Below are 144,179 nucleotides of genomic sequence, written 5' to 3' on the forward strand. Positions count from 1 at the left end.
CCCATTATAGTGTTATCTATCTCTTATTGAAATCGCAAAGACCGACTAACGCACCACGCACGCTGCCGCTTGCTTGTAACAGGAAAAGAAAATCAACCCATACCCTTTTCTGTCCCCTTCCTTGCACACATACACCACTCCACGAAACCATCCAATGCCACACCACACCGTGATGTACACAATTACTGCCCCTTCTAGGGGCTGTTCTTTATCCAATGAAACACGACTATAATGCAATAAAATAACAAGCTAAAATAACAACCACTACTAATTCCAGGCCTATTATGAGACCACAAGTTTTATTTATATACTCCTCTTTTAAATAATATACTGTCTTATGGTACCACCTTCTCTTCCCTTCCGAGAAGGGGTTCCCTGCCTTACCTTTGCCTTACCTTATAATGCCTTACCAAAATACTCTCTTCCTAGTACAACCTAGTACAACTCCTAGTACAACTTTTAACAACAAATAATCCTAAACTCACCCATGTCACATCAACAACCTCACTCTCCACATGCTCACACCTCCCACACTTCCCCATACATCTGTCCCCTACTTGTTATCACTTAGAAGAGTCTACTCACATGTGCGTGCTCACCCGAACTCGTCCGTCTCCCCAGAGCTGTGTCCCGCTTCAAAGAGCAGAGAGGACTTCTCTTTCAATAGCTCCTGCTAAACCACTCATAACACGTGTTTATTCGGGACCGGTCGCTGTAGGTGGGCACGGCTCCTTCTGGAGAAGCGACCTGGAAGCCTCTGCAAATACGGGGGGCACTGGGATCACATTGGGGTCACCAATTGAAGGCAAGTCCGTGAACGCTTACACCAGAGAGAATACAACCCACTAGGGAGGAAAGGCCGAAGTCGATCCTGTAAGGATAACAAGTTTTAATCTCGCACGCAGATGAGAGCAACAGCAAATAACTCTGCTGCTAAGAACGTTTTTCCGAAAAGTAGTACCAGCAGACTCTTATTAAAAAAAACATCGGCTGGTTGGTGTGAGCCTATAAAGGATTTGCCTGCCCCATAAGAGATTCCAGGCCATTGAATGCAGCCCAATCCGTCTGTTTTCCGTCACGTGGGTGCAGCGGTGATCTTCTTCTAATGCTGAAGGTCAAAGAACAAATTCATTATACTCCTACCATACAACTACTTTGTCACTCATACTGTGCACTTGACAGGCCTTAAGAGGGAACAATGGAGGTTCTGGGGAACTCTAACCTTCACACACATATTTCACTCACTCCCTTCCGTGCCATTGGGCTCCAAGGTCTCCACCCTAATTTTGAACCATACAAATGATATGATTGTCGCTTCAATAATGTGCCCTGTCCATCCTCTTTGAATATTTAAGGACTTGTTACTTTGGGGTTGGCTGTCAAGGGGCACCTGGTGCCATGGAATCCAGGGATTTCAAGGTTTAGTCAGTTATTTGGGCTATAACTCGTGGTCGCCTGGGGAAGGGCCAGGTCATGCTTTGGCCGGTGTAAGATAACATGCACACCAGGTGCCTGTCTGTGATCGTGGCCTTGTAGGGCACATTTTTCTCAAACATCTTTGCAACACTCTCAGAACCATGAATAGGTGTTGTGATGATTGGGGGTGTGGGCTGTCCTCATGGGAGCTTGGGCATGGCTGGAGATTTATCTTGTCTCGCAATTTGGACCTAGTGCATGCAATACTGCATTTGCTGCACAGGCCTTCCCTTCTTCCTATGGCTACTCATATCTATGCAAAAAGAGCAATGCTGCTCACGCCCTATGCTGTACTATGTGGCTAGACTATATTTGGTTATATTGGAGTGGGGTATTTTATGCTGCAAGGTGTTCTTCTCACCATCCCCCCTCCCATCTGGCCCATCATAGTGCTTCAAATGCATCTCGCCTCACTCTAAAGTGCCTAGGGGTGGGGCAGGGCTGCCCCCTTTCCAATAGACGCACCAGCACATACCTTGATGATATAATCATTGATATACCACCTGGGAGGATCTCTTACAACAGTTGCAGCTGGTTACTCCACTCTCTGAGAAGAATGCACAAGCACACACCTTGATGATATAATAATTGGTAGCCCCACCTAAGAAGTTCCCATTCAACAGATGTAAGTAGTTTGCTCCACTATTAATTAATGTATTGGGTATTTATAATGCACCTATGCACAAGTGTTTCGAGACACAATAAGACATGAAGGTGGGGAACAGGGACAAACAAAACAAAAACAACAAAAAACAAACTATTCCACTAGGTTCATCCTCATGACATCATCTATGACATACTTGAGCTACACAATTCAGTTGATCAAACCTTGATTTACAAAGTGTGCCAGAGCTACAGAAAGATCTCTTGTTTTCCAATGACATCTGTTTCTAGTTGACGACCTTTCTGAAGGTTATATTTTTCAGGTGCTTTCTGAAGAGTGGGTACTTTGCTTGTGGGCACTGGTTTGGATGGAGAGCATTAGGGAATGGTGGGCTTTGATCTTTGATGGACCTGCCTCTCTCTGCATGGAAGATAGTTACAGGATCTTATATGAGTGACAGAGCTGAGGTCTCATGGAAAATAAGGAGTGTGGGACCAGCTTCTGATATAATCTGTTTCTTAGAGAGGGCTTCTAGTTCCCTTCTCATCTGCACAGGGAACACATGGACAATGTATAATGAGCATTTTGATTAACAATGATTTGCTGGTAAGGTAGCTCTATTTTAAGTGCTTGCCTTAGATATCTGTGTTCAGCCTGTAGGAGTGTCAAGTCAGACATTCGTCCTTTTGTGGTTGATACATTGAGTACTGTATATATCCATGACCCCTCTTGATAATGCATTTAGAAGCAGGACGGATCTATAAAGAAGATATGTTAAGGAATTACACTATTTTCAGATTGGATTAGTAGTTGCAACTCTATTTCTTGGGAAGGCCATGTCAGTGATTCTACGGAACTTTTGAGGGGCAATGGTTCAATGTGTGGTCCCTGGGCCATCTCTCAGCAAATAGATCAGGATTGGATTCTCCTGGGGTGTGAGGGCCATTCCAATGAGGGTAGAACCGTTGTAAGGCTTGTGGGCCTTTCCAAAGCTCAGAAAGATTACGTGGTGACTTCAAGGTTAGGAGGCATCATTTTGATTCTCAAAAGAACAATAACGAGGTGCATGGAGCACTTGTGACCCACAAGGCAATACCATGATTATCTGGACAACTCGGAGATATGATCTTGGATTTCAAGAGTCATGGATGGGAGACACTTGAAACTGGAGGTAATAACTGGGAATCGTACTATTTTATTTTTGGTTAATAAATGTTCACTGTAAGCAGGATGATAAATGCTTTGGGCCTCATTTTAAAGTGAGTTATGAGTGATCTGGAGTGTATTTTGTCTCCGCCTCTTTATTGAGATGTGGGCCATTTTGCACACCACTTTCTGCACGGACTGAAATCTCTGTTCCGCTCCGTCCAGAAAATATGCAAGCCTGTAATATTGATGGCAGCAGCAAGTCTTGAATCCCTATGGATTCCACCAGTTCTTCCACCTGTAAGACGCATGTGCAATTGATTGATAGCGATTTGTGTTAATGCCCAATGCCGTGCATGCACATGCCAGCCCGCATTACCTCTTCTCTTACATTAGTAGTGTAAAAAGCTACTGGAACTCGGGATGGCGCAAATTCCTGTGCCTTTTTCTTAACACATGCACAAAACAATCAAAACAAAAAGGAGAGTACAAAGTTCATGCAAGTGTTAGCAGCTGCTGTCAATCCAGCTAATTAAGCTGTCATTTAAAATAACCCCGTTCATATGTTGCTATGTTGGCTGCTCAAAAATAACAAAAAACGAATCACATTTGTAATGAAAAAGTAGCCTTGTCGAATGATGCTCTGTTCTTAATAGGGTGCTTGGTCATTAATTAGTTGGGTCATATCAAAAAGAACTTGCAGTGGTCTCAAGTCTTTGTGTGTTTCTCCATTAGGTACTGTTTGGTGTTCCGCTCAGGCCGCAGGATAATGACGTAGCACTTGGGGAAGAAGATACATCCCAGGAGTCCAGCACTGGAAGTCAGAATGGCGAAGATCTCCACGGCCACCATGTCCCTACCCTTGGTGCTCAGGTAGGCTGGGATGAAGGAGATCCAGACACTGCAGAACACTAGCATGCTGAAGGTGATAAGCTGGGCCTCGTTAAAACTATCCGGTAACTTTCTAGCTATGGAGGCAACAACAAAGCTCAGAAGAGCCAAAAATCCCATATAACCAACCACAGAATAGAACCCAATGACGGAGCCTTCGTTGCATTGTAAGATCATTTTACCAGTCTCTGATTTGGTGTCAATGTCTGGGAACGGGGCAGCGTGAATGAGCCACATGGTGCAGATCAACACCTGCACCAGCGTGCAGAGAAGCAGCAGACAGCTCGACACTCGGGTGCCCACCCACTTCCTGAACTTGCTGCCGGGCTTTGTTGCTTTAAAGGCGATGATGAGGGTGATGGTCTTTCCAAGAACAGAAGATACAGCAATTGTGAAGATGATGCTGAAGGAGGTTTGTTGGAGAAGGCAAGATGTCTTTGAAGGGCGTCCAATAAACAGAAGAGAGCAGAGGAAGCACAGCATGAGGGAGAGGAGGAGGGTGTAGCTGAGATCCCGGTTATTGGCTTTAACGAGAGGGGTTTTGCGGTATTTAATAAATATTCCCAGCACACCAGCAGTGAGGAGAGAGAAGAAACTCGCAATGGAAGATAAGACCACACCCAGAGGATCATCATAGGCCAGAAACTCTGTGATTCGTGGAATGCAGGTATCTCGTCTCTCATTGGACCACTGGTCTCGTGGGCACGTTATGCAGTTTTCCATATCTACATAGAAAATAATATAGTTCAGTGTCACACAAGCTTATTACAAGAAAGAGTAAGGTAAACAGGAAGAGAACAAGTGCTGAAATAGAAAAAAAAAAGATATTCTGTGACAGTCTGTCAATCTTGACTTCTCTGAAACGTTTAGACTTGGAGTCTACTCACTGATTGTAAATATGTGTATATAGAAAGTGGGCAAAGAACGGAAAGAACGGTGGTAGTAAAACCGTTGCCACTGTTCTTTCCGGACCGGCTGATTAAGAGTCCTGCAGGCGGGAGGTGTCACTCCCGCCAGGTCTGACCTGGCGGGTTTAACACCACCCGCCTGCAGGCGGACATTGAAACACCGGCTCTGTCATAGACGGAACCAGTGTTTCCATTGTCCCCATCCCCATGGAGTCCTATGAAGCTCCATGGGAATGAGGACGTACACAATTCTGCCTCTGCAATTCCCAGGTCACCGGGGTCGTAATGCCCCGGTGATTCTGGGAATCACGGAGGCGGAATGGTAATGAAGGTCTGGCGGTAACCTGCAGTTTTTCCGGCTCGGTTACCACCGGACTCGTAATGAGGCCCAGTGTCTGATTACAACGTGCTCAGAACAATGAGACAGAACCACTTTACTATTATACCTGACTCCAGCTTGCTCAGAGTTACGCAAGAGAACCACACTATTATTATACCTGACGCCAGCATGCTCAGAGGTGGACGAAAGAACCAGGTTACTATTATACCTAACTCCAGCATGCTCAGTACCACGACAGAGAACCTGTCACTATTATACCTGACTCCAGCATGCTGAGAGATGCAAGAGAGAACCACGTTAATAGTAAACCTAACTCCAGCATGCTCAGAGTCACGAGAAAGAACATTTGTATTATTATACCTGATTCCAGCATGCTCAGAGCCACAAGGGAGAATTATGTTACTATTATATCTGAATCCAGCATGCTCAGAGCCACGAGAGAGAACCATGTTACCATTATGCCTAACACCAGCATGCTCAGTGCTACAAGAGAGTTCAAGGTTACTATTATACCCGACTCCAGCATGCTCAGAGCCACAAGAGAAAATCGTGTTACTAGTATACCTGAATTCATCATGCTCAGGGCCACAAGAGAGAACCATGTTACAATTATATCTGACTCTAGCATGCTCAGAGCCACAAGAGAGAACCAGGTTACTATTATACCCTACTCCAGCATGCTCAGAGCCACAAGAGAGAACCAGGTTACTATTATACCTGACTCCAGCATGCTCAGAGCCACAAGAGAGAACCACGTTATGATTATACCCGACTCCAGCATGCTCAGAGCCACAAGAGAGAAGCAGGTTACTATTATACCTGACTCCAGCATGCTCAGAGCCACAAGAGAGAACCACGTTATGATTATACCCGACTCCAGCATGCTCAGAGCCACAAGAGAGAACCAGGTTACTATTATACCCGACTCCAGCATGCTCAGAGCCACAAGAGAGAACAAGGTTACTATTATACCTGACTCCAGCATGCTCAGAGCCACAAGAGAGAACCACGTTATGATTATACCCGACTCCAGCATGCTCAGAGCCACAAGAGAGAACCAGGTTACTATTATACCTGACTCCAGCATGCTCAGAGCCACAAGAGAGAACCACGTTATGATTATACCCGACTCCAGCATGCTCAGAGCCACAAGAGAGAAGCAGGTTACTATTATACCTGACTCCAGCATGCTCAGAGCCACAAGAGAGAAGCAGGTTACTATTATACCCGACTCCAGCATGCTCAGAGCCACAAGAGAGAAGCAGGTTATGATTATACTCGACTCCAGCATGCTCAGAGCCACAAGAGAGAACCAGGTTACTATTATACCCGACTCCAGCATGCTCAGAGCCACAAGAGAGAACAAGGTTACTATTATACCTGACTCCAGCATGCTCAGAGCCACAAGAGAGAACCACGTTATGATTATACCCGACTCCAGCATGCTCAGAGCCACAAGAGAGAACCAGGTTACTATTATACCTGACTCCAGCATGCTCAGAGCCACAAGAGAGAACCACATTATGATTATACCCGACTCCAGCATGCTCAGAGCCACAAGAGAGAACCAGGTTACTATTATACCTGACTCCAGCATGCTCAGAGCCACAAGAGAGAACCACGTTATGATTATACCCGACTCCAGCATGCTCAGAGCCACAAGAGAGAACCAGGTTACTATTATACCCGACTCCAGCATGCTCAGAGCCACAAGAGAGAACAAGGTTACTATTATACCTGACTCCAGCATGCTCAGAGCCACAAGAGAGAACCACGTTATGATTATACCCGACTCCAGCATGCTCAGAGCCACAAGAGAGAACCAGGTTACTATTATACCTGACTCCAGCATGCTCAGAGCCACAAGAGAGAACCACGTTATGATTATACCCGACTCCAGCATGCTCAGAGCCACAAGAGAGAAGCAGGTTACTATTATACCTGACTCCAGCATGCTCAGAGCCACAAGAGAGAAGCAGGTTACTATTATACCCGACTCCAGCATGCTCAGAGCCACAAGAGAGAAGCAGGTTATGATTATACTCGACTCCAGCATGCTCAGAGCCACAAGAGAGAACCAGGTTACTATTATACCCGACTCCAGCATGCTCAGAGCCACAAGAGAGAACAAGGTTACTATTATACCTGACTCCAGCATGCTCAGAGCCACAAGAGAGAACCACGTTATGATTATACCCGACTCCAGCATGCTCAGAGCCACAAGAGAGAACCAGGTTACTATTATACCTGACTCCAGCATGCTCAGAGCCACAAGAGAGAACCACGTTATGATTATACCCGACTCCAGCATGCTCAGAGCCACAAGAGAGAACCAGGTTACTATTATACCCGACTCCAGCATGCTCAGAGCCACAAGAGAGAACCAGGTTACTATTATACCTGACTCCAGCATGCTCAGAGCCACAAGAGAGAACCACGTTAATAGTAAACCTAACTCCAGCATGCTCAGAGTCACGAGAAAGAACATTTATATTATTATACCTGATTCCAGCATGCTCAGAGCCACAAGGGAGAATTATGTTACTATTATATCTGAATCCAGCATGCTCAGAGCCACGAGAGAGAACCATGTTACCATTATTCCTAACACCAGCATGCTCAGAGCCACAAGAGAGAACAAGGTTACTATTATACTGGACTCAGCATGCTCAGAGCTACAAGAGAGATCAAGGTTACTATTATACCTGACTCCAGCATGCTCAGAGCCACAAGAGAGAACCATGTTACAATTATATCTGACTCTAGCATGCTCAGAGCTACAAGAGAGAACCGGGTTACTATTATACCTGACTCCAGCATGCTCAGAGCCACAAGAGAGAACCACGTTATGATTATACCCGACTCCAGCATGCTCAGAGCCACAAGAGAGAACCAGGTTACTATTATACCTGACACCAGCATGCTCAGAGCCACAAGAGAGAACCACGTTCTGATTATACCCGACTCCAGCATGCTCAGAGCCACATGAGAGAACAAGGTTACTATTATACCTGACTCCAGCATGCTCAGAGCCACAAGAGAGAACCATGTTACAATTATATCTGACTCTAGCATGCTCAGAGCTACAAGAGAGAACCAGGTTACTATTATACCTGGACTCAGCATGCTCAGAGCTACAAGAGAGATCAAGGTTACTATTATACCTGACTCCAGCATGCTCAGAGCCACAAGAGAGAACCATGTTACAATTATATCTGACTCTAGCATGCTCAGAGCTACAAGAGAGAACCAGGTTACTATTATACCTGACTCCAGCATGCTCAGAGCCACAAGAGAGAACCACGTTATGATTATACCCGACTCCAGCATGCTCAGAGCCACAAGAGAGAAGCAGGTTACTATTATACCTGACTCCAGCATGCTCAGAGCCACAAGAGAGAAGCAGGTTACTATTATACCCGACTCCAGCATGCTCAGAGCCACAAGAGAGAAGCAGGTTATGATTATACTCGACTCCAGCATGCTCAGAGCCACAAGAGAGAACCAGGTTACTATTATACCCGACTCCAGCATGCTCAGAGCCACAAGAGAGAACAAGGTTACTATTATACCTGACTCCAGCATGCTCAGAGCCACAAGAGAGAACCACGTTATGATTATACCCGACTCCAGCATGCTCAGAGCCACAAGAGAGAACCAGGTTACTATTATACCTGACTCCAGCATGCTCAGAGCCACAAGAGAGAACCACGTTATGATTATACCCGACTCCAGCATGCTCAGAGCCACAAGGGAGAATTATGTTACTATTATATCTGAATCCAGCATGCTCAGAGCCACGAGAGAGAACCATGTTACCATTATTCCTAACACCAGCATGCTCAGAGCCACAAGAGAGAACAAGGTTACTATTATACTGGACTCAGCATGCTCAGAGCTACAAGAGAGATCAAGGTTACTATTATACCTGACTCCAGCATGCTCAGAGCCACAAGAGAGAACCATGTTACAATTATATCTGACTCTAGCATGCTCAGAGCTACAAGAGAGAACCGGGTTACTATTATACCTGACTCCAGCATGCTCAGAGCCACAAGAGAGAACCACGTTATGATTATACCCGACTCCAGCATGCTCAGAGCCACAAGAGAGAACCAGGTTACTATTATACCTGACACCAGCATGCTCAGAGCCACAAGAGAGAACCACGTTCTGATTATACCCGACTCCAGCATGCTCAGAGCCACATGAGAGAACAAGGTTACTATTATACCTGACTCCAGCATGCTCAGAGCCACAAGAGAGAACCATGTTACAATTATATCTGACTCTAGCATGCTCAGAGCTACAAGAGAGAACCAGGTTACTATTAAACCTGGACTCAGCATGCTCAGAGCTACAAGAGAGATCAAGGTTACTATTATACCTGACTCCAGCATGCTCAGAGCCACAAGAGAGAACCATGTTACAATTATATCTGACTCTAGCATGCTCAGAGCTACAAGAGAGAACCAGGTTACTATTATACCTGACTCCAGCATGCTCAGAGCCACAAGAGAGAACCACGTTATGATTATACCCGACTCCAGCATGCTCAGAGCCACAAGAGAGAAGCAGGTTACTATTATACCTGACTCCAGCATGCTCAGAGCCACAAGAGAGAAGCAGGTTACTATTATACCCGACTCCAGCATGCTCAGAGCCACAAGAGAGAAGCAGGTTATGATTATACTCGACTCCAGCATGCTCAGAGCCACAAGAGAGAACCAGGTTACTATTATACCCGACTCCAGCATGCTCAGAGCCACAAGAGAGAACAAGGTTACTATTATACCTGACTCCAGCATGCTCAGAGCCACAAGAGAGAACCACGTTATGATTATACCCGACTCCAGCATGCTCAGAGCCACAAGAGAGAACCAGGTTACTATTATACCTGACTCCAGCATGCTCAGAGCCACAAGAGAGAACCACGTTATGATTATACCCGACTCCAGCATGCTCAGAGCCACAAGAGAGAACCAGGTTACTATTATACCTGACTCCAGCATGCTCAGAGCCACAAGAGAGAACCACGTTATGATTATACCCGACTCCAGCATGCTCAGAGCCACAAGAGAGAACCAGGTTACTATTATACCCGACTCCAGCATGCTCAGAGCCACAAGAGAGAACAAGGTTACTATTATACCTGACTCCAGCATGCTCAGAGCCACAAGAGAGAACCACGTTATGATTATACCCGACTCCAGCATGCTCAGAGCCACAAGAGAGAACCAGGTTACTATTATACCTGACTCCAGCATGCTCAGAGCCACAAGAGAGAACCACGTTATGATTATACCCGACTCCAGCATGCTCAGAGCCACAAGAGAGAACCAGGTTACTATTATACCCGACTCCAGCATGCTCAGAGCCACAAGAGAGAACCAGGTTACTATTATACCCGACTCCAGCATGCTCAGAGCCACAAGAGAGAACCACGTTAATAGTAAACCTAACTCCAGCATGCTCAGAGTCACGAGAAAGAACATTTATATTATTATACCTGATTCCAGCATGCTCAGAGCCACAAGGGAGAATTATGTTACTATTATATCTGAATCCAGCATGCTCAGAGCCACGAGAGAGAACCATGTTACCATTATTCCTAACACCAGCATGCTCAGAGCCACAAGAGAGAACAAGGTTACTATTATACTGGACTCAGCATGCTCAGAGCTACAAGAGAGATCAAGGTTACTATTATACCTGACTCCAGCATGCTCAGAGCCACAAGAGAGAACCATGTTACAATTATATCTGACTCTAGCATGCTCAGAGCTACAAGAGAGAACCGGGTTACTATTATACCTGACTCCAGCATGCTCAGAGCCACAAGAGAGAACCACGTTATGATTATACCCGACTCCAGCATGCTCAGAGCCACAAGAGAGAACCAGGTTACTATTATACCTGACACCAGCATGCTCAGAGCCACAAGAGAGAACCACGTTCTGATTATACCCGACTCCAGCATGCTCAGAGCCACATGAGAGAACAAGGTTACTATTATACCTGACTCCAGCATGCTCAGAGCCACAAGAGAGAACCATGTTACAATTATATCTGACTCTAGCATGCTCAGAGCTACAAGAGAGAACCAGGTTACTATTATACCTGGACTCAGCATGCTCAGAGCTACAAGAGAGATCAAGGTTACTATTATACCTGACTCCAGCATGCTCAGAGCCACAAGAGAGAACCATGTTACAATTATATCTGACTCTAGCATGCTCAGAGCTACAAGAGAGAACCAGGTTACTATTATACCTGACTCCAGCATGCTCAGAGCCACAAGAGAGAACCACGTTATGATTATACCCGACTCCAGCATGCTCAGAGCCACAAGAGAGAAGCAGGTTACTATTATACCTGACTCCAGCATGCTCAGAGCCACAAGAGAGAAGCAGGTTACTATTATACCCGACTCCAGCATGCTCCGAGCCACAAGAGAGAACCAGGTTACTATTATACCCGACTCCAGCATGCTCAGAGCCACAAGAGAGAACAAGGTTACTATTATACCTGACTCCAGCATGCTCAGAGCCACAAGAGAGAACCACGTTATGATTATACCCGACTCCAGCATGCTCAGAGCCACAAGAGAGAACCAGGTTACTATTATACCTGACTCCAGCATGCTCAGAGCCACAAGAGAGAACCACGTTATGATTATACCCGACTCCAGCATGCTCAGAGCCACAAGAGAGAACCAGGTTACTATTATACCCGACTCCAGCATGCTCAGAGCCACAAGAGAGAACCAGGTTACTATTATACCTGACTCCAGCATGCTCAGAGCCACAAGAGAGAACCACGTTAATAGTAAACCTAACTCCAGCATGCTCAGAGTCACAAGAGAGAACCACGTTATGATTATACCCGACTCCAGCATGCTCAGAGCCACAAGAGAGAACCAGGTTACTATTATACCCGACTCCAGCATGCTCAGAGCCACAAGAGAGAACCAGGTTACTATTATACCTGACTCCAGCATGCTCAGAGCCACAAGAGAGAACCACGTTAATAGTAAACCTAACTCCAGCATGCTCAGAGTCACGAGAAAGAACATTTATATTATTATACCTGATTCCAGCATGCTCAGAGCCACAAGGGAGAATTATGTTACTATTATATCTGAATCCAGCATGCTCAGAGCCACGAGAGAGAACCATGTTACCATTATTCCTAACACCAGCATGCTCAGAGCCACAAGAGAGAACAAGGTTACTATTATACTGGACTCAGCATGCTCAGAGCTACAAGAGAGATCAAGGTTACTATTATACCTGACTCCAGCATGCTCAGAGCCACAAGAGAGAACCATGTTACAATTATATCTGACTCTAGCATGCTCAGAGCTACAAGAGAGAACCAGGTTACTATTATACCTGACTCCAGCATGCTCAGAGCCACAAGAGAGAACCACGTTATGATTATACCCGACTCCAGCATGCTCAGAGCCACAAGAGAGAACCAGGTTACTATTATACCTGACACCAGCATGCTCAGAGCCACAAGAGAGAACCACGTTATGATTATACCCGACTCCAGCATGCTCAGAGCCACAAGAGAGAACCACGTTCTGATTATACCCGACTCCAGCATGCTCAGAGCCACATGAGAGAACCAGGTTACTATTATACCTGACTCCAGCATGCTCAGAGCCACAAGAGAGAACCAGGTTACTATTATATCTGACTCCAGCATGCTCAGAGCCACAAGAGAGAACCACGCCCCCTAGATGTTCATGGAGCACCCTCTGATGAGCAGTTTTAAAGTGTGTGCTCTGACTTTTAATATTTGTACGGGCCTGACCCAGTCATTTTTGACTTAGTGAACTTCAAATTCCTCCTTAAAAAGGTGATTTCTCTTATTTATGGCTCTCGTTTTCATTTATTTAATGGCTCTTCTAAATGTGCAAGAGTTGGTTGTTATTTGCTAGCAGCTGGCTATACAGTGAGCTCCCGGGTGCTTTATATTGGACTGCTGCGTGAGTAAGGTATTGTGATTATGCCCTAAAAGCGACACCTACACCACACATTTGCGTCAACCTTATTGTTATCTATAGACCTCTTGCTGATATGCCTGACTTCAACAAGGAACTTTTAAATCTTCTTAGTGAGTTAAGTGGCCCAAACTGTTCCACTCTCCTTGTTGGGGATTTCAACCGGTGGTTCACAAATAACCATGACAAGGAAGGTGTTGCCTTGGTAGCTGGTTTGAACAGCCTTGATTACACGATTGCCAACAGTGATCCGACCTCAGCGAAAGGCAACACTCTCGACTGGGTCGTGATCAGATATCTAACAGTCCGGATAACTAATACTATGCCTTGTATCTGGTCAGACCACTGCATAACTGACTTACTCAGTTTTATGACCCCCATTCCAAAGTCAAAAATCCCCTAAGAAGGGTTTCTATTTGCAACTATAACAAAGTGCACTCTTCTACCCTACAGGAATGTATGAATACCCTCATGGCTTCCAGTCAGATCGCTGATTCCCCAAAAACCCGAGCTAACGTATTCCATTCCACACTTAGCTGCTTGATAAACAGACTCCCACCTATAAGGACCAAAACCATTAGGGATAATATAAACCACCATAAATGGTTTACTGCAGACCTCTGTTTATTGACAAAAAAGGAAAGGAAACGCGGAGTCTACATGGCTTTTGCAACCGTCTGAAATAAACAAGAATAAATGGAAAGATCTGGAATAAATCTATAAATCCTCAATCATGGATGCCAAAAAGAATTTTTTTAATTGCCAGATATCTGAGACAAATAATAACCTGAGAATTTTTTGGAAATTCTTAAATCCCTGGATAAGCCAGAAGCTTTACTACCCGACTTTATGCCCTCTAACCAAGATTGCATAAGGGCCCAACTGGCTTTCGAAGCCAAAGTGTCAAAAGCCCAGGAAAGGATTAAGAACGACTGGACTAAGGAACCCCCTGATTTACCTCCTATGCCTCAGCCTGTTACGGAAGAACAATCCAGCTTCTCCCTCTCTGCTGTTACACCTCAGAGATGGTTACAATTCTGGCCAATATACAGCCTTCTTTGTACCCAGGAAACACAATCCCCCCTAAATTAGCGCTTGCGAACAAGGAAATATTTGCTCCTTTTCTTGCTCGCTTTGTCAACTCTTGCTTTAATTAGAAGCTGGTGTCGACCTCCATCTAGGTGGTTACAGTCAGTCCTCTTGTGAAGAAACCCGGTCTAAATCCTAACGACTCCAAGAACTTAAGACCTATTACGAACTGTAACTTCCTGTTAAAAATGCTAGATAAGACTATGACTATCCAATATCAAGCTTTTGTGGAAAACCCAGGGATTTTACACCCAAGACAGTCTGGTTTCAGACCTTTCAACAGTACCGAAATGGCTCTTATTGATTTACAGTCCCACATGCTTGACATCGCTGACAAAGGAAATGCTGGCCTTTTGGTCCTTTTGGACCTGTCGGCCGCTTTCGATCTCTTGGATCATGGTCGCCTCTTCTCCACTCTTAGAAACGTCTGCCAATGCTGTGAAGGCTCTATTACTTTTTACGAACTATGCTAATGACACCCAGATAGTTATGGAATTATCTGGAGTCTACGAGTCAGACTCAACATGGCTCAGACTTAACTATGTCCAGATTGAGTCATGGGTGAAACATCATGGGATGTGCCTAAATGGCCGCAAGACAGCGCTCTTGATCTTCAGTCTCCCTCACGCTAGAGGCAGGTTGCAACGTGATTACCAGTCCTTCGTGATCCACGACTGTATCATCTCAGTCGTGGAAAAAGTAAGGGTCCTATCTGAACTCCTCTTTTAGTGCAGATACCTGTGTTAGCCAGATCTCCAGATCCTGCTCATACCATCTTCGCTTAGGAATATTCACACATTTCTTTTAGAGACTAACTGCGCATCCATTCAGCACTGGTCTGCCCCACCGGGACACCGGGACATCCCCCGGTAGGCCTCAGGCCTGTAGGGCCTCTTTTTGAGCGGATGTATACACTTCATTAAGAACATTGCATTGATTTTGCCTCGGCTCCGCCTGGGTGGTTTGCCTTGAATTGACTGCCACCACAGTGCGACCGAGGCAGGCACTGTAATTATTTTTCTTCCCAGCAACTGGGCTGGGCCCCCCCCGCGCCTGTGCACGAGGGCCTCCTGGGCCAGGCACCAGAGGAACTGCAAGTGCCCCTGGCCCCCTGCTGCAGCTCAGGCTGCGCCACGTGCACTCTGCACACATTTTCACTGGCAGCTCAGGGCAGCGCAGAGGTCAGCAGGGCAGACTGCAGGGAGCTGGGCTGGCCCGGGCTGCATGAGGCCTAATAGCAACTTGCAAGACGCAAGTCAAGAAGATCGAGTTTCAGGTAAACTGCAAGACGCTTCAGGCTCTGGCTGTGTGCACAAACCGGCCCCCATGGCCTCACACTGTCACTTTCTCGCTCTGCCCCCTCTTTCTCTCTGCACCCCCACTCCCTGCCTCTCCCGCTCTTTTTCTCACTCTGTCTCTCTCCCTCTCTACGGTTCCATCTCTCTTTGACTCGCACTGTCTTGTGCTTTCCCTTGTCTTGTGTGCTTCTCCCAAAATGTCGCCACTATGTTCCCCTGCACCGCTGCCAAATGTTTTGTTTAAAACCTGAAGATTTTACCGTTCCTGTCCCTCCCCCACCCCGTGTGTCCAGAGCTCAAATTTCACACAAGGTCTGCCTGAGCCCTGCGCTCCCCCGCAGCACCCCTTCTGCTCTCCCTTAGGCTGTCCACCATAGGCGTTGCTACAACCCCAGGTCTTTTGATTGTAGCCATTCCCCGCTTTGGCACTGTGTGGTGCTCGGCTGCTGCCGCTGCGGCTGCTCCACAAGCACAAGTGGCTGAGGAGGGGATAAGGGAATGCTCGCCGCCTTGCATTGCTGTGAAGGCTGATGCTGCGGGTGGAGTCAAGGGCTGTGGCAGCAACATGCCAGTGCATGTGCACGCAACATGGGATGCAGAGGGACACTAAGGATGCAGGAGCCTCCTCCACATACTCAGAGGCCTTTAGAAGCAAAGACAGGACTGTATTATGTGCTCGGCCAATGACGGCAACTATGGACTAGGACCTTCATTGTATGTAGTTGTCTAGAGGCAGCCACAAGCAACAATAATCCAAGGTCTGAGGTACACGCTATGTACCAAGCAGAAGGGAAACGAAACATGCTTTCAAAAGCATTATTCACAACACTCTCTTACTTAGACAACTCCAATGGCTTCTTAAAATGGTCTGCTGGAAGGGATCTTTCGGCAGGAGGAGCTGGGGTCCCTCTAATGCTTCTGTCAAGAGGTGTGCCCCAAGTCTTTGCTAATCCCCATCACATGCCCGCTTCATGTCCGATGCCCCAACTGTGACATAGTGCTACGGATCTACGTGAAAACACTGGATAAAACAACCAGTCAGAAAAGACTGAGGTTTTTTGGTCGAATTGCACAAAGAAATTGGGGGTTGTGCACTTTTTTATAATAAGGCGGGGCGGGGGAAGACACCTCCAGCCACACTAGTTCCACCTACCTTCATTTATACTCTTCCCCCACCCCCATCGATTTCAAAAACAAATTTGATCAAAATACCTCGATCTTTTCGGCCTCGTTATTGTCCCATTCGTTCTTATAGGGGATAACCAGTGTTACAGTAGCTTCCTGAGGCGGATGCTTGCACGGCGGTTACGTTTTATCAGTTACAAGTCCCAGAGTGGATGTCTGCCCCAGTTTATGGGGTACTTTTGGTGTGGTTTTAATGTTTTTTGGGGGATCCGTGTTATTTTTGTTTCCAGTGGTGCTGGAACAATTTTCTGAGGGAAAAATGGAGTGATGGCCTGGGCATATGATGGCAGTGCCTCACAAAATATCTCAAGCCAAAACTGTTGGCTTTGTATTTGCTTGTTTTTAAAAGGACTTCAGTCCATGGAAGACATATGCATCAAGTGGCTTTGGGCATACTTGGTTTAGGCATTTGTATTACACCAGTAGCCATTTACAGCTGGAAGTAAGCAATGAACTCTCAGCAGACTGCTTACAAAGAACCCTGGCAACATAATGGTGGCTGGTAATGCTTAATAGAGCGAGCGCAAAGAGACCGCAGGAGGATGTGTTTTGGGCAGAGGGGGCCAGGTACCAGATGGGAATTGCCATAGGGGTTACTTGGTGCATGTGCAGTCAATGGGTGGATAAATAACCAAGCAACACCCACAAGCTGTGCCCCTGCTCACATGCCATCTCCCGCCTACCTGTGCTCTAATGCATTCTTTTCGGCTTATAGGTGGCCCTTAACTAACTGACCAAACTAAAAAATGCAAAATGGAATCCACTGGTGGATTTTCAAAGCACATCTTCCAAATACATAGTTACAATGGTACATAGTACAAGTGACCCCGACTTACACTCTCATTCTGAGTATAGGGAAAAGCGTCAAAAGTAGATTAAATTTTGGAATCCCCTAGAAAATGTCATGTGTGCGATTTTATAGCATGGAGCCATGTTGCGACGTGGGATGCCATCAGCTCAGCCAGCATTCAGACATGTGACCTGCAGCTTAAATATACATCTCCACAGTAGGCAGAAAAAGCAACCCAACCATTTCACCAAGATTGGAACCTATCACATGCACACCGAAATCCTCATGCTCTGCCCCAGGTGCTTTAGCCAGCTTAGATTTATTTAATGGTATGACTAGTAAAGACTTTACACTTTCTCTCAAATCACATATTTGGTGTATTTGTTTTTTGGTAAAACAGACTACTTAAGATAAATAACATTGATTTATTAAACATTGGTATACTCGTTGATATATCCCCAGAATACTTTTCGATTTGTTTTTTGCCCAAAATCATTTCAATGAAAAACTCATTGAAAAATAGAGGGAGTGGGGGTTGGTAAGGGGATATAAAGGGTAGAGGGTGGGGAATATGGAGTATATAATAGGGGAAATATTTAATAACATCATTTCAATTCGTCTTTTCAGTGAAAAAGTTTAGGGAAAAATGCATAAAAAGAAACTGGGGATGAAACAACATAGAACCCAAAAACTGAATGTAAGCCAGTGTGTTTGAGTATAGGAAACCTGCTATTTCATATCACAGATGCTTTGCACAAGAGAAAAAGCCATTTTGCTCTGTATTAGTTCTAGGGGAAAAAACTGCCCCTTTGGTGTTGGGAAAAATATATTAAAGAATAGGGTTATTGTACTTCTGCCCTAGTGCTTAAACTGCAAAATTGCACTAGTCCCAGAGCAAAGCTTCTCTAACAAGAGTCCTAGGAGAAATGCGTGTGCATATCTCGCGGGTCACTGTAACATTCGTGCAGTTTTCAAATGTGAATTATTCGACCTGTGTTTGTGTTTGATTTTATTTTAAATGGCAACATTCTGATAAATTGCGACGGCCGAAGGAATCAGGTATGTGGCGTAGGGGGTGGGAATGGGCAAGAGACCCAAGGGAAAGGGAGCGAAGGATGGGGAAGATGGAGGGGCTTGGAACGCAGGCTTGGATAGTGGAATTTAGCCGGCAATCGAGACACCTGATTGGCTGGCTCCCCCGCCCTGGGTTCCAGTATTTGTTAATCTCATGCTTCATCTCACAGGACCAAAACACTTCAAAGAAAATAATGAGTTTCAAAGCAAATATCCACATGTGTTGGCAGAAGGACTCTATCTCTTAGGAGTGTATTTCACTTAACCTATATGTGAGTGTTTAAGGTTTCCCAGGTGATGAATTGTTCACCAAGAGAGAAATAGCACTCAGCACCCTTGAAATTTGAATAATGCAATCATATTTTCTTGTAGAATGATGATTAAAATGTCCTTGCTGCCCCTTGCTCCATGAACATGTTTCCTGTAATGTATGCAGTAGCGACGCTGGATGCCATCAGCAGCAACATAGTGGCCTCCTTTATGCTCTCTGAGCTGACATTATGGGGGAACACAAACAATATACTAGATTCCAGGAAGGATTTCAAGCTGGATATTCCACTCCTGATAATCTTGTTACCCTACAATACTTAATACACTGGGCAAGCTACAGATTGGGCCTCATTCCGAGTCTGGCGCTAACCAATGGCGCTATTAGCGCCTTGGTCGGCGCCGGACCCGTACCGGCACCGCCCTGGTCGAATGGGAAATTACCGCCCTATTCCGAGTTGCCCAGGGCGGTCATTTCCCATTCCCCAGGGCTCTTCCCCATTCCCAAATGAGCCCCCATAGTGCTCAATGAAAATGGGGAAATTGTAAATAACGGTGACCGTACATTACTGTCACCGTTATTGGCTTAAAAGCCCCTTTGCGCCCTCGTTCCTAACGCCTGCTAAATGCAGGCGTTAAGGACGAGGGCGCAAAGGGAACTCGGAATGTGGCGGTAAGGGATTACCGGCACCGGTCTCGTTAACGGTGACCGGTATCCCTTACCGCCATACTCGGAATGAGGCCCATTGTCTTTACTGACTTCAGAGCGGCTTGCAGTACTAGTAATCGAGATCTTCGCATCCCCTTACATCTTCTGCATCTAACTCAGCAATTATACCCTGAGGCCGCGCTTAGGATACGCCTTAATCATCTGGGGAAATATTCAGATATTGTCCACCCCAGTCAGGGGCTAAAGCTAGGTTGCATTCTGGCCCTGTTACTATTTAATATTTATTTAGTGGGTCATTTACCCAAGCAGCCCATAGCTACCTTCCTGAGCTCGGAAGCAGGAAATGATGTCCTCTGCTTTCGCCAATGATGAAATACTTGCGGATTAAACACAGGTTGGTCTCAGAGGATCCATACTAGCAATTATTCATTATGCTAAATGCAATGTGCATATTATCAATGTTGTCAAATGCAAAGTCATTGTGTTTGGAAGTAGAACATCTAGAAGACCAGCCCCTGAGCATGAACACTAGGTAACTCCACAATTCATAAAGTTAATGAAATCAAATGGTGTTTTGGTCCCCAATAATAGGGCTAAACCAGAATTAGAATATTAGAATAATATAATAATAATAGAATTAGAATAATAGGGCTAAAGAAGTATTCAGCCCTACGTTACATTGAAAGCCCTAGAGAGACGATCTTTCTTAAAGAGCTTTACTGAGCAAAAAGAGGTTTTCCCTTGGAAGGTATCAGGGAAAGTATACACTAATACTATGGTCCTCATTAGGAGTTTGGAGGTAGCCATGCCCGTAATAAGGGCATGGCTGCCTCCTAACTCGGGTCCGGGTCCGTGGTCCCTGAATGGGGAAATACCGGGCCATTCCAACCTTGGAGGGCCCGGCATTTCCCCATTCAGGGAACACATCCCCATTCCCATTTCAGCCCCCATAGGGCTCAATGGGAATGGGGAGGGAGCTAACAGCTCCCTGGACCCTCGCGGGACCCGCAAAGGACGTGTGGTCTGACCAGACGTCCAGAGCGGGTCCCGCAAGGGAACCTCGTGGTAGGGCGGAATGGGATTAACAGCACCGGCACCTTTACCGGCACTGTTAAACCCATTGCGCCTGGGTCGTAATGAGGCCCTGTAACTCATTTTCTACCTCCAGCCACACAAACACAATAATGTCCACATGACAAAATACATAGGTTCCTAGTGCATTTGAGATGCAATCTCTTTCCCTCTCGCATGAGAGAATTTGCAGGGGGGGCTGTGGAGAGGCCACACTTGCTTACTCAAGGGAGGGCTGTAGAGAGGCCACCCTAGAAAATGCACAGCACTTGCTTACTCAGGGGGGCTGTGGAGAGGCCACCCTAGAAACTGCACAGCACTTGCTTACTCAGGGGCGCTGTGGAGAGGCCACCCTAGAAACTGCACAGCACTTGCTTACTCAGGGGAGGCTGTAGAGACACCACCCCAGAAACTGCACAGCACTTGCTTACTCAGGGGTGGGGGGGTCTGTGGGGAGGCCACCCTAGAAACTGCACAACACTTGCTTACTCAGGGAAAGGCTGTGAGAGGCCACCCTAGAAACTGCACAGCACTTGCTTACTCAGGGGGGCTGTAGAGAGGTTACCCTAGAAACTGCACAGCACTTGCTTACTCAGGGGAGGCTGTGGAGGGGCCACCCTAGAAACTGCACAACACTTGCTTACTCAGGGGAGGGCTGTAGAGAGGCCACCCTAGAAACTTCACAGCACTTGCTTACTCAGGGGTGGGGGGGTCTGTGGGGAGGCCACCCTAGAAACTGCACAACACTTGCTTACTCAGGGAAGGGCTGTGAGAGGCCACCCTAGAAACTGCACAGCACTTGCTTACTCAGGGGAGGGCTGTAGAGAGGCCACCCAGAAACTGCACAGCACTTGCTTACTCAGGGGAGGGCTGTAGAGAGGCCACCCTAGAAACTGCACAGCACTTGCACACTAAATATCCAAGGTTCATGTCAGTTCATCTGAAATAGCTGAACAAATCTGCATAACATCTCAGATCATTATCCTTGCAAACACACTTTATACAATCTGGAGTACAATGACCATTTATTTAAAATGAGAAGATTGTCCTTCCATAATGCCATCTTTATATATACAAGACACTTAGGTACTCAGTTGATGCAATTTATCAGTGTTTGGTTGCCCTCTGCTGTGCAAATTGCAAAGTGTACCCATGTGTGCCCTTTCACCTCATCAACAGCTATCATTTGAACAAACAGCTGATGCAATTTACCAGTGTTAGGTTGCCCTCTGCTTTCCAAATGACAAAGTGCACCTCTGTGTGCTCTTCCACTTCAACAACAGCTACCAGGTTAAAAAACAGAATGAGCATGGTTCTGCGCGGTCACCTTCGGCTTCCACTATCACAGAGATTCAGAATAATTTCAAGTTACTTCTTTCCACCCCCACTCCTCTTCACACAGGGCACGGAGGTTCCAGTGCCAAGGAACAGTTAATTACTGACTCAACATTGCAGTCTCTAATTATGTCCATTTTTATTAAAGCAATCATATTATAATCTAAAGTATGTTTCGTCGCTCAGCTAACACACATGACATTCAGGTATGATATTCAGAGCTTTTACACAGTAAAGAATAAAGACAACAAAGAAATGAAAGCTTAATTTTCCCATAATGCCTTTCCGCGGTTCTAAAAATCAATCAATTTAGTATTTATAGTTTGCTATTTTTTTTAATATAAAACTACACAAACAAATTCATGTTTTGATGTTAGGTTGAATTATCATAATTTTAACGTTCTTGCTGTTTCGATTGTTTGTTCACTTTTCCTTTCTTATAAAATCGTTGTTTTCTATCTTTGTAAGAATAGTTTCATTGTACGCTTGTATAAGGGGTCGTCTACTGCAAGTAACGTCTGGAATACCAAAGTAATTCAAAATGGAGCATACACCAAGAAAGAAGTAACGCAATGTATTACGCCCAGAACGCAGCTGGGAAAGCAAGATTCAAACAGCCCTGTGGAACTGAACTGAGTGAAGTAGCTGTCAACGCTGGCACAGTAGGCACACTTTTTACACACAGACAACATAATTTTCATATGCACTGTTGAAACATTTGTTAAAACACTTTACGAGAGCTGAATGTTGGGAATTAAGTTACAGCAATTCCCACCCTGGCCACCCTTGCCCCCATTGTCCAACACTACCCATCGTGATGTCATGTACCGTCCCACAATTACGGGTCAATGTATTACGTGGTTGAGCTGACTACTGGAACTTTATTCATCTGCCACTGGTCAGTTTCCATCGAAACACACAGAACAACCTGAACTTGTCAAAGGAGAGACATTCACATTGCATCAGACCAATGAGGTGCCCTGTGGCCGTCCACAAGGACACAAAACTGTGTTTCACCTTAGGGACACCGAACTCTCTTCGTTGATTGGTTCCCTGCCGCTCGTCCCCTCGCCCCACAAGTCTCTTCCCATGCTCATCTGCAAAAGGGCGATTTGAAACTATGGACTACACTGTGGTTGGATTTTATTTAACTGCATTTAATTTCTAATTCCTCATAAGTTCCCTGCAAGCACCCAGAAGTCTGGCTCTCTGGCCTTGAAAGGATCAACTGATCCAATTCCCCTGGGGCAACGTTTTCCTGGGAACAGTCAAATTGTAACATGTCTCCAGCATCCTGCTGTAGCAGAATGCTTGAGAAATTCATGGTTACCCAGGTCATAAGGCCCGTGGCTGCGACAAAACAACTAATTTACTTACCTGAGGCCTATAACCCAAAATGGCTATTGTGCTGTGCCCCGCATGCTAAAATACTGTTCCTACCACTACCCTTGCTCCTTATCCCTATCCCCTGGCTGCCCCTCTCTCTCATGCCCCCACTCCCACTTTTACATATGGACTTCTCCAGCTGCACCTGTGCATATGTTATGCAATGCAGAGATCATTGAAGTCCTTACCCCTGGGATGGCCCCTTTCTCTGCCCGTTACATCCCTCCATCAGGCATGTCATTTATATGTGCGCCCCCCCCCACGGCATCACTGAAGATGCACCTTTATTTTGTCCCCCTCTTTGATCAATTTATCGATCAACACCTCCTGCCCTGTCCAGTTTTCACTTACTGTCTTGGTAAGCTATACCCGAGTTACCCTGTCCATGCTTCCCCCTGCTTCCTCATGTTCTCCTAATGAGGACCCTACTGTCACACACTCTTACCCATCCTTCGAGTTTGTCACCCAAAAGGCATCATACTCATCCCTGTTTACAGTCGACATTGTGACCATCCCTTGTGCATTATGCTCTACTGCTCTGGACTGTGTTGAACCCAAGTGTTTACTGTGAGCCTTATCCCCATCCCGTCAACATTCAGGGACATCATATATTGCCACCTCCCCCTTTCTTCATGCAGTGTCTTAGTATTAGCTGACCTTCACAGAAGGTGATACCCAAGTGTTTACTGTGAGCCTTATCCCCATCCCGTCAACATTCAGGGACATCATATATCGCCACCTCCCCCTGTCTTCATGCAGTGTCTTAGTATTAGCTGATCTGTGCAGTGTCTTAGTATTAGCTGATCTGTGCAGTGTCTTAGTATTAGCTGACCTTCACAGAAGGTGATGAGCACCAGCACAAGCACTGGGACAGTTACTTCGAAAAATGTTCACCAACCACGTTGGGACACCTGCAAAAAGGGGGTCAAACCAGTTGTCTGATGATCCTGCATCTATTTCATTTGCCATAGTCTCGTGGAGTGTACGAATTTCCTCTATGGCTTCTGTTAGTGTTCCATTGACTGCATCATTAGCTGGGATTATAATAAAGCAGCTATTACCTATTATGTGTAAAATGCCACTTTCCATTGCAGTAATCATATCCAACAGATATCTGTGTGGTAGTGCCACCAGTCTGATGGCCCGAAGCTCTTCTCTTAATGCATTTAGCCCTTTCTTGGTTGATTTCGCAAATTGTAACAGCTCATAACGGGCCACTTGCGGCCATTTGGCATTAGCTGCTGCTTGGACCCATCGAAGCAGAAGTGACACAAAAAAGGTATATGCTTTTGAAAACAAGTGAAAATATTGGTTTGCAATCACACTTTCTGGGGATTTGCAGGACGAATAGTTGCCGCTGAGCCTGTCTCTCTTGAATGAGTGTGCTTGGGCCTCTTGTATTTTTCTTCCCCTGCCATCTTCCTCTGGAGCCCAGCAGTATAGTCACTGAAAGAGGGCACCAATTCCGATCGAGGCACCACCAGGGCAGGGCTGTACAAGGTGACGAGGGAGCATAGTCCTCCCCAGTCGGAAAGGAGCTGGGCGTACGCTTGAGTCCCACAAGTCTACCATTGGTCCATAACTGCTGCTGTCCCACTCCCCAGTGCTGGAATGCTCATCACCTTGGTGTAGCCAGAATTGGACCCCAGGCGTGCTGACCCGTGGACCTAAAACATAAGGACATTCGTGTAAGAGGCTTTATGTGTACTGGTTGCTGTCTCTCATCCATCCAAGTTAATGCATGCACATATTTGTTCCACATTGCCCTACAGCTGGCATTCATTTTTGCCACTACATCCTCTTCAAACCCCACCAACCCTTCTGCTCGACCCTGTTGCATTCCCCCCTCTGATTGCCCATCATGAAAGACACATCCCTCTATCCTCATTAATGGCCCTGTGTGGCACCATGAAATATCATGTCCTGTTTCATATCAGCACTTCAGTCTGCTGTCTGTCGTGAGCAACTGCTCCCCCCTCCGTACCCCCTCTGTAACATATTCCAATATTATATTTTTGGTAGATTCATTTTTTGCCATTCTCCCCAGCTGCATGTAATTGTCGGCATACACCTTCTCTCCCTTATCAATCCAATGGACCGTTAATGAATGATCCTGTAATAGGTCCCTAGTTTTACAAAGTGATAAGTGCATTAGGCACCCCTCCACTTCTATCGTGACCTCTTGAGGAAGATAAAGCTGGGTCATCCCTGTGATGTGTGGGATGAGAGAGCACACATAACAAGTGCCATTTGCCCACTCTCACCCCACACTCCTCACATGATCATACCACACATTAATGATAATGATGTGTTATTTAAATAGCGCCTTAATCCAAAGCGCTTTACAGAGCACATATTTACATACAATATCACCCAACCGAAATTGGTACTCATTTATCGACCTCGGAAGGATGAAATGCTGAGTTGGCCTTGCCGAGATTCGAACCTGCGACCTGCAGATCACGCTCTGATCGCAGCAGCGAGCGCTCAACCCGCTGAGCTATCTTACCGGTTTACCAGATACTGTGTCCTGCCCTTCCCTGATTCCATCATGACACATATCTGCCTTAACTAATTTTCATTTATTTCTAACTGGGTTGTTTTCACTTATACCAGTGCTTGCTGGTTATCAAATATTAAAAACTATAGACATAAAAAACAAAGAGCAACACACAAAAATGATATACTACATCATAACATAGTACATTTCTGCTTTCTACTAATGCTGATGTTATTCCCAGGCACACAGTTCACCTCCTCCACAGGCCTCCTGAATAGTCTTATAGCAGAGAAAAATGAAATGATAACTGAGCAATACTCCCCATCAAGTGGTAAGTGGTTATCCTCTCCTCTTCTTTGTGGGAGCCGGTGCTGTTGTCTCTGCAGACGTCGGAATGGTGGATCCATGTTCTGCAGTCAGCAACCTTGACTGCGGTTAGAGTAAAGTACACAACTGTGTGTGGACCTGTAAAGCGAGGGGGGGAAACCTGCAGGTGTCTCACCGCTAGTCCCTAGGGATCTGTCATCCAGGTGCCCAGGACACGGACATTGCTTTTGGATCCAGTTCCTGGGGGTGGATAAGTGCAGGAAGATCACCTGGATGAGGTGTCTTCAGGGAGTTGAAGTGGGACACCGGATGGCGAGACACATTATCCCCTTCCCTGTAAAACCTTTTTCCCATCCTACCAGGTAGGATACTTAAGAACTCAACCCCAACCCCTTTCCTGAGACGAACGCTTCCTCACGGACGGCTCACTGTGAGAGAAAACAGACAAACACCCAAACCATATACCTGACATGGTCAGGCAGAGTCAGGCAATTACTGATCATTACACACACCTGCAGCCTTTTAACATGACCCAGGTTGAAAAAGCAAGGCAAATCATGCGAGGAAGCAGCAGTTCCAAGATGGCAGTTTAATACAAGGACAAAGACAGCAAGACCGGAGTGGGTTGCAAGGAGGGAAGTGCCTTTGACCTTTTCAGAGAAAGACTGTTACTTTCATGAGCCTTCAAGAATAAGAAATTTAAGACCTGGAATTAAAGCTGAAGAAACCTGCATTGTGTGTCGGAGTAACACGGTACTCTCCCGCGTCGATAGCCAAGACGCGGAGGAGCGTTTGTTGTTGTGGTACTGTCCATGGCTCCTACAACAAAGCAGCACCAGAGAAGTCAGCTCAGCCGTGAGTCGGGGAGACTGATACCAGACTGGTCTATTTTAGAGCCAAGGTTGCAAGCAGCAACATTGCATAGAGAAATCTGAAGAGAACAGTGTGTAAACCTTTGAACCCAAGACAGATACCATAAACAGAGTGGTCCGGCACCATGTTGGTGATCATTTTGAAGGTCTCTGTTAGGTATCCAACATAGAGGTGGCAAATGTAAAAAGGAATTGTGAAACTGAAGTGGTCCTGCAAAGGATCAAGCCAAATCCTGTGCACTTTTGAAAGTCTTCGATAGTTGATGTTAACTGAAACTGGTCAGAGACCGGCTGATGGAGACTATTTGTGTAAGAGGAAGGATCTGAGCCTAGCTGAGGGGGATACAGGGTGAACCATGAGTCACCCGAGAAAGAATATTCAATGAACATTGTGTGGATAGTCCCTATACAGGTTTTTCCATTTTGAGATAAAGACAGGGGTACACATCTATTGGTGAACACATCCCAGAGTTCGTCATCCCACCTTTCCTCTGTATTTATGTCTTCCCCCTCGTCCCTGTCCGAGGTGACATAGTCCCTGTCAGATCTGTCACGTTCCTTCTCCCCTTTGTCACAGACCCCATTATTGTCACAATCCGCCGTCCCTGGAAACTATGGCAGAAATGGAAGAAGGGCTACTGAGTGGAAACTAATGCAGCGCTCTAGTTGTTTACGGCGCGTCACATACAAATAGGTGTCACGCCTAAGCGACGATACGTTGCAACCCTCCTTCTTTGGGTATACACGCTTGTACTCCGTCCACTGTTCTGGTGGTTCACGCTGCCTTCCCGCCTTCATTCTACCTCACTTTCTCCTAGCGGTTCGTTCTGTTCTACCGACCACCATTCTGCCCTCCCTCTATGCTCTGCTTTCCTTCGGAGCGTTCTTCCACTCCGAGCCTACTTACTCTTACCTTGCATTTCTACTACTCATCTGTTAACACGCATTTGCGTTTCCTCTTCAATACCTTCTGGAAAGACTGGATACGCCAATTTCATCTCACGAAGTCGACTGCATTCATGAACAGCAGTTTAACATCGTCCCAGGGTTTTTCAGCTTCGCTTTTCCCTGGTCGTGGGGTGGTCCCCCTGGAGGCCCCCGCTGCCGGGCTGGCTGCTAGTAGGCAGGGTGGCCTCTGGCAGGGTTCTTCCTAAGACTCATCCAAAAAAGCCTTAACACGCCTGGAGAAGCCGAAGGGAGATTTCTTCCGAAGACTCATCCAAGGAATCACGGACAGGTGAGGAGGAAGGGGAATCTGGGTCAGAAGAATTGTTCTTGGATAGTTTACCCCACATTCTTGAGAATTATCTAGGTTAAACATTATCTTCCCCGATGCTCATCCCTCTTTACAACTGGCTGCCCCCTGCTCCTTCTCCTGTCTCTGCACCTACTTTTCTATCACCCTTTCTGCTTCCTGGAACATAGTGTCCAACTAGTGCTGCATGCTTTTTTCTATGTCAGACAAATATTTCCTGTTACTCTTGTCCTTGTGTTCACTAGCACCGCCCCCTTTGGGCTTCCCTTCCCCCGTCCTAGTCCATCCCAGTCCCCCCTCTCTGGGGACATTTTCCGTGGGTTGGTATACCCTGCAGTAGGCTCCAAAGTTGGGTACATTCTGTAGGACAGAGGAGGCGCAGTGGATGATGCCGCCGCATCGCTGTCCTGCCTGCCGCCCTTTTCAGACTTCCCCATTTTCTCTTTGTAGAGTTTACAGAGCCCTAGGATATTCTTCCTTTTCTTAAATTTAGATCCTAGTAAAAATGAAAACATACTTTATATTATTCTACCATCAAATGTACCATCGCCTGGTCACTCTCAGAAACACTGTCCTGCAGTGTCTTGTACCCAATGAAAATGGTACTTAAGTATTTGTTAACAATATTAGGGCAACTTATTTCACAAATGGTAAAGGATCGTGTACATCCTGAACACCATTCCCACCTGCCTCCTAAACCTCTGCTAATTTACTTTGTAAGGGCCCTCTCCCTTTTAAATCACCAAATTAGCCCACTTACCCTTATCTCCTTCTCACACACCCCACTTCCCTCTTCTCACTCTTACCTGTCATGTACCCCCACCTGCACCTCACACCTCCATACTTACCCTTCCTCCTGCTCAACCCCATCCACATTCACTGGCCTTCTCCACAGGCCTGCCCACTCATGCCTATCACGCTCACCGGTCTTCTCCACAGGTCCACCCACTCGCTCAATATTAGTACACATATGGCCTTCTCCACAGGCCCACCGGCTACCGAAAGTGCCCTATGTTGATATACTAAGTTCTGGCCACACCTTCGGCCTCGCATTTGCCACTACTATGGCAAGCACAATTATTTACACACAACCAGTGGTGGTGGCCCTTCCAACTCGGCCAGTCCCACATAAAACACCAAATAATACCAAACCTACACCGACACTCAACAACTACTATCCTACTGCATGCAACCTTTCAATAAATCAATAAATCACCAAAACCCTGCCCCAAAAATGACGCAACTATACAATTGCCTGCACTACGCACAACACCCATCTAAATGGGGCCTGCCACTGTCTACGCACCCGTCTGCTCTATCGCAGACGTGCCCGCCACACACCCACTCCATATCGGAGGAGTGGCTCTAACGTCTACTACTACTACGGCCGATCCTCCCCCCTGTAGGATGTGTCCTAAACAGCATAAGAAATCCCCCCCCCTCCATGGGCATGCAACCACAGTATCACACGCTCAAGCGAGGGTGCACTAATGTGTCCTAGAGATCCTTAAGTCCTCCCAGCACTGAGAATCCCTATGGCCTGCGCCTCCACCTGACTGCGAGCGGCGCTCAGGACTAGGCAGAACTTTGTGAACTCTGCATCTGCAGGGCCTCCTCGGGTGTGCACTTCGGACTGGTCTGCATTCACCTGGACCGCACCCCACAGGGAGTGCGGCCAGAATACCCTTGTCCTGCTGAGGGATCTGAGGATCTCGCTGGGGCCTCTAAATGTATCAGAGGTCCTCCACTGAAAGTAACACCTGGAACACCAAAGTAATCCAAAAAGGAGTGTACACCATGCAACAAGTAACACAACTTATTTAGACCCGGAACACAGCTGGGAAAGCAAGGTTCAAACAGCCCTGCAGAACTGAACTGAGTGGAGTAGCTGTCAACGCTGCCCACAGCAGAAAAAAGTTTTATACACAAGCAACATAATTTGCATACACACAGTTGAAGCATTTGTTAAAATACTTTACAAGAGCTGATTGGTGGGACTACGTCAGTCCCCTATATCTAGGCATAAGTTACTGCAATTGGTTCACGCCACCCTGGCCCTCCCATTGTCTAACACCATAGCTCTCAACTCACCCACTTTTGGCGGGTGGCACCCGCCTTGCAAAGGGCTGACTCACCCGCCAAGCCTCCTGCATGCCCATTCATTCCAATGGGCGTCTCACCCGCCAAAAACAAAATCGGGTGATTTCACCCGCCTTTGTGAGACATATGGTTGAGAGCTATGCTAACACCAACCATTGTGACATCACGTACCTTCCCACATCTCCCCACAATTATTGGTCAATGAATTACATGACGGTGCTGACCAGTGGAACGTTATTCATCTGCCATTGGTCAGTTTCCATCGAAACACACAGAGCAACCTGAGCTTGGCAAAGGGGAGACATTCATAGGGCATCCGACCAATGAGGTGGCTTGTGACCATCCAAAAGGACACAAAACACTGTTCAACCTTAGGGACACTGCACCCTCTCCCGCTGGTTGGTTCACCGCCACTCGTCCCCTCGCCCCACAACCCTCTTCCCATGCTCATCTGCCAAGGGGTGATTTGAAACCGCAGACCTTACAGTGGTTGGATTTTATTTTGCTGCATTTAATTTCCAATTCCTTACATGTTCGCTGCGAGCACCCGGAAGCCTGGCTCACTGACCTCAAAAGTATCTTCTGATTCCATTGCCCTGCTGCAACGTTCTCCTGGCAACTGTCAACTTGCCACATGTCTCCAGCACCCTGCTGCAGCTGAATGCTCGAGAAATTCATGGTTACCCAGGTCATAAGTCATGTGACTGTGAAAAAACTACTAATTTTCTTACCTGAGGCCTATACTCCCAAATGGCTATTGTGCTGATGCCCCCTCTCTCTCTCTTCTGTGTCACCCCATCAGGCAGGTAATTGACAAGTGCGCCCCCCTTGGCAGTACTCAATTTGCACCCTTACTGAACCCTTATGATGTGTAAAGTTTTTTTGTTTAACTAAATCACATCAATACATTTCTGCATGCACGTGACACTGTTACTCCTTCACCCAGAGGTAAGTAGTGCATTATTTCTGCATGCGCGTGACACTGTTACTCCTTCACCCAGAGGTAAGTAGTGCATTATTTCTGCATGCACGTGATACTGTTATTCCTACACTCTAAGGTAAGTGGTGCATTATTTCTGCATGCACGTGACACTTTTACTCCTTCACCCAGAGGTAAGTAGTGCAGTGACACTGTTACTCCTTCACCCAGAGGTAAGTAGTGCATTATTTCTGCATGCATGTGCCACTGTTGCTCCTACACTCTAAGGTAAGTGGTGCATTATTTCTGCATGCACGTGACACTGTTGCTCCTTCACCCCGAGGTAAGTAGTGCATTATTTCTGCATGCACGTGACACTGATACTCCTTCACTCCGAGGTAAGTAGTGCATTATTTCTACATGCACGTGACACTGTTACTCCTTCACCCCGAGGTAAGTAGTGCATTATTTCTGCATGCACGTGACACTGTTACTCCTTCACCCAGAGATAAGTAGTGCATTATTTCTGCATGCACGTGCCACTGTTACTCCTTCACCCAGAGGTAAGTGGTGCATTATTTCTGCTTGCCCGTGACACTTTTGTTCCTGGACACCAAGGTGCATTATTTCTGCACACATGTGGCACAAGAGCAAGTAGTACATTATAACTGCCACCAGGTGCCACTGTCAATTTCAGAAAAGAATTGAATTCGGTGCATTCAGTGTCTGTTTTGCTTGTGGACTTCCTTCCCCTGTTGGTGACTATTAATTTATGCAAGAATAGCTGAGTTATTGGGAAAGTGTTTCCTGTGCACAATTTTTGATCAGTGAAAAATAAGTGAAAACCTCATGACTTTTCATTTGGGCTGCTTAGAACGTCTGCAAAAAAGACTGTACTTTACTCTTTCTATATTTATGCACGCAAGCCACGAAATGACACATCTGTCTCTCTCGTCCTTTAAGACATATACCAAACATTATAATCTTAGGAGCAAACCAAATTACATACACCACATTTTTTTAACATAGTAAAGTAATTTTCATCTGTGAATGTACTGTATTATGTTACACTTTTTCCAAAAATGTTCATAAATTTGACAAAAAATACAAAACAAATATTTTTGCCATGACTTCAGGATTTTGTGGACATCACACTCCTTGTGATTCGATGGGTGGGGGTAGAGGATGGATGGGTAGAGGATGTGGGGGTAGAGGATGAGTGGGGTAGAGGATGGGTGGGGGTAGAGGATGAGTGGGGTAGAGGATGGGTGGGGTAAAGGATGGATGGGTAGAGGATGGATGGGTAGAGGATGTGGGGGTAGAGGATGAGTGGGGCAGAGGATGGGTGGGGGCAGAGGATGGGTGGGGGTAGAGGATGGGTGGGGTAGAGGATGGGTGAGGTAGAGGATGGATGGGGTAGAGGATGGGTGGGGGTAGAGGATGAGTGGGGGTAGAGGATGGGTGGGGTAGAGGATGGATGGGGTAGAGGATTGGTGGGGGTAGAGGATGAGTGGGGGTAGAGGATGGGTGGGGTAGAGGATGGGTGGGGTAGAGGATGGGTGGGGGTAGAGGATGGGTGGGGGTAGAGGATGGGTGGGGTAGAGGATGGATGGGGTAGAGGATTGGTGGGGGTAGAGGATGTGGGGGTAGAGGATGAGTGGGGCAGAGGATGGGTGGGGGCAGAGGATGGGTGGGGGTAGAGGATGGGTGGGGTAGAGGATGGGTGAGGTAGAGGATGGATGGGGTAGAGGATGGGTGGGGGTAGAGGATGAGTGGGGGTAGAGGATGGGTGGGGTAGAGGATGGATGGGGTAGAGGATTGGTGGGGGTAGAGGATGAGTGGGGTAGAGGGTGAGTGGGGTAGAGGATGGAAGGGGTAGAGGATGGATGGGGTAGAGGATGAGTGGGGTAGAGGATGGGTGGGGTAGAGGATTGGTGGGGTAGAGGATGGGTGGGGTAGAGGATGGGTGGGGTAGAGGATGAGTGGGGGTAGAGGGTGGGTGGGATAGAGGATGAGTGGGGTAGAGGATAATAATAATAATAATAATAATAATAATAATAATAATAATAATAATAATAATAATTTGGCATTTATATAGCGCTACGAACCCTCAGGTATCTGAGCGCTGCTTATTATTACCCACGGTGTGTGGTGCTCATTTATCGACCTCGGAAGGATGAAAGGCTGAGTTTGGCCCTGCCGGGATTCGAACCTGCGTTAGCAGGCTCTGCACGGGTGTCAAAGCGAGCGCTCTACTCGCTGTGCCACTTGACCGGCTGGGTGGGGTAGAGGATGGGTGGGTGCCGAGGCTGGATGGTTAGAGGATGGGTGGGTGTAAAGGATGGGTGGGGTAGAGGATGAGTGGGGGTAGATGATGAGTGGGGCTAGAGGATGAGTGGGGGTAGAGGATGGGTGGGGTAGAGGATGGTTGGGGTCGCGGATGGGTGGGGTAGAGGATGGGTAGAGGTAGAGGATGGGTGGGTGCAGAGGATGGATGGTTAGAGGATGGGTGGGTGTAAAGGATGGGTGGGGTAGAGGATGAGTGGGGGTAGAGGATGAGTGGGGGTAGAGGATGAGTGGGGTAGAGGATGGGTGGGGTAGAGGATGGTTGGGGGTCACAGATGGGTGGGGGTAGAGGATGGGTGGTGTAGAGGATGGGTGGGGGTAGAGGATGAGTGGGGGTAGAGGATGAGTGGGGTAGAGGATGGGTGGGGGTCAAGGATGAGTGGGGGTAGAGGATCGGTGGGGTAGAGGATGGGTGGGGTAGAGGATGAGTGGGGTAGAGGATGGGCATGGTAGGGGATGGGTTGGGTAGAGGATGGTTGGGGTAGACTATGGGTGGGGGTAGAGGATGGGTAGAGGTAAAGGATGGATGGGTAGAGGATGGATAGGGTAGAGGATGGGTAATGTAGATGATGGGTGGGGTAGAGGATGAGAGGGTTAGATGGTGGGTGGAGTAGAATATGGGTGGAGGTAGAGGATGGGTGACATAGAGGATGAGTGGGGGTAGAGGATGGCTGGGGTAGAATATTCGTGGGGTAGATGATGGTTGGGGTAGAGGATGGGTGGGGGTAGCGGATGGGTTGGGGTAGAGGATGAGTGAGGTAGAGGATGAGTGGGGTAGAAAAGGGTGGGGCTAGGTGAGGGGTTATGGGTTTTGTTTTATCCCAAGCTCCTCTTTGTATGTCTTACCACACAAGAGCCACCCTGTTCATGTTTCCATGTTTCTTTCAATGGGAATCTTTTCCTCTGCTTGTCCCAGGCAATGCATTGTCTCTATGTTTTTGATGTCCATACCTACAGTGTTGTGTACATTACAATATCTAGACTACCTCCTAAGGGGGCAAAAAGGGTGGGTGCAGTAACCCCAAGTCTACTCGTTTCAACAGATGAAATCTTCTTTAAACACTAACTGAGTGATTCCCATGTGGGATCCAGTGAGTAGAGGGAGGATAAGGGATTCCCCTGTGGGATCCAGTGAGTAGAATGAGGTGCAGTGAGTAGAGTGAGGATGAGTGATTCCCCTGTGGGATCCAGTGAGTAGAATGAGGTTGAGTGATTCCTCTGTGGGATCCAGTGAGTAGAGTGAGGTTGAATGATTACCCATGGGATTCAGTGAGTAGAGCAAGGTAGAGTGATTACCCTATATGATACAGTGAGTAGAGTAAGGTTGAGTGATTCCCTCTAGAATCCAGTGAGTAGAGTGAGGTTGAGTGATTCCCCTGTGGGATCAAGTGAGTAGAGTTAGGTTTAGTGATACCCTGCGGGATCCAGTGAATAGAGCAAGGCTGAGTGATTTCCCTGTGGGTTCTATTGAGTAGAGTGAGGTTGAGTGATTAACCTATATGATCCAGTGAGTAGCGTGAGGTGGAGTGATTACCCTGTGGGATCCAGTGAGTAGAACGAGGTTGAGTGATTACTCTCTGGGATCCAGTGAGTAGAGTGAGGTAGAGTGAGTCCCCTGTGGGATCTAGTGAGTAGAGCAAGGTTGAGTGATTACCCTATAGGATCCAGTGAGTAGAGTAAGGTAGAGTGCTTCCCCTGTGGGATCCAGTGTGTTGGGTGAGGTAGAGTGATTTCCCTGTGGGATCCAGTGAGTAGAGCGAGGAAGAGTGATTCCCCTGTGGGATCTAGTGAGTAGAGTGAGGTTGAGTGATTCCACTGTTGGATCCAGTGAGTAGAGCGAGGTTGAGTGATTCCCCTGTGGGATCCAGTGAGTAGAATGAGGTTGAGTGATTCCACTGTTGGATCCAGTGAGTAGAGCAAGGTTGAGTGATTCCCCTGTGGGATCCAGTGAGTAGAGCGAGGTTGAGTTATTCCCCTGTGGGATCCAGTGAGTAGAGCGTGGTAGAGTAATTCCCCTGTGGGATCTAGTGAGTAGAGCGAGGTTGAGTGATTTCACTGTTGGATCCAGTGAGTAGAGCAAGGTTGAGTGATTCCCCTGTGGGATCCAGTGAGTAGAGCGAGGTAGAGTGATTTCCCTGTGGGATCTAGTGAGTAGAGCGAGGTTGAGTGATTCCACTGTTGGATCCAGTGAGTAGAGCAAGGTTGAGTGATTCCCCTGTGGGATCCAGTGAGTAGAGCGAGGTAGAGTGATTCCCCTGCGGGATCTATTGAGTAGAGCGAGGTTGAATGGAGAACTTTGTGGAGAACCTTAATTGCATGTCAGAGAAGGAGAACCAGTCAGAGAACACCAGTTTGCCGAAACTCTACTAGCCACATGGCCATCTCAAAGGATTGATAGAACTGTTTGCATTACTTTATTTGAGAAAATGATGGCCTCCCCTACAGACACGGCTAAATGACCGTTCTCTGGGATGGTTCCCACTCAGGAAGATCTTCAGCCATGTTTTAGCTCAATGTACATTTCACAGAAAAGAAATGTTAATTTTTGTATCTTTCCTGTCATACTCACAAGGCAGTCCAGCACCAGAGTACCAGGCAAATCCCTTCTGAATAACAGCACCAATAGCAACCCAAATCACACATTTCTGAAATGCTCTGTATTCTCAGTGAGGTATTGCTATACAGTTGTGTGTCAAGGCTCAGAGAGCATGGATCCATGTCTGGATTATCATTGCTAATTTAGGATGAAATCCCACACATTTGAAATTTAGCATCATTGTGTGATCCTCTCTACTGAGAATGAACAGTCCCCATAACCTGTTCTAAGGGGTGCTTGCCACTCAGGAAGGTTGACAAACCCTTTCTTGTATGTTGTCTGCCAGCTCTAGTCAACGGCAGCTTGCTGTGCTCAGAAACAATGTCAATGTCCCAGTTCATAGGAGTGCTTTCCAGCGTGTGTTTGATGCCTGATTGACAGTGGGGCAGCTCCACTAACCCATCACAGTTAAGCATATTGTTCTTGTAGGTGAGTGCCTTGATACTGCTAAAAACCTGTATGGATAGCTCGGAAACGTTGCTGTTTGCGACATCATTGTTTGAGGCTTTGTTGCATGTGCTGCCGGGATTGCCATATCAGTGTATTCATCATTCCACAGTCTGCACATTGTTCAACATCTCTTGCCTGATATGGCTGCTCGCTCGCTGGTCCACCAATGGGCCTTTTGGGAACTGTGATTTCATATGTGAAATGGAAACAGACTGGCTGGCAGTGTGCACAATATGTATGGGGCAAGAGAACGTGGTACTCATTTCAAACATGCCTGTTTGAGGGTATAGATGTGTGCAGATGGGCCTTTAATCACTTTAACCAAAAGCAGGCTCAATGCTTAAGAAGCACGTGTACATGTGTACGTAAAACAAGTTTATTGTACAATTGTCCAGGGAAGGGCGAGATGAATCTGTAGAGTCAAACTAACCGGAGTGTCTGCAAACCACACAAGTTGACACATTATATACATTTCTGCAACAGTTAAAACACTCCCATATAGTTTGTTACTTACCTCTCCCCACATGTGATTGGTCAAATCCTACATAGAAATTCAATCTTTCTCCATTTCTCTCATTCTCATTGGTTGCAGTTATCTTAACTACCATCTTCAGCTCATGTGTACAACACATCTTCTTTTAGGATTTGTTTGTGGTAGGTCATGACATCATCATATAGTTACACATACACATGCAAACATAATTCATTACCAGTGCCATCTGGCCTGAGACCTCCTAACTCTGGACATAATTGCACATACTTTGCAAGAGTACTTCAAACAATATGAGGCAGGGATGAATAAACAAGTTCCCTTTAAACTAGCGATAGCCATCTCACCCACCCGGACTGGCTGACGTCTTTGAACACTGTAATCTAAATGACTACCAATTCTACACGCATGGCCTCTGGTCATATCCTGGAAAAACAATCGAAACACATGGAGTATCGCTCACTCTGGCCTTGAGCGCCACTTCACCCCAGGTTTATTGTTAGCCAAAAGAAAATGACTGTATCCCCTGAACAATAAATAACAATCTCCCAAACACTTAAAAAGATTGCATCTTTCTTCCGCGATATTGCCAAGAAATACGGCTTGTTGGCTGACCATCTTCTAAAGGCGTAGTTACTCATTACCTTTCCTCTGGCCTCAGAATCCCTGCAAAACCAGTTTCCCCAAGTCACTCAGAATTCCCCTCACAAACCCTGACTGCAGAGTTTGACCAATTTATAAAAAGAACACACAGCATATAGATTTGTAAATTCCCAGTGCATGTATTTCAGTGCATGCATTGTTTAATAACTACTGTGTCTTCTTAACAGTAGGTTCTTCATGACGAATCCCCTTCCTTGCATGCGCATTATGAAGCTCTTCATTGCCCTGCTTCTAGGCACTTCGCAGCACACCATATACAGATTGTATTTATATTTTATTGGAGATTTGGCAATTTAACTTGCTGTGCGCGTTGTGAGACACCTGAAGGTGTCTCACTTACCAGTCCAAGCGGACCTGTCATCTAGATGGCCAGGACACGGGCATCACTATTGGATCCAGCTTCTGGGGGCGGATTAGTGAGGGAGGATCACCTGGATGAGGGGTCCTCGGAGAGTGGAAGTGGGACACCGAAGGGTGAGACACAGTATCTCCTTCCTTATGACACCTTTTCCCCATCCTGCCCAGCAGGATACATAGAAAGTCTACCACCCCCCTTTTTCCAATGTGAACATTTTCTCACAGTGTGAACGACAACAGACTAATACCCAAGCCGTTTACCTAACATGTCCCAACGGTTGTATACGAATTGTTCGTTTTACAACTGTTCGAATTACAATTGACCGAATTGTGAAGGTTAATTGTAACATATATGTGGGGGGAAGCCCCCACAAGCCCCCACCCAACGCCAAGCCCCCTATATATATATATATATATATATATATATATATATATATATATATATATATATATATATATATATATATATATATGGTCAATTGTGAAAAGGTCAATTGTGACCCTTTAAATTCAGTCAATTGTTCATTCGAACAATTGTAAACGAACAATTTGGGTAATACCGTCCCAACACAAGGGTCAGGCAGAGTAAGGCAATTACGGATAACTACACACACATGACTACCCTTTCCCCATAGGGATAAAAGGCGGAACACAAGAGCACACTCCGAGCAAGGCCTAACAGATGAGGATGCAGCCATTCCAGGACAGCAGTTCAAACAGAGGAGAAAGGAGGCGAGACCTGAAAGGACATCAAGGAGGGAGTCGCCCTTGCCCTTTTCAACCCAGACCCACAAAGCCTCCGATGAAAAATACATAAGACCAGGAATCATAGCTAGCAGGTGGTGTGACGGATGTCAGCAGTACATGGCACCCTCCCGCATTGATAGCCAGAGCGGGAAGATGTGGTTGCCATCGAGGTACTGTTTTTGACTTCAGCAGCAAAAGGAACCACCAATGAGTTCAGCATAGCCAGTGAGTCGGGAGAACCTGATAGTCAACCGGCTCATGTTAGAAGGTCTCTGACTGGTACCCCTCTCCTGAACAAAGAGACTGTGTTGAACATTGTGAGTAAAAGAAACCACAAGTAGCAAGAAGCCATAGGGAAGGCCGGTATAAGAGGTTAAGGTGGTCATACAAGGGTCAAGCCAAATCCCTTGTACAGTCGAAAGTCCTTGACATATGGTAGAAGTTTTGTTATTGTGGAACGGCATTTGCGCCCGGCTGAGGGGAACGCCATGCGAACTGTGATGATATGAAGCCTGTGCTTGCTGTAGGCCAACAAGGTGACCCAGCAAGACATGATCGCCCTTCGGAAGTCTCTGTCTAAAGTTGTCAAAGTGTAATGGAGGTCTGAGCCCGGACAAAGGGGACCTAATGTGAACATTGCGCAATTGTTTTAAAAGACATTAAGACTTATGACTATTATAGAAGAAGAGAAAAGCTAATCAAAGCGAACTGTGTTACTGAGACAAACGTGAAACCAACTGAGGGATACCTACGAATTCATAGTGATAATAGAAATATGTGAAGCCTGACTGGGGGGTAAGAAAAAGCCTGACTGGGGATTGCGACCCAGACTTGGACAATGGAAGAATCTAAGGGGTCTAGAATTACTTTATTGTGAACTGTATTGAAAATGGCAATTGTTAAGACGGATTTCTGAACTCTGTCCTGGTGGCGCAGAAGTTCAGAAGGCCAACCTAATTACTTGGAACAGGGTAACCTCTGGACGAGCCAGACCAATCAAGGTAGCGATCGCGGCGGTCAAGACTAGGTCTCAAGAGGGGTGAGGGTGACTGAAAGCCCGCAATGAGCACACAAAGCAAGAGCGCTTACAAACTACTCCAAACAGTTGTTATATCAAAAATAGATACACATTTATTTTAAGGCCTTTAAAACAACGATCGTAGCGAGAAAATCACAGTATCACAATATTAAGCCAACACATACCATATCAACACAATATATATAGAAATACGACAGTCTCAAGCATTAGAGGCACGAAATGTGTAGTCCACCTGCAAGGGAAGGAAAACAGGCAGTGCGATAATGCTTTAGACTCAGTTCGCCTTCAGAGGCACCTAACTAGATGGAAGTCCGAGCCCTGCGAAGAGTGGAGCCTTGTACTCAAAGTACCTGCACACGCTGGTGCCAACGGGCAAAAGGAGAAGCTCTTCGGAGGAAGTCAGGCAGTTCGGGTTAGTGCACAACAGAAGAAGAACAGGTTCCGCGACTCAAGCGCAGCCTCCACAGCGAGCAGAAGCAGAGCGCGAGTACGGACAAAAGGGTGCTGTTTTTACACAGCGGGGAAAAGCAATGGGCTACTGCAGGAGGGCGACCAGATCCTAGCTATACTACTCACCGGTCCCCGATGCAAGCAGACCCAGGCTTCTCCACGTTCGTTTCAGCAGCTGGCAGGTTCAGAAGAGTCGGGAAATGCCTCGTCGTCGTGTAGAGCAAAAAGACGTCCCAATCGAAGAAACCTGCACAGTTTTGTCACCACCGCAGGGCAACGGAGCGGCCGTGTGTATCCGAGCCAAATGTACACTCCTCCCTTCAGACCTGGGAACGGCAAGTGCACGAAGCGTGGGAGAGTGACAAGGACTCGAGATACAACACAACCTGGCGGCGGTTACAGAGCAGGACTCCCTTGTAAGCTGGTCAGTCAACTGGATGGCCCAGAGACACTTCCGAAGGCTTACTTGGCAGGAGATGATGAAGTCGCCGGGAATAGCTGTTCCTGCTATTCCAAAGGTCGAAGCACCAGTACAGGCCTTCTGGTTCGATCAAAGGAGGAAAGGGTTTCACAGGACGACAGCAGTGCAAAGGAGGATTCCTTCAGCGGGTCACCAGCGATTCCTCGGTCCAGCCTCGTGGTTGCAGGATACTTGGCTCCTGTATTCCTTCGTTCGTGAGAACTCAGGAGATCGACATGGTAGTGGTGTTTCCAGCCCCCTCTTATCCACGGTTCCCTTCGCGCCAAAACGGAGGGGAGCCAATGGGAGATCCGCTCATCAACACACATACCATACGTGGACCAATCACGGACCACAGTGGTCCCAGGCATTCACACCACCCTAGACTCTCTGGCACCCAGGATGTGTATTGGGACCAGACATCCCAGCCCACACCCTGGAGGCACACAAACGACATGTAGAAGCCCGCGAAAGCAACCACGTTTCGCGGGAAAGTACATGCCCAAATAAGGAAGGCCCCGGGTCGGCTCGACCTGGGGAAGGTGAAGGGAGCAAGACGGTCAGCGGACAGGACAAAGGAGCCTCGTGGTCTGGCCATTTTGGGAGCCAGGCCACCATTTTGGGTCCAGCGCAGAAAACGTGCTTAGAACGCCAAAAGGAGCTCAAAATACAAAGAAACGATCGCTGCCACCATTCCCGTCCCTGAATCACTTGCACCGATCAAATACAATCCTAAACGAGTATCTAGGGCCTGTAGAAGGCTAGAGACCCAAGAGAGCTGTAACTTAGCTTACAGTGCCCTCTTGTGTCATGTTGCACTAAAGCCGCAACATGATAAAAGAAACTACGGGAAACAGCGTTCCCCGGTACTGACTGTCTTAAGGGCATGTCAGTTTCCCCGTAAGAAAAGGAGCGAAGCCCAGAGGAGTGCGGCAGAAGGCTGCACTTCTCTGGCAAAGTCAAGAACAAGGTGAAAACAACAGCAAAAAGTTTAGGGGTTGCCACATGGAAGGAAAATTACCTACAATTACGAAATCAGCAATGTGAACCCAACGGAGGGATGCCAGGAGAAAGCCAAGGGAAGTGAATCCCACATGGTGTTAAAACACCCATGAACATTGTGATGACAAGTGTGATTCCGACGGAGGCATGTCCACAGTGAGTCGTTGGTCTGAAACGAACTGAGGGAGGCTGATAATTGAGAGAAACGATCAGAGCCCAGCTGAGGGGGATCCAAGGGTGAAGGGAATCACCTGACGTAAAGATTAACTGAAGGAACTTTTATTTTGTTGTTTTGGCGTATCAGGCCCTCTGAAGCAAGAGACTTTGCATGAGAAGGTACTTGAGCACAGAAGACCCTGATACTGAGAAAAGGAACTGTAGCTTGTACCGGAGAAGCTCAGGAGTGTCCTGCGCTCGAGAGTCCCACCTTGTCACATGCTAAAAACATGGGGAAGGAAGACCCCGGTCATAACATGCTGACTTTTGTGAACACTTCTTCCTTTTCTTGTGAATATTATCCCACACTCTTTTGTAGCCTAGCGTTAGAGATTGGCAATATTTTTTTCTTTTTAGTATAGGCCCTTTTATTTGACTAGACTGCACTAGGACTGTAATATTATTATTCGTTGGTCTTAGTTTGCTCACATCTTAGATTTAGGTTTAGATTATGTGTTTATCTCATCCATTTTACAGTTTAATAAATACCCTTGAACTGTGATCACTTGTGTCTGTCATACTTTGATGCCATGCCTTCCTCACTGCGTGCAATCTTAAATGTATCAACCTAAACACAAGCCAACACTTAAAGTAACAATGCCATTCACATTAACTGCACATCTATATATAACATTACAACATCGTCAACTTCGCCGTTCCCCCAGCCACCAATATGGCGTGCGCAACTTGAATCCCTCTTTCTCATTGGGACCTTTCCTGACCACCCCAACATCCCCCCTTTAATGAATACTTTAACTAATAAATCCTATTCCTGTTCTTTAAAACAATCTTCTCAGGGAAAAACCCTACAATCACCTCTCACATTGGTCCCAATATGGGCATACTCCTCCCCTAAACAAAGCAAGTCGTCCACCCATCATTTCCATAATCTACCCGCTGCTCCACACAATCATCCCAACTAGGTGGATGACACAAGCCAGCCTCAGTCTGAGTACCCATGTGATATGACATGTGATATGACATGTGATAGGACATGGTAGTGGTTCTAGCTTTGGACAGTGTCACAGTCATCATGGCAGCTGCTTTTGGTACCTGGGCAGAAAAACATCATGGACCCCCAGGGCATGGAAATACTAACCCTGTATCGCCTGGACAGGGTGAGCATATAATATGTCCTGAGCATGATCCAGGGAGACATTGAAAGCAGGATTGGAATCCACACAGCCATACCACCGCTGGTGAAGCTAGTATCTGTCCTGCATTTCCACGTAATGGGAACCTTCCAGCATACTGTGAATCAGCTGCACGGATTAGCGCAACCAACATTTTCCAAAGTACTGGTGGTGGTGCAGGACGCGCCCCTGCTGCATGTGGAACAGCACATTGCACTCCCAACCACCCTGGCACAGGTGAATGCCACTAAGGGTAGATTCTTTGCCATGGCAGGCATGCCCAATGTGGTGTCAGCACTGGACTGTATGTATGTGAAGCTGGTTGCACCCCTTGCCCAGGAGGAAGTATACCGGAACTGGAAACAGTACCACTCACTGAACGTCCAGGTCCATGATCACCCACTGCTTTGCCCGGTTCCCAGGGTCAACTCATGATGCTATGGTATTGCTTAACAGCACACTGCCAGCATACAGGGTGAGTCACAGAGGACAACGTACCTGGGCATTGGGTGACTAGGAATCACAGTACACCACTCACCCCCATGACTTAAGGTATTACGTGATTTCCCAAATTGGCACTGTACTTACCCTGACCAATGTCACAGTGCTTGAAAGTTGGACTCATCCACTGTATCCACTGACATGCCCTTATCTGTCCCCCTTGCAGGTGACTCCAGATATCTGCAGGGTCGGATTGGCCCCTCGGCCTTTCGGCCCATGGCCAGGTCGAAATCGTCCCTGGGGATGGGGGGCGGTTTCTGGCCATGCCCGGGACGGTTTGGAAGAAAGAAAAATTGAAAAATAAATATATTTATTTTCCCAATTTTTTCTTTTTCAAAATGCCTTTCATCCTTCTTAGGTCCATAAATGAGTACCAACACATGTTGGGTGATATTGTATGCACATTTGTTCTATAAAATAAGAGCTTAAGCTTAAGTGCTATACAATAACATATTATCATTTGGCCTTGGACGTCTGCTTGGATTCACAGTAATTTATTGTACTTAGGAACAATGCTATTTGATGCCACTTCCTGTTTTTTCAAGGGGTGAAAGGTTGTGTTTCATCACTTCCCTGGATGTCACTTTGGGGTGGGGTCAAATGACATCACTTCTGGTGTCAGAGGTCAAGGGTTGTGAGGCAAGGGGTAGGCCACTTTTTTTAGGCGAGGGGTGGGCCACTTTTTTTTAGGTGAGGGGTAGGCCACTTTTTTTTGGGTGACTGGGCCTATTTCTTGTCCCAGTCCGACCCTGGATATCCGCAGCTCCAATGGCTGATGACCCCCGTGAGGAAGCCACAAACACTACAGGAGATGGCATACAATTGTGCGCACATTCGGACCAGGGTGGCAATTGAGCCACATTTGGTGTGTGGAAGTCACGCTTCCAATGTCTACATCATACTGGGGGAGCCTCATGTACAAGCCAGATAAGGTGGGCAAGATCGTGTTGGCATGAGCCATGTTGCACTACATCTGCATTCGGTGCAATACACTCCTGCCCCAGATGTGGACATGCCCCCCAAGGATGATGAAGTCATGCATGCGGAGGGCATACATGCAGATACTGCATGTGAAGAGGACAGGCAGGGCCGCATGACCCACCAGGAGATGACTGAGGATTTATTTTGATGCTGCCTACCATTTACCTAGGCAATGCTCACTTCACTGTTCATCTCACACAATACATGCATGCACACAAAGATTGATGTCCATTTAAGGTTGCAAGTGTGAATTTTCTTTTTATGATTTGGAGTGCCATTCTGGATATACATGCAGTGTACATCCCATCCCAAAACCCACCCCGAAAACACCCTACCCACTCAAAATCCCCAAAACACCCTACCCACTCAAAATCCCCCAAAACACCCTAGCCACTCAAAATCCCCCAAAACAGCCTGCCAACTCCAAGTACACAACAATATGCATCACTTCCGGGCACATTTGGACTTGGGGTCTGAGTCCTGGAGCCTTGTGCTGAGGAGGCGGATGGACCTTCGCCTTGTCGTGCCTTCTAGTGAGCCCTCAGTGGGCATTTTGGTGGATGAGGGCTCCGAACCCTGGGCACAGATGTACTACAATGTCAGCTGCATGGCCTGTTACAGGAACTCTACTGCAGCACATGAGGCATCTGTGTGCCCACGCACCCTCTGTCCAAGTGTCACCATGGCAGATGTTGCCTGTCTGAGTGCCATGCGGCGGGGTGCTCCTCTGGATGGTATTGCGGATTTCATGCATCTCTGTGAGTTGCTCACCAGTCACTGTGTGTATTTCCACCTGCTGGCGCTCGATCTGGTCCAGCCGTGCCCTTATTGCACGAAGGTTACCATCTGGCAGTGGTCGCGGGTTCTGTGGGATTGGGGGTTGTGGCTGGACTGAATCCAGTTGTGGCGTCCCTCTCATATTGTTCATAGGAGTCCATGACCACTTCCTGTTCACCATTTGAGTCTGACTCTTCGGAAACATCCGCATGCGGCCATGTGACGGGGGTGCATTTGCGTTTGCGGGCACTGTCCTGTGTCATGTGTGTACTCTCATTGCCTGTGGTGTCGTAGGGCACAACACCAGTTTGTACAGGTTGCATAAGTGGTGGCTGGGCTGCCGCTGCCACAGGTGGTGGAGGCTGGGCTGGCACTGCCTGGGGTGGTGTTTGCTAGGCTGGCACTGCCTGGGGTGGTGGTGGCTGGGCACCTGCAGCTTTTCCCCCTGGTGGCTGTGCTGATGTCGCCACACTGTCATGCTGCCTGCTGCATCCGCAGTGTGTCTGGCCTGCACAGGTGTGGTGCCTCTCCTGGTGGGTGCATGTGATTCTACTGCCTCGTTGCTGTCCGTGGAGTGGGTTAGAACAAGAGAGTCCACACTGCTGTGGGTTTAATTAATAATTAGTTCAAGTAACAAGTTATTTGTTAAGGTGTACTACAAAGATATCACTCACAGTTTTAGGCTGTAAGAGACTCTGAAAGCAAGCAGGGTAGTCTGATGATTGAAAAACCATAAAGAATATATTTATTTAACAAACAAAACAGTTGTGTAAATAATACATAAACAACTAAACATAAAGCAATATAACAAACATATAAATGCATTTGTTCAATGGTTGAAAGGTTAATCATCAAAAAAGCAAAAAAAAAGCCCAAACACAAAAACTTAAACATGGGTTTTTCTTCAAACTTTTAAAGAAAGAAAACAAATGAGAATTCTAAAAGAAACTGGACAAGGAGTGGCAACTGTATGGGGGCCGAGATCCCAGCCAATATTCTCATTTATGGCTTATATTGGGCCACTGCACAAGTTGTTCTCAAAAGAGTTGACAGGAGTAGAATTTGTTCTATGTCCTATGATTTTCTGACAGGTCTGCCTACGTGTGCGTGTCAAGAATTAGTGACATAAATAATACATTTAAATTGACATCATTAGACCACGTTTCGGCAAGAGTGCCACCTGTCTGTCCGTGGAGTGGCTACCTGTTGGGGAGACAAGATGTGCTGTCAGCTGTCTGCCACACATGTTCTCAGTCATGCATTATACACATGACATTAAGTGTGGGCAACTGTGTTGTTGGTGACATGTGTCTGTCGTGGGTCTTGTTGCTTGGGTGGATGACCTTGCAGGGGTGGGGTTCATGGATGGGGGTACATACAGGATGTGTTCAATGTGCATGCCTGTGTGGCTATTGGGCTGGTATAGCTATCAAAGGGTGGACAGTGCGTTCCATGCCATGGGTTAGGCCACTTGGCTTGCCCATTGCTAGGTGCCCTAATGGTGGAGCCATGCAAAAGGAGGGGGCGTGCACATGTACATGCACTTGTACTTACTGCCTTCCCCTTGTGTCCCTGCACCGGCCTCAGCACTTCCAATGCCCTCAATCCCATCTATGTGCAGGATGCTGCTCAGGCACTCCTCCCACGGCATGAGTCGTAGGGGCCCCACGGTGCCTCCACCTGTTGCTGCACACTCCCTCCTGTGCTTTCCAACGGCTGAGCCGACCTTGGCCTTGAGGTTGTCCCACCTCTTGCGACTATCCTTTCTTGTCCGGGGTATGGTCCCGACAGCTGTGACGTTGGCCACCACCTCACCCCATATGGTGCTCTTCCTCTGGCAGCTTGTCTTGCACTGCCTTGCTCCAAACAGCTCCTCAGCATACTGCAGCACAATCTCCACCAGGGCTGTCAGTTCAGCGTTTGCAAACTTGGGTTTGCGTTGGCGTAGGGTCTTGCCTGGGTTTCTGTGTTCCTGGGACATGATTTTCTGGTGTTTCTGTGCTTGGGTGGCTGTAAATTGCAGTGGATTGAGGTGGATATTGGATTTTGTAATGGTGGATGGCCTACTACCGGTTTTCACAGCATTTCCACTTCCGGTACCGGTATTACCGCCAATCTAGTGTTACCGCTGTTTTTTGGGACGGAAGCGGTAGGGATGCCATTTCTTGTCCGCTAATGCTGGATGGTTTCTCAATTCATCCGTTGATACCGGCAATCCCGTATTAACGCTTCCGGCATGGGCCTATGTGAGCACCTGTGTACTCGTAGTACGGCGTGCATTCTGCTGCACGCCCAGCTGAAATGCTAATACCGGATTGCCGGTATTAACAGATTTTTAATGGGTAACTCGGAATAAGGCCCATTCTTCTGCTCTTTACAATCTGTAGCTGAACATTCTGCATCAGCAGGTAAAACAGATGCTGTGACTGATTGCCCTTTGAACTGCCCTCGGATCCTGCACAAAGCTAGGTGCACTAGACACTGTATCTAGTGCACTCTATTCCATCCGGGATAAACACCCTAAGGACACCAGAAGCATGGGACATGAGAAGGCAGATGTAGCAAAATCCTACAGATCTCTCTTTCCCAACCCTCCTCATATGGCTGTACCATAAATTGTCTGCTGCAAAACCCTGCACATCCTGTTTAAATTGATATTGTACTCATTGTTAAGGAAATCAGCATCAGTATTTTGTTGTGACCTCAATAATACGTCATCAAATTCTATGATACTAGATACATTTAAAACATTCACATCCATACTGTTTGCCATCTTTGAACATAATGACAAAAGAAACAAAAAAGACATGTAAACAATCATTCTAATATAGATTACTAGCAGGTGTACCCATGATTTGCACCGTAATTCCTACTTCATTCCTACTTAGAAGTTTCTTTAATGAACCAAACCAATACTTCTTTGTAGACAATAGTGCTAGTCTTTCCTGTAGGAGCTGGTGCGAACAAATTGCATTTGTTTCTAACTATGGAGGAAGTCACATAAAGCTGACCATGAGAAAAGCATGCATCCGGTTATTCGATTCTAGCTACTTTGAGTAGGAGGGTTGAGATTGCGCAGCACCGTTATTGGTGTCCTGATCTACAGCCGAGGCAGTAGTGAACTCAGCATAAGTGCTTTAGCGTGAAAGCTTGAAGTGCTGTACCCGTACATGTACGGCTGAAGCATGTAAGCTTTGTACAGTTCAGATGGCATAAATTGATCAACTTCCACAGGAAATTAAGTTTCTGTAATTATCAGGAGAGATTTTCCACAATGTGCTGGACAACATCATTGTGGACACTATTGAAGAGACATGCACCGTCTTCTTTTACCTGCATTACTACAAAAGCACTGTTTTGTGTCACCCCCATAACTTTAAAAGTGAGTGCTGCTAATGTCATCTAGATAGCTGATAGTGTGGAAAGTTTAGGAACAATGAACTGCGAACTATGGCGCAAAGAGCCATATGGCAATAGTAAGCATTGCAGATTGCTTTAAAAAGGTATATGTTATCCATTGTCTACAGCATGGAACCTACCCACATGCCAAAATTCAGGTTTGTAGCATTTTGGGAAGTAAGCTGAACATTTCGGACAGACACACACTAGGGGTGTCACGGTATTGGTTTCATGGCAGTATGATAACCTTCTTGCCAAATGGCGGTATATCATGGCTATTGCGGTATAGCAGGTGGAGTTAACTAAACTTAACAAATATTTTCTTAAAGGTCATCATAAATTGACAGCATTTTGAAACTTGTCTCTGCACATTTTTAGCTGATCCTCCAGGAATCTAAGGCGGCTGCAGATATGGTCTTTCATGGCGCTCACTCGTTGATCGCGTTGAATGAAAGAGTGACTAGTGAAGACCCCAGCCAAGATTCTCCATTATTGGTAACGTAGTCGAGCAATCAAGGCCTAGCTTCTCAAGAGGTGATGCAGGCTGGTTCTTAAGTACAGTGTAGCCCCCAAGCCCCCACAGAGGAAAGTCCACACACTGTATTAGTTAAAACACAGTCTTTATATAATTAATATTCAAGGTTATCTACACTATCACAATAACTCACTATGTGCTCAGAAAATCTAAAATGGCAAATATATACAGTTCTACGTGGTACCACAATTATTATCAGATCTCATTAAAGTGCATCAAATAAACTATGGTCAAATGTTAAAACCCTCACACCAAATATTCCTAGGGATGAGCCCACGCAGGGGACCCTTTGGAACACTCCACCCCTTAAGGGTCATGCACCCTGTGGCAATTGCTCCATGTGTGCCCAGACCTCTAGAACTACACAGATGGAGATCGGTTGGAAAACACCATGGATACAGAACACATTTACCAATTGCAATACCAAGGGCGTTATCTACATGATAACTTGCCCCTGCACCCTGAGATACATTGGCATGACAAATAGGCCAGTCCGGACCCGCATGACCGAACACAAATCATGCATAAGAACGCACAAACTTACCGCACCCTTGGTGTCCCATTTCTTGGATAAAGGACACACAGCTGACCAGTTCAAGTGGACTATCATAGAGAAAGTCACACCGCCCCGCAGAGGCGGCAATTACCACAACATGCTGTTCAAAAAAGAACAGATGTGGATTTATAGACTCAACACCTACTTGGAAGGTTTGAATGAACAAATCCAGTGGCATGAACTAGCAGTGTTGCCCTAAAGATAACATACCAGACGTGCTTGCAAGTGCGTGCCTTTCAGGTTCTTTACGCGACGACGTGCCTTGTCCCTCCTGGACTTTCCACCTTTCCAAGAGCTATCCATGTCCCCCACCACTTGTCAACCTTTTTCCCAAACAGGCATAACGCTCCCTGGATGCCCGTTCTCCATCATGGTTCATTGGGACTTCCCTTCCCCTTTGCACCTGTTAGGGAGAATTCTCTGTTTGGGCTGAATTTCCCTACCTAGTGAGTCCCCCAGCAGCTTTGCTGGATTTCTGGGGTTTCTTTTTTTTCTCCTGCCAAGAGTGAGACTCTTTTACCCTCACTCTTGGACCTGTTGAAGTGTGTTTTCTTGGTTAAACCTTGTGTTGAATGGGCTATGGGGTCTTTTACTCCATAGGGCCTCATGTATTTTTGTGATGTGGGTTACACAGCACCCTCTGTGCCGTGACCCAGGGGTGTCCTAGGGACTCCCCAACATAGACTCCATACCCTGGGACTGACTACTGTCTCCTAGGGCATGTAAAGTCACCAAAGACTTTGCTAGTCTTGAATCCTGAACAGAACCAGTACAAACCATCATATTGTGGACGTACTGGCTGGGGCAATTCGATTGCCCCAGGGTCTGTTAGTCGAGGGGGCACGTCTCCGTCCCCCCTGATCGAGTTTTGGCTGGTGGCAGTGGAAACTACTTTTTATATTCGACCGCGAATATTTCCCTATGCGATTTCCCATTGTTTTAGGCTAACACATTTAATTATTTATTTACGGTAGCCTTAAACATACCGCCGGTTTATATATTTATTATTATAAATCCGGTTGGGACTTTTTGCCAAAACTTGATTCTAAAATGGCGTTGGCGTTCGCCTCTGTAACTCTGACCCAAAGTGGAGCCCTTTGTTCCACTTTTGGCGGGCTTCTCCACAGAAGCCCTCCAAAGTGGTGCCACTCTGTCTGGGGTACTTAGGAGGGGTGGAGGGGGATTTAGGCACCCTGGACTGAGTTACCTTGGTAACTCAAGTCGCACTCCGTCCTGATTGGCCCAAGTGGTGAGCCGGCCGGCTCACCACTTAGCATGTTTGAGTGACAGCTAGGCTGGGTGAATGGGGGTTTACTGCATAAAAGCAGGGCTTTGGGGACTGGAACTTCAGAAGTCGCCACAGGACCAAGAATCCGACGAGGGAAGAGCTGAGCCGACCTGCTTCGACGACACCACCCGGTGGAGCCCTGCTGAACCGTCTCACCACCTTTCCCGACGACCGAGGAGAACTCTTAACGGAGTGGCTCCTTCCCTTGACTGGTGGGGACAACCAGTTTTCACCTTCTTTCCGCTTCTCGAGGTATCTCGTGGCCGCCTTGCCCGTGCCAAGCACCCCGGCAACCGGAATACCACACTTTTACCCCTAACCGCGAAAGTCGGTACAACCCTTTAACCGGAGGACTCCGCGGCTGGTTTCTTCCCGGGCAGTGCAACGACCTTCTTCTTCTGCTCTTCAGCGAGAACTTCTTCTCCCCTGACCGACGTCGAGCCTTGCTGCCACTGCCTGGAACAACTGCCCCCGCTGGAGGATCCTTTCCGCTTAAGGTACCGTGTTCCGCCTGGCTTCCCTTGCCACCGACTGTACGGGGTAGATTTAGCCCCCGGCTTTCGAACCTGGGAGTGCCTGGGACACCCTGGCTAAACTTTCTAAGCCACTCTAAACTCTTTCCGAACTCTTTTGCAAGACTCTGAATCCCTACCAACTGTGTGATCTTGGGCACGTTTTCGCTCTGTCTGCTCTAAGAGTGGACCCTGCTTAGTGACTTTTGCTCACCTGTGACTTTGTACTTCTTTGAGCCTATTGCAAGTGTTCTGGACCTTAGAGTGGTGTGTTTAACCTATTTCTGTTTCTTTTATCCCTTTCTTGAACCTACTAGAGTGTCATCTAACGTTAAGCACTCACCTCTGTTCGAATTATGTGGTGTTAACCTAGAGTTGTCTAGATAGGAGTAAGGGTTGAAACTGCTTTCATTATAACTGTGTTTGAAGTGTTTTTACTATATTTTTGCTAGAGTGATTTCAACTTATGTGTGTTTAATAAATAAATAACTATATACTTTTGAAACCAAGCTCTGGTCAGTGTTTGCTTGTGCTATTGTATTTGAGTACCTATGGTGTATACTTTACATACTGCCTAACTCTTCTTGAGGGAAGTCTGACTGCTCAGCCACAGCTACCAAGTAAATCTGGGTGGTGCAGACTGCTACCAAGTGGGTTTACTGCTATACCTGTAGTCTTAAATCTTTTGCAGTGTTCCCCAAGGGAACTGCACAGGTTTCTGCCTAACAGCACCCAACTAACTTTGTTCTATCACCCTTCATTCTTCCTCTGCTCTGCCACTTGTCAGATTTTTGTATAATTTTCTATTTCATTTCTAGTATACATACTTTTACAAATATATAGCTTCATTTTTATGATTTATTCATATTTATCATTTTTTACTTTAAGTTCAGATTTATCACCATCCCTCCCCCATACCCCCCCATCCTACCCCATCCCTTCTTCGCTGCCCCCCCTCCTTGCACTCCTTCCCTCCAGACCCCGTCTCTTTCACCAGGGGTAAGGCTTTGAGCGGTGCCTGACCCTGCCTGAGCTCGAGCGCGCTCAGCCCTTGTTTCTAGAGGCGCTCGAGCTTGTTCACCGCCTTCCGACGCTCGAAGCTCACAGGGAGCCATCAAGGACACGCATTCACCAGCGCGAGCGCGTTGTTCATTGTTTTTACAGGCATTGGACCTAGAGGGAGAAGGCCCAGTGCGGTGCCTGACCCTTCCAGAGCTCGAGCGCGCTCAGCCTTTGTTTCTAGAGGCGCTCAAGCTTTTTCATCGGCTCACAAGGAGCCAGCGAAGGCACGCAGTCGCCAGCGCGAGCGCGTTGCTCGTTGTCTTTATAGGCATTAGGCCTTTTTTCAAGCAAACACCAGTCTCGAGCAGTAGAAGCGCGACACAGCTCCTAGACAACACGGAGGAGAGCAGCTGCCCCCTTCACAGGTACAGACCACCCTTAGGCACCATGGCCTTATCATTATGTTACCTCTGCCATATGCCTAGCACAGACTACTATACCTGATATGGTTTGTTTACTTCTCACAGGTATTTTTTACCTGCTGTACAGGTGCCTGGTTCTCCCACAGCAGCTCGGTGATCTGAGTAACCCTGATCCACCGTTGTTATTCCAGCAAACATGCTGGTTTTGAGGTATGTTCAGCCGGCCTCCCCACTACTCAGGCACCCCTCTTACACCTAGTTGGGAGCTGGGTGTCCCCACTTCCCCCTAAATTGCTCACGAGTTAGGGGCTCACCATCTCCACCCCGTAGTGCACATATTCTATCCAATTTAGTGCACACCAGCGTCCCTTTCTCACTCCCTGGTATTAGTCCACCTGTCACCTATAGAGACCCTGTCTGGCACCCCCTTCCCCCTCCTTATGGCGACGAGTCCCACCACTGGTGCACAGGCACCCTCACTAGTCCAAAAATTTTTTTTGACTAATTAATGTCCTTGCTCTCACATGCTCCATTCAAGGCATGTCTAAAGCACCACCCCTAAGCGTCTTGCACCAAATCCCTGGTGTCCCCAACAGCCCCCCCAGCCCCCACAAAACCCCCCCCACCCTCCTCATTGACTGTTCTCCATTTTCCTTTCCCCCCCCATTTTTTGTCTCCCTCCAGGAGACACCAGCATCTTCCTTCCTGTTCAGCACTTCACTGAACACTTGGCAAACTCGTTTGTATTCCAAATCACGGTCCTGAAGAAGATGGCCTGAATCTCCTACGCCATTGAAACCGGTCGACCCCTTTCGGTCATGAGGGCTCTCATGACCCATGTTTGATCTCTTATACACCAACCAAAGAGACGCAATCCTCTGGAAACGACCTACTGTAGCACACTCATTATTACTGAGTGAGCCACACATTTTTATAAGAGCCTTGTCTAGCCCTCCAGCCCCCTGGCTGGTCATTTTATTTACCCACCAGTGGTCACTCCACCAGTACTCTTACATACCCAAACCATAGTGACCTACGGGTACCATTAAAGTTGCACACTCTGGACGGAACGTAAGCAGTTGACCTGATTCCCAGGTTGGATCCACGTTCAAAATTAAGCAGTCTCAAGACCTTATTCATTGTCTTGGTGTATGCTGCTTTACCCTCTGGAGTCTACCACTGTTTTAAACGTTTTTTGTTGGACGACCCGTGTCTGTTTCCAGACACTGCCATTAGTATAGAAGGTTGAGGGACAGCACTCTCCTCTATATCTTTTTAGTAGGCGATACACCACACGCCACCCAGGGACAGGCACCCCCGCCAGGTTCAGGGTGTTCTTCCTTAGGGTCAGGTACGCCGAGTCGGGTGGTCCTCCCCCCCTTTTCATGTGTGTTGAGTGCGAGCACTCTAATTGATTCATTTGTTTTGCAATCCTTTGATGAACCTTGAATACCTACCTTCCCACAAAACCGTTTTTTGTTGTGTTACCAAATGTCACACAGTTCACTTAATAAAGGCAACCAACACTAGACATAGGAGGAAAGCAGTTGGTTAGAACAATTGGCACAATACTGGCCCCTACCAACTAGACACAATTCTGTGTGGAGATCCCCCGACCTGGGCAACCTGTAAAGTAAAGATATATCACAAGCCCAGGCCATATATTGTTCTAGAAGTCTTATTTCCTTCTACAATAGTTCTACAACCCCAATGTACCTGGAATAGCTGAGTTTGTCGTCGGGTCATCGATGGATCTTTCTTGAGCAGCTCCTTTTAAGGCAGGAGTCACGGATCGTTGAGATTCCACGAGTAAAAGGGTTGAACGATGACGGTGAGGTGGCAGCTTCATTCCTAGCGGTGCTCGTCGACGACAGAATGTTGGCGTCCTGCAAGGAAGAGGTGTGCGGGGCACCTCGGTGATGATAGTTCAGGACTGCAAAGAGTTTGAAGAACTGTGGTCCAGCAAGGGCGTCGAGTCCTCAGTGACTCTGCGGTCTTCAGGTAGCGGGAAACCCACTGGCGGATGCTCCTCGGTGCATCGGCGGCCTCGGCTTTCTCTGGCAGTACAAAGCGGTCAACGGTGCAGACGAGAGTGTCCTTGGATCAAATGTTACTTAGGAAAAGGGAGCACAGTGGTTCCGGTCGGCGACGGGGGGTCGTTGACGGTGATGGACAAACGTGTCTGTCCGCTTCTCCTTGTGATTACGCGGCAGTCCCCGTCTTCGGTCGGCAGCCTATCGTAGGTTTGTCTACCAGGGATCGCTGGCAAAGATTAGCAGTGCACGATGGTCCCTCGTAGCTCGGGAAGAGGGCACCTAACCAGGTCCTCTCTGGGTCAGTCCTTGGAGACACAGCAGCTTTCGGATCGATGAAGTAGAGCAGCAGCAAGACTTCTCTTCCAGCAGGGCTTCAAGGCTAAACTTCAGGTTTACTCCAGTTACTCGTCGTAGTAGACTCCAGCTTCTGAACATGAATTCTAGCAGTCTGAGGCCCCCAGCTATACTAGTTGATCTCCCATTCATTCTGCTGGGTCACACTCAGGCAACCAATCTGTCAGAAGGGCATTCATGCAGGCAGGCAGCCAATCAGGTGCATAGTGCATTCAGGCCATTCACTTCTCTCCAGACACTTACAACAAGTAATGTGTATTGGGACAAATACCCAGCCATTCATAACTCCACACTGCAGTCATACGAGTTTACCGTCTGGTGTATTATAAAGGTCTGATGTTGGAGTCACCACTGGCCATTTAATCCTAACAGGACAGCGTTCGGTGGGTGCTGTTGATTTCTTTCTTGATTCCTGCAATACATGTTCATTTACCTTCTTAAATATAGTGGCACAAAAACTGTCTGAAAATGACAAAGTTAAAATACATATCGGCACAAATATGGCCTAGACCACCACATCACCACAGCCCCATCTTTACCATTTTTCCCAGGTCTGAGCACATTAGGACGCTTGCCATGTGAGTTGATACGGAGGAATGCTTTCATGGGTGGTGTCACAAATCAAGGATAGACCTGAGAAATATCTCACCTCTATTGCTCTGGATACTTCAAATTGAATGTAGAATCAGTCCTGCCTGCTTGAATCCAGTGCCATATGCAGAAGGCAGGTGAAGAATCAAGCGTAGCAACAACTCTAATGCCAATGTGTACATCTACACGGAGGACAGTGTTGGGGGGCAGTTTATATACTAGCACAAAGCACTGATAGTCCCAGTGTTCATACAGTCTACAGAGCTAACTTCTGTGGACATGCATCAGAAGGGCATCCAGTTCATTCCCGTCTTTGAATTCTGGGATGTGTAGTTTCCCATCTTTCAAGTTGGTGGGAAAACTACGAATTGGCTGATCTTTAACCTGACTCTACTGATCACAGAGAAAGTGCGGTCACAGCATCAAAGCTGCATTTACTAATGTGGCCTCACTTTCCCTATGCTCTTGTTTGCCAAACGCCACATCCCACAGTGCAAAATCCAGAATGTGCATCACTTGCTTACTGCAGCCTTTCAAAATCAGATTGAAAAGCTCACTTAATAGCTGCAGGCCCTAAAACGGTATACCGGTATAAACAACGTGACGCTTATCATAGTTCAATTAAGCTGTTCACAGTATCTATAACGATATACCGTTATACCGTTACACCCCTAACACACACATCCAATAATTTCAGACCGCTTAAAATAAAGAAATCTGAAAAATGTATATTTGATACTTTTCACATTGTCTATGCAATGGAACCTACCCACATGCCAAATTTCAGGTTTGGTGCATGTTGGGAAGTATGCTGAACATTTCGAACAGGCACAAACCCAGGCATTCCAGATCGCAAAAAAAAGAACTGCCTAAAAAAATAGGAAACATTTATATTTTATACCTTTTACATTATCTACGCCATGGAACCTACCCACATCCCACATTTTAGGTTTGTAACATGTTGGGAAGTATGCTGAACAAGAGATACACACACACATATCCTCAAATGTCCTTTTACATATATAGAGAGATTCAGTGAAACAACTTTGTTAAAGGGACGTTATGGTTAATTCAACAAATATGCAAATGAGATGTTTCCCATCTGTGAAAGGTACAGTGAGCAAAAAGCAGATGGCTGCGAACTCTCAATGTGGTTAACAACCATTGAACAGGTTATCATGCCTTGTTCTTCCGAGAGAGGGGCGCCTGCTACTGTTGAATTCTTTGAAGGAACTTGGGGTTGGTCACCCTAGGTAACCTGGGGGCAACCAGACGTGGACTCCCTGCTCACTGTGCTTAGAGAGGCTCAGCTTCACCTCACTGATGATGCCCAACAAGGCTGAAACACGTGTATGGGGTTGATGTTGGTACTCTTGTTCAGAGAGGAATTGCCATAGCATTTCGGTGCTGGACTGCCCATGTGGGCAGGACAAAGACTGATATGCAAACGGATATTTCCCATCTGTGAAAGGTACAGTGAGCAAAAAGCAGATGGCTGCGAACTCTCAATGTGGTTAACAACCACTGAACAGGTTACCATGCCTTGTTCTTCCGAGAGAGGGGCGCCTGCTACCGTTGTTGGACGTTATGGTTAAATTACACTAATAAAAACCTAAGAAATTCAGTGAAAAAACATTGTTAAAGGGACGTTATGGTTACAAGTAAAACCCGAAAACCCCCAAAACTCACCAGTTATGGTAAGCTAAGCAACCATAACTCCCACCACTGCTGTGCCCTGCTAAGACTAACACCCAGGACATCAAAGATGGCATCACAAATGTCATTGATGATATCACTGATGACATCACATATGTACGCCACTTCGTTGTGTTCACTGACATATCTAGGCCTGGTTGTTTTCTTCCCTGATAGTGTGAATTTTTAAATTGAAAAGATGCTTCCTATCTAGTCGTTGCCCTTGCCCTATGCTGTTAAGGTACTTTCCTTATGGTTTGTCTCAGCTTATGCTGCATATACATGGGGAAATAAGCACGCCTCAAACACACAATTACTGTGTATGCATGATAATAAACTCTAATATTATTGTCATTTTCTAGTGATACTCTTTCTTTCTGTCATGGCCACTGGTCAAGGGCCATTAACTTTATGCCCTGCAGGGTCTCAATTGACCCAGTCCTGGCGCCTCTGGCACCAAGCTCATTTAAAAGTGTGCTCTGCACACAGTATGCCTAAAGCACGTGCATCCACGGTGGGCTTGGCCATACAGAAGCATTGGAAGCACATGCAGAAGACAGTGGGAGTGGCAGGGTGGGGCCACAAGGCGGGGCCTAAAGGGAGTGGCTGGGGCCAGGCTAAATAAGCCAGCTCCACCTGCATGCTGGCGCTTCGTGTTAGTCTGCTGGAGCAGCGTAACGCTTACTGCCGCCTACAGATCATTACCTGTTTCCAGTTCAAGCACGAGCATCTTTAGTCTTTGGAACCCATCCTGCATTTTACCTGACACCAGCCAAGCCAGTGCTCGAAGCTCTGCTACCCGACTCCAACTCTGCAGCTACAGCGCGTATCTTACCTTAGACTAGCCACGCCATTGCTCGTAGCTCTAAGCTACCCGACTCTAACTCTGAAGCTACCGCGCGCATCTTACCTGAGACCAGCCATGCCATCACCTGAAACACTGCTACCCGCTTCCAACTCTGCAGCTACTGCACACATCTTACCTGTCTCAGCAAATCCAACTCTTGCAGCGCCTTACATCCTTACCTGTCCTGAATGCCCAACAACACAGAGTCATCTTCCGGCTCAACATCCTCGCGGATCCATCCCTCTGGCAGCCGACAGGAGTTCAGAGCACCGCTCGCCATCAAGCGCCGACTAGCTGGACCTGCAAAGCAGACAGAAAGCACAAGGTTAGCAATTGCATAAACTTTTAACGCTTTGCCGCGCAACTCGCAAACTTAGCATATCATCCGGAAACCCAACTTACCTCTAGTAGGTTCTCCGGATTGGCTGCGTTTTGGACTCGCTTCCATCACCGCGTACCCGCAGGCCTTCTTCATACCTAAAGGGGAAGAAAAGGACATTATAAAGTTACGGACAATAATCATTGGGGAAAATCACCACAAAGGATACAGACAATAATCATTGTTATAAAACACATACCTTGAAGGTGGGATTGGTCACAACCGGTCTGGGCCACCACGCATAAGGACCAGTGACACAACTTGGTTTATCAAGGCACCCCTGCTGAGAGAAAGCAGGACGGAGAGCTCATCCTTACAATACAACAGGTCAGGTCGTATGGGAAAACACATGCTCATCCCATTTTGGCACGAAGTGTTCGAGGGGGATCGCTATTCCACCGCAGCATTCTCATTGCCTCTTACCTTCGCCCAGGGATATAATCAGCAACCCGAGCAGTCTACAATACCGCATTCGACAGAAGAGCCCGAACCAGAGGAGTACAGTCCCAGGAGGGCTCCAACCGTGCCCCAACACCCCCACAGAGACCAGGTGAGCGTAACTTAGCGCATCATCCGGAAACCCAACTTACCTCTAGTAGGTTCTCCGGATTGGCCGCATTTTGGACTCGCTTCCATCACCGCGTAGCCGCGGGCCTTCTTCATACCTAAAGGGGAAGAAAAGGACATTATAAAGTTACGGACAATAATCATTGGGGAAAATCACCACAAAGGATATGGACAATAATCATTGTTATGAAACACATACCTTGAAGGCGGGATTGGTCGCAGCCGGTCTGGGCCACCACACATAAGGACCAGTGACGCAACTTGGTTTATCAAGGCACCCCTGCTGAGAAAAAGCAGGACGGAGAGCTCATCCTTACAATGCAACAGGTGAGGTCATATGGGAAAACACATGCTCATCCCATTTTGGCAAGAAGGGTTCGAGGGGGATCGCTATTCCACCGCAGCATTCTCATTGCCTCTTACCTTCTCCCAGGGGTATAACCAGCAACCCGAGCAGTCTACAATACCGCATTTGATGGAAGAGCCCGAACCAGAGGAGTCCAGTCCAGGGAGGGCTCCAACTGTGCCCCAAAACCCCCACAGAGACTTGGTGAGCGTAACACTTCCCTTCTTACTGTAGTTTCACTCTACGTGCCTCAGATTCCAATTTATTACGTCTCTTTGATATGATATGATATGGCATTTATAACACGCCTATACACAAGTGTTTCAAAGGCGTGAAGAGGCAAGGGAGGGGATCGGAGGGAAGACAGAGACAATGATCCTACTAGGCCAGGTGACATTGAGATCGCGCAAGTGCAGGGGATATGGGGAAGGGGAAAGTGCCCGTGGAAGGGAGAGTGGAAGTGCAGTACATAGGATAACAATAAATAAATAGAAACAATAAATAGGAACAATAAATAGGAAGTGAGACCAGCTTGCGGCAGGTGCAAGGGTAAGTGCAGACATCAGGTATCAAGTGCTGGTAGGGGGCTGCAGGGATAAAGAAACAGCCACAGAGTGCAAGGGTTGTTAGGGGGACAGTGCAGGTGTGTAACTGGTGGCGAGGAGAACCGAGGGTAGCCAGGTGACCAGTGCAGTTTCAGTTTCAGCCAGGAGTTCTGCAGGGGAGAGGAGGAGAGAAAGCATAAGCAAAGAAGAAGGTCTTGATGTGCTTCCAGAACCAGCGATGGTTCTCCTCACGTTTCAGAAAGACATGGAGACTGTTCCAGAGGGAGGCACCAGCCGAAGAAAGAGATCTCCCACCAACTCGTTGCTTGCCGAAGCTCGAGAAGGAAGATATTTGGGAAGAGAGAGTTGAAGGTATTGAGGCCCAGGCCCCAGAAGGCCTTGAGGACAATGCAGAGGGTTTTGAACTTAATCCTCGCAGCCACTGGGAGCCAATGCAGAATTTCAGTCCTAGAGAAATACGATCCCTGGGCTTGTGGCCAAGGACAAGTCTCACAGTCCTTTTCTGGATGTGTTGCAGAAGGAGGAGAGTTGAGGCGGGTATATTTAGAAAGAGGCTGTTGCAGTAGTCCAGCCTAGAGAGAACCAGAGCTCTGCAGACAGTGAGCTTCTGAGGGAAGGAGAGGAAAGGAAGAATACCTCTGAGTAGGTACAGCTTGTAGTGTGACTTCTTAGAGACGTCAGAGATGTGCGGAGAGTAGGAGAGTGTGGAGTCGAAGATGACCCAGAGGTTTTTAGCCTCGCAGGCGGGAGCAGGAAGAGGGCCAAGAGAGGCCGGCCAGAGAGTGACAGGAACGGAGGGAGCGCCTGTGCCGATTAGGATAATCTCAGTCTTACTGGGATTAAGGCAGAGATCATAGGCGGCACACCACTCCTGGATAGCAGACAGACATTCAGTGATGAGAGAAGGAGGCAAGGTGGCTGAAGGGAGCCCGAAAATGAGCTGAGTGTCATCCGCATAGCACTGAAAGTTGGGGCAGAGAGCGGAAAGGCAGTGGACAAAAAGTGCCAGGTATTGGTTGAACAACCAGGCCGAGAGATTAGACCCTTGGGAACACCACAGGTAGAGATAGGGATAGAGGAGAGGAAGGACCCAAGTTGGACCTGGGAGGGTCGATCGGAGAGGAAAGAAGTCAGCCAAGCCAGGGCCTGATCGGTGATACCCAAATTATCATGGAGACGGTTGAGCAGGATGGCATGTTTGGCCGTGTCAAAGGAAGAATAGAGATCAAGTAAGATGAGGACACAGGGGATGTTGTAATCCAAGGTTAGCGAGCAGGTCTTCATGGATGTTCAGGAGACCAGTTTCCATGATTCTGGCAGCTCTGAAGCCAGACTGATGGTCATGGAGACAACCAACAGATTCAGTGTGAAGATTAAGTTGGAAGATGGCCAGATTTTCCAGAAGTTTTCCCAGGAAAGGAGTGATGGAGATTGGACGATAGTTAGCTGGGCAGGACGAGTCGGCAGAGGGTTTCTTAAGAAGAGGGTGCACAAGGGAGTGCTCCAAGGGGGAAGGGAAGACTCCAGTGGCAAAGAAGTGGTTGCAGAAGTCAGCCAGAGCAGGCGCCAGGGTGTCAATGTGGTCCTTGATGGTTTTGGAGGAACAGGAGAGAACCTATTTTGACAGACTTTCATAGATCGGACTTGTCTAGAAACTTTGTCTGCGGAGAACAGGGGAAATGCAGAAAGGAGGGAGGAGAGGTGGCTGAAGAAAGGCCAGAGGAAAATCAGGCAGTAGAGGGAGGAGGGGGAAGAGGAAGAGAGAGAGGACAGGATGTCCTGAGTTTTAGAGATTAAATGAGAAGGCAGAGCCGCGCAGAGGGCCTATGAGGGGACAGGAGAGGTAGAGATTGCAGCATGATTGGCCAGTTCCTTCCAGATTTTAAAGAGCTGGGCCGAGTTGTTAGATGCCGCAGAGATGCAGGCTTTAATGTGAGCTCTCTTCTTGGTGCGGACAGAGAGCCGATATTGCCTTTGGAGCAGGCGGCAGGCCAATTTGCTAGAGGATGTACCCAAAGTGCCCCATGCCCTCTCAACTACCCTGCACTTGCATTTGAGGGTGATGAGGTCTGAGTCATACCTGGTGTTGCACTTTGGGCTTCAAGCAGATCCTTATGACAGGGGCAAGAACATCAAGAGTATCAGATGTAGCAGAGTGGAGCATGGAAAGGGCTGTGTCAGGGTGTGAGTCAGCAAAGAGGGAGGGGGTGCGAGAAAGTGGCGGAGAAAGCCTCAACTGACACACGCTTCATGGGTCGAATGACCGAGAAGGTGGGTGGCAGTGCTGGAGGTCGCTTGGCCTGAGGGGTAGAGAGGGTGACCTGGGAGGGAAGGAGAAAGTGATCACTCCAGGAGAGAGGAATGGTGAGAGGGATAGAAAGGAGAAGGTCTGAAGAGATCAGAACATCCAGAGTGTGCCCTGCAGAGTGAGTCGGGCTAGAGTGGAGAATAGAGAATGAGAGAGAGGTTGCGAAAGTGTCCAGAGGAAGGACAGGAAGCTTCCAGGTGGATGTTAAAGTCTCCAAGAAGGAGGAGTTGAATGTTCGAGACCAGGAAGAGGAGAAGGCCGCCCACTCAGAGAGGAAGGAGGAGATCTGACCAGAGAGAGAGCCTGCCGACGAGGTATTTGAAAGAGGAGTAGGCCTGCGTAAGAATGACAGAGGCAGGAATCCACTCGGGGAAGATCAGGGTTACACCCCCCTGGAATGGTTGGACCTGGGCACGGAGAGGAACTTGTAGCCATCAGGGAGTGGAGTGTCAAAGCTTGTGACAGAGCTGGCCATGAGCCATGTCTCATGAGGCTGTGGACATCGAGGTCAAGTTCTTCCAGGAGGCGGCAGATGTCAGAGGAGTGTCTGACAGCTGACCGAGAATTAAGGGTGGCAATATGGAGAAGGTTGCCATCCTTGAAAGACTTCTGAGGAGGGGTACAAATCAGAGGTATGCCCTGCGGAAGTGTGGAAGAAGCCCGAGGGGGGGCAGAAGAGGAAGGAGGAAAGGGCAAGGTAGCCAAAGAGGAGACAGCAGGGAGAGGCAAGGAAGTCATGGAGGAAAGAGAGGGGATGCAGGAGAAGGAAGAAAGTTGATGAGGCGCAGGAAGCGTCTATCAAAGAGGAAAAGATTGGCCTAAGGGCCTTGGACCAAGACGATATCATTCAGGTAAACATTTATGATGACCATAGAGGAGTCAAAGGAGGCCAGGAGGGTCTCCCAACGGGTGCTATCATTAATGGGAGAAGAAGAACGAGGAGAAAGCTAAAAGACCATATGAAGAGTCCATATGTCTGGCGAAGGAACGACAAAGAGGATGTCAGTGAGGGTTTGCCTGGAGGAGGCACTGGTATAGGTATCAGCGATAGTGAGGCCTGGGTTGGAGACCAGAATGTCCTTTTTAAACCTCTTCCTACCAGATTTAATGAGGAGAGCAGGATAGTTGATAGAAAAGCAGTTGGAAAAGATAAGAGAGACAGAGAGCACCTCAGAGTAGGTGGGGAGAGGAGAGAAGAGGAAGGGGGCCGCAAAGAGGGAGATAGAGGAGGGGAGAATTCTAGGGAAGTGCGCAGGGAGGAGCGCAAGCAGGCTTGGCAGAGCGAGACGAGACAATAGTAGACAATTGGACAAGACGACAGGCGCTCAGACAATGGTAGAAAGTTTGCTAGAAGAATGCTTTTCTAAGAAGTCAGAACTGCAGAATGGCACTACTTTCACAATGTAGTTTAGAAACTGTAGAAAAAACACACCTGTAAAAGGGGAAAAGGCCTAGGTTTTATAATGCAATTGTTAAATACTTTCACAATGCAATTTTATTAAATACTAGAGAAAACACACCCAAGTCTGAGAGTCCTGTAAAAGGGGAAAAAAGGCCTAGGTTTTACAATGCAATTATTAAATACTTTCACAATGCAATTTTATTATATACTAGAGAAAACACACCCACGTCCGAGAGTCCTGTAAAAGGGGAAAAGGCCTAGGGTTTACAATGCATTTTTTTAATACTTTCACAATGCAATTTTTTAAATACTGGAGAAAACACACCCAAGTCTGAGAGTCCTGTAAAAGGGAAAAAGGCCTAGGGTTTACAATGCATTTTTTTAAAATACTTTCACAATGCAATTCATATGTATTGTTTGTACTAATACAAGTGTATAGTAAGTATTGTTTTGTTAGCTATTAATTTCAAATTTAACATTAGCCAAAATGTTGATAGCCTTGCATTCATTATTTTACTAACCAATATTTTCAGATTTAAAGTACTGTACTTCTGTAGTGCATACTACACCCATTTCCTATATGTATGTATTAATAGGTTGCTTTATTATTAACAAGAACACTCCTTCCTGAGCACGCACAAAATATCAGCAGCAGCCGTGACAACGCACACCAACAATTCCATTTCTACTTAATCATGGACGCCCTACTGGCTAACCCCTACCTTAACAATCCAACGCTCTGGCTACAACACTTCACCAGGAAACCCACACCTAACCAACCGTGCGCTACATCACTGAGAAACCTCAGACTAGGGTCCAGACTATCACACATCGCCTACCATCGCTTTGCCAGTACCCAGTCTACCAAACCCTTTGACATCAAGCTGACAGCTGCCCCACCCCCTCCGTGGACTCATCCTCGCTTGACCCTACCCTTGATTCATATATCTTACTGCCCACTACACAACACTCAACAAGTATCAAAGCAGCATTGATCAACTCTAGGTCTCTCACTGCCGATGCCCTTGACAAGGCTGATCTTATCACCACTCATGACTTAGACCTTATAGCAGTCACCGAAACCTGCCTCCATGCGGCTTCAGGACCTTTGCTCTCCCTTGTAATCCCTGAAGGCTACACCATCATCAGAACCGGCCGCAACACTGCTTAAACCAAAGGAGGAGGTATAGCCATTATTCACAAAACAGCTATAAACCTCCGTCTTTCTACTCCTGGCCAATTCAAATCAGCAGAATCTCTCACAGCTAAGCTCGCCATCTCCCCCAACCAGAATATTACCGTACACATTATTTACAGACTTCCTGGCCCCATATCTACCTTTACTGAGGATCTCCCCCATACACTGTCCGAAAACACCAGACTACTTCTCAAATCATCGTACTAGGCGATTTCAATTTAGGCCTCCTCGACCCTAATGACGCGCCTACCAATGATGTCAATAGCTTACTACTCAATCTAGGCTTCACACAACGTGTTACCGCACCCACTCATTTTAAGGGTAGAATCCTAGATTGGATTGCTGACATTAATTGCGACGCTAAGGTCAACTCCAACCTACCATGTGCTTGGACGGACCATCATCTCATCACCTTCAGCATCCCCACTAAAACTATCCATTCTACCCCTAACATAGCACCTGCCACACTCACTAGGAATAAGCGCAACATCACCAGCGCCAAACTTATCCCTCTCATCCTCCCTGCCCTCAATGATCTTGCTTCAATATGCTCTGACCCTACTGTCTTGGTAGACTCTTATAATCAGACAATGCTAAAAGCATTAGATCTCATCGCTCCAGTCAAACTACGCAAACCCAAACCCCGGGCTCACCTTAATTCCTGGTTCACGCCTCAGTTGAGAACCTTACATGAGGAAAAAAGGACTCTTGAAACTCTCTGGAGAAGCCACCCGACTGAATCTAATAACATAAGCATGGCATTAGCGACGCTAAACTATAAAGAAGCCATACTGTCTGCGAAAAAAGAGACATATAATAAACGTATTGAACTTGCTCAATCTAACACCAAGGAGCTCTTCAAAATCCTAAAGGAATTGGAATCCCCCGCTCCTCTCCCAGACACCTGCACCAAAGACAGCACCTGGTGCACTAACATCCAAGAGGCTCTCCTGGGCAAAATGACCATACTCCAAACAAAAATCAATGAGAAAAAAAACAGCCTGCACTCACTTATGTCACAGCTTGCCCCTCAAGTTAACCACAAACCTAATACTGCATCCGTGCAACCATTCTGCTTCTCACCCCTCTCCACCTCTGAAGTCGAATACATCATCAACAGCCTTAAGCCATCCAACTGTCAGGGTGACTCCTGCCCTGCCACTATTATCAAGGAGGCCTCACACAACCTGGCGCCTTTCATCACCACACTCATAAACTCCTCCTTCAGAACAGGGATCATCCCGGACAACCCCAAGTATGCCTGAGTCATTCGTCTTCTGAAATAACCAACCTTGGACGCTAAAATTCCCACTAATTATAGGCCAATCACCACTGTGCCTTTCCTCTTAAAAATTCTTGATCGAGCGGCATATCTGCAAATCCAAGATTATCTCGAAACTAACAACCTCTTGGGTCTAAGGCCATCGGGCTTCCGCCCTCGCCGCGGTACAAAAACTGCGCTGCTAGACTTAAAAACGCAAATAGAAGACTTAAAAGACAAGTGAAAATTGTCTCTCTTACTCTTATTAGACCTCTCCGCAGCATTTGACCTAGTCAACCATCAAATCCTCTGTCGCTACCTCAAAACTGCAGCCGACTTCTCTGAGAAAGCTATAGCCTGGATTACCTCCTTCTTGGAAAACAGATCCATGAGGGTCTTCTCCCCCACCGCCACTGCAGAACCCTCCCCTGTCACATGTGGAGTCCCCCAAGGCTCATGTGTGTCCACGACACTTTCAACGTCTTCACAAAACCCTTATTTGACATACTGGATCACATGGGTGTCACGTACACTAATTACACTGACGACACCCAAATTCTTATTCCCATTACAGCTGATTACAAAACAGACTCCTTAGCTAGCAACTCCATTTATCAAGTTATCCAGGCCTGGATAGCTCAGCACAAATTGTGCCTAAATGACGAGAAAACTGAGCTCTTCATCCTAGGTTCACAACATAAACTCAGTAAACTTGACCCCTCACTCAAATCCTTTACCATTGATGGTAATTCCATCAAAGTGACCAAGGACACTAAAACATTAGGCATGTACCTCGACTCCACACTATCCTTAACCAGACAAAACAATGCAGTCTCCTCAGCTGCATCTTACACTTGCAAGTTCATCACAGCCTGCCGCCCCTTCCTGTCACCAGCCAACTGTACTACCCTAGCCAGGACCTTGGTCCTATCCAAAATCAACTACTGCAATGCCCTCTACTTAGGCACCAACCAAGGCAATATCAGAAAACTCCAAATTATCCAAAATAATGCTATTAGAGCGGCCCTCAACATCCCTAGGACTTCACACATCTCAGAACACAGGCGTAACCTCCGCTGGCTCCCAGTTACCCAAAGAATCTCCTTTAAAGCTCTGACACTTACACACAAAAGCATTGCGAACCAAGCCCCTGGCTACGTCTCCAATAGGTTTACAACTCATTCAGCTGCGAGACCCCTTAGAAGCACACATGCTAATTGCCTTGTCATCCCACGCTTCAACCTCCAAAAATCTGGCGGTCGCAGCTTCCCAGTCCTCGCGGCTAAACTGTGGAACACTCTATCCAACCCACTCAGAGCAGAACCTTTGTTCCATGCCTTCAAGCGTAAGGCCAAAGTCTGGTTGTCTACCCCTGACTAGGCCTGACCTTGACTGGAACCTTCATCTCAGTATTTTAGGCCACTCTCGCATCATATCTTAACTTTATATCTTGCTCAGACTGTGTATCCTGTACACCATCCTGTATGTAACTTGTACATTCTTTATATTTTTTCAAGTTAATTATTGCGTCTGTAACCATGTACATTTTGTATATTTTTAAGTTAAATATTTTATATGTATCCTGTCTGTAACAAAAGAAAATGCGCCCGGTTGTCCTCGGGCCTTGTGCGCTATATAAATAAACAAAATACAAATACAAATACTCCAATATAACATTTTCTTTAAATGTGTACATTTTCTAATACATTAAATAGTTCATGAGAGGTCCCCCGATCATCCGTGATATGTTGCCAGCAACATTGTACACACAACCTCCTGTGGGGACTTTTCATCAGAATTAAGTTAAGATGTGATGTCATCAGTGATGTCATCAATGACTGTGTGATGTTATGGTTACTTAGCTTACCATAACTGGTGAATTTCTGGGGTCTTTAGATTTTACTTGTAACCACAACATTCCTTTAACAATGTTTTTTCACTGAATTGCTGAGATTTTTATTAGTGCAACTTAACCATAATGTCCCTTTAACAAAGTTGTTTCACTGAATTTCATAGGTTTTTACCAGTGCACCCTTAATCTGCTACAAGTTCCTTATATTATACTAAGCCCAATATAGCAGCTGTGGAGTCCGCGGACAGTGCGGGAGTCCTCGGACATTAGGTAGCATTCACAAAGCCTAGAAGCACAGAGAAGAACAACAAATATTCTACCCACTATCCAACAAACAGATATACATAAAACACCATTACTTATATTTACTGCACACAAATATACCTTTTTGTACAAATGATTACTTCAAAAGCAGCAAATAATTCTTTCATTTAGCACACAACATAATGGAATGCACCAATCAGAAACCATACTTGTACACCTCGTATTATCACCTCAGTAGAACCCTGCATACAGATTGACAAACATCAGGTGCTTTTTGGAAGACAAGTTCTCACTAAATAGTAAGTACACTGTATTTATGTCTCTATTATTAGCATTCATTATATAAACATGTCTTGTAAGGAAAACACGCTATTTCTTCATGGTAAACACACTGGAGTGGTTAGAGGAGAACTTCCCAAAAGAAGGAACAAGTGATGATAACATCTCTAATGGTACACACTACATCTTTTAATAGAAACAAATAATGTAATTTGTACAGACCTCACATAAATAATATTTTTTTTTCTTCTTAAAGTACATAGTTTTCATGAAGAAGCAACACCTGAATTTAAAAACGCACAATTGAAGAAGAGAAGGAAAACCGGACTATATCTCAATCGAGCCTCAGAAAATAGGAGACTAGGGAAATATTAAGCCCCATTTGGAAAAGAATATTATAAATAAAAAGATTCATAGAAATAAAAATAAAAAAAACGCAGACTACTTCTTCTTTCGATCAGGATAAAAGACCAAGAAAAGGGCTATTTCCTCAAGTCGATAGACAAGGGGCTAGCTAATGTCTACAAAGAGAAAATGATGTTTAGCTCAATAGGCCAAACAATAGCACTCACTAAGAGTGATCAAGAAATGCCTGGATAAAAGGGCAGATATAGACACAGTACCCAGTAATTTCCTAGTTGAGTTACTTGAGATTGCATTGACCAAAAATATCTTCCGCTTTAAGAACTCGCACTTTATGCAGGTCAAAGGTACTGCTATGGGGTGGCCTATGCCCCCAACTATGCAACACTGTATATGTGGGCCTTCGAAGAATGTAATATTCTGGTAGATTGTAACCCTTTTAAAAAAGTGCTGAGATTCTACAAAAGATACATTGACGACATATTAATATGTCCCTAGTCTCCTATTTTCTGAGGCTCGATTGAGATATATAGTCCGGTTTTCCTTCTCTAGGACTTTTTATTCCCGGCTCTAACTGGGCCAAGTATCTCTACTGTTAAACAGTCCTTTTGTCTATATGTAGGACTCTATTCCCGGCTTCATCTTGGCGGAGTTCCTTTTATTTTAATTAAATCCAGCCAGGCCGAGTACCTCTATTGATAAATAGTCCCTTTTCTATCTCTAGGACTCCTGTTTTCGGGCGATATATTTTTCCAGTCCTTTTTTCATCTCCTTCATTTTGAACGGTATGCCGTGCGATTAGATGACCCGGATACGGCAACATCTATTACGTTTTTTCATCTAGGCGGAGTTCCTTTTATTTTAATTAAATCTAGCTGGGCCGAGTACCTCTATTGATAAATAGTCCTTTTTCTATTTCTAGGGCTCCTGTTTTTGGGCCAAATATTTCTCCAGTCCTCTTTTATCTCCTTCATTTTGGACGGGATGCCGTGTGATTAGATGACCCGGATATGTCAACATTTATTAAGTAAGAAGGAAGAGAGGCCAGCGTTCAGTTCTCTGCAGCCTACTCTATTATGCAGTGACTTCTGCGTACCCCTACGGGTTGGAACACGCATGTTTTTTGCTCTCTCTGAGTGACATGGCGCCCGGGCATAGGAAGAGCCAGTACTATGAATCTTCAGTAAGGTAAACTATTTTAAGACAACAATTCTTGGGCTTAACCCTGAAGATCTGAAACTAATTAGAAGTCTAAATGAATATGTCTTCTCTCTGTGTGTTTTTCAGTCTATATTTGAAGGAAGAAATCCAGTCTGGAAGCATGTGCGCTAAGTGTCAAACTAAGGATGCACTTTCTACGTGACTGAAGGTAAAAGCAGTTTCCTAATATAAGAAAAACAGCACTAAAAAGATTTTATAGCTAATGGCATATTTAACAGCAAAGCATAAGGCTTAAGTATTTAAACAATATAGTCAACATACAAGAAACCATTGTCTTTTAGCTATATGCTAGGAACTGGTTTGACCATGCTTATAGCAGCTGAAAATATCACACTGAAGCTGAAAACATGAAGTGGTAACTGAAATTAGCAGGAAGTTGTAACTACGCAGTGGGAAGCCACTAGAACGATTTTCGTGCAAATAGAGAAAAGGAATCTGGAACAAAATGGAATTCGAAGGTACATGTGTTGTTGTCATTTCTCCCTAAGTTCTTTTTTCATTATGTTATAAAAATGGAGTAGAACCATTAGGGGACAAGTATTCTCTTTCCCTCTATGGGCAATGCAGCTTTGTAGGAGTTCACATAGGGAGGTTTTCTGGTTCAGACAGAAGACATTTGGGGACTGATTGGCCCATCTCTTAAGTGGTAATTTGTTTATTATTTTTTTGTACAGGGAAATCGGTTGAGCCCTGTCTCATCAGGTTTGAGTTTATTCAAAACTAGGTTTGTTTACTCCCCGTTAATGAAATAATTGATGCAGATTGAGGAATATGAGATTGTGTTTTTTAATGTTTTTTAATGTTTTCTATTTTTAAACATGTTTTAAGTATTTTAAACATGGTGTCATCGTTGTTTTATGTATTGTAGCATTGATAAAGCCTTTGAATAGACTACTGGGTACAAAGTCTACTAATCCTGAAGAAGACATTGACCAATGGTTAGGAAAGTATTGACCAATTGATGTCAAGTCGAAACTATACAAAAGGAAGTCCAATGATGAGAAGAATATTGTTAGAACCCTCTTGGACACTTGTAGTTGATGCATAATGGTGGACTTAAAAAGTAGGAATCTGACTATTGTAAATGTGATTAAATCTTTTTTCTTTTTTCACTAAATTGGATTTGGCTGACAAAATAAATGGTTGTGCTGTTTGTTTGTATGTATATTTATGTGAGAGATGTTTACATAAAAATGCAGTTTGCAAAAAAATGTGATTAAAAAATATAATTGTTGAAAATTAAATGTTGTTTTGTTCACTATATGTAGAAAGAATTTGTTTGTTTAGAAATGATGTACTTACATGTTTTATGAATTTTAAATAGAATAAAATTATATGTTTTTAACAAAAACACAGTCTCTGGTCCTCAGGGTGCAGTTCCTGAAATATAATTGTTGAGATTTCAGGGCATAGGGCATCACACCTGTTTAGTATATATTGATCTCACCCCAGATGCCCATGTAGGGGTTCCCCACCATAGGTTTTTGGGTACATAATGAATTAGCCTGGGTGGTAGATGCCTTTTGCTCAAAGTTCTGCTGCCGACTCAATCACATCAGCGCTAATCCGGCATGGACAACTTCTTGTTGCCATGCACAAGTGTGTCAAGGCGCGACAAGGCAAGTGAGGGGGGAACAGAGGGAGAACAGAGACAACGATCCTACTAGGCCAGGTGTCATTCAGATCGCACAACTGCATGTGAAGGGGGAAAGTGCAGGGGGAAAGGGGAGGGAACAGTACAGAATATGTGATAAAGAATAAATAACAATAAGTAAAAGTAAGGGCAGCTGGTGGCAAGTGCAAGGGGTAAGTGCAGACAACAGGTGTAAAGTGCTGGTAGTGGGACTGAAGGGATACAGAAAACAGTCCCCTGTGCTGGTTTTGCCAGGAAGGCAGTGCAGGTGTGTGACTGGCGGGGGAGGGGACGTGGACCTGAGATCAGAAGGTGGCCAGGTAACAAGTGCAGTTTCAGTATGAGCTAGGAAATTCAGCAGGGGAGAGAAGGAGAGAAAGCTGAAGCAAAGAGAAAGGTTTTGAGGTGCTTCCAGAATCGGAGATGTTCTCCTCAAGTTTCAGGGAGGCAGGGAGGCTGTTCCAGAGGAAGGCCCCAGCCACAGAAAGGGATTGAGCACCAACCCGCTGCTTGGAGAAGTGACTGACCCTGAGAGAGATGGAGGTGGATGAGCGAAGAGCTCGAGAAGGAAGATATTTAGGGAGAGAGAGTAGAAGATATTGAGGTCCCAGGCCCCAGAAGGCCTTGTGGACAATGCAGAGGGTTTTGAACCTAATCCTCCCAGCCAATGGGAGCCAATGCACAGATTTCAGTCCTGGAGAGATAGGATCCCTGGGCTTGAGGCCAAGGACAAGTCTCGCAGTCCTGTTCTGGATGAGTTGCAGAGGGCAGAGAGTAGAAGCAGGCAGATTTAGAAACAGGCTGTTGCAATAGTCAAGCCTAGAGAGAAACAGAGCTCTGGAGACAGTGAGCCTCTGGGGGAAGGAGAGGATAGGAAGAAAACCTCTGAGGTGGGACAGCTGGTAGTGTGACTTCTTAGAGACATTGGAGATGTGCGGAGAGAAGGAGAGTGTGGAGTCGAAGATGACCCTGAGGTTTTTAGCCTCACAGGTGGAAGCAGGAAGAGGGCCAAGAGAGGCCGGCCAGAGCATGACAGGAAAGGAGGGAGCGTTTGTGCCGATGAGGAGAATCTCAGTGTTACTGGCATTGAGGCAGAGATCATTGGCGGCACACCACTCCTGGATGACGGACAGGCAGTCAGAGAGTCACAGTAAATAGTGACTGCCTTCCCCTTACTCATTTCTAGCATCTCGCTAAGTGCCACTAGTTATGCCGCTTTCATGGAGTAATACAAAGGCAACCATTTCTTCCGTTTGGTCTAGTATTCCCAATCCACAAGGCCCACAACGGATGCACCCGTATGCCTCTCACCAGTGTCCTGATTGATTGTCGAGGACCCATCAACAAAAAGTACCTCACCTCCCTCCAAGACACCATACATAGATGTATGGATGCATTCAAAAGAATAACCTCATACCCCAACACTCTTTGGGTTGTCAAAGTTGACATGGATTTTTCCAAGATCGCAAAGACTGCATTCTCCATGTACAATGGCACCAGCAACCCGTAGTAATGGTTAAAGACTTTTAAATTGCAAAAGCCACTGCCGCTAAAGCTTGCTCACACAGGAACTATCCCTGCAGCATGAGGTCTAAGAGTCCCCTATAGTATGCTAAACGTGTATGGCTTAGAGATGTTTGCTGCCCAGGACTGCTGTCATCACCTGCCCATTTGAGTACGAAAGCAGATAAAAGTGTTTCTTGTAATTCGGGGACGGCAACACCAGAGCATTCCTTATCACAGCCTTGTGTTCCCAGAAGCAAGTCACCATGTCTTCAGACCATTTTATCGCACCCTTCACCCTCTGCGCTCCAAAAGTCCTGTAGTAAGGGCCTCACAAAACTAGAGTAGTCAAAAATCCAAGATGTACAATAGTTACCAAATTCTGCTGCATTTGTTTCATAGTGACTGGCTGAGGCGTATTTTGAACTGCAGTCGTTCTCTCTGGCATTACCTTCCTTCCTGTAGGCGATATCACTTTACCCTAATATACTACTTCTATCTGGCAGTACTGCAATGTTTCTTTATCTGCTTTAATCCCCTTCTCCACATGCAGGGTGAGGAGCGTTATTGAATTGTCTTGTCAGTGCACTTCTGAAGTGCTACAGACTAGCATATCGTCCAGGTACTGGATTACTGTACAGAACACATGTCAATTCCCCAATTCCCTTCATAGTACCCCTGGGGCAACCTTGTATGCTCAAATCTCTGGCCACGATATGTAAAGGACTTGAGGTACGGTGAATGAGAAAATTGCATTCTTTAAATCAATCACAGTGAAGTGGGTCGACCCATTAGGGATATTATAGAGAATGGAAGCAGGATTTGGTACCACAAGGAATTCTGCCTCAACAATGTGATTGAGGGGACACAAATCCTGGACCATCCTCCAACTGGACCCCTTTGCCTTATTCACAGAGTAGATGGCCGTGTCACTTCAACAACGCCATAATGGGCTCATAAATTCCTTCATCCACTTCTATAGACAAGGGGTACTGCTAAACCCCGGTTAAAATCGCACCGGGTTTCAATGTTATCCACACTGCTCCAACACTCTTTAGCAACCTTTCAGGAGGTGGGGAACGTGGGCTGCAAAGCAGAGCAAGCAGAGCTAAACTACAGCTCCCATGGTCCTTCGGCGGCACACAGGCAGCATGTGGGCCACCGGACCTTAATAAGCTGCGCCTGCCCGTGCCGCGTGGCTGATCATTGAGGATTCTATGCCATGGGCAGGTTGCGGCACGAACAAGAAGACAACGAGGCACCTGGGGAGTCCCGGGGAGCGGCAGTGAAGCCTGATGTGCGACGCTGAGCGTTTGAGTTTGACATTCACGTCAGCTTACTGAAATCTTCTGACCACGCCTACAATACAGCTCTCGTGGACACGAGTCTGATCCCCGAGCATAAGATTACTGAAAACTCAATTGATGTCACAGCATATTGTTCTTAGGGGGACCATTTAGGGTGCTTTGGAGCAACAGCATTCAGTAGGGCCAAGAACCGTATGTGCTCATGATATGCTTATGAGGGCTGTGCAGCCTGGCACTGTGAAGCAGCAGTGTTCAGTAGTCCAAAATAACTGTATGTGTTCATGATATGCTATAATGAGGACTATGTAGACAAACGCTCTGGAGCAACAGTGTTCAGCAGGGCTAAAGAACCTGGATGTGTTCATGATATGTTATTTGAGGTCTTGTAATTGTAATTGTTTATTCATTTATAGTGCGCACCGGGCCCATAGGCATCTGGGCGCAGTACAGTTTGCATACTTACATATGACATGGACATCAAATACAGATACATACAGATACATTTTGTGGCAGCAATGTACATATTTACAGTAGATAGATTCCTTTGGTTACGGTTTCTTACTTAGGAACAGTCTACTGAGAGAATTACTAGGGTATAAGCCCATGAGGTTACATATCTCGGGAATGCAACCACTTCTTGACGTTGGACTTAAAGCATTGGAAGGGAGACATGGCTCTTAATGAATCAGAGATAGAGTTCCATAATTGCGCAGCCAGATCTGGAAAGCTAGAGCCTCCAGTTTTTTTTAGTCTAAACTTGGGTATTCTGAGGCTATTGGACTGTGCTTTTCTGATAGGTCGTCCAGAGGTGTGTTTGGTGAATCTATCAGTGAGGTAAAGGGGAGCCTTATTGGACAGACAATTGTGGGTGAGGTTGAGTGATTTAAGCTAGATTCAGTAGTTTATGAAGAGCCAATTGGTGTTGCATCTCACGTGAGATATGTGCTGTGTTTTGGGTATGCCTAGACGCGCTCTTAGGGCATTGTTTTGGATTGTCTGAGGTTTATTGGTGTTACATTTGTTGGTGCCTAAATATAGGAAATTGCAGTAGTCAACTTTGGAGAGGATTAATGCTCTTGCAATTGTAATACAGCTTTCCAGGGACAGGATGGTTTACATGCATGAATCAGATTGCATGTGTAGTTGGTGGCAGAGGCTGTGGCATTGATTTGTTTATTGAGGTTGAGACCCAAGTCCAAATAGAAGCCTAGAGTCTTGACCTCCTTAGCTACTAAAATCTTAATTCTATCAATGAGGATGAAGTTGTATTGGGTAGAGAGTTTAGTCAGTCTATTAGTGGAACCACCGATTCAGTGCTCCGTCTTTTCGTCGCTGAGATATAAACTAAGGGTGGCCATCCATGTTTGTATAAATGAATAGATCTTGTTGATCATGGTTACGTCTTTGTCATAGTCTCCTAGAATGGGGATGAGAATCTGGGTGTTGTCGGCATAGTTGGTGTATGAGACTCCCGGATTGTTGAGTACATTGAAGAGGGGCTTCGTAAATATATTATATAGGGTTGGGGAGACACAGTAGCCCTGTGGTACTCTGCAGCGGAGGAGGGTGAGAAGACTCCGATTGATCTGTTATTCAAGAATCCAAGAATGAGCTTGTCCAAGCGGTGGCTTCCTTGAAGAAATGGGCGGCTGTTTTAAGGTGATTGCACAGGCCATTATGGTCGACTAGGTCGAACGCGGTGGATAAGTCCAACAGGAGAAGAATGGTGGCTTCTCATTTCTCTTTCCGGTCATCTAGTTGATTCTTGTGGTCTATGAGGGCCGTCTCTGCCCCATGTCTCGGCCTGAAACCTGATTGGCGAGTGCCCAATAGGTTGTTGATCTCAAGATAAGCTTGAATCTGGAGATAGGCAGCTTTATCAAGGATTTTGAGAAGAAAAGGTACAGTTGTGATTGGCCTGTAGTTGCTGGGAGTGTTGGGGTCTAAGTTGTTTTTTTTAGTAGGGGTAGTACCCAGGTATCTTCGAGATTGGTGGGTACTGAGCATGATTTTAAGGAGGAATTGATAAATGTGGAGATGAAGGGAGCAAGGTTTTTTGCAGCTTCTTTAATGATGGGAGATGGACATGTGTCCCCTAGACATTTACAGGGTAATTCATAGAATTTCGCAGAAAAGTGTCGCAAGCGGCTGGCGCAGAGTGTCCGCGTGCGATTGTCTGCGCCAGGCACGTGCGCTAAAACCGATTTCCGCGCACAGCGTATTCATGGATTTTAGGCTCCCAAACCAGCAGTGGCGCAGAGTATCGCAGCGACCCTGCAGCAGCGCCAGTAACGCCCACAAGAACGCCCTCGCGCAAGGAAAAGCCATCAAAATCGCTAAATCATCGCAAAGGGCTGCGCTAACCCTGGACCAGTTTACAGGGCTGCCAAACAAGGAACGCAAAGTGGGTAACGTGCATATCAGGGGTATGCGTGAAGTTATACACGCGATTAGCCAGGGTACGTGTATTACAGGGGTGCGCGGGAACTTTTACATGTGATTTCAGCAGGGTACGTGTATTTCAGGGGTGCGCGGGAAGTTCCACACGCGAATAGCCTGGGCGCGTGTATTTCAGGGGTGCGCGGGAAGTTCCACACGCGAATAGCCTGGGCGCGTGTATTTCAGGGGTGCGCGGGAAGTTCCACACGCGAATAGCCTGGGCGCGTGTATTTCAGGGGTACGCGGGAATTATCACACGCGATTTGGCTGGGTACGTGTATTACAGGGGTACACGGGAAGTTTTACATGCGATTCGGCTGGGTACGTGTATTACAGTGGTGCGCGGGAATTCTCACATGCGATTTGGCCAGGTACGTGTATTACAGGGGTGCGCGGGAATTATCACACGCGATTTGGCTTGGTACGTGTATTACAGGGGTGCGTGGGAAGTTACACACGCGATTAGGCTGGGTGGGTCCTCACAGGTGTTCCCTGTACACCCTCGACGGCCCCTGCAGGCAGCCCACAAAACAGGGGACTACCCTGCACACCTGCTCATGTCCCCCTGCACCCCCAACCCCCAGCAGTGCAGGGGCAGCCTCCACCAGGCCCAAACCCATGTCTCCCGCAACCCCCACCCCCCAGCAGTGCAGGGGCACCCTCCACCAGGCCCCCACTCATGTCTCCCACCACCCCCACCCCCCAGCATCCAGGGGCACTCTCCACCAGGACCCCACTCATGTCTCCCACCACCCCCACCCCCCAGCAGTGCAGGGGAACCCTCCACCAGGCCCACACTCATGTCTACCACCACCCCCACCCCCCAGCCACCAGGGGCACCCTCCACCAGGCCCCCACCCATGTCTCCCACCACCCTCACCCCCCAGCAGTGCAGGGACAGCCTCCACCAGGCCCCCACTCATGTCCCCTATCACCCCCACCCCCCGCCACCAGGGGCAGCCTCCACCAGGCCCCCACCCATGTCTCCCACCACCCCCACCCCCCAGCCACCAGGGGCACCCTCCAACAGGCCCCCACCCATGTCTCCCACCACCCCCACCCCTCAGCCACCAGGGGCACCCTCCACCAGGCCCCCACCCATGTCTCCCACCACCCCCACCCCCCCAGTCACCAGGGGCACCCTCCACCAGGCCCTCACTCATGTCTCCCACCACCCCCACCCCCCACCATCCAGGGGCACCCTCCACCAGGCCCCCACCCATGTCTCCCACCACCCCCACCCCCCAGCCACCAGGGGCACCCTCCACCAGGCCCCCACTCATGTCTCCCACCACCCCCACCCCCCAGCAGTGCAGGGGCAGCCTCCACCAGGCCCCCACTCATGTCTACCACCACCCCCACCCCCCAGCAGTGCAGGGGCAGCCTCCACCAGGCCCCCACTCATGTCCCCTATCACCCCCACCCCCCCGCCACCAGGGGCACCCTCCACCAGGCCCCCATCAATGTGTCCCACCACCCCCACTCCCCAGCAGTGCAGGGGCAGCCTCCACCAGGCCCCCACCCATGTCTCCCACCACCCCCACCCCCCAGCCACCAGGGGCACCCTCCACCAGGCCCCAACTCATGTCTCCCACCACCCCAACCCCCCAGCAGTGCAGGGGCAGCCCCCACCAGGCCCCCACTCATGTCTCCCACCACCCCCACCCCCCAGCCACCATGGGCACCCTCCACCAGGCCCCCACCCATGTCTCCCACCACCCCCACGCCCCAGCAGTGCAGGGGCAGCCTCCACCAGGCCCCCACTCATGTCCCCTATCACCCCCACCCCCCCCGCCACCAGGGGCAGCCTCCACCAGGCCCCCACCCATGTCTCCCACCACCCCCACCCCCCCAGTCACCAGGGGCACCCTCCACCAGGCCCCCACTCATGTCTCCCACCACCCCCACCCCCCACCATCCAGGGGCACCCTCCACCAGGCCCCCACTCATGTCTCCCACCACCCCCACCCCCCAGCAGTGCAGGGGCAGCCCCCACCAGGCCCCCACTCATGTCTCCCACCACCCCCACCCCCCCAGCCACCAGGGGCAACCTCCACCAGGCCCCCACTCATGTCTCCCACCCCCCCCACCCCCCAGCAGTGCAGGGGCAGCCCCCACCAGGCCCCCACTCATGTCTCCCACCACCCCCACCCCCCCAGCCACCAGGGGCACCCTCCACCAGGCCCCCACTCATGTCTCCCACCACCTCCACCCCCCCAGTCACCAGGGGCACCCTCCACCAGGCCCCCACTCATGTCTCCCACCACCCCCACCCCCCACCATCCAGGGGCACCCTCCACCAGGCCCCCACTCATGTCTCCCACCACCCCCACCCCCAAGCAGTGCAGGGGCAGCCCCCACCAGGCCCCCACTCATGTCTCCCACCACCCCCACCCCCCAGCCACCATGGGCACCCTCCAACAGGACCCCAACCATGTCTCCCACCACCCCCACCCCCCAGCAGTGCAGGGGCAGCCTCCACCAGGCCCCCACCCATGTCCCCTATCACCCCCACCCCCCCGCCACCAGGGGCAGCCTCCACCAGGCCCCCACCCATGTCTCCCACCACCCCCACCCCCCCAGTCACCAGAGGCACCCTCCACCAGGCCCCCACTCATGTCTCCCACCACCCCCACCCCCCAGTCACCAGGGGCACCCTCCACCAGGCCCCCACTCATGTCTCCCACCACCCCCACCCCCCACCATCCGGGGGCACCCTCCACCAGGCCCCCACTCATGTCTCCCACCAACCCCACCCCCAGCAGTGCAGGGGCAGCCCCCACCAGGCCCCTACTCATGTCTCCCACCACCCCCACCCCCCCAGCCACCAGGGGCACCCTCCACCAGGCCCCCACTCATGTTTCCCACCACCCCCACCCCCCAGTCACCAGGGGCACCCTCCACCAGGCCCCCACTCATGTCTCCCACCACCCCCACCCCCCACAGTCCAGGGGCACCCTCCACCAGGCCCCCACTCATGTCTCCCACCACCCCCACCCCCCCAGCCACCAGGGGCACCCTCCACCAGGCCCCCACCCATGTCTCCCACCACCCCCACCCCCCAGTCACCAGGGGCACCCTCCACAAGGCCCCCACTCATGTCTCCCAGCGTGCTACGTGTATTTCAGGGGTGTGCGGGAAGTTCCACACGCGAATAGCCTGGGCGCGTGTATTTCAGGGGTGCGCGGGAAGTTCCACACGCGAATAGCCTGGGCGCGTGTATTTCAGGGGTACGCGGGAATTATCACACGCGATTTGGCTGGGTACGTGTATTACAGGGGTACACGGGAAGTTTTACACGCGATTTTGCCAGGTACGTGTATTACAGGGGTGCGCGGGAATTATCACACGCGATTTGGCTTGGTACGTGTATTACAGGGGTGCGCAGGAAGTTCCACACGCGATTAGGCTGGGTGTGTCCTCACAGGTGTTCCCTGTACACCCTCGACGACCCCTGCAGGCAGCCCACAAAACAGATACTACCCTGCACACCTGCTCATGTCCCCCTGCACCCCCACCCCCCAGCAGTGCAGGGGCAGCCTCCACCAGGCCCTCACCCATGTCTACCACCACCCCCACCCCCCAGCCACCAGGGGCACCCTCCACCAGGCCCCCACTCATGTCTCCCACCACCCCCACCCCCCAGCAGTGCAGGGGCAGCCTCCACCAGGCCCCCACTCATGTCTACCACCACCCCCACCCCCCCAGCAGTGCAGGGGCACCCTCCACCAGGCCCCCACTCATGTCTACCACCACCCCCACCCCCCAGCAGTGCAGGGGCAGCAGGCAGTCAGGCAGCAGCAGATGGCAGGTGGGAGCATGCTCGGGGCTCTGGGTGGCAGTAGTTCGGCCTTCCGGGCAGGAGCGTGGTATTCCGTGTGCTTACGCGTGGCCAGCTTGGTACGGAGTGATTTGGCACGTGAAAATCCTGCACGTCAGCGTGAAAACCGAGGAAAGGCCCTTAGTGCGTAAGCGCGTCAGCACGCATACGCGATTCTATTGGACCAAAGGCCCTCAGCGCGTAAGCGCGTCTGTGACGTGACCCGCACGGGTGTTTCCCACACAGCACGTGATGACAGAGCACACGTGGAAAGACTGCACGTCAGAGTGTAATCGCGTGTGATTGGTGGAAATGGCCCTACACGCAGAAGTGACAAAGCGTGTAATTGGTGGAAATGGCCCTAGCGCATACACGCCGCGTAAGTGACGCTGGACGTGTGGGCCTGTATAAAAGGTACATGTAGAACACCATTTCCTTGTACGTGCTTTTCGTGGAGAGCGAGTGGGTGAATTCTGTACTTCTTGTCGTTTCACACGCAATTTACTTCACGGCGTTTCAAGTTCGTATTCCCTGTTACCTCTGACAGCTTTTTCTCTTTTTTCTCTTTTACTGGTTTACCTGGGCCTGTTCCCTCAAACAGTGTTCTCTTCTACTGTTGTCCTGTCTCCTCAGACAGCGTACAAATCTTCTTTTGGCGGGGGTGTTGCCAACCAAACGCGCTCCTTTTTCACGCTCTTTTACCTGGCAGACGGTGAGTCACGCACGTATCTAACATCTGTGCTTGCCCCGTGTGTAGCCAACCCCTTCAGAGGTCATTCTAGGCTGCGTGTGACACGCATACGTTCATTCTTGTGTTACTGGGTGCCACAGCGTAGTGCAGGTTTTTCTTTCTGCACACGTGGTCTAGGAGGGGTTGCGTGCACGTCATCTCCCTTTTTTGGGGCTCCTGTGCGTAGCGTGACCCGTCATCTTTCCCCAGGGGTTACAATCAGCCTTGCAAGAGCACTAGGGTACAATTACCATCTGGTACCCAACCCCTTTGACCCCCAATTGCCCAGGACAATATTTTACAGCCACTCCCATACGCACATAAACATCAGTGCCATGACTGGGAGGCGAGGATTCCGTAAGGGTGGCAAAGGTGGAAGAGCCACAAGTGGTGGCCGTGGTGGATCCGGTAGGGGACGTGGTTGTTACTTGCAGGGTGAGCCTGACCCCCCATGTGTGGAGGACCAGTCAAGGGCACCCATAATCCCCCCCCCTCCTGTTGAGGCTGATGTGGCTGACACCATCCATGCTCAGCCCTTGTTGGACCAGCCCATTGTGGCACCAGACCTGGCTGACTCCATGGCTGTCTTCCAGGTCAGCAGGCCTATGACACGTGCGCTGGTGCACGTTGATGTCACTATGCCACGTGCATCTGGGGCAGCAAGGTCATCTGCTGCACCAAGTAGGCAGGGCGGAGAGGCTGCAGAGGCAGCTGCGGCTCCATCCACCCCAGCCCTCACACACCCAGCCCGGACAGTGTCGGTCCTAGTCCATGCTGCTGACATTCCCCCTGACACCATCACACTAGAGCCAATGCCTGCACCAACTCCCATGCTGAGTGTGCAATCCCACACTCCTGATACAGAGTCCACCACGGCTCCTGCCCTAGTGTCCAGAGCGGCGCAGGACACTCAGGATCACCACCACCTTCCAAGCGGAAGAGGAAGAGTGCTCGTCCGCACAGGCTGATGCCCCAGACACGGCTACACAGTCCGGCCCATCCAGGAATCCCAGCTTCACGGATGACGAACTGAATGCACTTGTCGAGTATGTGTCCGCACATGACAACGAGATGGTCATTGTTGCAGGATCCAAGACCACACCTGCACAACGCCAGGCACACTGGCAGACCGTTGCGGACATCGTAAGTGCCCTTGGAATCGTGAGGCGCACAGCCAATGATTGCTATAAGCGCTGGAATGACCTAAAGCGCAGGGCAAAGAGTAAGCTGGCCTCAAGTCATGCCGCAACTCTAGTGACTGGAGGTGGGTCTCCAGTAGTAGACATGGAACTCACTCCACATGAGTCAGTCGCTGGGACCTACGTCACGGAGGAACAGATCCAAGGCGTGGGAGATCTGGCTGATTACGAGGCATTGTCCGGTGAGTGCACATGCATGTGTGTGTCATCCATGTGCATGGTGTGTGTGAGGGCTTCTGTTTGTGTGACAGGTGAGAGTGTGTGCGCCTGAGTCGTATGGGTCAGCCATGTGCTTCATGCAATACATCCTGCGCAGCTGCATTTGGCCATAGCAGTATCCCTTCTGCCAACAGTAGACATCTAGCCCAACTGCCCGCCAGTTGCCCTTGAAGTGTCACCTTGCCACAACATTGTTGCTTGATTTTTCACTGTTCATTTAGTCAGATTGTTTGCATTCCACCACTATTACTAGGCATGTCGCAGTCCTCTAGTCACATGTCTGACATGGCTATGGTAAAGTGGAGTGACTTTGTTACCTGGATATCATTTGTACAAACATGTCTCTGTGCAATTGCACCATTTCGGACTGGCAGCTCCAGGTGAAGAATCTGACCTGTTTGAATTAGAAAAGCTATTACATGCGGGAACTGGACGGAATGAATAGGTGCTGCCCTCCTCTCCATCTTCACTCAATAGCAATGGTACATGCCATCTGTGTGATGGCATGTGTGTTTCACCTGCCAATCACAGGCCAATGTGTGATGCCACTGCCAGGCAGCATGCAGAAAATGTGTTCATCTTCCATCTTGGTGTCATCAGTGTGTGCCATTTGCCTGCCCTTCATACGCAGTGAGGGTGCATGCATGGGAGGGTTTTAGTCATGTGGGACATGTGTCAAACAAGTACTGGTTCTCTTGCTTCTCAGCCCTCATTGTGTGCCATGGTGCTAATGCCTGTTTCCATTTGTTTTCTTTTATGTCTTTGCAGGGGAAGATGCACCTGATACTGCTGGGGTTGTGGAGATGGTGCAGATCCAGGAGGGGTCCGAGGGCCGACCAACCACCAGTGAGGGACGTGGTGTGGTGGTGGGTGAGAACCCACAAGTGCTGCAGGTCCTGCTCTCAAGGGGTGTCTCTGGCTGCACCTCCCCCGAGCTGTACTCAGGTGTTGATTCGGATGAGATCTACGTGCCGTCGCAGGTGAGTGTTCCAGGGAGGGATTCTGTTCTGTCTCACCCACCTGCACCAGGGTCAGAACCCTCAATGGGGATGTCAGTGTTGGCAGCTACGCCTTTGGTGGTTACGGATGCAGGGTCACACTCCGCGACATCTGATCCTGTTCCTGGGCCAGCAGATCAGAGGGGGAATGCAGTACTGCAGCCTTAGGCAGTGCCGGCACAGCAAGGCGCAGTTCGCCTTGCCCCAGACAGGTGTGGTGCCCGCCGACGTGGTGGCCGTACGCCACCTGGCAATACCGCATGGGAGCAATCCATTTACGGTATGGCAACCCAACAGGCAGCATCATCCGAGATGATGGCTCAGGCCATGGATAGGGTGGCCACTTCCATTGTCCCCCCTGAAAGGCTGATGGAGCGACTAGAGCAGGCAACCGAATCCATCTGCCAGTCACACAGGGAGGACATGTTGGGGTCCAACAGGGACAGGCGGGCGGCACTGGCGACTCTGCAGGAGGCCATCTCCATTGAGTCCCAGGGCCACAGGGAAGCCCTGAGGCAGGAGCTCCTTCACCTCAGGACGACTCTTGTTGAGCTTGAGGCTTCAACACACCAAAGGACAGAACAGCAGCTGGAGCGTCTCACCCGTACGCTCTCAGCTGAGATGCAGGCAATGAGGGCGGAGGTCCGGGCCTCCCGTGAGTTGTTGCATGGGGACCTCCGCACACTCATCCTCCAGAACCAGACCTACCACACCCGCATGCTTGCAGCCATGGAGGAGCAGACTAGGGCCTTGCGTGGGCTGCCTCCCATAGTGCAACCACCTCCGGATGCAGCTGCACAGGGTGATAATAGCGACAGCAGTGATACACCCACAATAGGGTAGCCGTGTGGGCCATGAGCCCATGGAGGTGTTTTTTTTTCCCAGGATCCACGCAGGTGGGTTCTGGTGTGCATCCTGTCCTCGGACCTCCTGGGTGGCCTCCCCAACCCCCCCGGGCCCTTCAATGGCCATTTTTTATTTTTTTTTATTTTTATTTTTATTTATTTTATTCCCTATTTTTTTGGGACGATTTGTTGGCTTCCGTGGTTCCTGTGGGCATACGCTGCATTGTGGCTGGGCACATGAAGGCTTGTAATGTATTTGGTTCAGATGCTTGGGTTTGAGTCACACACACCCCTCCTGCTTCCCGTTTCCATGGGCTTGCAAAGGGTGTGCCCAAGTGACAGTGAATTACACAGTGACGTTGGACTCCCATGAGCTGTGTGGGCAGTCTGTAGTCAATACTGTGTATACATTCCTAGTGCATATTGCTGTTGTGTTGTACACTGCATGTTGCATTGATGTGTAACTCATCTTCTGTGTCTACCTCCCAATTTGCAGGTCCCTTCCTCATGTCTACACAAGGACCTCTAGTCTGGAGATGTGGTCCATGTTGGCAGCAGTGCACCTACAACTCTACATGGCGCCAACACTGCACAGTTGGTAGTGGTGGGAGTGCAGGCATTTCCAGGTGGTGAGACTACTAATATTTAACATTAGTGATGTCATGTTAATGGTAGTACGTGCTCAAGTTTGTTGTTGGTCCGGCATTACTGTGAGCATTTCAGGTGTTGCAAGTATCTAATAGGGACACTGTACATTGTGACACTAGTGTCATGTTGTGTGGATTACTTTGTTTACCTGCAAATAGCATGACATGGCACGGTGTGTGATGTGGCGGTGCTGGGGTTGGGTTGGCTGACATGGCACTGTCCTCTTGTTGCATTTTGCAAGTGGGCATTCATTTTAGCTGCTTGAATGTGCAACTTCACAAAACTGCATTGGTGGTGTCTGTGTGGGTAGGGATGCACACATTGTGACACTTCCAGGTGAACAATCTCAGGCTGATATGGTTTTCACAGTTCTTTCTCCAGACATTCAGGGTCAGTGTCAGGTTGAGTCATCATTGATTGTCAGATGGAATGTGGCAGGGCAGTGTGCACTCCACAGGGGTGTGATTTCTATGTGAAGTAATTAGCCACTAGCTGTGTACGGGCTGCCTCCCCCCGTGCCCTTTCCCCTCCCATGCGCAGCGGCTGTGCATGTGGTTGGGGATGGGGGGACACCACCATGTCCACGGCCAGGCCCCGGCGTGTTGCAATGTTGTGCAGGACACATGCTGCCAATATGATCCTGCACACTACTGGGGGAGCGTACAACAGCTGCCCGCCAGAACGGTCAAGGGAGCAAAAGCGTGACTTCAGCACTCCGAATGTGCGCTCCACTATGCCCCGGGTTGTAATGTGGGCTGCGTTATATCTTACCTGGGGTGGCGTGGTGGGGTTCCGAATTGGCGTCATCATGTGGGGGCTGAGAGGGTAGGCACTGTCCCCTGTGGAGGTGGTGATTGGTATCGTTGGTGGGGTTGTGACCTTGCTCAGTATCTGACATGCATGCATGTGCAGTGGCATTCATACTCACCAAGCAGCCATGTATCGCCATGCCGCCCAGCTTCTATGTCCCGGCTTAGGGTGGACATTCGGTAAATGAAGCTGTCGTGGGTGGACCCGGGATAGTTGGCATATACTGAGGTGATGATTCCCTTGGCATTACATACTACCTGCACGTTGATGGAATGCCAGTGCTTGCGGTTCCTATAGATGTGCTCAGATGCCCTGGGGGGACGTAGAGCCACATGGGTGCAGTCGATGGCACCTAGCACTTTGGGGAATCATGCCACAGCGTAGAAAACCAGGGCGGCAGCATGCCTTTCTGCAGGGGTTCTGGGCAGGTATATGTGCCTGCGGACTGATGGGCGTGCAGTGATGATGTTCAAGACCTGGTGTGGGCAGCGTGACTGGGTGGCCTGTGATACACCACCCACAATGGCACTTGTCCGCTGAAATGATCCAGTGGCTAAGAAGTGAAGTACATTGAGGACCTTCTCCAGGAGGCTGAGTGCTTGGGAGCACAGGGTGGGTGATGTGAGGTCATTCTCCCACTCACTCACCAGGTCCAGTATGATGTGTGGTGGAAACCTGTACCTCCCATGCATCTGGTCATCAGGCGTCCCGAAAAGGCTGGTTCTGGGTGTGAATATTATGGCCCTGACTATCCTCCTCCTCCTCCTCCTTTGGTAGGCCACGCCCACTGCTGCTAGGAACGGTATGTTCATCCTGGGTCTGAGCTTGTTATTTTTTTAGCGCGCAAATTAATGCGTTGCGCGTGTTGTAGGCGAGCGTGTGACCCGCGCACCCCTGAAATCCAGTACCCAGTCCAATAGCGTGTGGAAATTCCCGCGCACACCGGGATACAGGTGACTGATGTACTTGCGTGTGTAAGTGTCCGCGCACACCTGATATACACGTACATAGGCCAATCGCGTGTACGCGCACTTTTGTCCAATTACCCGCGATGACACCCTGACGTGCTGTCCAATTACACGCAATGAGACTCTGCCGTGCTGTCCAATTACACGCGATGACACTCTGACGTGCAGTCTTTCCACGTGTGCTCTGTCATCACGTGCTGTGTGGGAAACACCCGTGCGGGTCACGTCACAGACGCGCTTACGCGCTGAGGGCCTTTGGTCCAATAGATTCGCGTATGCGTGCTGACGCACTTACGCGCTAAGGGCCTTTCCTCGGTTTTCACGCTGACGTGCAGGATTTTCACGTGCCAAATCACTCCGTACCAAGCTGGCCACGCGTAAGCACACGGAAGACCACGCTCCTGCCCAGAAGGCCGGACTACTGCCCCCCAGAGCCCCGAGCACGCTCCCACCTGCCATCTGCTGCTGCCTGACTGCCTGCTGCCCACGTGCACTGCCATTTGCTGCCTGCACATCAGCCAGGGGTGCTGTTGCTGTGACCACCCCTGCTGGAACCGAAGACTCCCGACTGGAATTCCATCGCTCCACAGCCCAGCCCCAGGACCCAGTTGCCCACCCACTCCTGCCTCTGGGGTTGTCATGTCGGGGCAAACACCATCTGTGACCACTGACAACCCCCGGCCAGAGAGGCAGAGGGGCACCAGCTTCAGTGCCACCGAAGTTGGTGTCCTGGTGGAGCAAGTCCTGGGGCAGTATGATGCCCTCTTCGGAAGTTCCCGCGGCGACAAGGAAGGACGGACTCGGATCTGGACTGACATTGTGACTGCCATCAACGCGGAGGGGGTGGCAGTCCGGGACTTACAACATGTCAGGAAGCGCTGGGAGGACTTCAGGTCCAGGACCCTGAACAAGGCCCGGCACCTCTTGAAGGCAGCGGATGCCAAGGGGCGCCGGGGCCACTTGTCGGAAGAACAGATGGGGGTCCTGGAACGCATATCCCCAGCGCTCCACGTCCAGGTCCTAGAGAAGCAGACCCGTCTGGAGTCGAGCGGTGAGTGTACATGCATCCTGATTGTGAGCAGTGCGTGTGGTGATTATTCGGCATTGTGCCGGTTGCACATCTGTTTGTATGGGGTCGAGTATGGGTGGGGGTGTACAGGGCCGTGGGTCTGACACATGCGAGGGCTGTAATGTGTGAGACATGGATGGTGCTTGTGTGTGTGGGCTGGCATGGCAAATGCAGTTGTGCGTGCACACATGTTTGGATGAATGTGTATGTAAGTAGACATGTCCGTGATGTCAGGCATGTATGTTGTTTTCGGCTGCATGTATGAGCACTGTGTACATGTGCATGTGTGTGTATTTGTCAAGGGTGTAACAGTGATGCAACATGGATGCATGTGACAGCGGTATGTGAAAGCCTGATTGGCAGATGTGACATGGATGCCCGTCTGAACAGTGCAACACTTGGCAGAGGTGTAGACATGCATGCAAGTGTGGTGCTGTGTGTACATGTGTGGTGCACTTCCTGTGTTGCATGTGATGTCTGGCTCCCCTTTGGCTGCTGATGCTGTTGTATGTGTAGGGATGGTGGTGGCAGTTGCGATATGGCTGTGGTATGGCTCATGTGTGTGAGTTGCAATGACATGTGTGTTGGGGATTGTGATGACATGTCTGAGGTTTGCCAATGCCACTCATGTGCAACTGTCATGCGTGTATGTGTCCATTGTACAGTGCCCTGATGCCTGTGTTTTGTTTCTCCCTGTCTGCAGCGTCAACTGATGAAGAGGGCGGAGAAGGTGCTGTGGAGCACAGCGCCGGGGATCCGACCGCCAGCCGGAGACGCAAGGCACGGCTCCCCTCCCGTGTTGTCATCTCGTCGGGAGTGAGGAGTCCGGTGCCGCGTCCCAGGCCGCAGCTGCCGGGAGGAGGTCCAAGAGGCGGAGGTTGCAGTTGGACTCCTCGGCAGCAGAAGGGGCAGCTGGGACCCCACAGGGCCCAACAGGCGAAGATGGCATGGAGTCATCCAGGTTGGTGGGGGGTTTGGTGGAGGAGGGGGCCGTGCAAGCACCAGAGACGGGGTCTGGAAGTGGGGATCCCACTGGTGCTAGTGGTGCAGTGCAGGACCAGGGACAGGAGGCAGCACAGGTGGCCGCGGAGGTGCCTGTGTGCAATCCTGTCCCCGATCCTGTCCCTGCATCATCTTACACCAGCAGGGATGCCTACGTCCAGACCCGTTTTCAGGCAGGGGATGAGCTGATGTCAACTGGCCTTCCTCTGCCTGCGGACGTGGCCATCCAGGTCCGGGTTGAGCATGTCCTGGCTGGTGTGGCGTTGCGTCAAGGGGCCATGCGAGGTGACCTGCAGTCTTTTCATGGAGAGACTGCACGTCATCTCGAATGGCTCGTTGACCACGTCAGCCTGCTGGGACAGGTCACCCAGGCCGGATTCCTCCATCTGATGGGGCTTGCTCCGACTCCCTCCTCAACTGGACCCCCTACGCGCCAGTCGTCCTCTGTGCCATCTTCCCACCCATCAGTCACCTGGGTGCCCTGTGGAGCTGCCTCTGACGGTGCGGCCAGGCTGGTGGAGGAGGCATCCCTGCCACAGTCGGGAGTCGGAGGTCCAGCAGGGGTGGCCACATCAAAAACTGCACCCCAGCCGGCGGAGAATGTGCAGGCAGCAGGAGGCAGTGCACGGGCAGAGGCAGAGCAGCAGCAGCAGCAACATGGTGGGAGACATGAAGGCTCGGGGCTTTCGACATCGGAGGGGCAGGCATCGGCCGAAGGGCAGGGGGACCCAGGAAAGAGAGTGTCTTCCGTGTGGCAGCGGTTGGGCCACGCCTTAGGTGCGGAGCGGCGGCGGGCGGAAGAGACGCAGCTCACAATGGTCAGGGCGGAGAACTCCATGCGGAGGGCCCTGAGGCGGGCCGAGTGCCTTGAGGCAATCCGCAGGGGGTTTGAGGAGGACACAGCGTCGTCCCTGCGGACCCTCGGGGCCATGGAACTGGACCGCCTCCGGGACATCGAACAGGTGTTCGATGATGCCCTGGCCCGGGACACCACGGAGTGAGCCGCTGGACTTGCCCACCGCCTTTGTATATAGTTCTTTAGTTTTAGGTTTCCTTTCTTTCTTATTATGATTTGGAGTCGACGGACACTGCTCCACTTTTTGTATATAGTTGATTTTTAGGTAGGTTTTTTAGTAGGTTTCCTTTGTTCAGTTGGGCTCATGGACCCTTGGTAGTTTTTTACATAGTTCTTTATTGCATGGAGATTTTTTAACTTTTGACTTTGGGCAAATAATTTTTGGATTCTGATTTGCAGTTTTGTGTTTTTATATGGACATGCAGCTTTTTTTTCTCATTCACATTGTAGTTTGTTTTCTTTCTTTAGCATTCTTTATTTTTTTCAATACAATTTTGTTTCCATACCTCACTGTGTGGTATCATCTCATTGGTTTCATGCATGTCATGTTGTGTGTTTTCCCATTCAATTGCAACCATTGTGTGTGACGGACATGGGTTCATTAGCTTAATGAACATTGGGGGTGTAACATGTGATTTCCATTTCCATGTGGGTGAATGGGTTACTTGGTAGGGCTTTTTGGCTGTGGAGGCTGTCCATTACGCACATGATTGGGGATTGTGAGGACCTGGTGGGGGCTGCCCATGGTGGCTGGGGGGTGGGGGTGGTGGTAGACATGAGTGGGGGCCTGGTGGAGGCTGCCCCTGGTGGCTGGGGGGTGGGGGTGGTGGGAGACATGAGTGGGGGCCTGGTGGAGGCAGCCCATGATGGCAGGGGGGTGGGGGTGGTGGGAGACATGAGTGGGGGCCTGGTGGAGGGTGACCCTGGATGCTGGGGGGTGGGGGTGATGGTAGACATGAGTGGGGGCCTGGTGGAGGCTGCCCCTGCACTGCTGGGGGGTGGGGGTGTTGGGAGACATGGGTGGGGGCCTGGTGGAGGGTGCCCATGGTGGCTGGGGGGTGGGGGTGGTGGGAGACATGAGTGGGGGCCTGGTGGGGGCTGCCCCTGCACTGCTGGGGGGTGGGGGTAGTGGGAGACATGAGTGGGGGCCTGGTGGAGGGTGTCCCTGGTGGCGGGGGGGTGGGGGTGATAGGGGACATGAGTGGGGGCCTGGTGGAGGCTGCCCCTGCACTGCTGGGGGGTGGGGGTGGTGGGAGACATGGGTGGGGGCCTGGTGGAGGGTGCCCATGGTGGCTGGGGGGTCGGGGTGGTGGGAGACATGAGTGGGGGCCTGGTGGAGGGTGCCCCTGGTGGCTGGGGGGTGGGGGTGATGGGAGACATGGGTGGGGGCCTGGTGGAGGGTGCCCCTGGTGGCTGGGGGTGGTGGGAGACATGGGTGGGAGCCTGGTGGAGGCTGCCCATGGGGCGGGGGGTGGGGGTGATAGGGGACATGAGTGTGGGCCTGGTGGAGGCTGCCCCTGCACTGCTGGGGGGTGGGGGTGGTGGGAGACATGGGTGGGGGCCTGGTGGAGGGTGCCCATGGTGGCTGGGGGGTGGGGGTGGTGGGAGACATGGGTGGGGGCCTGGTGGAGGGTGCCCCTGGTGGCTGGAGGGTGGGGGTGGTGGGAGACATGGGTGGGGGCCTGGTGGAGGGTGCCCCTGGTGGCTGGGGGTGGTGGGAGACATGGGTGGGGGCCTGGTGGAGGCTGCCCCTGGTGGCGGGGGGGTGGGGGTGATAGGGGACATGAGTGTGGGCCTGGTGGAGGCTGCCCCTGCACTACTGGGGGGTGGGGGTGGTGGGAGACATGGGTGGGGGCCTGGTGGAGGGTGCCCATGGTGGCTGGGGGGTGGGGGTGGTGGGAGACATGGGTGGGGGCCTGGTGGAGGGTGCCCCTGGTGGCGGAGGGGTGGGGGTGATAGGGGACATGAGTGGGGGCGTGGTGGAGGCTGCCCCTGCACTGCAGGGGGGTGAGGGTTGTTGGGAGACATGGGTGGGGGCCTGGTGGAGGGTGCCCCTGGTGGCTGGGGGGTGGGGGTGGTGGGAGACATGAGTGGGGGCCTGGTGGAGGGTGCCCCTGGTGGCGGGGGGTGGGGGTGATAGGGGACATGAGTGGGGGCCTGGTGGAGGCTGCCCCTGCACTGCTGGGGGTGGGGGTGGAGGGAGACATGGGTGGGGGCCTGGCGGAGGGTGCCCCTGCACTGCTGGGGGGTGGGGGTGGTGGTAGACATGAGTGGGAGCCTGGGGGAGGGTGACCCTGGATGCTGGGGGGTGGGGGTGGTGGGAGACATGAGTGGGGGCCTGGTGGAGGCTGCCCCTGCACTGCTGGGGGGTGGGGGTGGTGGGAGACATGAGTGGGGGCCTGGTGGAGGCTGCCCATGGTGGCAGCGGGTGGGGGTGGTGGGAGACATGAGTGGGGGCCTGGTGGAGGGTGACCCTGGATGCTGGGGGGTGGGGGTGGTGGGAGACATGAGTGGGGGCCTGGTGGAGGGTGACCCTGGATGCTGGGGGGTGGGGGTGGTGGGAGACATGAGTGGGGGCCTGGTGGAGGCTGCCCATGGTGGCAGGGGGGTGGGGATGGTGGGAGACATGCATTGTTGATCAGTAGTGCAAGGTGACATGTGGGTTGGCTGGGGGGCATGCCCATGGTGGATGGGCTGCCTGCGGGACATGAGCATGGGTGCAGGGTAGTCCCCCGTGGTGTGGGCTGCCTGCAGGGTCCGTGGAGGTTGTGGAGCGTACACCTGGGAGGGCCCACACGGCCAATTCACGTGTGGTGCTCCCCAGAACCCCTGAAATACACGTACCCTGATGAAATCGCGTGTGGAACTTCCCGCGCACCCCTGAAATACACATACCCTGCTGAAATCGCGTGTGGAAATTCCTGCGCACCCCTGAAATACACGTACCCTGATGAAATTGCGTGTGGAACTTCCCGCGCACCCCTGAAATACACGTACCCTGATGAAATTGCGTGTGGAACTTCCTGCGCACCCCTGAAATACACGTACCCTGCTGAAATCGCGTGTGGAACTTCCTGCGCACCCCTGAAATACACGTACCCTGCTGAAATCGCGTGTGGAAATTCCTGCGCACCCCTGAAATACACGTACCCTGCTCGCACTGGGCCAATCGCGTGTGGAACCTCCCGCGCACCCCTGAAATACACGTACCCTGATGAAATTGCGTGTGGAACTTCCCGCGCACCCCTGAAATACACGTACCCTGCTGAAATCGCGTGTGGAACTTCCTGCGCACCCCTGAAATACACGTACCCTGCTGAAATCGCGTGTGGAACTTCCTGCGCACCCCTGAAATACACGTACCCTGCTGAAATCGCGTGTGGAAATTCCCGCGCACCCCTGAAATACACGTACCCTGCTCGCACTGGGCCAATCGCGTGTGGAACTTCCCGCGCACCCCTGAAATACACGTACCCTGATGAAATCGCGTGTGGAACTTCCCGCGCACCCCTGAAATACACGTACCCTGATGAAATTGCGTGTGGAACTTCCCGCGTACCCCTGAAATACACGTACCCTGCTGAAATCGCGTGTGGAAATTCCCGCGCACCCCTGAAATACACGTACCCTGCTCGCACTGGGCCAATCGCATGTGGAACTTCCCGCGCACCCCTGAAATCCACGTACCCTGATGAAATCACGTGTGGAACTTCCCGCGCACCCCTGAAATACACGTACCCTGCTGAAATCGCGTGTGGAAATTCCCGCACACCCCTGAAATACACGTACCCTGCTCGCACTGGGCCAATCGCGTGTGGAACTTCCCGCGCACCCCTGAAATACACGTACCCTGCTGAAATCGCGTGTGGGACTTCCCGCGCACCCCGGAAATACACGTACCCTGCTGAAATCGCGTGTGGAACTTCCCGCGCACCCCTGAAATAAACGTACCCTGATGAAATTGCGTGTGGAAATTCCAGCGCACCCCTGAAATACACGTACCCTGCTCGCACTGGGCCAATCGCGTGTGGAACTTCCCGCGCACCCCTGAAATACACGTACCCTGCTGAAATCGCGTGTGGAACTTCCCGCGCACCCCTGAAATCCACGTACCCACCAAATCGCGTGTGAGACTTCCCACGCACCCCGGTATACACGCACACGTATTTTTTGTCAGCGGGTGTCCGTGTTTGTGGGTACCCCTTTGCAGGTCATTTGTCCTGGAGGGCCACAGTATAGGACATTCATCATGGCAGTATATAGGTGCTATTTGTTGGCGCACCTTTTGGCGCACATTTCTTACAGCCGCAGAGACGCTACCGCCTGCTTTCTTGTGGCGGTTGTGTTTGTGCCTGTGCGCTGGTTTGAGCGTGCGCTTTTTTGCCCTATTCTATTCCATGAATACGTGTTGTAGGCGAGCGTGTGGGCGTTCCGCGCACTTGTGCCCTGTACTTCCCCCGTGACGCCCACGTTTTGGCAAGTTGTTCCCCATTCCGAGTGTTACGCCCGTGTTCCGCCTACTTTTGTTGCGTGCGCCGCGCTATGTGCGAATTTCGCTGTGGCCTGTGCGATTTTCGCTGTGACCTGGCGCACGCTGTTAGATGGCCTGTGCGCCAACGTGCGCCGCGGACTTTTTTATCGCACATCCGCTGGTTTTCTCGCGCACGGACTTCCATGAATCGACGTGCGCTGCTTTTCGTGCGATTTTCGCAATTGCACTGCGATTTTCGCTATTCCACTGCGATTCGCACGTTTTTGCCCACTTGCGCCGCGCTAATTATTCCATGAATCGGCCAGTTAGACGGTTTGAGGGAGGAAATTATCTTTTCAGCCTCAGTGGTTGAGATAGAGTTGAATTTGAATTGGTGACTGGGTTTGATTTGTTTGAAGGAGGTTTCTTGTAATATGGCTTCTTGTGTTTCTAAGGCGATCTTGTGTAGTGTGGCTTTTGTAGTGCTCCTTTTTTCTTTGAGCAGGGTTATTTTATTGCAGAGGGTGTCTTGGATATCTGTACACCAAGATTTTTTTTTAATGCATGAGTCCTTAGGGGTGACCGGGGATTCCAATTCCCTTAGGATGGAGAAGATTTCTCTGGTGCTTGAGCTAGCTTTTTTTATTCTGTCATTAGAGGTGTCTTTTTTAGTTTTAATGATTTCATTTTTGTACTTATTAGCCAGGGAGGTGAGAAGGTGCTTGTTCTGATTTGTCAGGTTATTTTTCCATCTGGCCTCAGCGTGTGTTTTCTCAATGCGCAAAGCTTTTAGGCTGGGAGTAAATCACGAGTTTAGGTGAGCTATAGGTTTTTCTTTGCTATGATATGATATGATAGTTTATTAGTATCACGTTCGTACACAAGTGTTTCAGAGCGCGACAAGGCAAGGGAAGGGAGCAGGGGAGGACACAACAACGATCTGACTAGGCCCACTGACATTGAGAACGCGCAAGTGCATGGTAAAAGGAAAGGGGGAAGTGCATGGAAGGGGGAGAGTGAAAAGTGCAGAGCAGAGAACAGATAAATAAAAATAAATACAAATAAATAGATAATGGGGGCAATAAACAGTGATAGTGCATCTATCAAGTGGCAAGTGTTGTGTTTACGGCAGCAGAACTGAGTAAGTCTGATAAGGGCAGAAAAAGAAGAAAAAGGGGAAGGGTGGACTGTATGGGTACAGATACAGTCCCCAGTGCAAGGGGTGGCCAGGAGGCAGTGCTGGAGGGTGGCAGGGTGAGCAGGTACCTGGGCCCAGGGGACAGAGGGTGGCCGGGTGCACAGTGCCAAGAGATAGCTGTCATGATGCGTGCTCCAAAACCCCCAGAACTGATGGGCCCATCCCAGTCACAAGCACCTATAAGGACTTATCAAGCCCCTAAGAAGTGCCCGAGAACCCCCTGGACTCAGTCCTGGCGCTGTTGGCGCCAGGCTCATAATAAGTGTTGAAGTGCATGGAGCTATTTACTCAGCCTAGTTAGGCTAAGCCTTTCTGTATATCCAGGGTGTGGCTGAGGGACTACTTTATCAGAAAGGCAGGGTGTGGGTTTGGGACTACTTTACCTGGAACTACTTACAAGGCTATTTAATCCACACCCTGCAGGCAGAACACGCCACGCCCATCCAGAAAATCCATCCATCGGTACCTGAGAGAAGAAAGAAAAGAGAACAGGAGTCAGCACAGCAGCGAAGGCCTTACCTGCAGCATTCCATCTCTCAGTTGCGCCTTCAGCCGTTCCCCGCACCACTGTACCTGCAGAAGAAAAGGTACCCGCTCAGGCATTCAATACTCACCCGGGGTCAGCATTCATCCATAACACATCGGAGTGGTTCTTCCATTCATCATTCCGGAGCCGCGCCGCATCTGCACAGAAGGAAAAGAAAACAGCAGGTTAGTCGCGCACAGAAGGGAAAAACAGTTATTCAGACATTCAGACATTCAGGACCACTCTCTCGCGCAACTACTCACCTGAAGGGAATCTGCTCAGAATCTTAGGAAGAGTTGATCCTCCATTCAAAAATCCGCTTGAGACCGCACCCGAAAGAAGAGAAATATTTTCTTTCAGAGCGCACATCGTGGAAGTACAGTGAAGTACTGTTAACTGTTCATGGTGCGCTGGGGGCACTAAAGGGCTTAAAACGGCGACTATTAACTGTAGTCAGTCTACAACAGCTTTGGGTTGGTTGGCTTTCTACCGTATTGTAGAATAATAAATTGCTTCTTTCCTTTTTGACTCTTGGGTTGGTCCTTTGTTTTGAACCACAGGAAACAGTGTATCTCTGCTTGGTCAACCCGCTATCCCGCACTGGGGCGGGGTCCAGAATACCGTATGTATTGCCTTGACTTGTTTAATTGAGCAATTATTTAATTCTGATGCTGCCGAGATCGTGACACAATTAAAGCAGGCGTAGAAAACTGAATATTGACGAGGTTCAGATAAATTGTCCTATGGTACAAACTGTCTACCAATGGAGACAACCAATTACTATTCAAAAGAATTCCCCTAACACAGAACCACCCTTGAAGGTGAGCGGGATTCCCATGGTTAGTCCCAATGGTTTATTCGCTACGCAGTGGTTGCCCCCCTATGAAATTCGTGGCTAAAAATAAACATTCTAAAAATCTAAAAAAACAAAAAAAACCTACATCAAATTTCTCTCCAATTGTTGAGATTGCAAACATGGAGCAAACTCAGTGTCAGCGAACCATTGCACCTGCCTGGAATTCTGCTTTGGCAAATGATACAATTTGCCATGAAGTTGCATTCGCCCAGGCACGATCTCAGGCAGAGTTAGCAATGTCAGCCACACCCAAACAACCAATTTCCCCTGAAAGGGGTGACTAGGCATGTCCGTCCTCTAACCGGAAGAGTTTTTTTGAGCATGAGAATGGATGAGCCATCTTCTATTGTGGAGGGTACTCCTGATCTATTGAAAACTTCACCCTCCGACAATTCAATTCTTGCCCCGGCAGTTCTTGCTGCCCTTGAAAAACGTGTCCGCTTGTCGGCCGGTCCCTCAACTCCAGTCACTTTGCCTAGTTTCAAAAAAGCCGATGTACATTTGCATTTTAAGGAAAGTGTGATGTTAGACATCTCCAACATTTCCACAAGTTCTATGAATTATCACAACCCCACTGCATCAACAGATATGCCCAAAGAGCTACCCTCCTCACCCAAAACTGATCCAATGCTTCCGGCTGATGGTGTAGCCTCTTCTCCTACTCCCAAGCCCTCTGTCTCCCCACTGGGCTTTCATCTGCTGGATCCTTCAGATGACTTGATGTCCTTAGTGGCTTCATATCCTGTCCTAACACGTATTTTAAATCTACTTGATAAAGGACACGATTACACCCATTATGAACTCAGGGATTGCAAGTCATCACTCAATCAAATATTATTCAAACGTAATAAATTGGAAGGCTTCATCTTGCGGATTCGATCCGCATCGAATGGGTCACCCCCCCAATTGGCGGGCAAGGATCAACACCTATTGCTAATGCAGTAAGGGCAGATTTAGTGAGCACAGCCACCCAAACTGAATTGAAAGATCAGGCGTCTCTTACTGTATTGCGGCCAGTAACTCAAACTAACACCTATTCATTTGCGCAATCCTTTGCCCAAACGGTTGCTGCTCCCCTGGTTACATCTCATCACCACATTTTTACTCAATTATGCCAAATGGTTAACACTAATACAGAAAAGATCGATCAAATACAATTCTTTGCTCAAAGGAATCTTATTGAATGCCCCATTGAGCGTGAGGAGGTTCAGGAGGAGTCGGAGATAGAACAGATATTCCACCCAGATAGTCCATCGGCTTTGACCAACCTTTTTGCGGAGCACAAGAGCGATCCAACTTCTCCGGAAGGAAAAGGAAAGGGCATGAATGGAAATTCAGTCAATGCTGGGCAAGTTTTCACCTCCCGTAAAGAAAAGCGCCTTTTTTCTCAGAGCCATAAAAAGGAAGGCGGACAGAGCACTACCTTTGCCTGCGGCAAAATCCCAAACCCCAATACTGATTCTGTCCGAATGGGCAGTTCAGAACAGGTAGACAAAGAGTCCCCAGTAATTGAACAAGGCCCGTCGCTTGAAACCAAAAAAGATGATCTCCTTCCCTCTCGAAGTAGTGGTACAGTCCCGCCAGCTACACACCATAAAGGAAAGAAAAATGTGACAAATTGCAAAGAAGCAATAGGGCCCAACTCTGGTGGACCTCCAGTGCCATATGATAAAACACCAACTATTGCCCAAACCCAACTATCGGCTTTCTTTAAGCCAATAGCTAGAAAAGCTCCACAAGCAAGGAAAGTAGTAAGTTAAACTCTATCAAATTATGAAGAGTCACAAACTACAAAGCTGCAGCAAAATACACCTACAGGCAGTCCGCAATCAAACTCACCCTTGGGAAGGGATCCAGATCTTGTTCACTCCAACGATAGAACAATGTGGCATCCTTCTCAAATGGCTGGGCCCTCGACTGAGAGGAACTCCAATGAACCTGTATGTTTGGAAAAGCCAAGGAAGAAAGCTAACACACTGTTTCCTACCATATTCGGTTGGGAGTCCGATCTGGACATTTACGGTAATAAACAATTAAATCGTTCAGCCCTGATGAAGGCCTTTAGGCAAATTCCAGCACTTAGGATGCTCCATTCGGATGACATAGAATGGATTACTCTTCCTCAAACCCAAAATTATCGAATGGTTTGCAAAGTAAAAACCACCATCATTTCTGACCTCATATGGTTACATAGGCGGTAATTGCAAATGATCGGGCTCCTGCCAACGCCATTTGAAATTCTTTATGAGGCTATTGCATTTAATGAAACACCCCTCTGCCAACCTGATCAAACAACACTAACTGTAGCTGCCCCTAAGGATCATGGCGGAATACAACCCAAAGTAATAAGTCAGCTGGTCTCCCTTTCAAACGCCAGTAAGGACTGGTCATGGCTGACCTCTCTGGCTTCTACATTGAACCCTGCCATGGACAACATCCCCACCTAATAAACGACACAAGATTTCCATTCTTTCATGGAATTCATGTGGTTTTACAAATCTTTTTTCATGGTTCAATAAGAAGCTTGATGTCACAAACTGCAATTTACTATTTTTTCAAGAAACCATGGCAACACAAGACATCACACTGCCTGGGTTCCTTGTCCATCAAATGTCAGCCGAGCGTGGTCAAAGTGGTCGCCCTCATGGCGGAATTGACATTTGCATAAATACACAACTGCATTCGATCACACATGACGTCTATAAATCTTCCCTGTATGTGGCTGTTGTTTTATCATTACAACCTTCATCCACGGATTATTATTTATGTGTATCTTTATACCATAATCCCACAAATTTGAAAATTGACACTGCATTTGAGCTTTTAGACACACTCTTAGACAAAGTACTCACCAAATATGGAGCTTGTCGTATAATAATCCGTGGAGACTTTAATGCGGAATGCTGGAAGCAACCTCTCATTAACATGAACGGTGAGAGTGTCTTTTCATTACATGGTAGGGGCCATATGTGGAACCGGCCCTTAGCACTCTGGGATATAACATTTCTTCCAATTCAAAATTCAGGATTAGGGTATACCTGGAAGAGAGGGGTACTCAGATCTTGCATAGACCCTTTTGCTATTTCATTGAGCACTCAAGATTGCTCCAACCACATATTAATTATAGATCCTGAATGTGGGGATCGTATGTTAATCCTGCTGACTGTATATACCAATGCAGTTGTTTTAGATCATGATCCCAATCAGAGATTTTTGGAAAATGATCGCCCTCGCTCTCACTTAGATGGACCAATCGCCTATGTGACCGAATCAATACCCTCATTGATAACTGGCTGGATGGGCTTCAGGGCAGCTCTCGAATGTATCAACTAATTTCCATAGAACCAGCCAAATATCTGGAGATGATAAAGCAAACTGTGGCTATGATTCAAAATGAAACAAAGAACATAAACACTAAAAATCAGTCGAATGGCTGTCCTGAATTCCTCATAGCTAAACGCATTCAAAATGCTGAAATACGTAAGTTAAAAAGAATAACCTCTTGTACATCAGGTGATTATCAGAAGATGAAAAGAGCGATCTGTAATAGTTATTGGAATAAATGTAAAAACATAAGACGATGCATACATAATTCTGATAATCAAAAGATTATAAACTCTCTATGTCGCAACGACCGGCGATCGACTTGGGAAATCCTGAGGTCAGATTCAAGTAAATCATCCATGAAGCAGGCTTCTACGATTACCGCTGAGATATGGGCCAAATTCTATGAGAACAAATTTGCGATTACATCTTGTTTCTCTATTACCAATACAATCCAACCACCCCCTCCACAGTTGCCAATAATTCCGTGGTCACTCCAAGACATTGAGTGTGCAATAAACGCATGTAACTACTCAAAAGCAGCTGGGCCGGATGGCATTCCTCCCTGTGTGAAACGACATCCAACACTTTGGGCTAAACTTTTGAAAGCCCAGTTTGACAATGTGCTAACAACTCTAATCATTCCGCCCTCATGGTTGGGTTCAATTATAGTACCCATTTACAAAAAGGGGGAAAGGAGTAATCCTGTAAACTACGGGCCTATCACGTTGATAGATGAGACAGTCAAAGTTTTTGCCATCTTACTATTACGGGATCTCCAAGCATTTATGAAAAATAATAACATCTTGTCTCACTTTCAAATTGGATTCAGATCACGGATGGGAAGTTCTCTTAACGCAACACTGATGGCCCACTTACTTGAGAAAACAAAGTCCCCAGATACAGGGCCATTATATATGGCCTCGGTGGACTTAACCGCCGCCTTTGATTGTGTAGTGCGGGGTCTGCTTTGGCAAAAAATGGTTGCGATGGGTGTTCCAGGTCATCTCACATTCCTAATTGCACAACTCCATACCAATACGGTGTATTTCATTAGGGTCAATCAAGCCAGAGCCACTACAGGTCCCATACCGATTGCACTAGGAGTCAAACAGGGTTGCAACCTGGCCGCCACCTTGTTCAACCTATATCTCTGCAGCATAAACGATATCTGGATTCAACAAATTTGCTATCCTGCACGATTAAGCCACCTAAAAATCCAGTGGCTCACATTTGCGGATAATATAGCTATATTCGATCGAACACCGTCAGATTTGCAAATGAAGCTATCCCTGTTTGCTGAATACTGCATAGATCACAATTTACAGTTCAATGCAGGTAAATCTAACATCTTCCTGTTCAAGAATTTAAAAAAACGCTTACGCCCACGTCTCTGGAGCATCGGTACAACTTCTATTCCACGGACACCCACAATTCGTTACTTGGGTTATCTGATATCAGATTCAAACGCAATTTCAACTTGGAAGAACATACTGAATCAAAAGGCAAAAACTTGCACAACACAAATGCGTATGATATTAGTTAAATACTTCAAGTTTTCCTTGATTCCACTGTTTGATTTCTACACCCTCAAAGTCGAGGCAATATTATTGTACGCTCTTGACATGTGCCCGGCGAACATAGATCACTTCCTTGATCAATTACAGGGTCGTATTTGGAAAGATGTGTTGCGTCTGGCAAACTTGCTACCAAATGCGGTGCTAAGACAAGAACTAGGACTGACATCATTGTCTGCCCGCTATAATTGGCGCCATTTAACAAACTTCGCAAAAATGATATTTCCGCTTCAAAATTCCTTGTATGAGGATCTGGGGAGGATGATTAATGATCTCAACCCCCCATCGATTAAAAACTTTTCTAGAAAAATGGAAGCTCTCTTAGATGAGAGGGCACTGACTCCTGCTGATCTCGAATTTCACCAGGCGCATGTCAAAATCCGCCTTTTTGCATACGACTGGTGTGGAACATTAAATGCGATGGAAGAACTTAAGTCCTACAGGGAAGCTTCCAAATTTGCAACATCTCGTGCTCCTCACAAGCCATATCTACAGCAATTTCCTTGTCCAATGGCCCGGGACACGTATTTAAGATTTAAACTCAATCAAATGCGAACCATAGAAAAAACAATAAATTGGACAAAAAACTCGGCAACCTTGGTCATAGACACCTGTAGATTCTGTAAGGTGATAAACTTGCATGAAACACTTAAACACCTGACCATCTATTGCACCTATTTTGAAGTGCAACGGAAAGAAATATTTAATCTTGAAAATACGTGTGATTCTTTGGAATCAAGGGAATGGCTCTGGATGGCATGTATGTGGAGCACGACTACATAAACAATATTACGGCTTACGTGTTTTTAGCTATGCTGAATGTTGACCTAGAAAAACAAACTGCCTGCTAAGTAAGAAATGTTGTGTTCAATTCTAATGGAATTAAATTATGAAACCTTGACCATGCGGAAATGTGGGCAGATATAATGTGTTGTACCTATGCAAAAATGTTCCATCAAAGTAGATAATATCAAATTGATACTGTGATTGTGAAAATTGTTAATGGGATCATATATACGGGGTTGATCTGTGTAAATGAAAATGTGGAAGTGTGAGAAAGGGGTGAAAATCATAACATGACAACCCTTACTGCATTACAAAATGTATTTTAAGTGTTTTTTAATTTTGTTGTTTATAGGGACAATTCTAAAAAAAAATGTTATGTTTAGAAAAATTTTACATGGAAAAGTATATGAAAAAGTTTAAAAATTTGGATGTGGAATATGTAATGAAAAGAAAGTTGTAAAAGTTTGGTAATCAAACTATAAACAACGGTTTGAATTAAAAAAAAGACCAATACAGGTCAAAAACCTTGGGAAAATAAAGACTTCAAGCACCTATACCAAGCAACCATTGGCATAGAGATCAAGCGACACTTTTGGTGGCCAACATGGTGTAAAGACATCAAACAGTTTGTGCTATCCTGTGGAGTCTGTGCACAAAACAAGGCTCTAAAGAAGAAATCACCAGGTTAACCGCAACCACTGGATATTCTGCCTACACCTTGGCATACGATATCGCTCGATTTTATAACTGACCTTCCTCCTTGTAATGGGTTGAACACAATTGTGGTGGTGGTGGACTTGTTTTCCAAGATGGCCCATTTCATCCCACTGAAGGGGTTACCCTCAGCTTTGATCCTGGCAAAAGAATTCTTAGAACAAATAGTCAGATTACACGGATCCCCTTCCATCCTGATTTTAGACCGTGGCAGCCAGTTTATCTCACGTTGGAAAAAATGCTCCGAGCTAGCTCAGATCGATGTAAGACTTTCCACCAGCCACCATCCCCAGACTGATGGTCAGACTGAGAGGACCAACCAGACGTTGGAGCAATACCTCCGATGTATGTTACACCAAACGGAAAGCAGTTGGAAAGATATCTTATGGATAACCGAATACGCCCACAACAATTCCCTACACTCCAGCATTAGACAAAGCCCTTTCTATACCATTTACGGGATGCATCCACAAACTTCTAATCTTGACCCGCCTCAACTTCTGGAAATGCCAGCAGTACAAAGTTTGCACAATACTATTACTCAAGCCTTTAAACATGCAGTAGACCATTTGAAACTAGCTAAGGAAAGATACAAGAAATGGCAGACAAGTATAGAAGTGAAGCTCCAAGGTATCAAGTTGGGGATAAAGTCTGGTTGGCGTCAAAGCACATACCCATGAAAGGAACTTGTACCTTCAATCCCAAATATGTAGGTCCATACACCATTAAGGCCATCATCAATCCAGTAGATGTGAAACTGGACTTACCCCCAAACATGAGGATTCATCCTGTGTTTCATGTCTCACTTTTAAAACCAGTACACCCAGGGACCCAAGTGCAACCACCACCAAAACTGATCACGGTCGATGGGGAACCCATATTTGAAGTCAAGGATATCCTGGACTCAAAAGTCATCAAATCAAAACTATTTTATCTAATAGACTGGAAAGGATTTGGACCGCATGAAAGAACGTGGGAACCTAGTGAACACATTCATGCCCCTCGGCTATTAAAGCGGTTCCATCGTAATCACCCAAACAAACCGGGACCAATAGGAGAACCCACCATTAGAGGGGCATTGGGGGGGAGTGATGTCATGATGCGTGCTCCAAAACCCCCGGAAATGATAGGCACACCCCAGTCACAAGCACCTACAAGGGCTTATCAAGCCCCTAAGAAGTGCCCGAGGACCCCCTGGACTCAGTCCTGGCGCTGTTGGCGCCAGGCTCATAATAAGTGTTGAAGTGCATGGAGCTATTTACTCAGCCTAGTTAGGCTAAGCCTTTTTGTATATCCAGGGTGTGGCTGAGGGACTACTTTATCAGAAAGGCAGGGTGTGGTTTTGGGACTACTTTACCTGGAACTACTTACAAGGCTATTTAAGCCACACCCTGCAGGCAGAACATGCTTCGCGGTATTCTGCACTCCTGCAGCGTAACACTCACCGTGTCTGTCCTGTCCTCGAACTGCTACAGCCATGGCCGTCCAGAAAATCCATCCATCGCTATCTGAGAGAAGAAAGAAAAGAGAACAGGAGTCAGTACAGCAGCGAAAGTCTTACCTGCAGCATTCCATCTCTCAGTTGCGCCTTCAGCCGTTCTCCGGACCACCGTACCTGCAGAAAAAAGGTACCCGCTCAGGCATCCAATACTCACCCGGGGTCAGCATTCATCCGGAACACGTCAGAGTGGTTCTTCCATTCAACATTCCGAAGCCGTGCCACATCTGCGCAGAAGGAAAAGAAAACTGCAGGTTAGTCGCGCACAGAAGAGAAAAACAGTTATTCAGACATTCAGCGCCACTCTCTAGCGCAACTACTCACCTGAAGGGATTCTGCTCAGCATCTTAGGAAGAGTCGATCCTCCATTCAAAAATCCACTCGAGACCGCACATGAAAGAAAAGACAAACACAGGTCAAAAACCTGGGGAAAATAAAGACTTCAAGCACCTATACCAAGCAACCATTGGCATAGAGACTTACTTGTTTGAACCAGCTCTCCAAGAATCGGCAATCGCCCACAGGATCATTGAAGTAACTAGATCCGGAAAAGACTGTGCTTATTGCGCCCCTGCTAGAGATGGCAGGACGGAGAGCCTACCTCCTTAAACTCTAAGGTGAGATTGAAGAGGAGCAGGGCAGTAGATGGATAAGGAGGTGGATTCAATCCAGCCCCACCCAGTAGCTAATATCTTATTTCGATCTTGCAGACAAACACCTCTTGGGGTGATAACAAGGGAAAAGTCACGGCAAACATCACCACCAGCGGAGTGCCACACCAGTGCAGACATCATTCGTGCAGCCACGTGCTACGCCCCCGTGGAGAACAGGTGAGCGTGACAATAGCAGACCAGCAGAGGAGAGGGGGAGAAAAGGCAGAAGCAAAGAGGAAGGTCTTGAGGTGCTTCTGGAACCGGAGATGGGTCTCCTCAAGTTTTAGAGTGGCAGAGAGGCTGTTCCAGAGGGAGGCCCCAGCCGAAGACTGGATTTAAGTGGTGCAGTGGAGTCAACAGCAGAGTTAATGGTGTTATTGTACAAGTCAACCAGATCTGTAGGATTGGTGGGTAGGTTCGCAGGGTTGGTGATGGGATCTAGGAGGTTGTGGACTGTAGCAATGTTTTTCCTATTTCTGGTTAGGGCGGGAGGGGCCATGGGTTTGGCCGAGTTGGTTTGAGGAATGGCTTGGATGGAGAATGAGATCAAGTGACGATCTTTCCACACACATGGTTCAGTATTTGTTATGCAGGATAAGCAATTGATGTCTGCAATCCAATCCAGGGTGTGACCTTTTGTGTGTGTTGGTCCGTTGTTTCTGAGGGTGAGGTGATGATATTAGATGGGATGGTGGCATTGGTATCATTGGGGTCGTTCAAACCTATGTTAAAGTCACCAAGTAAAATAGTTTGAGAACCAGGTATGGTGTTGGTATTAAGGAGGGTTGATATGTCTTCTTCGGAGGTCCCTAGCAAGCCTGGGGGCGGTATACCAGGTGTATAGAGACGGTGCAAGAAGCAGATAGTCGTAGTTTGACTGAGGGTAATTCGTCGGAGAGCATAGTGGTAGATTCCATTTCTCTCATGTCAAGGCTGGATTTGCAAATGAATGCTATGCCTCCTCCTTCAGAAGTCACACTGTCTTGGCTGATAATGGTGAAATTGTCAGGGACAGCTAGGGAGAGGGCAGGGCCAGATGGTTTGTGGAGCCAGGTTTCTGTGACAGCTAGGAAATCGAGCTGATTGGTTATGATGATGTCAGCGATTTCTGTGGCATGGGCTACAAGAGATCTGGCGTTGATGAGTGCTCTGCTAATTTTGTGGGTTTACTTATTCTTTTTGTTGGTTTGAGTTTTGTGGGAGGAGGGGTGATAAATAATCTGGTTCCTGAGTAAGTTTGGAATTGTGGTTGATGGTGCAGGGCATTCTCTCTGTATCCAGGTTGATTAGTCTGGAACCTAGTCTATGATTTCTCCAGTTAGTGGAACAAGTTTGGTTGGGTTTAGGTTTACTTGCAAAGCGAAGGATCCATTGAGCTGGTGATAGTATCTCTGATAAGTGTTGGGTGTCTTTGCTGATTGAGAGTGTTTGCTGTGGTGTAGGAGTGATGGGTGGTAGGAAGTAGGTTGGCTTAATCTGGTTGGGTGGTGGTAAAGGTTTTTGCATGGACAGGAGCTTGGAAGTCATGTTGGAGAAGGCCATGGTGGTAAGAGCTGCTGGGGTGGATGATGGCACAGCGATGTAAGGCAGTTTGGGCGTAAGGAAGGTGAGGGTGGTAGCGATGAAACTGAATGCTAAGATGGTTATAATCTTAGCTGGGGCAAGGTAGATGACTGATGTGGCAATGGGCCTGCCGAAGACGCTGTCAGTGTGGTCGGCACAAGTGTCGTTGGCCGTTTAGTTAGAATATCTTCGAAACAAAAGAAATCCTAAGACATCGAAGGATGATTCCAGCAGGAAACTCCAAATGCAGACTATGTGCAAAGCCGATGAAAATCTCAAACATCTCGTGTTGTCTTGCATGGAACTACGGATGCAACGTGAGAATTGTCTAGGGAAGGTGATGAGACTATTTCAGACGTACAACTCCGAAGAATGGTGGAAGCTACTTCACATTGGTGAAAGCAAATCGCTGATGATTGGTATGAGGCAATTCTTGGAGCAAATACAAACCCAATTAGAGGCAACGCCAGCATACTCTATTAGCGACGCCTCAGAGCAAGATGGAAATGAGCCATGATGATTTACGTAAAGGACATATGTGATAAATATTAGTTTGACATTGAAGTAGAGTAAGATATTACAGTCAGAGTGATCTAATCAAAAGGACTTAGAGGAAAATGTAGTAATTTTAATGTATACAAACAGTGTAAATGTGATAAGCTGTTTTTCTTTTTCTTTCTTTTTACATTTTCAAAATGTTTGTATAAACTGAATGAAATAAAAAAAAATAAAAAAAAATAAAAAAACTAAGATTCAGTTAGAAGGTGGAGGGTAGGATTGCTCAGTGGGCCTTCAGTAGAGGTGCCGTAGGCAGTATCAACACAGATGCATAAGGCCGGTTGATATGAGGGGCGCTATGTGGGATTTACATAGATATCATGCACTGCACAGATGCAGTACGCTAGAAAGCCGCTGGCAAATTTAAGGCGCTGTGGACAAAATAGGAATTTCAACGGTGAGATGTAATAAATTAGAGGCCACTAACAATGATAAGGCACAGTGGGCAAAATGGGCAGAATGCAAATATGCATTGTCTCCGGGAACTGTACCATTTACTCCCCTTCACAACCTGGTCAGAATGTCCCTCAAACGCACCCCATTATAATTAGCTCACTGCTTCTCGTCAAATCTGATTTCTTATCTATTGCATGTTTTTGTGATAGAAAAAGCATTGTTCCTCCTGTATATAAATAAAAAAAACAAATAGATTAATAAATATAGAGACTTTGCCCTTAAGTCCTGGCATTCAATGTTGATGGGTACTCGGAGGGGCTAAATGTATTTAAGGACGTTTCCTTCAAGTACTGGCATGCAGTGCTGAAGGGTACTTGAAGGGTCTTAATGTATTTAAAGACTTTGCCCTCAAGCCTGACATGCAGTGTTGATGGGTATGTGATGAGTCAGTCCCCAGGGATCCCTTATTCAGGTGGCCAGGGAAGGGCCATCGCTATTATATGCCGACCCTGGGGGTGGACACGCTAGGGGTATTACCTGGGTCGGGGGTCCTCGGGGAGTGGGAAGGAAAGGTTAGAGATGGTATCCCCATTTCCTGACAGTTATTTACCCCATATTCCCTCTACCTTTATGGGATACTACAACTCCCATAATTCTCCTACTTTTTCAATCAGCTCAACTACTGAGACGAGGAAGAGGATGGCTAAGACTAGGAAGATTATCACTAGTAATATGCAATGGCTTTGTCCTGCTAATAAGGCCAGGCAGGGTCAGGCACTCAGTCGCAATCACGCACACCTGAAACTCATGGACAATTATCCAAACTATAAAAGTGGGGCACAGAAAGACACAGGGCCTCATTACACGGTATGCGGTTACCATGGCTCTATTAGCGCCATGGTTGCCGCCGGTATTTTACCGTGTCCGCCTTGGTGGATGGCGGAATTACCGCCCTACGCCAAGGTGAGCGGGGGCAGTAATTCCCCATTCACCAAGGCACTTCCCCATTCCCATTTGTGCCCCCATAGGGCTCCATGGGAATGGGGACGGAGCTAATTACGGTACCGCAAATTGCGGTACCATAATTTGCACCAAGGTCCCTTTGCGGGCCCGTTCCTTAACGGCTGGTAAAACCAGGCATTGAAGTCAGGTCCCGCAAAGGGACCTCATAGTAAGGCGGTAAGGGTTTACCGGTACCGGTGCCCTGACCGGTACCGGTAAACCCTTACCGAATTCCATGTAATGAGACCCAGAGTGAGAGAGGCCGGGGACAAGAAGGAAAGCAAGCTGCATGGTGAGAAGGAGGAGCAGCTGAGCGAGAGCTGCAGATAATCAGGCCAGAAAGAACGGGACAATGAAATGCTGGCAGGCTGTGAGTTGAGGCAGGAGAAAGCGTGGCGAGGAGGCCGTGTCTCCAAGGAGCTGGTACAGCAAAGAGAAGGGAGCCAAAAGGCCTGCTGAACCCTTCCCTCCATATGCCAGAAGATTGCTTGTTTCCACCCCATTACTGTGAATTTGCCCAGGAGCGTCTGAGAGGCAGGTGGTTAAGATCCTGACCTTCACGAGTTGAAAATTGAAGGACACACAAAAGAATCACAGCAGGTGAGTTCAAAGAAAGGGAGAGCCCAGTTTGTGATACATGCAATTGTGAATGAAGCTACAGTGTTACAAGTGAGGCTACACATTGAAGGATATGGACATTGACCTTAAAACTTGAATGTAGTTAGTCAGTGGGGGAGACAACGAGAAACAAAGTAACGAGCAGAGCCGTGTAAGAAGGCATGTTCTTGAACGCTTCTTGAAAGATAACAGAACAGTGAATAATGAAAGTGAAATGTGTTGAAAGTCATTGAAGGAAAGGGTACGAGGGAAAGAGAGTGTGCAGATATCCTGAAAGGCTAATGTGAAAGTGAATCGATAATTTTGTGAAATAAGGAACAGAGTGGCACAGGGCCTGTTCTGCCAAACCAATTACAAGAGGCACAGACATTAAGAAGTCAACCCTATTATCAGATTGGTCACGCATAGGGGTGAGAATACTGTGCGTTTGCAAAGGTCTCTGACAAGGCGATATTGATAAGGACCCTGCTGTTGGAGTGGTCACGCATGGCGGTGATAATACTATGCGGTTGTGAAGGTCTCTGACAGGTGAACATTGTAAAGAGAAGTACAAAGATTTGGGAAGGGAGTTCTCCCTGAGCTCTGTGAAGCAGAGCTGTTTGGCTGGAAAGTGTTTCAGTCATGTTTAAGTGCTTGAAGACCCGCAAGGGCAGCCTGTGCAAGGGATATGCTTTTGTGAAAGACAGAACTTTGTGAATATCTGTGTGTTGAAGAAATATAAAGCCGGGTGAGGGAAGCCAGAGAGAATCTATTGAAGAGAACAAAGTGATGTATGTTGAACTGACATTGAAATAGGCGAGGGAAGCCTAACAGATCTATGGGAAATCTTTGAACTGTGCATGCGACCCACCATAAAGGAACTTTGTAAGGACCTCAGTGAACTGACCTTGGGGAAGGGAGTGGTGAGATACTTTCATTACCATTCTGACAGTCTTTTTTACACTCTTTTATTTTCATGCATTTTACCACACTTAGTTATTGTAAAGCGTTAGGGCACGCATAGGTTTCTGACACAGATGTTTACTTTGTTTGACTGACTGACTTGGACTTTTTTATGTTATTTTGATGGTCGGGACTACTCCCATTATAGAATTAGGTTCAGTTAGGAAGTCTCCAACCCCAGTCAAACTTAATAAAGGTGTTGAAACATACTAACCAAGACTCCCATTGGAGAAGTAGAAGTGACCACTAGATCCTGCATGGTACTAATGTAGACTCCTAGTGGAGAAGTAGAAGTGACCCCTAGATCCTGCACGGTACGAACTGAGACTGCCTTGGAGAAGTAGAAGTCACTGCTATATTCTGCACTGTACTAACTAAGATTCCCATTGGAAGATTTGTAGTTACATTTGGACATAAAGGAATGTAGCTTATTTGGGAAGCTCCAAAGCTACTATAAGGTTTGCTTTGATCGAATGACTTCTGGATGTTGATAAAAATCCCAAACAGGCAACCAGGAGCTCAGAACATATGTTTTACTTTGTATTGACCATTACAATATGAAAGCAAGTAACTTCCCTGCAAGCAAGGTTTGGACATACTGCCCTTTTTTATTTCCTGTAATAATACAGCCCTCTTCGTTACATTGACCCCAAAATATCCCCCATACATGACTGGTAGAGCCGTGTGAGACGATGGGCCTCATTTGCAAGTGATATTTTCCTAAATAAAGAGGAGTTTGGATAAATGTTTTTATTTGTATTTTATGTTCTATTGTTTATAGTGTGGACTTAGCTCAAGAGCACTGGAGCGCTGTACAGAGGGCGAGCAGCTATCTTTTGGGCTTTCATCTGTTAAGAGTAGCATAGTACAGGGAGTTGAGGTCTGTGCATCGTATGTGGATCTGTTGGAATTGGTCCTTAATCAGGTGTTGTTGACAGAGCCATGTTTTGATATATTGGCCGCATTGATTAGAGGGAATGGACCAGCATGGAGTGGAACAAGTGGGAAATATCAGTGCCTGGGCAAATACTTTCTCAAACATTTATTCATGTTCTCATTTTTTGTCCCCCAAAATCATATTCTCCAGGACACAGGAGCTATATTTTACACTTTTTTAAAATATTCATCATCAGTGTATCAAATGTTATCACCTACCACTTAAGTGGGTAATTTCTCCATCGGGGCATGGGGCACAGTCATAGCAGCAGATTGGCCGATCCTTCTGAAGGACCTTCCAGAATCCAGGAGGACAGCTCTCACTGCACACAGAGCGGGGAATCTGAGGAGAGAAGATGAAGGACAGAAGTGATGATAAACAGAGCGAGTGGTCTGAGCAGGAGAGGATGGAGAACACAGCTGATAATAATAACATGAGGGGTCTAAGGAGGAGACGACAGAGACCATGTGATAATAACACAGAGCAAGGAATCAGTGGAAGGGAGATGGGGATACATCAGATACTGACACATCGCGAGGAATCTGAGGAGAGAAGATGAAGGACACAAGTGATGATAAACAGAGTGAGTGGTCTGAGTAGGAGATGATGGTGAACACAGCTGATAATAAAAATATGAGGGGTCTGAGGAGGAGAAGATAGAGACCATGTGATAATAACACAGAACATCAGCTAGTGACATAGATCGAGAAATCTGAGGGGGGAAGATGAAGGACACCAATGTTGATAAACAGAGCGGGTGGTCTGAGTAGGAGATGATGGTGAACAGCTGATAATAATAATATGAGGGGCCTGAGGAGGAGAAGATATAGACCATTTGATAATAACACAGAGCATCAGCTAGTGACATAGAGCAAGGAATCTGAGGAGGGAAGATGAAGGACACCAGTGATGATAAACAGAGCGAGTGGTCTGAGTAGGAGATGATGGTAAACACAGCTGATAATAATAATATGATGGGTCTGACGAGGAGAAGATAGAGACCATGTGATAATAACAAAGAGCATCAGCTAGTGACAGACAGCACGGAATCTGAGGAGGGAAGATGAATGAGAACACAGTTGATAATAATAATGTGAGGGGTCTAAGGAGGAGAAGACAGAGACCATGTGATAATAACACAGAGCAAGGAATCAGTGGAAGAGGAGATGGGGATACATCAGATACTGACACATCACGAGGAATCTGAGGAGAGAAGATGAAGGACACAAGTGATGATAAACACAGAGCGATTGGTCTGAGTAGGAGAGGATGGAGAACACAGCTTATAATATGAACAATATGAATGTGAGGGTCTAAGGAGGAGAAGCTTGGGAACGTGATAAAAACACAGAGCAAAGAATCAGTGCATGGGAGATAGGGATACATCAGATAGTGACACAGAGCAAGGAATCTGAGGAGTGAAGATGAAAGACACAAGCAAGAGATCATAATCAGAGTGACTGGTCTGAGTAAGAGGGGATGGAGAACACAGGTGGTAATAATAACGTGAGGGGTATGAGGAGAAGATGGAGAAGCGTGATCATAGCACAGAGCAGGAAATCAGTGCATGGGAGATTGGGAGACATCTGATAATGACACCGTGCAAGGAATCAGTGGAGGGGCCAATGGAGACACAGGTGATAATAACAGAGCAAGGTCCATGAGGAGGGAAAGATGGAGGACACAGCTGATAATAACACAGCATTAGCATAATGAGCAAGCGAGCAGTGAGATAATCAGTTGATGGTAACACACAGCAAAACATATGTGTGGAAAATGTGGAGGGCTCAGGTGATAACAAAGAGTGAGGGATCTGCAGAGACGATTGAGAACACAGATGATAAAAACATACAGTGAAGGTACTGATGATGAGAAGATCAGGACAAAGGTGATGATACCAAAGAGTGTGTGGTCTGAGGAGGAAGTGATGGAGGACACGGATGAAAATAATGCAGAGGGACAGGTATGAGGAGGAGAAGCAGGGACCCAAGTGATAATAACAAAGAGCTAGTGGTATGGGGTGGGGGCATTGAGGATGAAGCTTATAATACCACAGAGTGTGGGGTCTTACATGGTGAAGATGGAGGAAAAGGTTTATGATAACAGGCCTAGAAGTCTGACCTATTTGATAGCACAGTGGTGAGTGTCCAACGAGGTCTCAAGACACAGGTGATAACACAGTGAGGGGTTTGAAGTGGGTGACACAGGTCATTATGCAGTGAGGGGGAAGACACAGGACATAATAACTGTCACAACAAGAACATGGAGCAACAGACAAGAGCAAGTTGGGTTTTATTTTCCCTGCTGTTAATTTCTCTTTTTAATAGTGTCCTGCAGTTGACTAAAAAAAGGAAACCCTGGAATTAAAGCATCTCCCACTGTAAATCCCTCGGGAAAGGCTGTTAGGTCTTGTCACTTCCTTCCACCCTGCGCCCACTCCCAGGATGCGTGGATATAGCAGAAACGCTTTAACACCTCCTTACTGAAGAATGAACAGTGCCCAAAGATGATGACCTTCCTGAAATGGTCAGGATTTCTACCCTGTTAGAATCCAACAAACGATGACCCAAGAAAAAAAGAGCGAATCTCCACAACAAACAAGTGTACGCACAAGTGTCCTTTTTCTCAAGGTTCTTAAGTTCCAGACTTATACCCTTCATGCACACTCATACTCTTGATGAAAACTGTCTCTTCTCTCCTCGGGTAGAATTTGTTCTGTGGGGTACAGCCACCCCATGTGCAATTGTATGTAGGAGAGTCTGCAATGGGTCTCTTCTAGTGAGCAGAGGTACCACTGAAGTTTCCTTCATATTCCGCAGTGGCACCAAATAAGGTTGCCCCTCTAGGTTTATCTGAACAGGCTCCTGAGGTGGCTCCCAGCTTTAGTGTCCTGGCATACCCTCACCTCAATGCCTCTCTACAACTGCACTTCTCCTGCTACTCCTCAACACCAGACCACATGCATGTTCCTCCACCCACTGTGGACGCAACACCTTCAGGTTGGTGTCCCTTCCTTTGGCTAGACATTGGCCTCATTACGAGGTTGGAGGTAGCCATGGCGCTATTAGTGCCATGGCTGCATCCAAAACCCTTCCGACTCCGGCCTGGTGAATGGAGTAATTACCGGTCCATTCCGAGGTCGGAGGGACTGGTAATTCCCCATTCACCAGGGCCATTCCCCATTCCCATTTGAGCCCCCATAGGGCTCAATGGGAAGGGGGAAGGTGGCAATAACGGTACCGCAAATTGTGGTACCTTTATTGACCCCGGTGTCCCTTTGCGGGTCCCATCTTTAACGCCTGCAAAAACCAGGCGTTAAGGAAGGACCCGCAAAGGGAACTCGTAGAAGAGCGGTAGGGGATTACCGGCACCAGTGCCCTTACCAGTGCTGGTAATCCCTTACCGCCCACCTCGTAATGAGGCACATTGCCTCTTAAACCTGACTGCTCCTGCTAGCCACCGCCTTTTTAGCATCATATCCTTCTCCTGGTGATCCGCACCAACCTCCTACAAAGGACCAACCTCCTCCTGCCGTTCTGCTATCACACCCATCTGATATTCTCCAACCTTCTCCATATGACCAACTTCCTCCTGCCATCTACTATCACACCCAGCTGATATACTCCAACCGCCTGCATATGACCAACCTTCTCCTGCCGTTCTACTATCACACCCTTCTGATATTCTCCAACCTCCTGCATATGACCAACCTCCTCCTGCCGATCTACTCACACCCAACTGATATTTTCCAACCTCCTCCATATGACCAACCTCCCACTGCCGTTGTACTATCACACCCATCTAATATTCTCCAATCTCCTCCATATGACTAACCTCCTCCAGCCCCTCTACTATCACACCCATCTGATATTCACCAACCTCAATCTTCTTCCAGATGTGCATACCTGCTCCTCCTGATATTCAACTCCAACCACCTCTACATATTCCTGAAGCTCCTTCTCTGCCCATCTTTGGTGTGAAGATGCCCAATGAAAGTCTGTACCCTCTCCCAAGAGAGCAGGAGCTGGTGATGTGAGAGGCGAGAAGCGGTTTGTAGTAATAAGTGAGAAGAGGAGTGTAGTAAGATGTGTGGAGAGGGGTGCAGTAAGAGGAGAGATGAGCAATAGTAGTGAACAGTAAGGAGAGTATTAAGGTGAAAGAAGGAGAGAGAGAGTGTGTGACGACCTGGGCAACAGAGGAGAAAAGAAGGGAAGGACCAGAGGATGGGAGAAGGAAGAGAAAGAGGGGGATTGAGTGGAGGGGAGAGTGTAAAGAGCATGGTGTCTGAGTCTGGCACAACCTCATGTGTCATCTGGTATGAAATTAGGGTACCCTTAGGAAGTGCCTTAGGGAGAAAGCTAAGGCTTAGACTATAGGCTTCCATCCATAGACAGCCAGCCTTTAGATAGTGGGGGCTCACCCATCACTAGTGACTGTTATACTGGGCTAGGGTGGAGGGAGCCCACAGGACGATGTGGGAGAGCGGGATGGGCATTAATCGTACCCCTTTTAAAGACCTAATAAACCCATTGAGACTTTGTGTGTATTTGAGTCCCTGTGTGACAATACGTTAACAAGCTCCTTTCACGCGTGTACTGCAGCCCCTCTTGTTTACCTCACTTTGAAGAATGCCTAGTATCGAAGCGTAATGGCTAATGGCTGACTTATGCTGGTTTTGATGCCTGCAGAGACAGATGCCTTCGTAGAACTTAGTGGATTTAAATGTGTGGTGCCAGTTTGATCTCCATTTTTCAAGGCACCTGCTGACGAGCAGAGTTAACCCTTTTGTTCTTCTGAGCACTTTAGAAAAATGGCCCTTTTGCAGTATGGCTTGTTAATCGGATGTGGATTGCATGCAGTCTGGTGGTATTTAAAACACCGAATTAGGTGTTTATTGATGGATAAGGAGGTCAAATGCAGTCATGGGATGTCCACAGGAGGCTCATGATTCAGTGTCCCACAACTCAAAGTCCTGGGCTCCTGGACTCCATAGACCTTTTTGAAAAGTTGAGTTTATATTATTTTAATTAAGACAACAATGATTTTCTTATAATTAGTGAGTCCAGGCTTTGAAACGTCTCCATAGAGAGAAACCAAACAGTGGAGTTTAAGGTCATGAGTTTGTAATGTCCTTCAAAGCGCCTAAAATTCTCCCCGTACAACATGGGTCTTGCAGACTCTCCTTCTACAGAAGTGGGAAATAGAGCTGCATCCTTCTCAAACCTCCAAGAGAGCTACAACTAGACAACTAGAGAACTTCCAGGTCCAATAACATCTTTCCAGCTCTCAAGAAACACAGTTTTACTATTTTACATGGGAGCTTTTAACCCCCACCTTCCCTCCCTCGTCCCCTTCTTCACATCTGTGGACATGTGATGAAGTTTGGGGAGGGAAAGCGGATGAGGTCATGAGAATGGCCTGTTGTCATTTTGGCATCCATCTGAGGTGGCCTGCTTCAAGTATCACAACATTTTTCTATAAATACAGGCATTTTCCTTTTTAATTTTACAGATGGCTGAGGGAACTGCCTGAAGAGCCAATGCCGTGGTGCCCTCTTTCAGATCTATTACATGTCTACACGGTGGGCCACAGGGTGACACAAGCATGTAGCCCAAAGGGCCCCGGGTGGCAGTGCACTTCGATCACTCTTCACAGCTTACATTGGACTGGCCTGAAAGGAGGCTCCGTTGCTAATGTAAGCTCTGACCCTCTGGTCAATGTTCGAGTCAACTAGATAGCTTCAAAACAAATTCCAGTTAAGTGACACATTCCATGAAATCTTACAGCACTTTCTATACTCTTAATAACATATTTTTAATAAAGTGCTTGCTTTCACCATTCCACCACCTTGGAACAAAACATATCCTTAAGCCCCTGCTGTAGGACCCACTGCAACCAGGGGACCAAGCTAGCCAGGAATCCTGGTTCTCCAGTCAAACTACTTTGAACTGTGATTCAAGCCTGATTCAATGCATTCAAACTTACAAGACCCTGCACATCTGCCTTTGGCTCTCCACCACTTCAAACTGCTTTGCCACATGTTTGAATATGTTTTCCAACACAATTTATCAGCTGAGTATGTTGTGTCCTCGGTTTGAACCTGCACATCTTTGCTGCAGCAGCCTTCAAACTGCTGTTGAAGCACCAGCCCATTCATTGGCGATCCTCATCGACAGTTGTCCAGGTACTTGGTGACTCCTTCGAACAGAGATCTTCAACATATAAGCGTCAGCCGTTGATATTGGACTACATGATGCACCTTGCTTTTACATTTCACTATGATTAAATTACTTTGTTTTATAACATTTGCTCATGTGTACTGCTGGTTTCACTAACACATTGTAACTGTTCATCATTGTGTACGACTGTACTGTTTTGATTGAACCAATTACCGCCATTTGAGGCAGTTGTAGAAAGTGTCCAGGGGATGGGAGGATTCCAATCTTGGATCCTCGTCTTGTCTCTTATATATAGTAGGGCCTTGTGCCAAGACCTTAGTTCCTCCCCTGTACCTTTAAGCCCAGACGCCAGCTTTGCTAGACTCTGAATTAGTAAATATTATTTCAAGTATTGGTGTTCACCCACCACCCCATTATTTTGCTCATTTGAATAAAATCTCAGAGGAAGATGGGAAAAGTGAGCATGGAAGAAGACTGGTGATGTCATGCAGAGCAGAGCTGACACACCCAGAAGAAATTGACAAGTGTAGACATTCCATAGAAGCAAAGAAGAAGGTGTTAAAGATGGGCAACGTTTCGGGCTTGAGATGAAGAGGCTTATGCTGCAGAAATAATAAGAAAATACCAAGCAATTTTACACTTGTACAGATGCAGTAACGCAAGTAGGGCAAAGAATTTTTAAAGGCTGGGTACGTAGTAAAATATGTTGCGGCGATGCGTCAATTTATACGCATAGGAACGAACTAACTGGATATTCCACAACGCACTTTAGCAGATTCTGGGCACTGTGAGCTGAAAGGCTTTTTCAGTGTGGCGCAGTTTGAAAACAGCTAATGAATGAAGGTGAATCCAAGAAAGGCCTGGCTGGCCGAGCACCAGACAGCCAAGGCCAATGAGAGCCTGGATGTGCACGCAGATGCTACAATTGACGTGTGAAAAGAACAAACTGCTGTTTCAGGTGGGGAGCAAGAACATTGAAGACATCAAAGGTACATCATTTAATAGAGTTTAATACAGCAAAAGGCTCTGAAACATGGTCTCCATTCACATGGTCGGATGGAAATAGACTCTGAGTTGAGCTTTATTGAAACCAAGAGACAAATGTGCCTATACTGCCTTTTATTCTCAGGCACAGAGAACATACACAAGGCCAATTTTCAAAGTGCTAATTGACTGGCAGACGGCAGAGTGATGATAGATAGCAGGCTAATGAGGTGGGAAGCTATGGTTATGACCAGCCCACCAGCACCTGGGTGCCAGCCTGCGTGCTGCTAGCGTGTGTGGAATATTACAAAGGGGTAAGAAAGTGCCAACCAATTATAGAGGACCACATAATAAAGAGCCCTATAGTTTGTATAACCAATGGCACGTGTATTTGATGACATTCGTATTAACTTGCACTAGAGGAGGGCTTTGTTGCCCACCTGATGTTAGAAACCCAATCACCACCCTTGGCTATATCGAACGTATACCTAGATGTTTCCTGAAAGCCAACCACTGTTTCTCATAGGTTTTTGTAGTTTCCCACGTAGATTGACATCACTAGTGATGAGTTTTTACTATATAAGATATGTTTTTTATGAAACTCGCTGAGTGAGAAAATCGAGCGGTTTCGTTGATGTTTGTTGTACTCCCTGTTTTAGACAATTGAAAATAAAACAGATTTACTTTGCCAACTTCCTGAGCCGGTCTGATTTTTGATGTTTGAGTATATTCTGCATCCCCATCTATCTCAGAGTATTGCTACCCCGTCTTAAAGGGCCTAGTGTTGGATACACGGGTTCAATGCTTTGGCACATGCAGTGCAAGCACCACCATATGCACCAAAGCCAAAAATTATTATATAAATCTAGGTTGAAAAACAAGTCTGAATTATTTCCAGATTGTTCCTTGAAAGTAAAGCTGATGTTAGAGAACCTGGGTTAAAAAAAAGGGTTAAAAAAAGGGTTAATAATTACCAAAGTGTTCCTGGAGAGTAAATCCGATGGAAGAGAACCTAGTTAAAAATAAAAGGATTAATATTTCCCAGATTGTACTTGTAGAGGAAACCTGACATCAGAGATCCTGTGTTAAAATAAGAGTTGACTGTATAGGGAATCTAATGACTGAGACCCTCCTTCTAAATATAAGAGTTGCCCGGAGAGTGTAGCTTATTACTGAAATCCTGAAATCCTGAATAGTGAAGCTGGTGACACAAATCCTGGATTGAACTAAAAGGGTTGACTGTTCCCAGATTGTACCTGGATAGTGAAGTTGATGACACAAGTCCTGAATTGAAATAAAAGGGTTGATTGCACCCAGATTTTGCCTGGAGAGTAAACCCAATGCACTCCTTCTTTTTCTTCTTGAAAACAAACACTTACATTCCCATTAATTGATTATTGCATTGTTCCGCTCTGTAGCTTTGGAAACCATTTTTTTAAATCTGTCTAATAAGGAATGCATTTGGTCTGGGAAGTCTTACCTGTTTAAAGTCGGGGTGCCAATGAATGTCACGGTCACTGAAGTTAAACTGCATTTGACCTGCAGAGTTGATAATGATGTTTCCCACCTTGGTAAATGTAACATTTACTCGAGAGAAGTAACGCCAGTTCACAATGTCAAAATGCGCGGGCGAGTCCCCCTGAGCATCGAAGGACATGTCACCACTGGTGGTTTTGAAATGGACGTTCCGCATGTGATGATGTAACTGCCAAGAACAAAAGAGACAAAGGATTAGGTTGAATATGATAAGGAATGCAAGATAATCATCATGCTTATATCAGTGACAACCATGGCGATAGTCCTGACTACTTATCTCTAAACTTCATTACACTGAGACCCGCTCTTCCTTGTCACAATCATTATTCCTGCTCTCCAGATCCTTTCCTCAGCATCACCCTGAGTATGAGATCAGGGGGATAAGGGGAAAGGAAAACAGAAGCCATGGAGGAAGGACAGAGCACCTGGCCCAAGCTTGAAGGCCACTGGACCTCAGACAGATCATGAACTACACGTAGGTCTGGCTGGAGGCAAACAGTTCACGTCAGAGTAGCCAACCTGAGTGAGAGCTGCTCAAGTAGAGCAGGAGTTAGGGAGTAATTAGAGGGAAGGTCTGGGTCATCCCCACATTGGAAGAGAACCCCTACTACTTGGTCTAGGGCATCCCCCCACTGGAGGAACATCCTCTGTCACTTGGTCTGGGCACCCCCCCCCACTGGACGAAGGCCCCCTATCACTTGGTATGGGGCATCCCTGACTGGAGTAAGGTTCCCTGTCACTTGGTCTAAGGCAACACCCCACTAGAGGAAGGTACCCTGTCACTTGGTTCGTGGAATCTACCCACTGGAGGAAAGTCCCCTGTCACTTGGTCTGGGGCAACCCCCACTAGACGAAGGTCCCCTATCACTTGGTTTGGGGCATTTCCCCACTGGAGGAAGGCCCCCTGTCACTTGGTCTAGGGCATCTCCTCACTGGATGAAGGTCCCCTATCATTTGGTCTGGAGCATCCTCCCACTGAAGGAAGGTTCCCTGTCACTTGGTCTAGAGCAACCCCCCACTGGACGATAGTCACCTGTCCCTTGGTCTGGGGCACCCCTCCACTGAAGGAAGGCCCCCTATCACTTGGACTGGGGTATCCCCCCACTGGAGGGAGGCCCCTGTCACTTGGTTTAGGGCATCACCCCACTGGAGGAAGGTCCCCCATCATTAGGTCTGGGAAATCCTCCCCCTGGAGGCAAGCCCCCTATCACTTTCTGCACTCCATATCCTTTCTTTAGCATTTGTTTGTTTGTTTGTTTATTTTATTTCTATGGCGCACCTGACCCTGTGGTATCTGGGCGCATGTAGGTTGTTACAGACAGTGTGGTCAAAATGCAGTTGTTGCGGGCAAAGTGATCAAACATACATTTAGGTCATAGGCGATTAGTTACAGGCATGTAGTCAAATTACAGTTACAGTGTGGTCAAATAAAATGACATGTGAGAAGTTACAAATGGTGAGCATACCGAAGATCACCTCTTAATCTCAGTTATTACTTTCTAAGTAACCAGGAAATGACATTTCACCGGATGCTGGAGAGCAGTCGGGTCGTCTTGAGTGCAGGTGGGAGGGTATTCCACAGTTGGGCCGCCATGACTGGGAAGCTGCTCCCTCCTTCTCTTTTAGATTTATACCTCGGGACCACCAGGCAAGAGGTGTTGGTCGATCTGGTGACCTGTGTTGATGATCTGATGGTGAACGTTTCGGTGAGGTAGGGTGGGGCTGTGTGGTTCAGTGCTTTAAAGGTGAGGCACAGTGTTCAATTCGATCTTTACCTTTATAGAGAGCCATGTGAGCTGTTTTCTTGTTGCTGAGATATTCTCTCTTCTTGGTATATTTAATGCAGCGCTAAGTGCATTATTCTGCATTATTTGTAACTTGTTGAGCACAAATCTGCTAGCACCCAAATAAAGGCTATTACAATAGTCCAATTTGGACAGTATGAGTGCTCTAGCCAGAATGAGGCAACTTTCTGTTGAGAGCAGTGGTCTAGAGGCCCTTATTAGTTGGCCCGTGTAGGCGGTAGCTGAGGCAGTCATGTTAACTTGTTTGTTTAGGTTGGATGTGGCGTCAAGATAAAAACCTAGTGTTTTTACATCTTGGCCACTGGGATGCTATTCCCATCTATATTGAAGGAGGCATAGTTCGTACTCATTTTGTTAATGTTAGCTGGAGAGCCCACCAATAGGAATTCCGTTTTGTCATCATTCAGGCAGAGGCCATGATCGGCCATCCATGTCTGAATGATTTGGTAGATTTTGTTTACAAGCCGTACATCCGAGTCATAGGTGCCTGTTAGAGGAAAGAGGATCTTGGTGTCATCTGCGTAATTCATATAGGTGACACCCGGACGGTCTAGTTCATCAAACAGTGGCTTTGTAAAGATATTATATAAGTTCGGGGACACACACGAACCCTGGTGCACTCCACACGTGATAGGTATGGGGTCAGATGGTGCAGACGATGAGAAGGCTCGCATGGTCCTATTGTTTAGGAACGATTGAATCCACGTGATTGCTGACTGAGAAAAGTGGGCTGCAGTGGTGAGGTGATCACAAAGTACTCTATGGTCGACCAAATCAAAGGCCACCGGTAAGTCCAGGAGGAGCAGAATTGCAATTTTACCTTTGTCTTTGAGTCCATCAATCTGGCTTTTGAGGTCGATGAGGGCCATTTCGGTCCTGTGTTGGTGTCTAAAGCCAGACTGCCGAGTACCCAAGAACTGATTTTTTTCTAAGTATTCTTCGATTTGCATGTATGCAACCCTATCCAGAATCTTTAGCAGAAATGGGACAGTTGTAATTGACCTGTAATTGCTGGCTGGTGGGTATAGTTGATTCTAAGGATTGTTTTTTGAGTAGTGGGAGTATCCAGGATTCCTTCAGGTTGCTGGGTACAATACCCGACAAGAACGAGACATTGATTAATTTGGTTATAAAGGGGACCAGGTCTCTGGCGGCATCTTTGATGATCTGTGCTGGACAACTGTTGCCTTGGCACTTTGAAGGTTTCATAGAGGCAATGATTTATTGTACCTCTGGTACAGATATTTTAGAGAATTTAAAGCCTAGTGGTTGTTGGGTGAGAGGCTCATGTGACGGCTGAGTAGAGACTAGGTTAGTTAGGTTACACCGTTTGTCTGCTATTTTGGTTTGCAAGGTGGCAATTTGTATTGGTCAGAGCATTCTGAATGTTCGTGCATCAGAGTTTGTCTTTTTTGCATGTATCAATGGGTGGGTTGGGCGTCTCCATTTCTCACAAGATGTTGAAGAGCTCTTTGGTACTGGACCCAGCTTGATTGATTCTGTTATTATAGGTATCTCGTTTGGTGCGAATAATCTCTTCTTTGTATTTAGTGGAGAGGGTGGCCAGGTTAGTTTTGTTCTCTAGAGAAGGGGTGTGTTTGCATAATGATTCAAGTTTTCTTTTTTCAGTGCGTAGAGTTTTTAACTCAGGGGTAAACCAGAAGTTTAAATGGGCTCTTGGTTTGCTTTTATGCATTTTGAGAGGTGCAACAAATTATAAGGCTTTAGACATAGTAGAATTGTAAGCGTCTACCAGAAGGTGGGGGTCAGAAGTATTTAGGAGAGAGTTTAAGGTTGGGATTAGCAGAGGCATAATTGCCTCCGCCGTGATATTTTGTTTATTTCTGGTTGGGCATGGCGGTACTATGGGACTAGTATTGTTCAATAGTTTAATAGTGCTGAACTCAAATTAGATCAGGTGGTGATCAGTCCATGGTTATGGATGGATGTCATTCACTGAGATGTTACAGTTTAGGTCCACTATCTAATCAAGGGTCCTCCCTGTCTCATGGGTGGGCTGGGTAATTTTTTGAGTGAATCCATGCTCGGTAAGGGTGTCGGCTATTGAGGATGCATGGGGGTCGTTAGTGTCATTAAAGCCTACGTTGAAATCCCCTAGTAAAAGAATTTGAGAGTCAGTTTTGGTGTTGTCGGATAGTGTGAAAATCAAATCTTCCTCGAAGGAGCCTGTGGGCCCTGGTGGTTGATAAATGAAGTGAATTGTGATGGTACTTTTATGTGAAGTCTGCGGTTTGGCTGAGAGCAATTCGCATGAGGAGAGTGAAGGAGTAGTGACCATTCTCATGTCTAAGACATTTTTAAAGATGATGGCAATTACCCCTCCTCTGGAGTCCGGTTTGACCACTGTAATGATAGAATAGAATAGTTGTCTGGTACAGCTGGTAGAAGGGAAAGGCCCGCTGCAGCATGAAGCCTGGATTCTGTTACTGCTAGGAAGTCCACTTTTTTGGCTAGGATGATGTCTGCTATGTCAGTGGTGTGAGCTATCAAAGACCTAGCATTTATTAGAGCTCCCAGGATGATGGATCTGGACTCGTTTGGGTAGTGGTAGTAGGTTTAGGCTGTTTCCGGTTCTCATTTTGTCTATTTGGCTGTTTCCAGTTCTCATTTTGTCTATTTGGGGTTTTGTTTGTGTCTGGGACTCCCCTAACAGGGCTTTTCTTAGTAGTTAGAGAAGGTTTGCAATGGTAGTTATTGAGACGTGGCTGGTTATTAGGGATAATTCTCAAAATGTGCTAATTTACCTTACCTTTGAGACCCCCACTCTTCCATGTATTTTGTGTGTGTTTTACTTTTGTGTTCTGTGGTTATGGAGTTTTGAAACAACTCCATAGGTATAATCTTTTTCTGTGTGTCACACAGCACCTTCAGTGCAGTGGCATATGGATGTCTTTCAGACTTCCCAAGGTTTAAATACCTTCTCTGGGAGTGACTACCGTCTCCCAGAGCATGTAAAGTTAAATTGGCTTTACTAGTCTTTTCAAATCTACTGACCCTCACACACTATCTTCCTATAGAGTGCTGGAGGGGTTGCCTAGCTTCCCCTGTGGCAAAAACTCATGTAACATTAAAATGTTACATGTTCCTACTTTAAATGGCTGGTGGCAGTGGTTTAGATCAACTACCGTGATTTTTCCCAACCGCTAACAACGGTAGCTAAAAATCAGTTTAGCCATGTTTTTCAATATGGCGACCCAGACCTATCTGTAAAAACAGACTACGGTCGTCTTTTTTCGCTATTTCTTTTAGGAAAAGTGCTTCTTGTGTTTGTCTCTACGCGCCAAACCAGGTTTGGTCCCTTTGTTCGTTAGCCTTTGGCGCGGTTCAGTGCTGAAGCCCTCCTCTGGCGCCTGAGTGTCTGGGGTGGACAGGATGTGAGGGAGGTGCCCCAAACTCCCTGTGCTTAGTCTCCTAGGAGACCTGAATGCACTCTGGTGTGATTGGCTGGCTGATTGTCGGGCAAGGACAGCCACCCTGCTGTGTGAGTGACAGCCAGGCTGGAATGAATGGGAGAAAACTGTTTAAAAGCAGGTCTCTGGGACTTGGAAAGCAGAGTCGACCACTGGAACGAAAGAACCAAAGACGAGCTAAAGGAAGAGGACTGTTGCAACTCCGGGATGACCGGTGAAGCCCTGCTAAAGGTTTCAATTGCCTGAAACTCCAATCGACAGTGAAGCCCTTCAAGTTTAACTTCTTCCCTTGAGTTTGGTGGGAACAACCAACTCGTAAGCCACCTGGACACTGTCACCATTTGGTCGAATTTTCAGCAGAGTGCTGTTGAAAACCGGATAGCCAGAGGGAAGGAAACCGGTTCGTGGTCTTTAAGGAACTCACACCTTAAACCAACATCTTGCTAAGCTTGTGGCCTCATCCCTGGGCAGTGCAGGAACCTCCCGAGGTCCCCCTTCTTGTCCCCACGACTGAAGCACAGGAACAGCGAGATCTGCTCGAACTGCCAGGAACAACTGCCTCAGCTACAGCTGTTCTTCACTAAAAACATACTGTGCAAACGCGGTCCGGAAATCTTTTTGGCCATCGCTAAAGTTTGTGGAACTTTGCTCAACTTCGAAAGATTGTCCTTCCCTAAACATTTGTCAAACTTTTCGCCTAGCCAAATTCTTCTAAACTCTGTGGCAAAGACTTAACTGTTACTACCAGAACTGTTTTATCCAATACAAAGACTCTGAACCATTGACTTTGGCCCAGGCCTATGAGATAAATTGCTGGTTGTAGTATGCTGAAACCCTTTGCCCTGCCTATGAATGCATTTGTGCTGTTGATTCTTATAACCTTGTCTTTTTACCCCTTTATTAAGTATCTGAAGTGCCATTTTGCTCCCACTTCACATGAGAGCTAAACGTGTTCATTTACTTATCGGTTGAGAATTTGTGGTTAATTAGTGTGTGATATTGAGCTGCTCTTGCTAGTGTAATGTTTTCAAACTGACTGTGTAAATAAATGTATATTCTTTTACCAAGAAACCTTGAGAAAGTGTATATTTTGATCACTGTATTGGTTGGTCCTTTGTGTAACTTGTTCTACTGCTCACTTAAACTCTTGAGATACGTCTGGCTGCTCAGCCATCACTACCACTTTACTGTGTAGTACAGGCTTCTACCAAAGGTGAAATTGTGCTTACACTTGTAGTCCTAATTGTATGTAGTGTTCCCAAAGGGTACTGCATGTGATTCTGCCTAACAGTGGTTAGGTGATGGTAGTCTTGTACAGAGTCTATAGTTTCTATCCTTGAGGTGGCATGGTCGGTTAGTAAGTGATTCCGCTATGGCAGTACACTTACTAGTAGGTGGTTTTAACAGTGTAGTGTTGGAGGCCGTAGGCTTATTAAGGCCTAGTGAATTACGACGTAGTCTAGGTAGGAATGTGGTAGGTTTGATTGAGGCATTGAGTATGTCGAGAGAGTGAGGGAAGGAAGGAGGTGCCTTTGATCCTCGAGGCCGGGACGTTTGTAGTGAACATATTTAGGCCCAGGGGGTGTTCATTCAAGGGGTATGGTGGTGAAGGATGCCAGTCGCCAGTCCCAATGAGGCCTGACACTAATAGCAGTGTTGGAAATAGAGTGTACATGATGTGCCCTTAAGGCGACTTAGTAGTTCACTAGGCTGAGGTAAATACGGAGGTTGTGTAGTACAGGCGCGTTAGTGGTAGAGTGTATCATTATAGCATTAGAGAGCATCAATAAATAATGTCTCCGAAGAGGCCAGTTATATGACTACGCGCGTGTAGTTCCGCTAGGCATTATAGGGTGGTATGTAGGCTGAATGCTGTCCAAATAGTAAAGTTGGGGCAGTAAAAGCGCAACTGCGATAAAAGGCATTGCAGATGCGATAATACGAGTGCCGTTCAGCTGGGCAAAGGCATAAATATTGCAATAGTGATCAAGTATCGGATACACATATAGTCAGAATATCACTAGCTGGGAACGGTAGCGAATAAACGTGGCATACTGAATGAGAGGGCACATTTTGATAGTAAAGAGACAGGCAGTAATGGCTAAGTGAAGCACAAATCTACAAAACTTCAGGATACACGAGAGTCAGGATAGATTATCAGACGTCAGATTAGGGTTTGCCATTTAGCAATTTGCAAACAGACGGTTGCAGGTGTAACATGGCATGTAAAGTTAAGTTAAGTTAAGCACGTTGGAATGTGAAGCTGGGCTGGATTCGCTCAGTCGTCCGTCCAAATGAGGGTCTCGAGATGATGATGGGTGGCAGAATTAGGTAATAGGTCGCAGTAGTATATGAAAGGGGGTGCACACTGCACTTGCCAAGCTCGGTCAGGCTCAGTTAGGCAGAGCCTTTTTCGGTTGCCTTTGTCAGGGGCCGGCTTTCGCAATTGGCTATCAGGCGAGGAGGGCCAATCAGCTTCCTGTGGCTCACTCAGATGTTGTAGATTACCCTGAGTATGAGGTAATTAGAGGGAAGTAGTATCCCCCAGTGGAGGTAGGTTGCAACTCCTTGGTCTGTGGCATCACCCTTCTGGAAGAAGGCCTCCTATCACTTGGTCTATGGCATCCCCCACAGGAAGAAAGCCCCCTCTCACTTAGTCTGGGGCTTCCAGCAACTGGAGGAAGGCCCCCTCTCAATTGGTCTGGTGCATCTCCTCAGCGGAAGAAGGTTCCTTATCATTTGGTCTGGGGCATCCACCCAATGGAAGAAGGCCTCCTGTAACTTGGTCTAGGGCATCCCCCCCACTGGAGAAAGACCCCCTGGCACTTGGTCTAGGAAATCCCCCTACTGAAAGAATGCCCCTTCTCACTTGGTCTAGGGCATCCACCCACTAGAGGAAGGTCCCCTGTCACTTGATCTGGGGCATTCCCACACTGAAAGAGGGTCCCTCCAACTTGGTCTAGGGCAACCCCTCACTGGAGGAAGCTCCTATGTCACTTGGTCTGGGGCATCCCCCCACTGGAGGAAGGCCCCCTATCACTTGGTCTGCGGCATCCCTGACTGGAGGAAGGCCCCCTGTCACTTGGTTTGGGGTTATCCCCCTACTGGAAGAAGGTCCCCTATCACTTGGTCTGGGGAATCCCCCCACTGGAGGAAGGCCCCCTATCACTTGGTCTAGGACAACCCCCCACTGGAGGACAGTCCCCCGTCACTTGGACTGCAGCATCCTCCCACTAGAGGAAAGTCCACTGTCACTTGGTCTAGGGCATCGCCCAACTGCAGGAAGGTCCCCTGTCACTTGGTCTGGGGCATCTCCCCAGTGGAGAATAGTCCCCTGTCACTTGATCTAGGGCATCTCCCCACTGGAGGAAGGTCCCCTGTCACTTGGTCTGGGGCAACCCCCCACTGGAGGAAGTTCCCCCGTCACTTGGACTGGGCATCCTCCCACTAGAGAAAAGTCCACTGTCACTTGGTCTGGGACATCTCCCCACTGGAGAATAGTCCCCTGTCACTTGGTCTAGGGCATTCACCGACTGGAAGAAGGCCCATGCCCACTTGGTCCAGGGCATCCCCCACTGGAGGAAGGTTCCCTGTTACTTGGTCTAGGACATACCCCCACTGCAGGAAGGTCTCGTCACCTGGTCTGGGACCATCCTCCCACTCAAAGATGGCACTCTCTCACTTGGCCTAGGGAAACCTCCCACTGGAGGAAAGTCCCCTGCCACTTGGCCTGGGGCATCCTCCCACTGGAGGATAGTCCCCTTCCACTTGGTCTATGGCATCGCCCCACTGGAGGAAGGTCCCCTGTCACTTGGTCTGGGGCATCCCCCCAATGGATGAAGGCCCCCTGTCACTTGGTCTAGAACATCCCCCACTGGAGGAAGGTCTCTGTCACTTGGTCTTGGGCATCCCCACACTGGAAGAGGGCCCCTCCTACTTGGTCTAGGGCAACCCCCCACTGGAGGAAGCTCCTCTGTCACTTGGTCTGGGGCATCCCCCACTGGAGGAAGGCCCCCTATGACTTGGTCTGGGGCATCCCTGACTGGAGGAAGGCCCCGTATCACTTGGTCTAAGCCAACCCCCACTGGAGGAAGGTCCCCCGTCACTTGGACTGGGGCATCCTCCCACTAGAGGAAAGTCCACCGTCACTTGGTCTAGGGCATCTCCCAACTGGAGGAAGGTCCCCTGTCACTTGGTCTGGGGCATCTCGCCACTGGAGGAAGGTCCCCTGTCACTTGGTCTGGGGCATCTCCCCACTGGAGAATAGTCCCCTGTTACTTGGTCTAGGGCATCTCCCCACTGGAGGAAGGCGCTCTGTCTCTTGGTCTGAGGCAACCTCCCACTGGAGAAAGGTCCCCTGTCACTTGGTCTGGGGCATCTCCCCAATGGAAGAAGGCCCCCTGTCACTTGGTCTGGGGCCTCCCCCCACTGAGAGAAGGCCCCCTGTAACTTGCTCGGGAGCATCCCCCCTCACTGGAGTAAGGCCCTCTGTCACTTGGTCCGGCACATCTCCTCACCAGAAGAAGATTCCCTGTCATTTGGCCTGGGGCATTCACCGACTGGAAGAAGGTCTCGGTCACCTGGTCTGGGACCATCCTCCCACTTGAAGATGGCACCCTCTCACTTGGCCTAGGGAAACCTCCCACTGGAGGAAAGTCCCCTGTCACTTGGTCTGGTGCATCTCCCCTCTAGAGGATAGTCCCCTTCCACTTGGTCTATGGCATCCCCCCACTGGATGAAGGTCCCTGTCACTTGGTCTGGAGCATCTCCCCACTGGATGAAGGCCCCCTATCACTTGGTTTGGGGCATCCCCCCACTGGAGGAAGTCACGCTGTCACTGACACTGGTGCAAGCTCCTTCATTGGGCAGGTGGCTACAAAACCCCTTTATGAATGACCTGTTCCTCTGTTCCTTGATATGCCCCCTTGAAGATCATTCTAGAAAAGAAGGCTGTATTCTGCAGTTTAAGAGCGAGGTTGAAGTAACTTATTGGTCTTCAGGTGCAAGCAGTAAGAGAGGAAAATTAGTTTTTCATGTCTCCCAGTTAACCAGCTCCCATAACTTAAATCTGCAAAGCCCTTAGCTTAAAAATTAGAGTCTAAATAATATTTATTTTTGCAGTGCTTTCCCCTTCCAGAACGACATCCATAACTGTCACTGCCTCACCTCAATGGCTCAAAAACTCTTGACAGGAAAAATATTAAAAAGGGGATGACATAGCCGATCACCCGCAAGATGGCTGCCTGAGCCCGCTCATCCATGCCACAACCTCTTTAATCTCCCTTAAAGATGCAGATTCAAACATCCTACAATTACTTTGTGCTCCGTCTTCTATTCCAGAAAGCAGTAGGCCTTGCTCCCCCTGTGGTGATGGATGGTGGGATCGAGCAGCACCGCAGGTGGCTGTTTGGCATTGGAGCACGGTACACCTGAGGGACCAAATCCTGGCTATGGGCTCCCCGAACTCCTGGGGACACGTCCGTCGATAGGCTGACCACAGTGACTGGGTCCTGGCTACGCACTCTCTGATCTCCTGAAGCCATTTCTGCAGAGAGGCTGGCCGGTACTGGCACGGTGATGGCCACAGAGAGCCAAGCTGCTCTGCGAGGAGGTGTGAAGAAATAGCCTTGCTTCTTGAGACCTGTGTGGAAGATGAGGCCTTTGCGTACATCAGGTGGCAAGGCCTAAACTGCAGGACTCCTCGATGCAAGATCCTGGCTCCTAATCTCAAAACCCAGTGGCCATCTTGTATGGAAGTGCATTAATGGAAAAATGAATAGAAGGCAATGAGGCTGTGGCCAAGCAACTTACTTTTATGGTCATATTCAATTGATATACTCTCCTCCTATAAGCAAGCTGGAAGTACAGGTGGACAAACAGTGTTGAAAAAGCTTGGTTTCCGTATAACTGCAAAGAAGTCCTTAAAGTATGGTGACTGTAAAAAGTTGGACATGGGCACTCAATCTTACCTACCTGAGTGACATAACCATCATAAACTGACTTTTCTTAAATTATGGAAGAGCTCTCTATGATCTAGAAGACAATGGGCCTCATTCCAAGTGTGGTGGTCTGGAAATAAGGGTGCAGGTTGCACCGTACCGGCACCCTTTCGAGACCACCACACTACAACTCTGTGGTCGGGGGCCGTTACACCCGGCAGGTCAACCTGCCGGGCGTAACGGCACCTGCCTGCAGAGCTTTCATGGATTTAGCGGCACAGTTGACATCGGTGCCAGTGCTTTCATTAAGACATTCCCGTGAAGTCCTATGGGACCCAACGGTAATAGGGAACAACATTCTCTGCCGGGTTATAACCCTGGCCACTGGGACTTCCTGGTGGCACCAGGATATCAGGCGCCGGAACGGTGTTATGAGTCCGACGGCAACCGGTAGTACCGGCAGGTTCCCGCAGGACTCGTAATGAGGCCCAATGTCTTCAATTGATAGAAGAACACAAGATGACAGGACAAAATTAAGGTAAAACGAGGAGACATGGCCAAATTCGCTGGATGTTTGGAGCATGGAGGTGAGAATTTCTATGTTAGAAGATGGGGTGGAAGGGATGGAACATCTCTGAGGCAGGCTATGTGAAGTGGAGGAGGCAGTCGTGTAGCTAGAAGATTGGAATAGAAGGAATGGCTGCATGGCTGGAGAAATGGATCCCAGAGGCGATCCAGATTAACTTATTCCCCTGTCTCAAATTTAAAAGGATGCACAGAGTAGACACACAGGGGATGGATCATAATAGAAAGCCCAGGCCAATGATTGCATGTCTACACCGCTTTACTCCCATCATCAGCTTCTGAAGGTGGCAAAGAAGAGAGCAGATCAGCTGCGACATGAAGTCAAATTTATATTTAACAGAATGTTCTAAACATACCATGACCAAGAGGAAGACATTCCTCTCAATGCACCTGGAATTCCGCTGCAGGGGTATACACAATGGGCTCTTGGCTCCAGCAGAAATGGCAATCACTGCATCATCTGGTCCTTCTAAATGTGTTGAAGATCCCTGAGACCTATGGACCTTCCTGCAGGCTTCTGTGGAACGCTACATGGATCCGACCCCTCCTCCTTCCCAGGTGACAAGACTGCAGGTGCCAACAAGCCATCCAAATCAGACCCGAAGAGGACTTAATAAAGAAGTAGAGGTAAGACTATCCTGGGACAGATTTTAAAAGGCCATGGCCGGGCGCAGTAGATAGATCAGACTCGCTGTGAGCAAGATGCGGGTGACAAATCCAGATCTCCAATCAAATCTCACATGCCACCGAAATAACCCAAAGCAAATGACTGGAGCACACTCACGGAAGAGGAAGCCGAGGAAAGGAGGGATTTAGAATTAAAACTTATGCAGGTGATATATTAGCATATATAGAAAATCCAACACCCCCCAGCCATTCTAGATAAAATCGATCATTACTCTGCGATATCAGGTTATGAACTAAACCTGAGCAAAACGGAAGCTATGCCTCTAAATGCCTACTGTCATAAAGTGCATATAGGGGGTTATGGACTAATTTGGAAACAAAGATATATTAAATACCTAAGGATTAGGTCTGCTACCCAAACAAAGCACCCATTACAACGTGGAAATGATCAACTCCAAAACTGAGGCTTTGCTAGATAAGTGGTCCCCGATACTCCTCTCCTGGGGGGCAGTTAGAGATGATACAAGTGTGCAACTCTCCTTTAATATTATTTGGACTTGCAATGCTACCTCTTGACTGGCCTTCATCCATCTTTGGAAATATAGACAGAACCCTCTCAAGCCTTTTGTGGAAAGGAGGAAGGCCAGGAATCTCCATCAATAGACTGTAAATGCATACATCGGGGGGGGGGATGTGGAGGTCCCAACTTTAAAAGACACTGGAATGCATTTGTAACCAATCAAGGGGCTGGTTGATACTCGTTGGCAGATTTAGTCTTGCAGCCAGTATGGTGTGAGTTAGAGGTGGGGGGTCTTACCCATATGCAGCTGCAGAAATTCAACACCTGCTGACCAAGCCTTCCTTTCAGGGGTTAGGCCCGGTTTAGCCCACATCAAAAGCTCTACAATAGTGGTGAAAAGCCATGGGTGGTATTATCTCACGTACAAGGGGGACCACTCTATGGTTTAATGACAAATTGTGGATGGCCTTCAAGCTACTGAATTGGCTCATGTAGAGGGAGCGTGTTATGCTATATTTCACTTAGGTTTGGTCTGCCTCTTGTATGCTCACCTTTAACTCTGGGAGAAAATACTGACTCCCACAGGGTACCGCCAACTCTCTAGCTGTTGTCATAAGGGGGTAGGTGAAGACTTGGATGACATCCACACTCAGAGGAAACCACCAATGTGGGTGTCTTGCATATATGGAGTCCGCTCTTGTTCTGCCATCTTGAACTGTAACAGGAAAATTGAACTTTCATGGAACTATATCTGTGGCGCCCCATCTCTGGATGACCGCTCGCCACTAATTTGGGTAAACTACGTTGCATGTCCATGGCAGCGTCAACTACGCAAATGTTGTGCAGCCAACCCTTTTTTACGCCATCAGAGAGGTCAGGGAGTAGTAGTAGTAGGCAACAGGATATGTTGGCAGGGGTTCATTAGGTCATGCTTTATCCTTGAATGAGACAGTTATTTAGCTTCAAAAAACAGTTTCATTTCTGTAAGTAGCACACCCTCCAGAGACACACACTGTAAACACACACCTCCCTGAGACATACACTGTATACACACACCCTCCAAAGACACACACTGTAAACACACACCCTCCAGAGACACACACTGTAAACACACACCCTCCAGAGACACACACTGTAAACACACACCCTCCAGAGACACACACTGTAAACACACACCCTCCAGAGACACACACTGTATACACACACCCTCCAGAGACATACACTGTAAACACACACCTTCCAGAGACACACACTAAATTCGAGGCTACTAATATAGCCTAAAACAATACCAAGGCTATATAAAATAACTGCGGTAGAAAAAATAGGGCAGATACCACTGCCACCAGCCAAGTCTTAATGAAAAGGGAACTAAACAATGTTCCATGAGAGACAGACAAAAAGGGATAACTATTAACGCTTTCCAGTACTCTATGTAAGATAGTTTGTACTGGGTCTGTGGTTTTAAAAAGACTAATAAAGTCAATGGCAACTTTACATGTTCTGGGAGACAGTAGTCAGTCCCAGAAAATGGAGTCTGAGTTGGGAAGTCTAAAAGACAACCCTGTGTCACTGCACCGAAGGTGCTGTGTAACACACAGTAAAAAGATGATACATATGGAGTAGATGAGGCTCCACAGTCTATGAACACAAAAATGTTAAACACACTCAGCAAAACACATGTAAGAGTGGGAAAAAAGGCTCACACTCTTATCAGGTGAAGAACAAAAATCCTGGAAATCCAGCAAAGCTGCTGAGGGACCCAGTAGGTAAGGGAAATTAGCCATTTTGGAGAATTCTCCCTAACACACACACTGTAAACACACACTCTCCAGAGACACATACTGTAAACACACATCCTCCAGAGACACACACTGTAAGCACACACCCTCCAGAGACACACACAAGGACACCCACTGTTTAGCTGCTAGGAAAAGAATGGTACTTCTTGAGTATGAAATACTGTTTAATTGGACTCTGTCATGCAACATCACTTTCTGATTTACATTTACACCTGAGGGGAACACCAGGGTGTGAATTGCATCACCCTCGTATTGGGGGGCAAACATGGCCTGTAAATGCCCACAGTCTGAGCTGAGCCCCTCTCTTCACCTGGGTTTGCCTAGACTTGGGCTGGTGGCCTGTTACCAGCCATGTCCCCCCCAGACACGGGGGTGATTGCCATATTCATTCCCTAGGGGTTCTCAGGGTAATAGTGATTGTCATATCCACTCCCTAGGGGTTCTCAGGGTAATAGTGATTTCCATATTCACACCCTAGAGGTTCTCAGGATAATAGTGATTGCCATATTCACTGCCTAAGGGTTCTCAGGTTAATAGTGATTGCCATATTCACTCCCTAAGGGTTCTCAGGTTAATAGTGATTGCCACATTCACTCCCTAAGGGTTCTCAGGTTAATAGTGATTGCCATATTCACTCCCTAAGGGTTCTCAGGTTAATAGTGATTGCCATATTCACTCCCTAAGGGTTCTCAGTTTAATAGTGATTGTCATATTCACTCCCTAGGGGTACTCAGGTTAATAATGATTGCCATATTCACTCCCTATGGGCTCTCGGGTTAATAGTGATTGCCACATTCACTCCCTATGGGTTCTCATGTTAATAGCACTCATAGTGATGGTGCTTTGCTAGTGCTGCAGAGAGTGTATTGATAAAGGGTCCATTCACATATACACCACTGCCAAACAATGTGATACACCAACAAATAAAGGCTTCTATTTCATGGTGAGAGATATGACAATGTTCAAAAGGAAATCGATGCCATGATGAGAATACACTGTTTCTAATCATTGAATTAAGGGATTAATAAAGGCTGGTCCACCTTTACCCGGGTCCCAAAAATAAAGACATTATTGTCAACATGGCATGAAATGCATGAATAAGCCTTGTATGTTGTAAAGGAGGGCCTGGTAATCCCCCCATGGACATGCAAGAGGCTGGGGCAATGGGGAAATCACACAGCCCAAGAAAAGGAAAAGTCCAGAAATGTTACACATTACTGTGTTATTAGCAAAGTCTCATAACACAGAGACAATAATGGACACCACAGGATTTCCAAAAACTTGTCAGGGGTTTAAAAAGGGCCATAACATCAAAAATGGCAAGTTACTCAAAACATCCAAAGCGGCGATGCGACTGGTTATTAGGATCATCTACATATAGCTCTAATTGGCTACACATTATCTGGTGCTCGACCTGAGACCCCCTCAAAAATGTTGCAAATGAAAGCATGTCCTGCTAATGCATTGTGAGTGGCCGCTGCAACCAAGTGTGAACGAGCGTTGAAGATGGCCAGGGATTGGGCAGGGGGCTTTCTCAGCCTTGGTGCCTAGGAAGGTTACTAGCACATGAGCACCAATTGACGGTGGTGAGAACAGCCCCAAGGTGCTGCTTGTCCCAATAAGGTTACCATTTCTGATTCCCTATGCCTTGAGTCAGGACATTTAGCTTTCAACTTAGCATTGCCTTGTACCCTTTGTCCCAAGACTGGATGGGAACAAAGGTCCCTGTCTGACTCTAATAAATCGACATTATCCTTCAGTTGTGGGTCACGTGTTCAGAGCCCACAGTTTGGATTTTCCTGCTCAGTATTTAAGAGGATTTTTAGCCCTTATTAATGGGGCTGTCCTACCATCCCTGGCCTCTAGACTCGTTCGAGCTACTTTTCTTCCATGTTAAATTCAAGTTGGTGGGAATCTGACCTTCCAGCAACATTTCTTTCTTTGCTTGATCTAAGAAGACTGTGTCTCATGCCTTGGACCTGCCATTGTCTGTACCTTTGGGTGTTGATTCGAAACCTTTTTCCTTCCCTGGTAACCTTGGCAAAATATGTACACTGGCTATCAGAGCTGGTCGGTTTGGCTTTTCTGCTAATTCAGCGAGTCAGGCCTCTCCCTACTGCCTCGAACCTTCTCAGTGTCTTCCATTCACTTGAATGAGGCTGCGCCTCCCATCTTGAGTTATATGGCCACTCATGTTAGCTGCATTATATGTATTCTCGTGTGTCTTGCATTGCAGCGTAGCAAAGGGAGTATATGTTTTCTATCGTAGTGGGTGTGAGCTTGTTCTTTGCATCTCAGCGCAGTTTGGCCTAGTGTTTGTGTATCTTCGTGATGGATTTAAATGTGCTTCGTGTCAAATGTACCTACATGTGTCGGCCTCAGACGTCCCATCATTGGCTTTCTAGCACGATCACAGTTCGTTTAATTTATCCATTATCTGCAAATTTATATCCACTGCAACTTCGTCAGGGTAGGGTTTGTAGGGTTGTCTCAGTGAATAGTGTCTCTCGCATCTGCAGTATAATGGTGGTGAGGAGGTGGGGGCCAGGAACGATGTACACCTTTCATTACTATCATGTCAAAACAAGTGAGGGATCGATGCAATGAGGGCAACATTCATCTGCCTCTCTTCATTGTAATAACGATGGTTGCTCAAACAGATCAAAAGGGGCGACTGTGGCAACATAAAATAAGTTTCATACAGCTTTTGAACAATGTGCATTGAGCATAGAAAATGCCACCAGTTCTAAATGTTATTATGTAGCCACAGCCACCATGGTTGATGGCACAAAGATTCAGGTGCTGTGTTTGGGAGATGGGCCGTAGCACCATTAAATAGTACATGGCAGGCTCTGGCAACCACAAGCAGGACAGAGGCGTGCACAGCATTTTTTAAGACCAGGATGTTTTATGAACGCAGAAAGTGGCAGATAACCTTTAAGATTTCTGCTGAGATTAACTTTTTAATCAAGGGCTGATCACGTGATCAAGGAAAGCCACAGGTGCATGGAAATTAACAACGGACAAGCCGGAGTAAGCTCTTTGAAGCCAGTATATGAATCTTCCCAGGACAGTATCAGACTTTCAAGGACAAATAAAGTGTTCAATGAAAGGTGTGAGAAACCTAGGAGTATTCTCCCGTGTAGACCCGAGAATGCTCTATTCAGGTGTCCAGGGGAGGGCCATCGCTTTTGGATACCAACCCTGGGGTGGACAAGCAAGGGAGGATCACCTGGGTAGGGGAGACCAGGGCTGCTCTTAGGAGAATACCCTACAGGAGATACAGTATTCCAATGGGACAATAGGTGGAGAAATCCCAGAAGCATCTGTGGGTTATGCAGGCCCCATTATCCCTAACCCAAGAAAGAGACAAATAGATGGTCCCAGTGCAACCTTAGGGAAAGGAAGAAGCACAGTGAAACCAAAACAGAACTTCAATTTAAACGTTTCTTTGTCTTTTACGCATTCAGATCCTAGGATCGGCTATACAGGCCTATGCTAGCATATGCAGGCGGGTAACATAGGGAATAATTCAATACAAAGAGATTCATATCTTGTTTACCAAAGTAGAGCCCAGGGGTCTTCCCCTATTCTTTACCAATCACCTTATAATAACCTGACCAATCAGTGACAAGTACCATCTCACTGCATCTCCCCCTCCCCATTTACAACAAACACAGAGGCGAGGAAGAGGCAACTAAGATCAGTAAAGATTACCCATAGGAATAACATGGGGAAAGTAAGGGAAACCTGCCATAGAAAGAACTCCAGTTGTCCCATTAATAGAGTCAGGCAGGGTCAGGTATTCAATAGTAACTATTCACACCTGACTCCACTTGACTGGTCTTCTCTCTATAAAAGGTGTGGTCTGACACAAATGTATGAGCGAGCAGGAAAGCAAGCAGGAGAGTGAGTTGGGAGAACAGCCGAGACGCCAAAATTGCTCAGGACCAGAGGACAGAGAATGGGAAGCTGAGACGCTGAGTAACTGCCGTGTTAAAGAGCAGCAGTATGGTGAGGGAGCAGTGTCTTCAAGGAGCCAAGAAGGGTCTGTGTGTGGGGACTGAGATGCTCGTTCCCCTGAGTCGGTGAGACAGCCCAGGAGTGTCAGAGGGGCAGGTGGTGAGACCCTGACCTCGGAACGAAGAGCCGGTGTGAAGCAGCGGTTCAGAAGTCAGCCTGGTGAGTCAGAAATCATCACAGAGACAGGGTGTGAGGAGCACGATACAAGGTAACGCCTGAAATGCCTAAGAAAGCGTTTTCAATGGGGCGTTCATTTGAAGCTAACAGGAAGTCCCCGTTTGAGATGTCAGTAGCAGTGTAGCAGTGTAGCGGTGTAGCAGTGTAAGCGTGAAACGCGCGTGTGTGTTGGACCGTGAGACGATATGAATGCAAGAGGGCAGGAGCCTGTAGAAAAGATGCAAGAGGCACGAAAGGAAAGGACAGTATAAAAAGGGTGCAAGGGACCCAAAAAGAAAGAAACACATGCAAGAGTGTACAAAAGCATGAAAGAAGTGTGTAAGAGGCACAATCAACATTACGAATGAAGGACAGCGCAAGTGTGCACAGAAAAGTGGAAGGAATACAAAAAAATGGTGCAGGAAGCACCTGAATATTAAAGTGCAAAAGGAAGTGAAAGTAAAAAATCAAGAGAGGGGCAATGTTTCAGAGTGGTTGCACTGAGGAAAAGCAAAGAGCCAGGATTTTCAAAAGCCTCTGATTCTACCCCATAGGAGGATGATATGCAGGGAAGATTGTACATTAGAAAAGGCACATCTTGACCAGCTGACTTGGTTTTTGAAAGCTGGACAAGGCCTAAGCCTGCGGAAGGGAACCCAGAGAGGCCTATTAAAGGAACTGACTTTGTGTATTGTGCTTTTAAAGCTGAAGAGGTCTGAGCTTGGGAAAGGGAACCCTGAGAGGCCTATTAGAGAAACAGACTTTGTGTTTTGTGTTTTTAAAAGCTGGAAGAGGCCTGGGCTTGGGGAAGGCAACCCTGAGAAGCCTAATGAAGAAAAGTAGACTTTGGGGTCATTACGAGGTTGAAAGTAAGTAACCGTCCTTACCGGCATTGAGCAAATACCGTGTCTGTTAGTAAAGAGCCCGCTAATAGAGGGCTATTACGAGTTCGCGTGCACAAGCTTACCGGCATGCCTGTAACGACATTACCGGCATGCCACTATAGTCCCAAAAACGCCCCTTAGCGGCATCATGGAAAGCGCAGACAGCACTACCGGGATCAATGGTTATGGCATTAGCGGGCACTGCTATCAGCGTTGACTGCTAATACCGGTGACCGCTATTTGGGGTGCCCCTAAATAAGCGGAACCGGAAGTAGCGTCATCACACAGGAACGGGAAAGAGCACGGCGGCCGTCTTGAAAAACACAATCCATTGCCAGCCTCACCATACAGGACCTGGAGCCTTTCTCCGAAATACAGACATCGACCATCAACACCAGCCCAAGGCTGTAAAAAAAAGGTGCTTGCCGCCAGCGCAAAGAGCGCTTCAATAAGGATGAACTCACCATGCTGGCAGAGACACTGGCAGACAATGCAGAGGTCGTTTTTTGCAAACAGCCTCAAGAGGGAGGTGCAGACAAAAAAGAAAGACATCTGGCAACTTGTTTCCCGGAAATGAAAGTCAGCGCCATAGGCAACACCCCCGCACCATCAAGGATGTCCGCAAGCGCTGGAATGATCTGCGCCGTAGAGTGAGGAACATTCTGTCCGCAAACCGGAGCCAGGCCATGGCTACTGGCGATGGTCCTAGCTCACCCATAAAGCTAAGCCGGTGGGAGGAGATCTGCACCAGCACGATTGGCATAGAGGCCATAGAATGTGTGGGAGAGATGGAGCGTGGCGCAACCTCAGCGGCGGAAGGAGGTGAGTGTCCTAAGAAAACACTGTAATGCTAAGTATGATGATAGTCCACCAATTTGTCCGTCCAAAGAGGCAATGCATTGCCCAATACATACACATTGACACATCCCTGCCTAGATGCCGTCCGCACCATAGACACATGCACATGCATGCAGCATGGCAATGCCATACCTGGCACACACCACACAAATATGAAAATGGCATTAGTCACACTGAACGCAGCCCACAACAGAAATGCATGTCACATAGCATACGCCAGCCCCAACATGAGTGACCCCGACGGATGCCTGCATGCTCCACCTATATAGCAAGCAATTTGATCATCAAAACTCCAATGCCTAATCCCCTTTAATGTGTAGAAGAGCAATAATACAAATGTATGCATGATCACTCATGCCGTCCCTCTCTTGGTCCCCCGGAAGAGGGCCAGGGATGAAGGCAACAGGCCTTCCACTTCAAAAGGCCCAGACAAACCACAACAGGCACTGAATCCAAAACCAGCACAGGATGCCACGGCACTGGTGCCGCTAAGACCCATTACCACAGTCCCCACAACACCTGTGTCACCTGCACAGGAGACAGTGGGCGATGGGGCACAATCAGCAGAGAACAGCTCTGTTGGGGAGGTGGCAGCTACGGCACCCTAGACAGGTGATGATGTGCAGGGCCAGGTGTGTGTACCTGTCGAGAACGACTCATCGGACCTTCCTGCAATACCCAGTCCCGCCCCATCCCCCCAGGTCACACCTGTCTACTCCTATCACGACACCACACCAGAGCAGTCTGGAGGGGAGGCTGTACAAGGGAGCATGAGTCCCACCGAGGACCCACATGGATTTGGTGATGTCATACAAGCACCCTCCACCTTCACTGGTGTACAGGCGGGGGTGCAGCAGATAGGACACGCAGCGCAGTTCCAGGAGGAGCTCACAGCCCTACTTAGGCAGTTTGTCGCAGACAGTGCCCAGGCAAAGCAGGAGGGGCGCGACAACACTGCTTCCCTGAGGCAGGCCATAGAGGCAAGCACCACAAGACTGTGCAAGGATGTGTCTGCACTGAGGCAGGTCCTCTCCCGCATTGCGGATTCCATGGAGGCTGAGTGTCCGGCTCCCAGACAACGAGCAAGCGGCCACCCCTTCTTCTTCCAGCTCCACCCAAACCAGCCCCCTACGCAGGTCAGTACACACCTTGCGCCGCTCGCTCGGACATGCCGCCACCAGGTGCAGGAAGTGGAAGGATGTAGACGGGGCAGCCTGATTAAGGCAATAGACACAGACACATGAAGCATTTGCTTGGACAACATGTGTCGGGGAGTTGTGGGGGGAGTGGGAGGGGGAGAGGGTGTGTGGGGGAGTTGTGGGGGGAAGGGGCGGGGGAGAGGGTGTGTGAGGTGGAAGGTTTGAGCACTTAAATCTTTTTGGACAGTTTAATACACCCGTTGTGTGAAAAATAAATCTTAAGTGGACATTCCTTATTGCATATGTGTCATTTATTGATATACATTGCCTAGTGTACATGTACTCCTACACCCAGTGCCCTCTGTCCCACTTTCATGTCAATCTCTGCACCCATGTGTATTAGAAATATTGTGCAATCACTGACTGACACACAGCACGTCCCTCCTGTGCATCGGCACCGCAATGATGTGCGCCCACATCTTCTTCATCCCCTTCATCATCACCAGGTGGTTGCAAATTCAATGTCAGGGGGCAGGGGCACGTTCCGTCGGATACACATGTTGTGCAGCAGGACACATGCCATGATGATCTTGGCCACCTTCTCATGCCTGTAGAGGAGTGCCTAACCAGACCGGCTAAGGCAGCGAAACAGTGCCTTCAACAGGCCAAAGGTCTGCTCAATGACTACACGGGTACGGGTGTGGGAACGAGTGTAGTCCTCCTCGTGCCTGTTCTGCGGTTTTCGGACAGGGGTGAGGAGCCACAGCTTCAAGGGATAGCCACTATCACCTGCATGAGAGTAAATACATGGTACATGTTAGCCGATTCATGATGGACAGCTGTACTTGTCACACATGCCTGCACATAATTGATGGTCCCATGCACATGTCCATGGTTGTATGCACACATTTCTCATGCCCTCAATGTGTTCTGTGCCATGGACTTATAGTGTGTGTTGCATCTTCAAGATGATACAGGGTGTACACTGCTTTGATGTTGGTCATCCATTGTGGATGCATACTGCTGTGTTTGTGTTGAATATGTGATGTGTAGTGTTCTGTATGATTTTCTAACTGGCAGCGTT

General features: G+C 48.0%; 1 protein-coding gene across 1 annotated transcript; it reads right to left on the minus strand.

Annotated features, from left to right (window-relative positions):
- Positions 1-3,934: 3,934 nt before the first annotated feature.
- Positions 3,935-121,450, minus strand: LOC138568882 (vomeronasal type-2 receptor 26-like). Its single transcript, XM_069646663.1, has 3 exons — positions 121,274-121,450; positions 112,849-112,972; positions 3,935-4,842 (listed from the first exon to the last, which is right to left on the minus strand). The coding sequence occupies exons 1-3, from the start codon at positions 121,448-121,450 to the stop codon at positions 3,935-3,937; spliced, it is 1,209 nt and encodes a 402-aa protein (XP_069502764.1).
- Between the last annotated feature and the right edge of the window lie 22,729 nt (positions 121,451-144,179).

The sequence above is a fragment of the Ambystoma mexicanum genome, chromosome 2q, assembly GCF_040938575.1.
Source record: "Ambystoma mexicanum isolate Mex_15411 chromosome 2q, UKY_AmexF1_1, whole genome shotgun sequence".
NCBI lineage: Eukaryota > Metazoa > Chordata > Amphibia > Caudata > Ambystomatidae > Ambystoma > Ambystoma mexicanum.

Coding starts and splice junctions, on each gene's coding strand:
- LOC138568882 (XM_069646663.1), bottom strand. CDS start 121,450: ATGTCCTTCGATGCTCAGGGGGACTCGCCCGCGCATTTTGACATTGTG. Junction 112,973..121,273: donor GGCACCCCGACTTTAAACAG/GTAAGACTTCCC, acceptor TTCTCTCCTCAG/ATTCCCCGCTCTGTGTGCAG. Junction 4,843..112,848: donor AGAAATTACCCACTTAAGTG/GTAGGTGATAAC, acceptor TTTTCTATGTAG/ATATGGAAAACTGCATAACG.